This window comes from Carica papaya, chromosome 6 (assembly GCF_054855325.1).
Source record: "Carica papaya isolate Zhongbai chromosome 6, ASM5485532v1, whole genome shotgun sequence".
Lineage (NCBI taxonomy): Eukaryota > Viridiplantae > Streptophyta > Magnoliopsida > Brassicales > Caricaceae > Carica > Carica papaya.
In genome coordinates this window covers 10,003,408-10,122,836 of record NC_142314.1, presented here as the reverse complement: position 1 = coordinate 10,122,836, position 119,429 = coordinate 10,003,408, and the positions used below count along the sequence as shown (strand labels likewise).

The following is a 119,429-nucleotide window of genomic DNA, read 5'->3' as shown; positions in this document are numbered from 1 at the left end:
CGATGTAACTTTTACACCACTGTGACCACCATCCTTTCCTCTACAGGTTGACCAGAGCAAAACACCAAACCGCGACTTGCGCTGGAGAAGCCGCCGCACTTGAGAGCTCCACCGCCGGTAAGTCTCAGTTTTCTAGATTTTTTTTGGGCCCATCGAGGGCCCTAGGGGTGTTTTATCACAGGAACCAATCCAAGTTTGACCGAATTCAGCCAAAAACAGCCATAAACGGCTAACCCGAGGTGAATCGCCGCCGTGTTGGGTGCCGGAATTCTAAAATTGGCCGAATTAGCCCTGGGTCTGATTTGGGGTTTTTGGGGGCATGTGCAGGTACCGTAAGTGTGTTTCAATTTCTGAAAAAAATTCAGGGAATCTAGGGACTGCCTGTAGCGCAGTGAGAAACCGATTTCGGACTCCGAAACAAGTAAGGATCCCTCACCCTATTTCCTATCACAGCATTAAAGCTTAATAAATGATAAAACAGTATTTTATGAATTAATAGATATGTATAGTTAATTAAGATTACTAATAGGGCCCGAACCTGATGTATTTGTCGATCTGTTCATATTTGATGTATTTTACAGTTTTAATGCAGTATAGTATTTGATTATTTATTCTGTGGTTTCGTATGCATGAATCACTGTTTAATCTATTATAGTTTGAATTATTGTGAACCCGATATTGTGTTGCCTTGTTTGATGTGCGTTACTAGTTTACGTATTCATGTTGATTGGGTAATTGAGATTAAGAAAAATAAAAAGGGTATGTGAATTTATAAATAGACAAGTCAATAGCCTCACTAGATATCCTGGGAGATGGTGGACGGACTAGGTCCATAGGGAACCCTACTAAGAACATGGTCTCTCATATCGGATGGGGTATAAAGACTTTAAATGTTTTGGTGCTCATACCGGACGGGGTATGGGGACGGCCCGCTTCACCCTCATACCGGACGGGGTATTGAGGTTTATAGTTTTGGCGCTCATACCGGACGGGGTATTGGGACAGTCCTAGAATTAAGGTGAATGGTTCACGTGTAGCGGTGACCCCTATGGATCCCCATGGATACTAGTAGGCTGATAAAAGAGGAAATTTGTTACCTGATGATTGAAATACAAAAGTATGATATGTGTTATGTTACAAAGTGTGCATGATCTTATGATGTTTATAATGTTATTGTTTTCATAAATTGTTTTCATAAATCTCACCGATGTGAGTGGACAGTAAAGGGTTTTATTATTGATAAATGAACTTGTTATAAATTATGCTCCATTGGTCGTTTTTGTTTTCTACCAACCTTTACTACTGTGATAGTGAGACAGAGTGACATCTTTACTGGGCTAGTGTAGCTCATTCCTTACTTAACCATTTCAGATCAGGAGGACTTGGTTCCCGAGCCCGTTCCGCAGGAAGACGGCGAGTAGAAACCTAAGAATTTATTAGTTTTCCTTATAGTATTCATTCACATAATTCCTTTAGTTAGTTTATTCTTTCATATCTTTAATACGTTTTGATTATTGTATAAGGGATATTAATCATAATATCTTTTATTTCGCTTCCGCACTTAGAATAAATATATACATTTTCTTTTAATTTCTGGGGCCGTTACAGTTGGTATCAGAGCCGCGTTCCTCGGACTCATCCCTTACACAATAATATTTAGAGAAATACTAACCGATTAATCGTTACTCAACCCTTCCTTGCGAAATGCAGGTGCAGAGAGATGAGGAGAAGAAGACCCCTACTAAATTGAGCAGCCCGGGATGATTCATTTTGAAAAGATGTGGACAGAATATTTAAGATGCTAGAAATGATCATTGCTGCCCAGCTAGGCCGAGAGGAGAGAAGGGAGTTACCCGACCCTCCCCCACTACCACAGGTTGAGCCACCGCTACAGCGAGCGGATCCTAAGCCATCCCGGCACGAGCCTGCTCCTCCACAGTACCCCTCGGCACCACCACCGTAGTATAATCTGATGCCCCAGCCACAGTACAATCCAGTACCCCCATTATATTAGTAGGTGCCACCACAGGGCCCCCTAGTCTATCCTCAACCCGACCCAATCCCCCTTCCACGGGACCTAGCTCATTCCCTGATTGACTCGGGCTACGTAGAGAGGTACAGGAGACTGAACCCTTCTACTTTTGCAGGGGAGTCCTCTTTCGAAGATGCCCAGTACTGGTTGGCGGAGACAGAGAATGCCTTCAAGACTTTAGGAGTGGTTCCCGAGCAGAAAGTTACCCTTGCTTCCTACATGCTAGTGGGGGAAACAGGTCATTGGTGGGAGCTCAAGCAGACCACCCTGCCTACACCAGTCACTTGGGAGCAGTTCTTAGCAGCATTTTATGCGGAGTACCTCCCCGAGCACATCCGACATCTAAAGGAGATGGAGTTTGTCTAGCTGGTCCAGGGAAACATGACGGTAATGGAATATGCTCGTAAGTTCCTAGAGCTGGGCCTATACACCCCTAAGACATAGATAGATGAGAGCAGGAAGGCTAGGAGGTTCCAGTGGGGCCTCCGCCCAGAGATCAAGCAGCACTTATTGGTACTAGAGCTCAAGACATATTCAGCCGTTCTAGCAAAGGCGCAGATCGTGGCAAGGAGTTTCAACACCCTTTCTCAGTCAGTAGGGAGTCACAGACCCTCAGCTCCACCCTGCAGACCAGCACCTACTGTGCCTGTCCAACAAAATAAGAGGCCCAGACCGGCGATCCAGGCTCCCCCTCAGGCTCCAGGGGCAGCACGTGGCAAGATCTGTCAGCACTGCGATAGGGATCATGGGGACCGACCATGCTATCGCCTCAACAACACCTGTTGCATATGTGTTAGTGCCCAACATTATGCGAGAGAGTGCCCGAAGAACCAGAACCAAGGAAGACCTCCTTTTCAGGGCAGGGTTTACAACCTCACACAGCAGGATGCCGATGCCGACCCGGACGTGGTACAGGGTATGTACACTATCTGTAACCATATTGCTCATATTTTATTTGACACTGGTGCATCGCATTCATTTGTTTCACATATTTTTGCATCCAAACTTAATGTATCACCTGATAAACTTGATTCAATGTTATTTGTGTCTACTGCTGGGGGTGAAACACTATTAGGAAAAGTTGTCTACAGGGCTTGTGCCGTGGAGATAGCAAATAGAAAACTGAGTGTAAACCTAATAGGGTTAGACACGGGGGATTTTGATGTAATTTTAGGGATGGATTGGCTAGCAGCGTATCACGCCATCATAGATTGCTTTAACAAGAAGGTTGTATTTAATCCTCCTAATGAGGAGCCATTTACAAATTAATAAAATTATTTGGTACTTATTCCTTGATGGTAAGTTTCCTTAATTTTCAAGTACTTTAACCTTGCTATTTTTTCTAACTAGGCAAGCCCAAGAAAGAAATTTGTATCCAAGAGATTTCGGTAGTCCGAGACTTTCCAGATGTGTTTCCGGACAAACTACCTGGACTACCAGTGGATAGGGAAGTTGAGTTCACTATAGACCTACAACCAGGCACCCAGCCCATTTCAGTTGCTCCTTACTGCATGAGCCGCGTTGAGATGGAAGAGCTGAGAAAACTGATTACTGAATTGTAAGACAGTGATTTTATTAGACACAGTGTGTCTCCTTGGGATGTCGGAGTCAATTTTGCCAGAAAGAGAGATGGAACGTTGAGACTGTGTATTGATTACAGGGGATTGAACAAGGTCACAATCAAGAACAAATATCCCCTTCCCATAATTGACGACCTCTTCGATCAGCTGCAGAGTGCGTAGGTCTTTTCCAAAATAGACATGCGATCAAGTTACAATCAGGTGAAAATAAGAATAGAAGACATCCCCAAAATGGTCTTTTGAACTAGGTACAGACACTATGAGTTCCTGGTCATGCCATTTGGGCTAACCAATGCCCTGACCATCTTTATGGATCTGATGAACAGGGTCTTTAGAGAATTCTTGAATCAATTTGTTATTGTGTTCATCGATGACATCTTGGTCTACTCAAAAAGTAGAGAAGAGCATGTTCACCATCTAGCCCAAATTTTGCAGGTCCTCAGAAAAAAGAAGCTATATGCAAAGTTGAGTAAGTGTGGATTCTGGCTTGAGCAGACCGTCTTCCTAGAACACATCATATGGAAGGAAGGAGTATCAGTGAATCCCGAAAAGGTTGAAGCGGTACTTGACTTGGAGAAATTGACATCAGTTAAAGAAATCCGTAGCTTCCTGGGAATGGTAGGTTATTACCGCAGGTTCGTCGACGGATTCTCTAGTCTAGCGGCTCCCCTAACCCGACTCACAAAGAAGAATTCCAAGTTTGAGTGGAATGAGGACTGTGAGAGAAGTTTTTCAGAATTAAAGGAGAGGCTGACCACTGCACCCGTACTGGCTTTACCGAATGGATCGGGGGGATATACAGTTTATAATGACGCCTCATATCTAGGCCTAGGTTGTGTCCTGATGTAGCATGGGAAGGTCATAGCCCATGGGTCTAGACAGTTAAAGAATCATGAGAAGAATTAGCCCACCCATGACTTGGAACTTGCCGCAATCATATACACCTTGAAAACCTGGCGCCATTATTTATACAGAGAGACCTTTCAGATCTATACCGATCATAAGAGTTTGAAACACATATTCACTCAAAAAGATCTCAACATGCATCAGAGAAGGTGGATGGAACTCCTTAAAGACTATGATTGTGATATCTTGTATCATCCGGGTAAGGGTAACGTGGTGGCAGATGCTCTCAGCAGGAAAAGTGTAGGTATCTTAGCTCATTTGATGGTTTCAAAACACAGGCAAATTGGGGCCACACAACAGGTTCGGCTTCAGGACTTGAAGAGAGTCGCATGTTTGGGTCGTCTGACCGTCCAGCTTGAGTTAATACAGAGAATAAGGGAAGCCTAGTCAGTCGACCCTTCCCTAGCAGCCCACAAGAATGATGCAGAACAAGGAGTGAGCTCAGAATTCCGAGTCTCTGCCGATGGGTTACTCCAATTCCAAGATAGGGTGTGTGTCCTAGATGACAGTGAGTTAAGGAGAGACATCATGACAGAGTCCCATAGCTCGAAGTTTTTCATGCATCCGGAAAGCACCAAAATGTATCAAAGTATGCGACCCCGGTTTTGGTGGAATGGGATGAAGAGGGACGTAACTGACTTTGTATCTAAATGCTTGGTATGTCAGCAGGTCAAGGCAGAGCATCAATGCCCAGGCGGGTCACTTCAGCCTTTACCTATCCCGCAGTGGAAGTGGGAACATATCACCATGGACTTCGTAACGGGATTACTCAAGGCACGTTCAGGACATGACACCATCTGGGTAATTGTTGACTAGCTAACCAAGTCTTCCCACTTCCTAGCCATCAAGATGACCGATACCTTAAACAAATTGGCAAGAATGTATATCCGGAAAATAGTCAGATTGCATGGAGTTCCAGTGACAGTGGTATCTGACGGGACCCCAGGTTCACTTCTCGATTTTAGAGTAGCTTTCAGCAGGCCATGGGAATAAAGCTGTTTCTCAGTACTGCCTTCCAGCCTCAGATTGATGGACAATCAGAAAGGACAATCCATACACTTGAGAATATGCTCTGAGCTTGTGTCCTTGACTCTAGGGGCCATTTATCAGGGATTTGCCTATAACAACAGCTACCAAGCGAGCATTGGTATGGCTTCGTATGAGGCGTTATATGGGCGCCCATGCAGATCACCGATTTGTTGGGAAGAAGTGGGCGACAGAAAATTGTTCGGCCCAGAGTTGGTGGAGGAGACCACGTCTAAAATAGTTAAAATTAGAAAGAACATTCAGACGGCTCAGAGCAGGCAGAAGAGTTATGCGGACACCTGGAGGAGAGATTTAGCGTTTGAGAAAGGTGACCGAGTGTTCTTAAGGTCACTCCTTTCAAGGAAATTAGTAGGTTCGACAGGAAGGAAAAACTGAACTCTCAATTTATTGGACCTTTTGAAGTCTTAGACAGGATTGGTACTACCGCCTACAGACTGGCACTGCCTCCAGAGCTCTCCAAGGTCCACAATGTGTTCCATGTATCCATGTTACGCAAGTACAACCCGGACCCCTCTCATGTCTTGCCTCATGGACCACTTCCACTCTAAGAGAACTTGTTCTATGAGGAAGTGCCAGTCGGTATCACAGACCAAAAGAGTAGAATACTCCGCAACTGGAAAATATCATTTGTAAAGGTCGTGTGGCAGAACCACACGCCAAGGGAGGTTACCTGGGAGCTAGAATCAGACTTTAGAGCCAGTATCCCCTATTTGTTCGACCAAGAGTAAGAGGCAAATTTGGGGGACCAAATTTCTTTAAGGGGGGAGAGTTGTAACACCCAAATTTTTATTTTTTATTATTATTAGAATTATTTTGATTTTATTTTATTTTAAAAATTAATTTATTAGATAATAATTATATGGTTTTAATTTAATTAATAATGATAAAAGGGGTAAAATTATTTTTTGGATTTAATTGAAAATGATTTTGAAAAAAAGAGGTGAAAATTTGGATTTTGGGGGTGTTTTTGAAAAGAAAATTGAAAACCGGATGGTCAAAATGCAATTTAAAAAAATTATGTCACGTCAGCAGCCCTGGCCAACCAGGACATGCCGCGTGGCAGGGACGCTGACGTGAGAGGCCACGCAGGACGGAGCCACGTGGGTGATCCGCGTGCACGCTATCGGACGGTCCAGATCCGTTCCCGTGCGCACGGATGGCCCAGATCAAAAACGCGTGCGGACGACCCAGATTTCACGCGTGGGGATGACCCAAATTGAATCACGCACAGACGGCCCAGATCGCATCGCGATGGACGATCCAGATTTATTCCTAATTTAATCGCGATCGGACGGCCCGAATTAAAACGTGATGGACAACTCAGATTAAAAGGGAAAGATTATAAATAACCTCATCCACACCCAACCCAAACTCTAGCCTCCAGAACCCTCACCAGAGAAGACAACTCAGCCACCGGAGGAACCGACCACCGCCACCCGCCGCCGCACCGGAGCACCTTCCGACCGCCAAACGAGGTAAAATTTCTCCCATTGGCTCAGTTTTTGATGTTGAACCCACCTGTGGCCAAATCGGAGCCAAACCACCAGCCAATTGGCTGAAAAATACCGTCGAAGCCCAGCAACACTGCCGCAGGTTTCCTCAATTTTTACCTCCGATGAGACCCTTATCGGTTCCAGTTCGATGTAATTTTTACACCACTGTGACCACTGTCCTTTCCTCTGCAGGTTGACAGGAGCAAAACACCAAACCACGACTCACGCCGAAGGAGCTGTCGCACCCGAGAGCTCCGCTGCCGATAAATCTCAATTTTCTGGATTTTTTTGGCCCATCGAGGGCCCTAGGGGTGTTTTATCACAGGAACCAATGCAAGTTTGGCCGAATTCGATCGAAAACAGCCAGAAACAACTAATCCGAGGTGGATCGCCGCTGTGCTAGAATTCCAAAATTGGCCGAATAGGCCCTGGGTCTGATTTGGGGTTTTTGGGGGCATGTACAGGTACTGGAAGTGTGTTTCAGTTTCTAGGAAAAATTCAGGGAATCTAGGGACTGCCTGTAGGCGCAGTGAGAACCCGATTTCAGACTCTGAAACAAGTAAGGATCCTTCACCCTATTTCCTATCACGGCACTAAAGCTTAATAAATGATAAAATGGTATTTTATGAATTAATAGATATGTATAGTTAATTAAGATTACTAATAGGGCCCGAACCTGATGTATTTGTCGGTCTGTTCCTGTTTGATGTATTTTACAGTCAAAATGCAGTATAGTATTTGATTGTTTATTCTGTGGTTTCGTATACATGAATCACTGTTTAATCTATTATAGTTTAAATTATTGTGAACCCGATGTTGTGTTGCCTTATTTGGTGTGCGTTACTAGTTTACGTATTCATGTTGATTGGGTAATTGAGACTAAGAAAAATAAAGCGGGTATGTAAATTTATAAATGAATAAGTCGACAGCCTCACTAGATATCCTGGGAGATTGTGGACGGACTGGGTCCATAGGGAATCCTACCGGAAACGTGGTCTCTCATATCGAACGAGGTATAGAGACTTTAAATATTTTGGTGCTCATACCGGACAGGGTATGGGGACGGCCCGCTTCACCCTCATACCGGACGAGGTATTGAGGTTTATAGTTTTGACGCTCATACCGGACGGGGTATGGGGATGGTGGAATTAAGGTGAATGGTTCACGTGTAGCGGAGATCCCTATGAATCCCCATGGATACTAGTAGGCTGATAAAAGAGAAAATTTGTTGCCTGATGATTGAAATACAAAAGTATTATATGTATTATATTACAGAGTGTGCATGATCTTATGATGTTTATAATGTTATTATTCTTATAAATTATTTTCATGAATTTCACCGAGGTGAATGGACAGTAAAGGGTTTTATTATTGATAAATGAGTTTGTTATAAATTATGCTCCATTGGTCGTTTTTGTTTTCTACCAACCTTTACTACTGTGAGAGTGAGATATTGTGACATCTTAACTAGGCTAGTGTAGCTCATTCCTTACTTAACCATTTCAGATCAGGAGAACTTCGTTTCCGAGCCCGTTCCGTAGGAAGACGGCAAGTAGAAGCCTAAGAATTTATTAATTTTCCTTATAGTATTCATTCACAGTAATTCCTTTAGTTAGTTTATTCTTTCATATCTTTAATACGTTTTGATTATTGTGTAAGGGATGTTAATCATAATCTATTTTATTTCGCTTCCGTACTTAGAATAAATATATACATTTCCTTTTAATTTCTGGGGCCGTTATATTTTGTCTCTATCTATTGATTAATTTGCGGATTGTCTATTGCATGACTTACTGTTGATCTGTAAATATAAAATGTTGGTATGAAAAGGTTGTATGGACTCGGTATATAGAAAAAACTCTACTGTGGACATTATCTCTGTCGAACGGTGCTAAAAAGTCTCACACCAAAAGGGGTTGGAAGGTATAAATCACCCTCATACCAGACGGGGTATTGAGGCAGTGGTATGTTTGGCATCCATTATCGGTCGAGGTATGGAGAAGGTTAGTTAATTGATAAATTGGGTATTGGGTCCATGCATATGAGGTATCTTTATGGACCTCTAGAGGTATTGGTAAGCGGGTAAAAATGTAAGTTTACAGTTATTGTTCACTTAAATGTGTAATAAAATATTATTCTAATTATTATTTTTGTAGGTCGATTTTGAAAACTCATTAGGGTAAGTATGAAAATAATAGTTTTTATGATTAACAAATTTATTTTAAAATAGAGATAATGACTTCATTCGTTGTTTTACAATTTTTAGCAATATTTGATTTTTCATATCGGTGTTAAGTGTGATACTTTTATTTTATTAGTGTAGTTCATTCCCCTTATTTAATCATTTCAGATCAGGAAGACCAAAACCCAGATCCTGAGCAGCAAGAATGGTGCAAATAAAAGCTATCTCCCGCATCTCATCAGAGTTGCCCAACGGATGTTAATTTTATAGGAATTTTAGTTGTGCTTTTATTTATTTATTTATTCCGTTATTGAAAATTTTTTTTAAAGAGATATTCTTATAATCCTATTAGGCATCCCGAATCATTGTATAAAAAATATAAACCTTAAATCCTTAATTATTTTCGCTTATATTTTTCTTAATTCTACATTTTCATCCCCTCAAGTATTGGACCTTTTACATTATTTTTTTATTTTATTTCAAATATAACGTAAAGTATGTTAATTTTTAATGTATAACTTACTTTTTAATGTCGCATTAAAAATAAGTCATAATATATTTTTCTAAACAATTAAATTAGCAAGAAACAAAACAAATTCCTAATTTACTTTGTATTTAATACAAAACAACAGCAAAAGGAAAATTAACTATATATATTGTGTTATTTTAATAATAAAAAATAAAAAGTATCAGCATGCACTTGAAATCAAAGTTTACTCCCTCTTAAGAAAAGCAGTTTACCTGCACCTGCAGTGAAAATATATATTATAAAATTTATATTTCGATTCTTTACTGTATGTAATCTACCATTTGAATATATATATATATATATATATATATATGTCTTCATTAATTTTTTCTCAAAAATAAAAATAAAAATAAAAAGAAAAGAAAATAGTGGTCGCTCCCGACCCTGAAAAGAATCATGATATCTCATTATAGTCTCCCAACTACTGATCAGATTCGGATCCAACTTGTTTGCCGAATATGTCATCCATGCTGCACCCAAATAGGCTCCTCTTGCAAAAACTTTAGGGGCAGAATATATGCGAGTACTAATCTTATTATATAATAATATTTTTTGGTACAATTATTTTTATGTAATGTATCGACAGTGGCATTTGATCAAGAAAAACAAATTAAAGAAAATATATTTTAAAAAATTGAAGAAACACAAAAGAGAACAAAAAATAATGTGACTTTCGAGGATGGGTACATGTTTGCTATTGAAATATTACAGCCAAAAAAGAAGCAGTGTGCAAGACAATGCCAACCGACTCAATAATTCAAATAGCCAAAAAATAAGATGATATATATTTACCATGGTTAGAATTATGTGTTAAAGTTACAACATCAAATAAATGTTAAAAGTTTATTTCTATCGTTTGATAAAAAAAAAAATTAGTGGTAACATGATTTGATTAATGGATAATTTATTAACAATATTATTTGGTTACCAGAGAAATTAGTTGCTACATACCTTGGTTAGTGGAGAAATTAATGACAACATGACTTGGTTAGTAAATAAATTTAAGGGCTTATAACTTTTGTTTACGTAGTTTATATATCTATATAATGCACTCCATTTGCATCAAATCAATTCATTTCTTCACTTACTTAACAAATACGGAAGATAAACTAAATACTTGCACATTTTTATTATAAAAATACATAAAATAATTCAAAACTACGTAGGTTATGAATCTATAATATCCACTTATCTTAGTTTCTCACCAGTCCTAATCTTAGTTCCTGCAGAGTTTCCGCTTTATTTATGACTTTTTTTATAAAAAAAAAATTGGTAGAGTTTCGGGATGATTTTTTGTCACTTTTTTTTACTCAAAAATATCTAGCACAATACTTAAAACTAATTCTAAAAATTAAAGAAAAATTAAACTTCAAAACTTAAGAAAAAACTTACATTTCTAATAGTTTATAACTTCCTTTTGATCGTGAATTTTTTTCCTCCTCTCTTCCTATTTCTCTGCTCTCACAAATTTACCAGAGTTTCCCCAAGTTTTTTTTATTTAAAACTTCAAAATACTCTAAAAAATTACACACTTCATACTTCATTTTTTTCCTTCACTTCTTTGTTTCTCGCTATTTTTCTTTCATCTAGAATATCTCTTCCTCCCTTCTCTTATCCCCTATTTAGGAGTGGGGAGCCATGAGAGAAAGGTTGCTACCATTTTGTCATAACATTTCACCTAAAAATTGTCACCTTTCATCATGTCACTTTATATAAAAGGTTACCATTTTTCACTTATCGTTTTATTTAAAATGCATTTTTACATGCCAATTCATCTAAAATGTTATCACTTTTCATATATCACTTCATCTAAATGTTGATACTTTCTGTGATGTCATTTATCTAAAAGTTATCACTTTTTATATGTCACTTCATTTAAAAGCTGTCACTTTTTTGTTATGTCATTTTATTTAATAGTTACCACTTTTTATTATACTGTAGCACCCGGAAAGGAGGAAAAAAAAAAAAAAAAAGGGGCCACGTCAGCAGGCCCGGTCAGCAGTCCCGGCCAACCGGGGCCTGCCACGTGGCAAGACCGCGTCACTCCGAAAGGAGCCACGTTGGTGATCCGCGTGGGTGCGATCCGAAAGCCCAGATCAATCGCGCGATCGGACGGCCCAGATTCAATCGCACGGACGACCCAGATTCAATCAAAAATGAACGGCCCAGATTAAAACGAAATGAACGGCTGTGATCAAAAGGCAAGGGGTTATAAATAGAACCCCCACACCAGACCACAAACCCTAGCCGCCCGCCGCTCGCCGGAGAAGACGAACCAGAGGCCGACCGCCGCCACTCGCTGCCGCAGCGGGGAAATTTCCGACCGCCGATCGAGGTAAATTTCATACCCCCGACTCGTTTTTCTCCGCTGATTCCTCCTATGGCCAAATTGAGGCCGAAATCCCGGCCAAACGGCCGGAATACGCGGCCGAAACCCAGCGGCGCCGCCGCGCCCCTCTCGGTTTTTGCCTCCGACGAGGTCCTTCCCGGCCTCCGTTCGATGCAATTTTTATATCACCGTGATCACCATTCTTTTCTCTACAGGTTGACCGAAGCCGAATCACCAAAACACGAACCTCGCCGGAGAGCCGCCGTACCCGAGAGCGCCGCCGCCGGTAAGCTCCGCTTTTCTGTGATTTTTGGCCCCCCGAGGGCCCTAGGGTTGTTTTCTGACAAGGACCAATGCGAGTGTGGCCGAATTCGGCCGAAAACGATCGAAAACAGCCAACCCGAGGCGACTCGCCGCCGCCAGCGGCGGCGCCGTCGCCGGAGCACGGCGGAGCCGCCGTGCCGGAGTTGCGATTTGGTCCGAAAGGGGCCCTGGGCCTAATTTGGATTTTTTTTGGAACACGTGCAGGTACTATTAGTGTGTTTCAGTTCCCCAGGAAAAATTCAGGGAAAATTAGGGACGGCCTGCAGGCGCACTGTGAATCGTATTCGGATCCCGAAAACAAGTAAGGACCCCTCACCCTATTTCCTATCACGGTATTAAAGTTCAAAATGATAAAACGGTATTTCTTGAATTAACGAATGTGTGAAATTGCTTAAGGTGGCTAATGGAGCCCGAGTCTAGTGTGATTGGTGATTTACTGTTATTTAGCCTGTTTACAGCTTTAAATGCAAAATGAGGTTTGATGTGTTCATTTTATAGATTTGTGTGCAAATACTACGTTTTTATTAATCATGGGTTGAATGACTGCAAAACTGATACTGTATGTTGTCTGTTCGGCATGAATTACTGTTTTGCTTGTTTGTATGTGAATTGATGATGCTGACTGAGGAAAAGGAAAATGAAAGATTGTGTAGACTGATAATTGTATTATGAGGGTCAGCCTAACTAGATATCCTGGGAGATGGTGGACGGACCAAATCCGTAGGGAACCCTACCGGGATTGTGGTCTCACATGCCGGACGGGGTATGGAGATCTTATGGTTTTGGCACCCATATCGGACGGGGTATGGGGACGGCCCGTTTCACCCTCATACCGGACGGGGTATTGAGGTTTATGGTTTTGGCGCCCATACCGGACGGGGTATGGGGACGGCCCGTTTCACCCTCATACCGGACGGGGTATTGAGGTTCATGGTTTTGGCGCCCATACCGGACGGGGTATGGGAACGGCCCTGGAAACTGATTATGAATGTTAAAGGTTAACGGGTAGCGGAACCCCTATGGACCCCCACGGATACTAGTAGGCTGGTAAATGAGAAAAAAGATATGTTGTACAATGATTGAATTACAAGAGGCGTGATAAGTGTTATGTTTTACAGCTTATATTATTCCATGATTATGATAATGTTATTATTTTTCTTATATTGTTTTCATAAATTCTACCGAGGTAAGTGGATGGTAAAGGTTTTCATGTTAATAAACGAGTTTATTGTAAATTATGCTCCATTGGTCTTTTTGTGTTTTTCTACCCACCTTTACCTCCGTGACGGTGAGATATCGTGATGTTCTTACTGGGCTAGTGTAGCTCACTCCTTATTTAACCATTTCAGATCAGGAAGACATGGTTCCCGAGCCCGTTCCGCAGGAGGACGACGAAGGGGATGCCTAGAGACTCTGTGGTCATACTCATAGTTTTATTTTCGAGTTTCTCTCTTAGTTAGTTTAATCTTTTATATTTTAAGTACGTTTTTGGTTTTTCGTGTAAGGGATGTTAACTGAAATTTTGATCTCGCTTCCGCATTTGATATATTTAAATACTCATTTCATTTTAATATTTCCGGGGCCGTTACATATACCATTTTATTTAAAAAGTTCCCACCTTTTTTTCATACATCTTCGTGCTTATTCTAGCTCTTCATCCTTATCCATCATTTTTTCGTTTGATTTTAAACTATGTTCTTAACTTTATTATATATTTCTAAAACATATCAAGACTAAATTAAATATATTAAATATAAAAAATTAACTTGAAGATATTTTCAAGCTATCACATCCTCCCCCTAAAAAAAAAAAGAAATTTTGTCCTCCAAATTGGAGTTATCAGTAGTCACAAATAGATGTGGCTATTTGGCCTTCATTTCCTCTTTTGGCTCCCATGTGGCTTCTTTAGTCGAATGATGTTGCCATAATACCTTTACTAAGGGGATTACCTTGGACCGTAATATCATTTTTTTGCGATCCAATCTGCATAAGAAGCTTAATGTATGATAGGTTATCATGAGCTGCAAGGGGTTCATATAAGAGTACATGCGATGGATCTGGGTGATATTTCTTTAACATCGATACATGAAAAATATTGTGTATATAGGTTAATTTAGGTGACAATGCTAAGCGATAGGCAATAGCTCCCACTCTATCCAATATCTCAAAAGGTCCGATAAATCTAGGACTGAGTTTTTCTTTCTTCCCAAATCTCATAACCCCTTTAATTGGTGAGATTTTCATAAATACATGGTCGCCTACTTCGAATTCTAATATCTGCTTCGATTGTTGGTATAACTTTTCTGTCTACTTTAAGCTGATAAAAGATATTTTTTGATTAATTTCACATTCTCTGTAGTTTTTTTCACTAATTCAAGTCTAACCAATTCTCGTTCCCCAACTTTTTCCCAACAAATAGGTGATCTGCAAGGTCTTCTGTATAAAGCCGTATAGGGTGCCATTTGAATATTGAACTGATAGCTATTATTATACGCGAAGTCAATAAGAGGTAAAATGACCGTCCTAATTACCTCGCAACTCAATGACATATGCTCGTAACATATCTTCTAGAGTTTGGATTGTCTGTTCTTATTGACCATCTATTTAAGGATGGAAAGCCATACTAAAGGATAGTTTGGTCCCCATAGTATTCTGTAGATTAGTCTAAAATCTTAAAGTAAAACAGGGATCTCGATCGGAGACGATTGTGACTGAAATTCCATGCAATCTCACAATCACCTTAGTATAGAGCTTGACCAACTTATCTAGTGGGTCATTCACTCTGATTGCCAGAAAATAGTAGACTTCGTTAATCTATCAACGATAACCAAAATAGCATCATGTTAGGATCTTATTTTAGGTAGACCCACCAGGAAATCCATGATAATATGTTCTCATTTTTACTCTGCTACCAGCAAGGGTTGAAGTTGTCCTACTGGTCTCTGATGTTCAGCTTTCATTTGCTGGCAGGTGAGACATTTGAAAGTGAACTCTGCTATATCCTTCTTCATCCCACTCCACCGGTATTTGCTCATCAAGTTTTGATACATCTTAGTATTGTTAGGGTGTATAACAAATATAGAACAGTGCGTTTCTTCTAATATCTTATTTTTTGTACTATTACTATTTAGCACACATACCCTATTTTCAAACCTTAATGTACCATCTTCTGATAGTCTAAATTCTAGTCTAAGTCCCTTACTGACATCTTCTATAATTGATTTCAAGATATGATCAGACTGCTAGGCTTCTTTAATTTTCTACACCAGAATGAGTTGTACTTTTATATTAGCTAGGTATCTTCCTGATCTCTTATATCGAACATTCAAGTTCAATCTATAGAACTCCCCTACGAGTCTCCACTATGAGGCCATCATGTAGGCAAGAGTGCAAGTACTCTTCCAACTAAGTGCATTGCAAACATATTACTTTTTTTTCGGATTATATAGGATTTTGCAATCATAATCCTTAAGTAAATCCATCCATCTCTTTTGGTGCATATTAAGTTTTTTATGCGATAACAAGTACTTCAAACTCTTATGGTCTGTGTGAATCTCGAAACTTTCTCCATATAGATAATGGTGTCAGATCTTTAAGACAAAAACTATAGAGGCTAGTTTTAAGTCTTGGGTAGGATAGTTCTGCTCGTGATTCTTTAATTGTCTAGAACCATAAGTTATCACTTTTTCGTGTTGCATTATCACACATCTCAATCCTTACTTTGAAGTATCACTGTAGATAGAGAATCCACCAATACCATTAGAAATAGTCAATATTGGGGCTATTATCAACCTTTTCTTCAATTCTTGAAAACTTTGTTCACACTTATCATTTCACTCAAACTTTCTATCTTTTCTAATGAGCTGAGTTAGTGAAGTAGCAATCTTTAAAGTTTTTTTAATAAACTTTCTGTATTATCCAGCAAAACTAAAGAAATTTCAGACTTTAGTTACCATTATAGGCCTTTTTAAGTCTATTATTGTTTCTACTTTAACTGGATCTACTGATATTCTATCCTTTGAAACTATAGGTATGAGGAAAACAACCTCCTTTAATTAAAATTTACACTTTTTAAATTTGACATACAACTTTTTTTTCCTAAGTATCCCAATCATTATTGCCACTCTGTATGTTCAGCCTCGCTCTATGAATAAATTAGTATATCATAAATGAAGACGATAATAAATTTATCCAAGAATGGCTAGAAGTCTCTGTTCATCAAATCCATAAATGCTACAGGAGTATTTGTTAAACCAAAAGACATGACTAAGAATTCGTAATGGCCATACTTGGTCTTGAAGTCAGTCTTGGGAACTCTTCTTTCTTAATCTTTAGTTGATGGTATCCAGAACATAGACGAATCTTTGAGAATACTTGGACTCCTTGAAGTTGGTTGAATAAATCATCGATATGAGGTAGTTGATACTTATTCTTTATGATAACTTGGTTTAGTTACCTATAGTCGATATAGAGTCATATAGTATCATCATTCTTCTTCATAAATAGTACTGAAGCTCGTCATGGAGATACACTTAGTCTGATGAAACTTTTATCTAATAATTCCTGTAGTTGTTTCTTGATTTCCTCTAATGTGGCTTTCGCCATTCGATATTGAGCCTTAAGGATAGGGCTCGTACCAGGAATTAATTCAATGAAGAGCTCAATCTCCCAGTCTGCAAGTAGACCTAGAAGATCTTTTGAAAAAATATCAAAAAATTCCTTCACTACTGGTATCTTTTGTAAATTGATTTCTCTACTTTTATTCTCTACTAAGTAAGCCAAATACCCTACACATCCCTTCCCAAGTACTCATTGAGCTTGAATGCAAGATACGAGACATAAATATTAGAGCTCCCTAATTCGTTTGAATTTGAAGGCCTTGTCATTGAAAATATTAAAAGTCACTATCTTTTCATGATAATCTATATTGGTATGGTATGCAGCCAACCAATCCATTCCTAATATGACGTTAAAATAATGCATATCTAAGAGTATAAGATCTATTAGTAACTCTCTGTTGGCAATCTCCATAGTACATGCTTGACATACTATATTAGTGGTCAAGTCCTTAGTAGTTGGGGTAGAGACTACTAATACATAATCTAACGATGACTGTTCAATATTTAGATATTGAGTAAACTCATGTGATGCAAAAGAGTGTATAGATCTCAAGTCTATTAAGACTTTAGCCAAGGTACTAGAGATAGTGAGCATACACATATTGAGATTATTCACTATCTCTCTCTGTAAGGGCATATACTCTTTCTTGAGTTTTTGGCCTAGTATGCTCTTTATTGATATGACACTTTGATATGATGTTAAATACTACCACATCTGAAACATCCATTTGTCAGCTTATAGCATGGCTTGTTACCATGGTTCCTTCTACAATGGAGGCATATCTGTTATGGTCCTTGTGCTGGAACTATGAGACCCGTATTCTGCCTTTTATCAGGTTATTCTGGCTCATAGACCTTCCTCTTATTGTTTAGTATGAATGGTCGAACTTGCTGGATTTGTTGTGGGACTGGGCTTGTAGCCTATTCTGCAATATAGGCTCGTTCTAGTGCTTCTTGGTAGTCATTAATTTTCAGAAGTGAGATTTTATCCCATATCTCCTCATGCAAGCCTCTCTACAACTTCCTGGCTCTTAGGCTTCCATATGCTACTAAGTTCTGCGCGAACCAAGCCTGCTCTATAAACTTTTCTATATATTCTGTCACTCTCATATTCCTTTGCTTTAATTTCAGGAACTCCATTTGCTTATATTCTCGAACAAAGTATGGGGAATACTTCTCATAAAATGCTGCTCTAAATGTTTCCCAAATTATCAGTGTCCTCAAGGATCCATTTTTCAAGCACCACTAGTGCTCTGCAGCTCCCTTGAACATGAATATGGCTAATTGTACCTTTTGCTCTATAGTGGGCTTGAGAACATTGAATATATTCTCCAACCCCATGATTCACTGTTCGGCTAATATCGAATTGGTTGCTCTAACAAATGATGGTGGGTTCATCCTCTTAAATCTTTTAATGAGTTTTTCATTATTTTCCTCAATCAATTCGGTGTTACTAGTACTAGCATTATTACTGTTAGTAGTACTTTTGTTATGGACTACATGTTAACTTACCATTGTAGCCAAGCCTTCGACTATACACATGCATCTATCTAGACTTTGCTTGATCCGGTCTTTCAAAACCCGATGTGTCTGCTCTCTCAGTATCCTTATTATTTCCTACGTTCATAAAATTCAAATTTAGAGGCATTTTCCTATGTTTCACAACTCTATCTAAGTCTCGTGTAACCTTAAGCCTCGTATTCAAGGGATATCCTAAAATCGTGCTCTGATACCATTTGTCACGGACCACATCCTGTCTTATAGGGTAATGACCGGAGCATACTTACTTAGATCACGTAGACTTGAGTTAAGTAAAATAACTTAACTTTATTAATTATAACATTCATAAAAGTGTTACATCCCTTAAATGTAAAACATAAATATATGTACGAAGCTCGAAATTTCTTTACTTACATTACTAAACAAAAGTATGAAATAATAACTTTAATATCAAAGTCTAGCTTAAAAAATTTTCCTACGTATCATCGCTCACTCTATAACGGTTTCTTCAGTATCTGAAAGGTGATAGGATGGGTGAGATAAAATATCTCAATAAGCGATATTATGAAATCATAGCATAACACATGCAATATATTGTTTCTTTATACACAATAAAACATATATCATATAATTTTTTTCAAAATAGATATAAATCAAAAGACGAATGCATAAATCAAAAAACATATTTATATTGTATACTTCATCACTTTTATGGAGGATCAATCAGTTACCATACATTATGTGTAGGCACAAATATTTATCACTTGTTCCCCATACACCCAAATACGGAACGACATACATGAGTACCTTAAAACACTGCTACCCCTCGAATATGGAACGATTAAAGTACGCAGATCAAGCTGTTTCCCTATACTCTCGAGTACAGAACAAGTTATGTATGAGTACACTTATCACTTCGCCAATAGACTTGAACACAGAATAATTATATATGACTAGATTGAAGCCTGACATAATGCAGGTGTTTCGGAATAAATTCTTTCCATAATAAGTGATGCATACATATCAAAATTATATTTCAAAAACACAAAGTGAAATAACACTTATATCGAAGTAAAACTTTAACAAATACTTACTTAGAAAATATAAAAATCAAATTAAATACTTACATATTTTTATACTGAAAATACGTAAAATACTTCAAAACTACATAGGCTGTGAATCCATAATATCCACTTACGTTAGGTTCTTAATAGTCATTGTCTTAATTCTGACAATTACTGTTTTATTTATGACTTTTTTTTCTAAAAATCTAGCAGAGTTTTAAGATAATTTTTGATCACTTTCTTGACTCAAAAATATTCAACACAATACTCAAAAACTAATCCAAAAAATTAAAGAAAAATCGAACTTCAAAACTTAAGAAAAAACTTACTTTTCTAACGGTTTATAACTTCATTTTAATCGTGCACCTTCTACTTATTCTCTTCCTCTTTCTTCGTTCTCACAAATTTAGTTATGTTTCCCCAAGATTTTATCTAAAACCTCAAAATATTCTAAAAAATTACATACTTCATACTCTTTCTTCTTCCTTTACCTCTATACTTCTCACTATTTTTCTCTCATCTGAAATGTCTCCTCCTCCCTTCTTCTATCCCTTATTTATAAGAGTAGGGAGCTACGAGAGAAAGGTTGTCACTATTACATCATATCATATCATCTAAAAATTACTACATTTTATCATGTTACTTTATCTAAAAGGTTACCACTTTTTACATGCTATTTTATTTAAAATATCTTTTCACATGCCACTTTATTTAAAATGTTACCACTTTTCACATGCCACTTCATCTAAAAGTTGTCACTTTCTATGATGTTACTTCATCTAAAAGTTACGACTTTTCATATATCACTTCATCTAAAAGTTGTCACTTTTCGTTATGTCATTTTATCTAATAGTTACCATTTTTCATTATGTCATTTTATGTAAAAGATTCCTACATTTCTCCATACATTTTCATACTTATTCTAGCTCATTCATCTTTATCTATTATTTCTCTGTTTGAGTCTAAATTGTGTCCTTAACCTTATAATATATTTCCAAACGCATATAAATGCTAAATTAAATATATCAAATATAAAAAATTAACTCGGGGATATTTTCAAACAATCACATTATTGTTATGGATCACACCCTGTCTTATAGGGTAACGACTAGAGCATACTTACTTAGATTATATAAACTTGAGTTAAGTAAAATAACTTAACTTTATTAATTATAACCGTCGTAGAAGCGTTATATCACTTAAATATAAAACATAAGTATACGTACGAGATTCTAAATTTTCTTACTTACATTACTAAATAAAAGTATGAAATAATAACCTTAATATCAAAGTCTAGCTTTACAATAATGATATGGAAAAAAAATCTCGAAACCTATATTCTCATAAGCTTTCCTCTTAGTTACCAGGGACAAAGATGATTTTTTATCCCTAAAGAGGGAGATAGGGGGCTGAAGGAGGGTCACATAGAATAGTTAGGGTGCAAGTCTTTTATATGGTTAGGTTCTTCCCACGGAAGAGCTCCGCTGTCACCTAAAAGACTGCAATTAGCCTATCGGATAGAACTCTTTATGAGGATGTGACTACAGTAAAGAATTCATGGATAAAAGATACACATAGGTCGGCTCACCGCTGTTGGTTGTTATGTTATAAATACATATCTGCTGGCGCACCTTTCATTCAATATCTCTTTCCCCGTCTACTCTGTCTGAGATGGATCTTCCCGCTCGCATTAAACCCATGGCGCTTCCCGTTTTTCTTTCTTTCGTTCGTTTTAAAAATGGGGGAAGGATTGATTCAAGGAAGTTGATTGATTAAAGTGAAAAGTGACTATGTATTTTCTTTTCTTATTAAGATAGGGTTAATTAAATAAAGTCATTCGTACCATACTCTTTTAATCAAATACCGCTGGTAGATCTTGGTAAATCAGTATATGTACGAGATTCTAAATTTTCTTACTTACATTACTAAATAAAAGTATGAAACAATAACCTTAATATCAAAGTCTAGCTTTACAAAAAATTTTTCGTATCACCGCCCACTCTGCAGTTGTATCTTCAGTATCTGGAAGGTGAGAGAATAGTGAGATAAAATATTTTAATAAGTGATATTATAAAATCACAGTATGGTACATGTAATATGTAGTTTTTTAATACACAATAAAACATATATAATATAATATTTCTAAAATAGATATAAATCACAAGATGAATGCACAAATCATAAAACGAATTTATGTTGCATACTTCATTACTATTATAGAGGATCAGTCAGTTACCATACATTATGAGTAAACACAGATATTTATCACCGATTCCCCATGTACTCGAATACGGAACGTCATACATGAGTATCTTGAAACACTGTTACTCCCCGAACATGAAATAATTAGGGAACACAAATCAGACTATTTTCCCATACACTTGAACGCGAAAAGGTTATGTATGGGTACACACTTATCACTTTGCCAATATATCTGAACGGTTATGTAGGGCCAGACTGAAGCCTGAAATAATGTAGGTGCTTTCGGAATAACTTCTTTCCATTATGAGTTATGCACATATATCAAAATCATATTTTAAAAACACAAAGTGAAATAACACTTATAATGAAATAAAACTTTAACAAATATTTACTTAACAAATACGAAAGACATATTAAATACTTACATATTTTTATTTTGAAAATAAGTCAAATACTTCAAAACTAAATAGGTTATGAATTCATAATATCTGCTTATTTTAGGTTCTTAACAGTCGCAGTCTTAATTATGTCAGAGTTTCGGCTTTATTTATGACTTTTTTCTCTAAAAATCTAGCCATGTTTTAGGATGATTTTTGGTCACTTTTTTTACTCAAAAATTAATCTCATAATAAAAAAAAAACTGAACTTCAAAACTTAAGAAAAAGCTTGTTTTTTTTAACGTTTTATAACTTCATTTTGATAGTGAACCTTCTTTCTCTTTTCTTCCTCTTTCTCTGCTCTCATAAATTTAGTATAATTTTTCCAATGTTTTTATTTAAAACCTCAAAATATTCTAAAAAATTACACACTTCGTACTTTCTCTTCTTTTTTCACTTCTATGCTTTTTACTATTTTTCTCTCATCCGGATGTCTCTTCCTCTCTTCTCTTATCCCCTATTTATAGGAGTGGGGAGCCATGAGAGAAAGGTTTTCACCATTATATCATACAATTTCATCTAAAAGTTGTCAACTTTTCGTCATGTCACTTAATCTAAAAGGTTATCACTTTTCAAATGCTGATTTATCTCAAAGATCTTTTCATATGTCACTTCATCTAAAATTTTCATATTTTTTCATGTCAGTTTATGTTTATTCTATCTCATTCATCTTTATCTATCATTTTTTCGTTTAACTTTAAACTATGCACTTATTCTTATTATATATTTCCAAACACATATAAAAATTAAATTAAATATATTAAATATAAGAAATTAATTTGAAAATATTTTCAAGCTATCACATCAATTCTTGTTTTGTGATATACATGTTATTGACTCTATTTCTTATTTCTTTTCGAAAATATATATATTTTGTTGTGACTCTTTTACTGAGCATCATTTTGGTTTTTTTTTTTAAGAAAATCAAACATGTTATTTATTTCAAACCTTTACAACGTCAAAAAAAAAATTTAAATCTTTTTTCCGATTGTTTCTCAACATTGTGTCAGTACACTTAATTCTCAATTGAAGGAATTTATTTGGACAATATAGTTTTTAAGAGAGAATTTATGTTTATAATGTAAATTATAATAATATTTTTAGTTTAGTTTATTTTATAGAGATTTATAAATATTATGTTTTATAAATTATCTAACAACGTATAAATTAATACAGTTTTTTTTGTCATAATTCAAAAAATATATATTTAAAAGTAAAAAATAAATTACATTATAATTAAAACAAATTAAATAGGGTAAGTTATACTTTTAATTAAAAAATTGTTGACAACTGAAAAAAAAAAGAGAGTAATAAATCGCGGCCCTTTCTTTACCAAACTACATTATTATAATCTTAACATCGTTTAGGAACTCTAAAAGAACTTTGTTTAGGGAGAAATAGATGGAATTAAATGAAATAACCAAAGAAAAATGTTTTTTATATTCTCTGTAACAGCCCCGGAAATATTAAAAGAAATGAGTATTTAAATATATCGAATGCGGAAGCGAGATCAAAATTTCAGTTAACATCCCTTACACGAAAAACCAAAAACGTACTTAAAATATAAAAGATTAAACTAACTAAGAAAGAAAACTCGAAAATAAACTATGCGTATGACTACAGAGTCTCTAGGCATCCCCTTCGTCGTCCTCCCGCGGAACGGGCTCGGGAACCATGTCTTCCTGATCTGAAATGGTTAGTTAAGGAGTGAGCTACACTAGCCCAATAAGAACATCACGATATCTCACCGTCACGGAGATAAAGGTGGGTAGAAAAACACAAAAAGACCAATGGAGCATAATTTACAACAAACTCGTTTATTAACATGAAAACCTTTACCATCCACTTACCTTGGTGGAATTTATGAAAACAATATGAGAAAAACAATAACATCATCATAATCATTGAATAATCTAAGCTGTAAAACATAACACTTATCACGCCTCTTGTAATTCAATCATTGTACAACATATCTTTTTCTCATTTACCAGCCTACTAGTATCCGTGGGGGTCCATAGGGGTTCCGCTACCCGTTAACCTTTAACATTCATAATCAGTTTCCAGGGCCGTCCCCATACCCCGTCCGGTATGGGCGCCAAAACCATGAACCTCAATACCCCGTCCGGTATGAGGGTGAAACGGGCCGTCCCCATACCCCGTCCGGTATGGGCGCCAAACCATAAACCTCAATATCCCGTCCGGTATGAGGGTGAAACGGGCCGTCCCCATACCCCGTCCGGTATGGGCGCCAAAACCATAAGATCTCCATACCCCGTCCGGCATGTGAGACCACAATCCCGGTAGGGTTCCCTACGGACCCGGTCCGTCCACCATCTCTCAGGATATCTAGTCAGGCTGACCCCCATAATACAATTATCAGTCTACACAATCTTTCATTTTCCTTTTCCTCAATCAGCATCATCAATTCACATTTAAACAAGCAAATCGTAATTCATACCAAACAGACAACATACAGTATCAGTTTTTCAGTCATTCAACCCATAATTAATAAAAACGTAGTACATGCACACAAATTTGTAAAATGAACACATCAAAACTCATTTTGCATTTAAAGCTGTAAACAGGCCAAATAACAGTAAATCATCAATCACACTAGACTCGGGCTCCATTAGCAACCTTAAGCAATTTCACACATGCGTTAATTCAAGAAATACCGTTTTATCATTTTGAACTTTAATACCGTGATAGGAAATAGGGTGAGGGGTCCTTACTTATTTTCGAGATCCGAATACGATTCACAGTGCGCCTGCAGGCCGTCCCTAATTTTCCCTGAATTTTTTTCCCGGGAAACTGAAACACACTAACAGTACCTGCACGTGTTCCAAAAAAATCCAAATTAGGCCCAGGGCCTCTTTCGGCCCAAATCGCAACTTTGGCACGGCAGCTCCGCCGTGCTCCGGCGACGGCGCCGCCGCTGGCGGCGGCGAGTCGCCTCGGGTTGGCTGTTTTCGGCTGAATTCGGCCACGCTCGCATTGGTCCTTGTCAGAAAACAACCCTAGGGCCCTCGGGGGGCCAAAAAATCACGGAAAAACGGAGCTTACCGGCGGCGGCGCTCTCGGGTGCAGCGGCTCTCCGGCGAGGTTCGTGTTTTGGTGATTCGGCTCCGGTCAACCTGTAGAGAAAAGAATGGTGATCACGGTGATATAAAAATTGCATCGAACGGAGGCCGGGAAGGGCCTCGTCGGAGGCAAAAACCGAGAGGGGCGCGGCGGCGCCGCTGGGTTTCGGCCGCGTATTCCGGCCGTTTGGCCGGGATTTCGGCCTCAATTTGGCCATAGGAGGAATCAGTGGAGAAAAACGAGTCGGGGGTATGAAATTTACCTCGATCGGCGGTCGGAAATTTCCCCGGTGCGGCGGCGAGTGGCGGCGGGTGGCGGCGGTCGACCTCTGGTTTGTCTTCTCCGGCGAGCGGCTGGCGGCTAGGGTTTTTGGTCTGGTGTGGAGGTTCTATTTATAACCCCTTGCCTTTTGATCACAGCCGTTCATTTCGTTTTAATCTGGGCCGTTCGTTTTTGATTGAATCTGGGCCGTCCGTGCGTTTGAATCTGGGCCGTCCGATCGCGTGATTGATCTGGGCCGTCGGATCGCACCCACGCGGATCGCCAACGTGGCTCCTTTCGGAGTGACGCGATCTTGCCACGTGGCAGGCCCTGGTTGGCCGGGACTGCTGACCGGGCCTGCTGACGTGGCACCTTTTTTTTTTTTTTTTTTTTTTTTTCTCCTCCTCCTTTCCGGGTGCTACAACTCTCCCCCGCATAAAGAAATTTGGTCCCCAAATTTGCCTCATTACTCTTGATCAAACAGATGAGGATATTGGGCCCTAAATTCTGATTCCAGCTCCCAAGTCACCTCCCTAGGCGTGTGATTCTGCCACAAGACTTTTACAAATGATATTTCCCGGTTACGGAGTATTCTGCTTTCTCGGTCCGTGATACTGACCGGTACTTCTTCATAAGACAAGTCCTCTCGGAGTGAAAGCGGTTCATGAGCCACGACATGAGAAGGGTCCGGATTGTACTTGCGCAGCATAGATACATGAAACACATTGTGAACCCGGGAGAGCTCAGGGGGCAGTGCAAGTCTGTAGGCAGTGGTACCAATCTTGTCTAAGATTTCAAAGGGTCCAATGTATCTGGGGTTTAATTTTCCCCTTCTGCCGAACCTACTGATTCCCTTGAAGGGGGTGACTTTAAGAAACACACGGTCACCTTTCTCAAAGGCCAGGTCTCTCCTCCGGGTATCAGCATAGCTCTTTTGCCTACTCTGAGCTGTCTGGATGTTCTTCTTGATCTTAACTATCTTGGACGTGGTTTCTTCCACTAAATCCGGGCCAAACAATCTTCTATCGCCCACTTCCTCCCAACAAATCGGTGACCTGCACGGACGCCCGTATAGCACCTCGTATGGGGCCATGCCGATGCTTGCTTGGTAACTGTTGTTGTAGGCAAACTCTATCAGGGGTAGATGGTCGTCCCAATGGCCTCCGGAGTCAAGGACACAAGCTCGGAGCATATCCTCCAGCGTACGGATTGTCCTCTCTGATTGTCCATCAGTTTGGGGGTGGAAGGCAGTACTGAGGGACAGCTTTGTTCCCATAGCTTGCTGGAAACTATTCCAAAACCGAGAAGTGAATCTGGGATCCCTGTCGGATACCACTGTTACTGGGACCCCATGCAGTCTGACTATTTCCCAGACATACATTCTTGCCAACTTGTCCAACGAATCAGTCATTCTGATGGCCAGGAAGTGGGAAGACTTAGTGAGTCGGTCAACAATTACCCATATGGCATCGTGTCCCGATCGTGCCTTGGGTAGTCCCGATACGAAGTCCATGGTGATGTGTTCCCACTTCCATTCTGGAATCGGTAAAGGCTGAAGCAACCCCCCTGGGCGTTGATGTTCTGCTTTGACCTGCTGACATACCAAGCACTTAGATACGAAGTCGGCTATATCTCTCTTCATCCCATTCCACCAGAATCGGGGTCGCATAGTTTGGTACATTTTTGTACTTCCTGGATGCATGGCGAACCTTGAACTATGGGACTCTGTCATAATGTCTCTTTTTAATTCATTGTCGTCTGGGACACACATTCTGTCCTTGAAACGAATCAATCCGTCGGCAGAGATCTGAAATTCTGAGTTCACTCCCTGTTCTGCATCCTTCTTGCGGTTTACTAGGGCGGGGTCGATTGACTGGGCTTCCTTTATTCTTTGGATTAACTCGGGTTGGACTGCTAGGTGGCTCAAACATGTGGCCCTCTTCAGATCTTGCAGTCGAACCTGCTGCGTAGCCCCAATGGACCTGCATTCCGAAACCATCAGATGGGCTAGGGTGCCTGCACTCTTCCTACTGAGGGCATCGGCTACTACGTTGCCCTTACCTAGATGGTATAGGATGTCACAATCATAGTCCTTGAGGAGTTCCATCCACCTTCTCTGACGCATGTTGAGATCCTTCTGAGTGAAGATGTGCTTCAAACTCTTATGATCGGTGTAGATCTGAAAGGTCTCTCCATACAAATAATGGCGCCAGATTTTCAAGGCGTGTATGATTGCGGCAAGCTCCAAGTCATGGGTAGGATAGTTCTTCTCATGATTCTTTAGCTGTCTAGACCCATATGCTATAACCTTTCCATGCTGCATCAGGACACAACCCAGGCCCAGATAGGAGGCATCACTATAAACTGTATACCCTCCTGATCCACTCGGTAGAGCCAGCACGGGTGCAGTAGTCAGTCGCTTCTTCAATTCTGAAAAACTCCTTTCGCAGTTCTCATTCCAATCAAACTTTGCATTCTTCTTTGTGAGTCGGGTTAGAGGGGCCGCTAGACTGGAGAACCCTTCGACAAACCGGCGGTAATAACCCGCCATCCCTAGGAAACTGCGAATTTCCTTAACTGTTGTCAGCCTTTTCCAACCAAGTACCGCTTCAACCTTTTCGGGGTTCACCGACACCCCTTCCTTCGATATAAAATGTCCTAGGAAGGCGGTTTGCTCGAGCCAAAATCCACACTTGCTCAACTTTGCATACAACTTCTTTTCCCTGAGTACCTGGAGGACTTGGGCAAGATGATGAGCATGTTCTTCTCTACTTTTTGAGTAGACTAAAATATCATCGATGAACACGATGACAAATTTATCCAAGAACTCTCTGAAGATTCTGTTCATTAGATCCATAAAGATGGCCGGGGCGTTGGTTAGCCCAAACGGCATAACCAGGAACTCATAGTGTCCGTACCTGGTTCGGAAAGCCGTCTTGGGGATGTCTTCTGCTCTCACTTTTACCTGATGGTAACCTGATCGTAGATCTATTTTAGAAAAGACCTGTGCACCCTGCAACTGATCGAAAAGGTCATCAATCCGGGGGAGAGGGTACTTGTTTTTAATTGTTACCTTGTTTATCCTTCTATAATCAATACACAGTCTCAACGTTCCATCTCCTTTCTTTGCAAAAGTAACCCCGGCACCCCATGGGGAAATGCTGTGTCTAATGAAGCCATTGTTTTGTAGCTCAGTGATTTGTTTCCTTAGCTCTTCCATCTCGATGCGGCTCATTCGGTAAGGAGCTACCGAGATGGGTTGGGTTCCTGGCTGTAAGTCTATGGTGAACTCGACCTCTCTGTCCCCTGGTAGACCGGGCAGTTCATTCGGAAATACGTCTGGAAAGTCTCGGACTACTGGAATCTCTTGGATACAAACTTCCTTCTTGGGTTTACCATGTACCACGTCCGGGTCTGCATCGGCATCCTTCTGGGTAAGGTTGTAAACTCTGCCCTGGATTGGAGGCCTCCCTTGATTCTGGTTCCTAGGGCACTCCCTCGCATAGTGCTGGGTACTGCCGCATATGCGACAGGTGTTGTTGAGGCGGTAGCAGGGGTCGGTCCCCATGATCCCTGCCGCAGTACTGGCAGATCTTCCCACGAGCTACCCCCATAGCCTGAGGAGGGCCCTGAACGACAGGCCTGGGTCTCTTACTGGGTTGGACAGGCATGGTAGGCGCTGGCCTGCGGAACGGGGCTGAAGGTCGGGAACTTCCCGTTAGCTGAGGGCGGGTGTCGAAGCTCCTTTCTATGATCTGCGCCTTTGCCAGGACTGCCGAATATGTCTCGAGCTCCATCACCAACAAGTGTTGTCTGATCGCCGGGCGGAGACCCCACTGGAATTTCCTGGCCTTTCGGCCCTCATCCAACAATGTCTCCGGGGCATGTCGGCCCAGCTCCAGGAACTTGCGGGCATACTCCGACACTGTCATATTACCCTGGACCAACTGAGCAAATTCCATTTCCTTTAAATGTTGGATGTGTTTAGGGAGATACTCCGCATGGAAAGCCGCTAGGAACTGCTCCCAAGTAACTGGTACAGGCAGGGTAGCCCGCTTGAGCTCCCACCAGCGTACTGCTTCCCCTACCAGCATGTAGGAGGCAATGGCAGCCCTCTACTCAGGAATTACTCCCAAGGTCTCGAAGGCTCTCTCAGTCTCCGCCAGCCAGTATTGGGCCTCTTCGAAAGAGGATCCCCCTGAAAAAGTAGAAGGGTTCAGTCTCCTGTACCTCTCTATGAAGCCGGGGTCGATCAAGGAGGGAGCGGGGTCCCGAGGTAGAGGGACTGGGGCCGGCTGAGGGTGAACTGGGGGACCCTGTGGTGGCGCCTGCTGATGGGGTGGGGGCACTGGAATGTGCTGTGGCGGTACCTGTTGGTACTGTGGCTGTGGTACCGGGTCGTACCGCGGCTGTGGTGTCGGGTGGTACTGTGGAGGAACAGGCTCATGCCGGGGTGGCTCGGGATCAGCCTGCTGTAGCGGGGGCTCAACCTGCGCTAGCGGAGGAGGTCCGGGTAACTCCCTTCTCTCCTCTTGCCTTTGCTGGGCAGCTACGAGAGCCTCCACCATCTCAAATAGTCTGTCTAAATCCTCCACCATCTCATATTGTTTTCATAAATTCCACCAAGGTAAGTGGATGGTAAAGGTTTTCATGTTAATAAACGAGTTTGTTGTAAATTATGCTCCATTGGTCTTTTTGTGTTTTTCTACCCACCTTTATCTCCGTGACGGTGAGATATCGTGATGTTCTTACTGGGCTAGTGTAGCTCACTCCTTAACTAACCATTTCAGATCAGGAAGACATGGTTCCCGAGCCCGTTCCGCGGGAGGACGACGAAGGGGATGCCTAGAGACTCTGTAGTCATACGCATAGTTTATTTTCGAGTTTTCTTTCTTAGTTAGTTTAATCTTTTATATTTTAAGTACGTTTTTGGTTTTTCGTGTAAGGGATGTTAACTGAAATTTTGATCTCGCTTCCGCATTCGATATATTTAAATACTCATTTCTTTTAATATTTCCGGGGCCGTTACACGAGAACTGGTACGCGAGAGGAGAGAGAGAAGAAGAAAGGGAAAAAAATTCAGGGAAAATTAGGGACGGCCTGCAGGCGCACTGTGAATCGTATTCGGATCTCGAAAACAAGTAAGGACCCCTCACCCTATTTCCTATCACGGTATTAAAGTTCAAAATGATAAAACGGTATTTCTTGAATTAACGCATGTGTGAAATTGCTTAAGGTTGCTAATGGAGCCCGAGTCTAGTGTGATTGATGATTTACTGTTATTTGGCCTGTTTACAGCTTTAAATGCAAAATGAGTTTTGATGTGTTCATTTTACAGATTTGTGTGCATGTACTACGTTTTTATTAATTATGGGTTGAATGACTGAAAAACTGATACTGTATGTTGTCTGTTTGGTATGAATTACGATTTGCTTGTTTAAATGTGAATTGATGATGCTGATTGAGGAAAAGGAAAATGAAAGATTGTGTAGACTGATAATTGTATTATGGGGGTCAGCCTGACTAGATATCCTGGGAGATGGTGGACGGACCGGGTCCGTAGGGAACCCTACCGGGATTGTGGTCTCACATGCCGGACGGGGTATGGAGATCTTATGGTTTTGGCGCCCATACCGGACGGGGTATGGGGACGGCCCGTTTCACCCTCATACCGGACGGGGTATTGAGGTTTATGGTTTGGCGCCCATACCGGACGGGGTATGGGGACGGCCCGTTTCACCCTCATACCGGACGGGGTATTGAGGTTCATGGTTTTGGCGCCCATACCGGACGGGGTATGGGGACGGCCCTGGAAACTGATTATGAATGTTAAAGGTTAACGGGTAGCGGAACCCCTATGGACCCCCACGGATACTAGTAGGCTGGTAAATGAGAAAAAGATATGTTGTACAATGATTGAATTACAAGAGGCGTGATAAGTGTTATGTTTTACAGCTTAGATTATTCAATGATTATGATGATGTTATTGTTTTTCTCATATTGTTTTCATAAATTCCACCAAGGTAAGTGGATGGTAAAGGTTTTCATGTTAATAAACGAGTTTGTTGTAAATTATGCTCCATTGGTCTTTTTGTGTTTTTCTACCCACCTTTATCTCCGTGACGGTGAGATATCGTGATGTTCTTACTGGGCTAGTGTAGCTCACTCCTTAACTAACCATTTCAGATCAGGAAGACATGGTTCCCGAGCCCGTTCCGCGGGAGGACGACGAAGGGGATGCCTAGAGACTCTGTAGTCATACGCATAGTTTATTTTCGAGTTTTCTTTCTTAGTTAGTTTAATCTTTTATATTTTAAGTACGTTTTTGGTTTTTCGTGTAAGGGATGTTAACTGAAATTTTGATCTCGCTTCCGCATTCGATATATTTAAATACTCATTTCTTTTAATATTTCCGGGGCTGTTACATTCTCTCTTTTTTTTGCTAAGTATATTTTCTGTACTGTCTATATATGTGTAGTTTAGCACATTATCTGTATTTATTATATAAAAAAATTTAAAATTTACTATTATTTTAAATAATTAATTAAACCTATTATTCAAATATTTTAAATTTAAATTTATAAATAATCTAAGATTAAACAACTAATGATCAATAGTGTGAAGAACTTAAACTAATTTAGCGTAGATCAAATTATCACGTTGAGTTAACTAATTTTTTTTTTTTAATAAATATTTTATATTTGTATTTAAACTGGACATGCCTTGAAATTTACGAGTGGTTTTGTTTTTTATATTAGTATTAAATAATTTTAATTATACAATTAAATTTTGTAATTACTACAGTTATACCTACAAGTGTGACAATGAGTAGATTGGTTGGTTAGCATCAATTTTTTTTATGTTTGTACTTTAAATTGGATATGCCCATAACAATTGAGACCAACCGACCAATCAACTACTTTTGACACTTATAGGTATGATTAGAGTAACTAGAGAAATTAATTATATGATTAATTAATAATTATTTAATACTAATAATAAACAAAAATACTCCCAGTAAATTGCTTTGATGAATTTGGGGCCACTTGGAAGGGGGTTAGGTATTTTTACTATTGCCAGGACGCTAATAGTTAAAGACCCGTGAGCTGGTGACCCCGTGAGTTCTTCTTTCATTGACTTTTGTCTCCTTCTCTCTGGCGTCTTTAACTTAACCTCCCTCTAAACCCTTTTTAGCTTCACATGCACATTTACGCCCACAACCAGACAAATCAACTCCTACCCTTTTTAAAATCTCTTTAGATTCTTTTGCCCCTCGCATCTTACACAAAATCCTCCCTTCCCCCATACTTTCATTTAATTTTTTTTTTCCTTAATGATTTTTTAATTTATAAAAAAACATGTATTAATTAAATTCATTTTTTTGATAAGGAATTAAATACAGAAATAATGAATTTAAAACACTTAAATTATTGATTTATAATTTTTAATTAATGTCAAAAGAACATTTTAGAGGTACCAAAATTGACACAAATTTTTTTTCTAAATTATTAATACATTATGGGAAAAAAAAAAAAAAAAAAAAAAAGTATTGGACGGAAACATGTTTGGTGAGTGTTTCACTTGGAGGACAACGAGTACATGGATGACATTAATAAGACATTCAAGTACTCGAAAAACAAAAAGATATAAATAAATTTATTAAAGTTATTTTATTTTTATTTCTAGAACCAATATTTAGTGAGTAAAAATTATCATTTAAATAAAAATTATATTTTCTCAAAAATTTTAATTTTCAATATAAATAATTCTAATAATTTATATATATGTAAATTGTTCTTTTGAATTGAACTGATAAGGGACATAATTTTTAATTTTTTTTAATCAAGTTCCAAAGGTTTTATTAAAGAAATTAATATATAGTTTTTATTTACTGAAATATAACTTTAAACATATTTATTTCTATGTTTGAGCTAATTTTGTTAAAGACGGTGAATGTACTAAATAGATTTAAATGAAAAAAGAAAAAAAAAAAGAACAATAAAGAGAGACAATAGAAGGGTGTTTTCGGGATAACAAAGGCGAAGATTTGTCGTTATCGTTAAATGTCGTAGTCAGGAGCTTTTCTGGCAAATCGCGCCAGACTGAAACCCTCTTCTCCGATGTACTAACGTTCACTTTCCTAGCCCTCTCCCTCTCTTACTCTTGCGCTATATACATTTGTTTAACTATAGATGTGCATGAGCAATTTCTACTTCATCTCTCTGCAACAACTACAATGGCTGCTAATTCTTGCGAAGAGGTGAGATTCTCTCTCTTCTCCCTCTCTCCCTCTCCTAATTTTTGCCTTGGTTTTTACTTAAAATCTCTAAGTCCTTTTTCTTATGCGAAATGGGGCTACGTCCGCAATGGAGGTCTTATTTTAGCGTGATGTGAAGTTCAGCTCTCTGATTATGCTATTTTCTTGGAGTTCTTCAATAGAATTGGTTTGCCTAGTAGCTCTGTTGACCTCATTGGCTACAATTTGAAATTCTACTTTGTTTTTCCTCTTTTCCCCTTCTACACGGGTCTTCTAAGATTTAATGACTCTGGATTTAGAATTTTGCTAATGTCTGTGGCTTTCTCTTGGCTGACGAGAAAATGCGGGAGTAGGGAGTAGGGAGGAGCTTGGGCTTGAAAAACTTCAGAACTTCCTTTGTCTCTCGCCGAGACAAACTGGAATCTCTGTTCATTTGAGTTTTCGGTACTCGCTTCAATTTCCTTTTTCCTTTCCGAACTAAAATAAAAATTACATTCAGATTCTTGATTTGGAAGCATCGTGAGCGGCTAGTGAGATATTCTTTCTGCAAAAACTGAAGAGATGTGCTTTATATTTTATCCGTCCAAGATTTTAATTCGTCATTGAAGTATAACTGCAGATGGACAGAAAAATATTTGCGAAATTAATAAAGAGTTGATCGACCTAAAATTAGTTTTTGGTCAGGTTAGCTTTAGGAAGATCAGCATCCGTACTTGCTTTTGCATCTTCTTTATAAGGAACTTCTTATGTTTCCTCTTTTAGCTCTTAAAAGTTTGAAAAACAGCTTTGAAAGAAATTAAGCCATTACGGATGCCATTAATTTTTTATTCAAGCACTCTAGAAAAAACGTCCATTACACGTATGTACTGGTAAGTTAGTGATATCCATCGTAGGTTGCTCACCCTTATCATAGCTTATCATGTTAGCATTTACCGCAGAGTCAATAGACAATTACTAGATGTTTTTGTGGAATATTTTTTATGATACTATTTACAATTTATAATGGAATAAACCAGTGCTAAGTACAGATATTCATATATCACTAATGATACTTACGGTTCTGTTACTTTAGGTCACCATTTATTTTGGATGTCTGAATTCTATATTCCAAAGGTAGTTTACCAAGGGGCTTTGGCATCATTTACAATTCATAATGGAAACAAACAAGGGTTAGCTTAGCTGCACATATGCATATATCATTAATGAAGCTTCTAGTTCTGTTACTTTTAGATTACAATTTTTTCGTGTGTGTGAATTCTATGTTCCGAGGATATTTATCAAGGGGTTTTGGCATCATTAAATCATAACATAAAATCTTATATTCAGGCAAGACCACGTTTCACTGGTATTGTGGATGGAAATGGCAATATGCCTCTTAACTGTTCATGCTTTCAGTTAATGGAGACGAGTTATGATCAAGGAGATCAGCATTGCTCTCTAGGTATGAAATATACTTTATGTAATGCCAGTTACATGATTCAATGTTCTTACTTCTGTAAGGGTTTTCAATTAATTGTCTTCATGTTCAATTTTAGATGTTTTCCCCATTCTAATTGAGGAGGCTTCATTTCCAGCGAGAGAGAAATGCCCGCTAAATAGCTCAAATGTAATTTCATCTATTTATTTTTTAATGCTTTGATCTATTGCTTTCCTTGATATGAAAATTATTGAATGGTTCTTGGTCTGGATGCAAGATACTTTTATTTGTATTCCATCTAGATTTAACTTCATTTTTACGTTTGGCTGCTATGGTGTAATGACAGCATTCTCATGCCCTTTAAGCAAGTTCATATTTGTTTTTTGCAAGCTACTTTTTAAATCACATTGAAATTGCCAAAAAAAATGCTTAAAGAAAAGTTTTGTGCATTGATCTGTTACTTGCTCAACAACTTGTCATTTTCTTCGGATGACATTAGCTGTTGCTGCTTGGCCAAGGATTGTCTTGGAAATCTTTCCTTTTTTATTTCCCTTAAAAAAGTTTTTCATATACTCGTATCAGGCAAACTACCCCAAAAAGTTGCTGGTTCAAGTTGGTTTAACTGTTTTTTTCTCTTTCTTCCAAACAACTATAAGATAAGCTACTCTATTGCCGGTAGAACTACTCTTCTCTTACTTCTTTTTCTTTGTGCAGAGTCAAGATGTGTATAGCATTTCTGTGTTGCCTGACGAAGACAATACCAGTCAGCAGTGTGCATCACAGCTAGCTTTTTTAAGCCTCTTAGAAGTTCCCTTTCCATCTAAGTCTAATATATGCCTGGATGCCCAATTGAATTGCCATAACTGCTTTGATTTGCAAATGGAAGGAGCAGATGCTTTTCCACCATGCATTGTGAATATAAACATGGAGAAGGAAAATTCAGAAGCAATTAAGTCCACTGATGAAGCTGTTGGAAGTATAAAAACCGAGGGTGTAGTAACTGTGAGTTCAATTTTTCATAGTCATTACATGACATTCTTTTCTCTAGTCTCATACATTTCTTATCACATGCATAATATCTTACTCAAGTTACTGCTGATATGCTTAAACTGTTGGTTATCTTTGTTCTATAATGCATGTGGATTTATCTGTCCTAAATATAGGTAAATAGGGGTTGCTTACTCCATTATGTGAAAGGGCCCGAGTTTTTGGTGGAATTGGGGGTGTGGGGGATAAAAAGCCTTGCAGTATAGTTAATTTTTGTAGGCTTTTTACCTTGTAGCCTCTCTCTCTCTCTCTATATATATATATATATCTGTATATATATATTTTTTATGATTTTCTCAGGATTAGATATTGCTATGATCTGGCTCTATCAAAGTTAAGATTTGAGCGTGAGAAAATCATGTAGTCTGTAAATTTTTTTATATGAATCCAGATCCATCCCCCCCAATAGAGTAGGTCATGCTGACAGAAGTGCAAATTTCTTGTGTCACTTTATTTTCCGCATTGTTTGCTCGTTACTGTTTCTGTTAATTATAGGTCTTTGATGTTTGGGTACAATTACAATTTGATTCATTATTTTTCAAAAGTATGATATGGTCATTTCATAAATTAAAATACCTTTTTAATTACTTATTGTCAATAATATGTTTGTAATCTTATTTCCAAAAAAAAAAAAAATTGTAATCCAATTTCTCTTTATTGTTCTATAAGCTGAAATCACTGTCTTTTTATGCGTTTTCTCATGCAGAATCACTTGTTATGTTCTTTTTATTTTTTCACAGTTTCGTGATTGACGAGTAAAGACGTATTTAACTATCATTTAATATCTATTGAGAAATTGTACTAAAACAGATATATTTGTTGCAGGGCTTAGGTTGTTAGTTTCTGAAATTAATGGATCCAGTTGTAATTGTACCCAAACCTTGATGAAATATGTTATTTTATCCTTAAAAGAAGATATTGCATAACCTGCTTCTAATCTCATTATTCTGTGGCTTCAGCATATGCAAAAGGTGTTGCAGAGACAAGCAAGCTTGAATGTAGGTAAGGCATGTAAATTTTGGTTAAACATTTCCTAGTGTTAATAAAAGTCTGTTCTCGAGCTCTGTTAGCATATTTTACTATGTGTATTGCTGTTGCTTCTTGGTGAACTTCATAATCACTGTCTCATGATCTCTGGACTTATCTCGTATAAATGAGCAGGATAGTAACTGCATCATCCTTTGGATGTATATTATATGTGCCTTTTACTTTTTTCCTCATCCTTCTAAGAAACAACAATAACATGTTCTGCTTGCAAGGAGGCCATTCAGAGTAATTAGATTGCAATATATTTTCACAATGGGATGTCTCCTTGACTCATGATCCAAGCATGCTCGTTCAAGAAATTGAAAGAAAAATATTGGGCCCATGTGTATGTGTGTGCTAAGCCATCTGAACTTTTTTCTCCAATGGTACTGATATGAGCCCTTAATCTAGAATACCAATCCTTTGGAATCACATGCAAAATCCCTGGTAAACCGCAAATTCCCATAGATTCTACTACATTCCGAAATTGCATGTACAAATGGGCATATAGGTACACAAAATTGCTAAGCTCATAATCTATCTTATGTTGAACCTTGAATGATCCAAAGACAGCAACCCATGTTTGATCCTAGCATGAGAGACTTTTCTAAGATAGGTTGTTATAAAGAATTAGAGGGTAAATTTTGAAGAATAATTGGGCTCCAAGAAATAATGAGGAAGATTTTCAGCTTTAAGAAGTGTAACCAAAGATATGACTTTAGACCATGTGAATTAGTAGAAAAATTTTATGATGCTACAGCTACTGTTTAAGTCAAGTTTAACTTCCATGCTATATGTTATATCTCATCCCAACTTCTCTTTATATGTTTAAGAAAATGCAAAATGCTGAAAGCATATTTTTGCTTTTCCTCCTGCAAGTTCTTGCACTTGAAGCATAAGAAAATTTCCCTTTGTTATAAAGATATACATTTGGCATTCTTCGTGTTTGTCTCACTATCTATCATGCACTTATCCTATTTCTAATAAACCAGGCATGTACTTGAACTTTGGGTTCTTTCTAACAGATAAATCATTCACTGAGCGGGTTCATGATGCACCAACCAACAGATGGCGAAGATACAAGCGTGCTGCCTCATTTGATTCAAGGAAAATAGTCCTTCTATTCTCCATCTTGTAAGCTCTCAGTTTAGAAGCAAATTGAACAAAGACATGATTTCATTCATATGGTCCTGCATTTAGCTTTGAAACCCGGATATTATTCTCAGTACCTATTAATGTCTTATAACCATTCTGAAATCTAAATAGTAGTCTCAAATCAAAAGTCAGGAATCAGGATTGTGCTTCCTATCTCCTTAGCTTTGATTGCAAGTATTTGACCATGCATATTCCTGAAAAAAAAAACTGTCTTCACGTAAGGTATATTTTTCACTGAATGTATATAGTGAGTACTCCAAGGATAGAACCTTTGCCTTAACATTAAGTCTGTGATGTGGATATACCACATATCATCCAGCTAAACCTGATATAGGATCATACTAAAATCTATAGATGTGGATCTTCACTTAACTAGTAGACTAGTTCTGACGGATAGAATTACAACACAATTTTCATGTTTCAGTTATTTTTGCACACCTTGAATTCTTAAGGGGGGATAGATCCATTATGATCCTGATTCCTCAAATAGGATCTTCTCATGGGTTGCTGTCTAGAAAAATCCAGTAAACTTTTCATTTTTTGAACAGTTATCAGAGTTTTTCCAGTGATCAGTTGTTAGAGTTTTATCAAACCCAAAATAAATTATTGCTTTGTTGGAGTATTTTCTGTAGAAGGCTACTCAATGTAGAGGGAGGGTACCATCTCTATATAGGGAAGAAGATTCTTTTAATTCTAAACAATATAGATTAGTATGGCAATAATAAGTTTAGCATGAAACTCATAATTTCTTTATCGGACAAATCTTTTTACCTCTATTCAGAATCTCTAGTTATCCCTGAACTTATATAGGTAAAAGTACAACTAATCATGGGGAATAGGTTACTCCCTTTGAATATAGAATGAAACTCATAATTTCTTTTTTAGGTAAAGGATTGTCCCAACCCCACGACTATAAGAAAAACAAAACTGAAAGATAACTGACAAAAACTAAAATGAAGATAGGAAATTATTCTGCAGTTTTCGTCCCTGAACCAAATTAGTTTTCTCCCTTTCCAAATCGGCTATTTTTTTCCACTAGTACATTAAATCAGTAAAATTGCCTATAACATCACTCTTTCCCCTAAAATCGTGATTGTCCTTGAGCATAAAGAAGGGCATTCAATGGTCGACTGAGGTAAATGTTCTCACGAAGCAAACTCAAACGAAGTAACTGTCACCCATAACTTCAGTAATTGCAAGAATGACGCAGATTATTGTTTGAAAAGGACTCAAGTCACCTATAAATTTAGGCTTTGGTAAAAATATTTTATGGTTCTTAGACTAGGATCTGGTTTTGGCTTTATTAACTGGAAAATTTTAGTGAGCTTTCAGAGTGTTGTTTGGAATTTTTTTAATTCTTCCTTTATTATCTATTGACATTAATAAAAAGACAAGGACTCATTAAGAAAGAACCTTTCGGTCTCCAAGAAGGCTCATTAAGAGAGAATCTTCCATCCTTGAGTTTGTTAGGAATTCTTACTTTTTTTTTGAACTACTTTGCTGTTTCATTCTCTTAATGTAATTGAATCATGTATCCCTTCGTGAACTCATCATATGTCTTTCTCTGGTATACTACACCAGTAAAATCACAGAATATTTCTAATTCTCGTCTGAGTAGAAACTGAAAGCCTACCCTGAGTTATCCAAGGAAAAATATAAGTGGTTCAAACATGAAAATCATTAAGCAATTCTTTGTAGAAATATTTGTCTAATAATAATTAAGCGAAGAAAGAGGTAGGAATTGAATGCAAAGTGAATCAAACAAAAGGTAGAAAAGTATTTTCTTTCTGTAGCATGACATCTGCATATTTAGTAAAAATCTCTGGGAATTTTAGAGGGCTGCTGTGTTCAAATTTTGCATATTCTTTGTGATTCTCTTATTCCTTGATGGGTGCATACTACATGGTAGATGGCAAAAATGCCATTAGCTGGATAAAGATAATCCTAGAATTTATTGAGGAAGAACAAATGTTGTTGCCAAGTGGAAATTAGCCGAAATTTTTCACTTTTATGAAATTTATTGTTTGAGGTCTATTACAGTTTCAATCCCTTGGATTGACATTATTGCAATTCGAATATTCTTTTTTCTTGTGACAGTCTACTGCTTGTGTTTTGGTTTTGTCACCCTAAAGAAATAAAATTATTAGTTTTTTTTAAAGACATAATCTTATTACTTGTTAGTTTTTGCTTCTTAAATCTTTATTTGTTTAATCTTAAACATCCATGTATTTGTGTTTTGAAGTTCAAATTGATGCCTGATATTATTTAAAAATTATAAACTTATGTGAAAAGATAACAATAAATCAAATAGTAAGCTAGTGAACCGTATATATATATAGAGAGAGAGAATTTGATTAGTATTAAGATCAAATCAGAAATGAAGTTGTAATTTATTCCTTTTCCTACAGTGAGTTAACTCAGCAACGTATCATAACTATTGTGAAATTTCTATCTGTTGCAAAACACAGATTGATTTTTTGCCTTATTTTTTGGTTACAGATCGAGTTTGGGGACATTGATATTGATTTATCTGACGCTGAGAGTGAGACAAAATGGCGATGGTTTCAATCACGTCTGATGGATTTAGCTTTTATCCTTACAGCCTCTTTTGATTCCTGCTTGGATTTTGATTGTTGTTGAAGTTTGGTCCCTGGAACTGTTGTTATTGGAGTTCCCTTTCTCCTAGTTTTCAATTTTTTTAGTGTTAATAGTTCGCCTATCTCTGTGCATAACCAATGCTTTCATTCAAGTCATGTACTCACTTTCTCCCTTTCTCTCTACTTAATTTTAGGTGTGAATGGGTTAATTTTCCTTTATTGATTTTTATCCTCCTCTTTTCAGAAATTCATAGAAGTTGAGGAAAATAAATCCAGTACAAAAAGCTATTTTATTTTAAATGTTTAAAATATAATAGTTAAATGAAGAATACAAGATAAAATTTAAATAGAAACTGTATCAAGGACCAAACGTCTTTTCTTACATTTTTCTACTTATACAACATTGATGCACTAAATCATTTCATGATGAAAAACAAGGTGAGTTATTGTGTAACAGATACACTTTTGTATAATGTTGTATTTCTATTTCTATCAACAATTTGATATGGTTTTAAGTTTATTAATGAAATTCAGAGAAGGAAGCTTTTCTGAAGTAACTAGTAAAAATTCACATATGGTATTTGTATTTGTACGCATAATATATATAATTATTTTTTAAATATTTATATTGAGCTATGCAAACTTATTATTCTATTGCAGTTCATTGTCCTAACTTGTAAGGTAAATGCAGTATTAATAGGAAAAGATAACTCTCAACCTTAAGAAATAAAAATGTTAAATCGAATTTTTAACTCAGTTATGATTATCTCAACTATGAGAACATAACAAGTATAGATTCTTTTACTCAAAAACATAATAGATTTGTTAAAATTTAATTCAACTTACTCGCTAAAATTCTACCAACATATTAAACACTTGATTATGCTAAATCAAACATTACTATCGTCAGCTTATAATACTGACAAACCAATAAACTCTATATTCTCAATAAAACTGAAATTTGTATACTTTAAATAAAATACAAAAATTTTAACTAATAAACTATTATATTGTTAATTCCTACTTCTCAACTTATCAAAATCGTTTAATAAATAGCACATCTCATTTTTTTAGAAGAATTATGTAAAGGTGCTTCTTGGCAGGCAACACAACATCCTCTAACTTTCTAATGTTTTCGATAACGTAGTTATAGAACTAAAAAATCTTGTATTCTATCAACTTTATAGCACGTATAAATTAGTTTTCCCTATTAAAATAAGTGTCTTAAAGTCAGCGTGTTTACTAGAAGCGGAGATGGGGGGAGGAGACCAATTGGCAAAACCCGTTTCCCAGACAGAATAATGGATGGTGGTCCTTGAAGAAATATCCTAATATGTATCAGAAAAAGAAACAAGTATAAGAATCACTAATACTGTAATACATAAGTTAACAGAATACCAAAAGGTCTATATTTTAGTATCTTGGAGAAGATGGGCCACTTACTGCTCCCCTAAAATATTCAAAAACTGGATGGCATACTGAACAAATAGCATTTTTATCTGCCAACAATTTCTTGCTACGAGAAGTAACTTTTTCTTTTCCTTGCAATCATATGATTGAACGTATCAATTACCTGCCCCATTGTGTAGTCCAGAGTATTTGATTCTTATCTACCCTGTTGGTTAAGTACATTTTGTTAACATGCACAACCCCCTCCTTGTTGCTCTGACTGGGATGAATTGACAGTTGGCTTCAGGTTGACATCGACCATGTCTTCCTGTTTTGTTGAGGAAAGTGTCTCCATGCCCGGCAAGGCAGCAGCGATCTTACGGAATAAAGGCTGCAATTTGACATAAAAATATGAGTCAGAATGTGTTACAAAGAAGAATTTCATCTGGATGTGCAAACACTATGAGCTCATTCTACCCAGAAAAAGAACAAAGGAAAAACTAACATTATGTTCATTGCGGTTTGGCCTTTTATCATAATCAAAACCTTGTGATTTTTTTTTGTTTGTGACAATTCAGCTCATATGGTTCGGTTTTGTTATTTTCCATAAAAATTTAGTTTTTTAAGCTCTCATCTTAGATATTTCTACTTTTTGCTCCCTAATTTAATCTCTTTAGCTTTCAACCACCATTTTATTAGTCTAAAAATATGCATATGTTCCTTTAGAAATTAAGAATTTTATGTGAAGTTATAAAAATTAAACCACATTCACTGAATTGTCATAGAAAAATACAAGGTTTAGATTATAAGGCATAAAGCAGTTCTCTGCCCAAAAAATAAGTTGTTTAATATAGCTTGATTATTTACCTTGATGTTGAATCCTGCTTTCGCACTGGTCTCTATAAACATTACTCCAAACTCACGGGCCTTGTTATCTCCTTCCTCTATCGATACTTGCCTATTTAATTACCAAACCAACATAATCAAACATCAATGCTAGTGAATTTCAACTAAATAAAAAGGTAATAAATTAGTATAATTTTCCACTCCTACCCAATGCTTCTTTGAAAAATACAGGACAAAAACATCCAACTAATCAAGCAGTTTTTGTTTCATGCCATATATAAATTTTTTCACTTCACACCACCCAAACCAAGAAAATTAGAAACTATATGGATGAAATTGTTCCTCTCAGTAGAGCACTTTGTAGTCTAAATAGAAACCTAAAAGAAGCTCAGGTCAAATGAAATAACATGAATATCAATTCAAAAGTATTATCGATTAGTTTATATCTTACCTTTTATCAACAAGATCAGTTTTGTTGCCAACAAGAACAATAATGACATCACTGCCTCTTTCTGTCCGTACCTCCTCAATCCACTTGGAAGTATTCAAAAATGATTGCCTATCTGCAATTGCGGCAATTAGATGACATTGCTTACAAGTATATGAATTCACATTGTTGTTGTTGGACTAGTCAAGTACACAACCTATTAACGTACATAAAAAAAACACATGCATGAACATCTGTTTTTGCTTTTTACATTTTTTGGGCAAACATGTGTTTTTGTATCTGCTACAATTTTTAACCAATCTTACACCATTGCAATTTAGCCAAATATTCCTTTTTGTCATTCTGGTGATTATTGATTACTTGATTCAAATTCAGAAAGAATGACCATTTCATAGAAGAAGTGACATATAATCTGGAAGAAAGGCTGACAAATACTCACTAGCAACGTCATAAACAATTACTGCAACAGAAGAATCCCTGATGTAGCTTGGAATAAGACTTCTAAATCTCTCTTGCCCAGCAGTATCCCTGGGAAGTCACAAAAGGAAAGAAGGTAGACATAATGAAAACCAAGATAATTTGATAGAGCAATAAGCATGTATTCTAATACTAAACTAACAGACATCTCTTCATCAGAAACTACATAAGCACTGAACTCTCTAACCGGCATAATAGTAGCAATATGGATAGTTCTAAATAGCAAAGTTTTATAATTTGAAATTTTGGATTAAAATTTTATGTGAGTAGTTAAGAATCTACTCTCTAAAAACAAAATTAAAAAGTCCACCACTATGTAAGTTACATGTAAACATGCACAACCTTGCAACAAACTCAAATTTAGCTCACAAGCCATAGGCATAAGGTTGTCACCAACCTTCTAACAACCAGTATAGACTTTTCAATATCGTCAAATCATTCCCTCTTCATTGTCTTTAACTATCATAAACAGCACTATCTCATGCATACAAATTTAATGAATAGCAAAACAACAACAATATGCTCCCTGTTTCTGCTTTACCACTGAAGTTTGGGAAAAAGAAAAGGGATACATTTAGTTATATATGAAAAACACACTTTCAACCAATGGCCTACAATATGCTCATTATATCAAACATTAAAACAGAAAATCCTCAAGGAAAAAGCTTCATAGCACAAGAGAGAAAAACAAAGAACTGGAAGACCATATATCTTACCAAAGCTGCAAACGAACTGTCCGATCCTCAAGATACATAGTTTTTGACAAAAAATCGATTCCAATTGTAGCCTGCAATTTTTAGTACCAAAATTAATAAGAAAAATTGTATGTAATATGCTTAAAAGTATAGAACGAATCAAGTACGCTAAATCAACTCTTGTGCAAAAGAAATTAATAGACCATGGCAAAGTGACTGGTAGAAAGTAATTGATGCAGTTACTTCAAATCATGCAAACTGAATAAATAAAAATCTTAAAACTCATCGAAAGGTGACACATACTCCTCTCTACTTTCCAGATTTCAGGTACAACGAAATCACCTCCTGAACTTTCTCCTAATTGTAATATTGGGCTAGTAAAATGGGTCTAAAGTAATTCGAATACGCAAGGGACAGCTAAGCCAGAAATTGACCAGGCAAAAGAAATCTGTAGCTTCTTGCTTTAGGCTTCCTATTATCAACCTCATATTCACGTCCCTCCATTCTGGTTACTAGAAATGAGGTTCGGTAGAATCTCAATTCGATTAACAAAATCAATTGGAAGTACAACCAAATATCAAGATCCACGACAGAGATCAACCATAATTTACGATTACACGCCATCACATTCTATCATGCAGAGAATTATTTCAGCTACCGAAATTCCTCAATTATTCAAGCTAATAAATCGCGTTCAACCTCCTAATTAAAACATCAAAAGGATCAGAGATCAACGAACGCTACAAGGCCATGAAATCTAAAAACCAAGAAGTCAACAATCTCACAAAATGATGTTAAAATCAAATAAAAATGAATTAGAGCAAACAAATAGATAGAGATATAAAGAAGTTCAAAAGAATTTTGACCTGGTAAGTCGTGTCGAATTTGTCGTACATGAAGCGAGTGATGATACTGGTTTTGCCAACGGACTGATCACCCAAGAAGACGAGCTTGTATTTGGCCAAAGGAGAGACAGTCGCCATTTTGAAGATTTTTGCGTCAAATCAGAGATGAGAAAGGTTCAGATCTGAATCTAAATGGGATTGTATATCTGTTCTCTTTCCAAAAGAAATGTTAAAGAGAGAGAGAGAGAGAGAGAGAGAGAGAGAGAGAGAGAGAGAGGGGGGGGGGGAAGCAAAACGAAGGGAAGGTTTGAGTTAAAACGCGTATATATGGGAAGGAGGAGAAACCGCCAACCACGACGATGGACGGCCTAGTCAAAATCCTTGAACCTGTCCATTTTACCCCATTTGCCCCTATGTTCAATTCAAATGACTTTCATATCCTCTTCTTTTCAAATGACGTCGTGGCCAATCAAAATTCGTGTTTTCTATTTAATAAGATATTAAATATAGCGGGTAAATTATGGGAAAAAATTTTGCTTCTTTGTTTTCCGGAATATCCACACCAACAAAGATATTGTCTTTTTCCATTTTTAAAATATATTGCGTGGCTTAGTTTCTCATAATGAATTTTTTGAAAAAAAAAATGTTTCAAATAATATATATGTTAAAAAATTTTCATATACTCATAACTGTTAGAGACTCTGATATCACTTGTTAAGATTTTTCTTGATAAATAAAACTTAAATTTTTATTAACTTCACTTTTTTAAAATTAATAATTTAAAGTGTTTTTAAATAAATTTACATTAAATTTAAATTTTTTAAAAATAACATATCACTATTTAAAAGATAAATATAAATTAAATTTAATAAATGATGAATTTCTACTATTAACATAATTTAAAAAAAAAAAACTATGAAAGGCGTCTTCATTGCCAAGTTGTTAAAGAAGTCTTCATCAATATAAAAAAAAAAATCATAATACAAAATATACAAGAAAAATAATCATGATAAAAAAGATTGTTGGCATAAAAGTAAATTATAAAATTTTTATTGTAAAAAATTTGGGCATATACAAAAAAAAAAATTACATGTTGAAAAATGAACAAACAAATATTGTTGAAGAAGAAGAAGAAACTATTCTTTAAATTTTGGAGAGAAATACTCTAAAAAGTTTTGATGAAAAGTACATCAAATAATTAAAAATTGACGAGAAGTATATCAAATAATTGAATATTGATGAGAAGTGAATCAATAATCACGAGTTATTGAGAAATGCATAAACAATTGAAGAAAAATACTTGAAAATATGAAGATCAAATAAGAAATATTGGAGAGAAGTACTCCAATAAAATAAATTTGGTAATTGTAATTTCTATATTAAGGGAAAATGTTGAAAATAAATGTAAAAATTATAAATTATTTTATTTATTAGTTTAAATTCAAATAGAATTTATTTTTAATTAGATTCAAAACATATTTATTTTTTAAAAATTATGTTATTAGTGGGAGTTTATGTAACACCCAAAATATATTTTTTTATATTATATTATTTTTATTTTTATTTATTTTTCTTTTTTTGTATTAGAATTTTTTAGATTTTAATTTAATTTAATTTAATTTAATTTAATTTAATGAACATAAAAATAATAATAATGATAAAATTAGGTAAAAATATTATTTAGATTTAATTAAAATTGATTTTGGAAAAAAGAGGTAAAAATTTGGATTCTAAGGGTGTTTTTAAAAAGAAAATCGGAAACCGGGGGTAAAAACGCAATTTAAAAAAGTTGTGCCATGTCAGCAGCCCCAGCCAACCAGGACACGCCGCGTGGTAAGGAAACGCTGACACGAGACGGGCCATGTAGGCGATCCACGTGCGCGCGATCAGATGGCCCAGATCCGTTCCCACGCACATGGATGGCTTAGATCAAACGTGCGCACGGACGACCCAGATTCACGCGTATGGACGGCCCAGATCGCATCGCGATGGACGGCCCAGATTTAATCCTAATTAAATCGCGATCGGACGGTCCAAATTTAATCTTAATGGATGGTTGAGATTAAAAGGCAAAAGGTATAAATAACCCCACCCACACCTGACCACAAAACCCTAGCCGCCAGTGCCTCGTTGGAGAAGAAGAACCAGACGCCGGAGGAGTCGGCCGCCGCCACCCGCCGCTGCACCGGAGAAGTTTCCGATCGTCAATCGAGGTAAATTTTTCTTTCCTATCTCGTTTTTCGATGTTGAATCCGCCTATGGCCAAACCGAAGCCAAACCACTGGCCAAACGACCGAAAAATCCCACTAAAGTCCGACAACATCGTTGGGACTCCCCTCTGTTTTTGCCTCTGATAAGGTCCTTCTTGGCCTCCGTTCGATGCAAATTTTATACCACTGTGATCATCGTTCTTTTCTCTACAGGTTGATCGGAGCCAAACATTAAAACGCGGCTCACGCCGGAGGAGCCGCCGCACCCGAGAGCACCGCAGCCGGTAAGTCTCGATTTTTCGTAATTTTTTGGCCCACCGAGGGCCCTAGGGTTGTTTTATCGCAGGGACTGATGTAAGTTTGGCCGAATTCAGCCGAAAATGGCCAACCCAAGGCAGATCGCCGTCGCTGGAGCACGGCAGAGTCGCAGGCGGCGGCGCCCTCGCTGGAGCACAGCGTAGCCGCCGTGTCGGAATTTCGATATTGGCCGAAATGGGCCCTAGGTCTGATTTGGAATTTTTTGGGACACATGCAGGTACCAGTAGTGCGTTTCAATTTTCTAGAAAAAATTAAGGGAAATTAGGGACAGCCCGTAGGCGCACTGTAGAGTCGATTTCAGACCTCGAAACAAGTAAGGACCCCTCACCCTATTTCCTATCACGGTATTAAAGCTTAATAAATAATTAAACGGTATTTTGAGACTTTATAGATGTATAATTGATTGAGGTTACCAATGGAGCCCGAGTCTGATACAGTGTTGGTCTGTTGTTGTTTGATCTAATTTTTAGTATTAAATGCAGTATGATGTTTGATGTAATTATGTTATGGTCTCGTATGCATGAATCATGGTTTCTTTTATTATGGTTTGTATTATGGTGAACCTGATACTGTGTTATCTTGTTTGGTGTCAATTACTGGTTTACATGTTGTGTATGATTGAATGATTGATATTAAGAAAAAAGGCAAAAAGGTTATGTGAATTGATAAGTGAAAAATATGGACAGCCTGACTAGATATCCTGGGAGATGGTGGACGGACCGGGTCTGTAGGAAACCCTACCGGGAACGTGGTCTCTCATACCGGACGGGGTACGGAGACCTTATGTGTTTTGCCGCTCATATCGGAATGGGTATGGGGACGGCCCATTTCACCCTCATACCGGACGGGGTATGGAGGTTTATGGTTTTGGCGCCCATACCGGACAGAGTATGAAGACGGCCCTGGAATCAGTTTATTAATGTTAATGGTTCATGGGTAGCAGGGACCCCCTATGGATCCCCATGGATACTAGTAGACTGGTAAAAGAGGAAAATATGTTGTTTAATGATTGAAATGCAAAGGCGTGGTAAGTGTTATGTTATAAAGTCTATATGATTTCATGATGATGATAATGTTATTGCTTTTATATGTTGTTTTCATGGATCTCACCGAGGTAAGTGAACAGTAAAGGTTTTTATGTTAATAAATGAGTTTGTTATAAATTATGCTCCATTGGTCATTTTTGTTTTCTACCCACCTTTACTTCCGTGGCGGTGAGATAGTGTGATGTCTTTACTGGGCTGGTGTAGCTCATTTCTTATTTAACCATTTCAGATCAGGAAGACGTTGTTCCAGAGCCCATTCCACAGGAAGAAGGCGAAGGGGACGCCTAAAGACTTCATAGTTATATTTATAATTCTTATTTCGAGTATCTCTTTTAGTTAGTTTGTTCCTTCATATTTTGAGTACGTTTTGGTTATTATGTAAGGGATGTTAATCAAAATTTTTATTATGCTTCCGCATTTGAGATTTTTAATACATACATTTCATTTAAATTCTTGGGAATGTTACAGTTTATCGTTTAAGATATTTCATTTATATTTCTCTTACATAATGATAGATTATTTTTTAAAAATTTAAATTTGATATAAGTTTATTTAAAGATATTTTAAGTTGTTAAGTTTTGAAGAAGCGAAGTCAATGAAAATTTAAATTTTATTTACTAAAAAAAATTACAACAAGTGGTGTCAGAACCTTTATTACTTATGAGTATGTGAAAAAATAATATAGAGAGAAGAAGAAAAAAAATGAGGAAAAGAAGAAAAAAAAACCATTAAGGGAGAAGAAGCGAAGTCAATGGAAGTTTAGATTTTCTTCCCTGAGAAGAATACCAACAATATATATATACATATATGATGTATCAGCAAATACACCAAGTTAGTCTAACTAGCATTCCTATATAATCGACAGTTAACAAATTTTAAATTTTTAGCTTATGTCTGGTCAAGTTTTTGGGATTTTTTAGTATAATAAAAAATTTTATTTAGTGATGTATTTTTTAATTTCTTTACAATTTTAATTAAAAAAATTGATTGTTTTTGAAAAATAATCTTCTTGTTTTGTTAGTAAGTTTTAATTACTTACTATGTATATGATAATCTTTCAAAAAAAAAAAAGGAATATACAGTATATATTTCAAATTATCAAAAGTATAAATATTATATTAATTGTATTTTTATATATTTGTTGCCAAATAAAATAATGATTATTTTTTAGGGAGTGTATCTATAAATAGCAACACACTTGTTGCATTTGTATCAAATTAGTTATATTAATATAAAATGCCAAATCATTTATTCGGTCAATAAATTATATTAAAATTAAAAATATTTTTAAAAATTATTATAAAAATAAAAACACAACATTGCCTAATAAAAAATGTAACGAGAAAAAAAGTATTATAAACAGAGAAAATGATAATTATTTACTTAATATTATTAGATATTTTGAACAATAAATCAAAATCATGTATTTTTGTGTATGCTTGGGTGTGTGTGTAACGACCCCGGAAATTTAAAATGGAATTTATATTAAAAATATCAAATGCGGAAGCGAAGTCAAAAATTCGATTAACATCCCTTACACCAAAACCAAAAATGTGCTCACAAAATATAAAAAATCAAACTACCTAAAGGAGAAACTTGAAAGTAAAAACTACGAATATGACTGTGGAGTCTTTAGGTGTCCCCTTCGTCGTCCTCCTGCGGAACCGGCTCGGGAACAATGTCTTCCTGATCTGAAATGATTAAATAAGGAATGAGCTACACTATCCCAGTAAAGACATCACGATATCTCACCGTCATAGAGGTAAAGGTGGGTAGAAAACACAAAAAGACCAATGGAGCATAATTTACAACAAAACCTTTTATCAATAATAAAACCTTTACCATTCACTTACCTCGGTGAAATTCATAAGTCAATATACGAAAACAATAACATCATCATCATCATGAAATCATATATAAACTGTATAACGTAATACTTATCAAACCTTTTGTAATTCAATCGTTACACAATATATTTTCCTCATTTACCAGCCCACTAGTATCCATGGGGATCCATAGGGGTCCCGCTACCCGTTAACCCTTAACACTTGAAATCATATTCCAGGGCCGTCCCCATACCCCGTCCGGTATGGGCGCCAAAACTATAAACCTCATTACCCCGTCCGGTATGAGGGTGAAACGGGCCGTCCCCATACCCCGTCCGGTATGAGCGCCAAAACACATAAGATCTCCATACCCCGTCCGGTATGGGAGACCACAATCCCGGTAGGGTTCCCTACGGACCCGGTCCGTCCACCATCTCCCAGGATATCTAGTCAGGCTGACCACATTATACAATTACCTATTTACATAATCTTTCATTCTCTTTTTCCCTCAGTCAGCATTATCGATACACATACAAACAAGCAAAACGATAATTTATGCCAAACAGACAACATACAGTATTAATATCCCAGTCATTCAATTCATAATCAATAAAACAGTAAAATATGCACACGAAACTATAAAATGAAAACATCAAATCTCATACTGCATTTAAAACTGTAAACAGACCAAATAACAGTTAACCGACAAACACACTAGACTCGGGCTCCATTAGCGACCTTAAGCAATTTCACACATTCGTTGATTCATGAAATACCGTTTTATCATTTATTGAACTTTAAGACCGTGATAGGAAATAAGGTGAGGGGTCCTTACACGTTTCGGGGTCCGAACACGGCTTCACAGTGCGCCTACAGGCTGTCCCTAATTTTTCCTGAATTTTTTCCGGAGAACTGAAACGCACTACTGGTACCTGCACGTGTTCCAAAAAATCCCAAATTAGGCCCAGGGCCCCTTTCGGCCAATATCGCATTTCCGGCACGGCGGCTCCGCCGTGCTCCGGCAACGGCACCGCCGCTTGCTGCGGCGGTTCGCCTCGGGTTGGCAGTTTTCGGCCGTTTCCGGCCGAATTCGGCCACACTCGCATTGGTTCCTATGATAAAACAACCCTACAGCCCTCAGGGGGCCGAAAATTTACGGAAAACCGAAGCTTACCGGCGGCGGTGCTCTCGGGTGCGGCGGCTCTCCGGTGAAGTTCATGTTTTGGTGATTCGGCTCTAACCAACTTGTAGAGAAAAGAATGGTGATAACGGTGATATAAAAATTGCATTAAACGGAGGCCGGGAAGGGCCTCATCGGAGGCAAAAACCGAGGAGGGACACGGCGGCGCTGCTGGCTTTCGGCCGTGTTTTTCGGCCGTTTGGCCGGGATTTTGGCTCCGATTTGGCCACTGGGGAAATCAGCGTGGAAAAACGAGTCGGGGGTATGAAATTTACCTCGATCGGCGGTCGAAAATCTCCCCGGTGCGGCGGCGGGTGGCGGCGGCCGGCTCTGGTTCGTCTTCTCCGGCGAGGGCAGGCGGCTAGGGTTTTGTGGTCTGGTGTGGGGGTTCTATTTATACCCTTTTGCCTTTTGATCTTAGTCGTCCATTTTGATTTAATTTGGGCCGTCCGTGCGCACGATTGATCTGGGCCGTCCGATCGCGCGCACGCAGATCGCCAACGTGGCCCATCTCCGGTCGACGTGGTTTTGCCACGTGGCAGGTCCTGGTTGGCCAGGACTGCTGACGTGGCTGCTGACGTGGCGCACACGTTTTTTTTTTTTTTTTTTCTTCTTCTTCAATTTCCCGGGCGCTACAGTGTGTGTGTGTGTGTGGGAACCGACCTCCAACAAGAAGTCACCGAAGCCAAATTCATAAGCTGGCATTTTAATTAGATTACAGAAATCACATGTGAAGCTACAACAATCAAGGATTAAGAGAGAGAGAGAGAGAGAGAAGGAAAACGACACCGTTTCCATGTTCTTTCTAAACTAAAAGAGAGAAAAATGAAGGAAAACGACACCGTTCCCATGCTTTTTATTTATATTCTTTCTAAGAGACAAAATCAAGATCTTCTCTCACCATAGTTTCTTTTCTTAGTTCATGGAAAACATGCACATGCAAGAAACAACTTGGTGTTCGAGATACCAAGTGGAAAGTTGCACGTTGAGAGTGACATGAAGGTAAATTACGATGTAAAACATTGATGGAGGGGATAACGAAGGTTCACGTACAAGCACATACATACACACATATGTATAAATATATTTCAAGTCTCGTCCTTGATGAAATTCCATGCAAAACGCAGGATATTAGTTAAACATTTTGACTAAGCTAAATTATATTTTGTCATATGAAATTTGTTGTAATATCCAGAAGTCATCAAACAAAATATCTTGCAAACTAAACATAAAATATCAAAGAAAGCGGGCATAACCAACGAATGACAAATAAAACAACAATATTTTTACTCATTTTTTGTAGCAGCCCCGGAAATTTAAAATGGAAATTATATTATAAATATCAAATGCGGAAGCGAAGTCAAAATTTGAATAACATCCCTTACACTACAACCAAAAACGTGCTCACAAAATATAAAAGATTAAACTACCTAAATGAGAAACTTGAAAGTAAAAACTACGAATATGACTAGGGAGTCTTTAGGCGTCCCCTTCGTCGTCCTCCTGCGGAACCGGCTCGGGAACGATGTCCTCTTGATCTGAAATGATTAAATAAGGAATGAGCTACACTAGCCCAGTAAGGACATCACGATGTCTCACCGTCACGGAGGTAAAGGTGGGTAGAAAACACAAAAAGACCAATGGAGCATAATTTACAAAAAACTCATTTATCAGTAATAAAACCTTTACCATTCACTTACCTTGATGGAATTCATAAAACAATATACGAAAACAATAGCATTATCATCATTATGAAATCATGTAAACTATGCAACATAATACTTATCACGTCCTTGCAATTCAATCTTTACACAATCACCTTTCCTCATTCACCAGCCTACTAGTATCCATGGGGATCCATAGGGTCCGCCGTCCCCATACCCCGTCTGGTATGGGCGCCAAAACTATAAACCTCAATACCCCGTCCGGTATGAGGGTGAAACGGGCCGTCCCCATACCCCGTCCGGTATGGGCGCCAAAATTATAAACCTCAATACCCCGTCCGGTATGAGGGTGAAACGGGCCGTCCCCACACCCCGTCCGGTATGGGCGCCAAAACTCATAAGATCTCCATACCCCGTCCGGTATGAGAGACCACAATCTCGGTAGGGTCCCCTACGGACCCGGTCCGTCCACCATCTCCCAGGATATCTAGTCAGGCTGAACACATTATACAATTTCCATTTACATAATCTTTCATTCTCCTTTTCCCTCAGTCAGCATTATCAATCACATACAAACAAGCAAAACGACAATTTATGCTAAACAGGCAACGTACAGCATCAATATCCAGGTCATTTAATCCATAATCAATAAAACAGTAAAATATGCACACGAAACTATAAAATGAAAACATCGAACCTCATGCTGCATTTAAAACTGTAAAACAGGCCAAATAACAGTTAACCGATAAATACACTCATGCTGCATTTAAAACTGTAAAACAGGCCAAATAACAATTAACCGACAAATACACTAGACTTGGGCTCCATTAGCAACCTTAAGCAATTTCACACATTCGTTGATTCATGAAATACCATTTTATCATTTATTGAACTTTAAAACCGTGATAGGAAATAAGGTGAGGGGTCCTTACACGTTTAGGGGTCCGAACACGGCTTCACAGTGCACCTACAGGCTGTCCCTAATTTTTCATGAATTTTTTTTCGGGGAACTGAAACGCACTACTGGTACCTGCACGTGTTCCAAAAAATCCCAAATTAGGCCCAGGGCCCCTTTCGGCCAATATCGCAACTCCGGCACGGCGGCTCCGCCGTGCTCCGGCGGCGGTTTGCCTCAGGTTGGCCGTTTTCGGCCGAATTCGGCCACACTCGCATCGGTCCCTGCGAGAAAACAACCCTAGGGCCCTCGGGGGGCCAAAAATCACAGAAAAAACGGAGCTTATCGGCGGCGGCGCTCTCGGGTGCGGCGGCTCTCCGGCAAGGTTCGTGTTTTGGTGATTCGGCTTCGGTCAACCTGTAGAGAAAAGAATGGTGATCACGGTGATATAAAAATTGCATCAAATGGAGGCCGGGAAGGGCCTCATCGGAGGTAAAAATCGAGAAGGGGCGCGGCGGCGCCGCTAGGCTTCGGCCGTGTATTCCGGCCGTTTGGCCAGAATTTTGGCTCCAATTTGGTCACAGGAGGAATCAGCATGGAAAAATGAGTCGGGAGTATGAAATTTACCTCGATCGGCGGTCAGAAATTTCCCCGGTGCGGCGGCGGGTGGCGGCGGCCGGCTTCTGGTTCGTCTTCTCCGGCGAGCGGCAGGCGGCTAGGGTTTGTGGTCTGGTGTGAGGGTTCTATTTATAACCCTTTGCCTTTTGATCTCAGCCGTCTATTTTGTTTTAATCTGGGCCGTCCGATCGCACGCTTGATCTGGGCCGTCCGATCGCGCCTACGCGGATTGCCAACGTGGCCCGTTCCGGAACGACGTGGTCTTGCCACGTGGCAGGTCCCGGTTGGCCGGGACTGCTGACGTGTCTGCCGACGTGGCTTTTTTTTTTTTCGGCCCATTTCCGGGCGCTACAACTCTCCCCCCCTTAAAGAAATTTGGTCCCCAAATTTGCCTCATTACTCTTGATCAAACAGATGGGTATATTGGGCCCTAAATTCTGATTCCAGTTCCCAGGTGGCCTCCCTGGGCGTGTGGTTCTGCCACACGACTTTTACAAATGATATTTCCCGGTTGCGGAGTATTCTGCTCTCTCGGTCCGTGATACCAACCGGTAGTTCTTCATAAGACAAGTCCTCTCGGAGTGGAAGCGGTTCATGAGCCAAGACATGAGAAGGGTCCGGATTGCACTTACGTAGCATAGATACGTGAAACACATTATGAACCCGGGAGAGCTCAGGAGGCAGTGCAAGTCTGTAGGCAGTGGTACCAATCTTTTCTAAGATTTCAAAGGGTCCAATATATCTGGGGTTTAATTTTTCCCTCCTACCGAACCTACTAATTCCCTTGAAGGGGGTGACTTTAAGAAACACCCGGTCGCTTTTCTCAAAGGCCAGGTCTCTCCTCCGGGTATCAGCATAACTCTTCTGCCTATTCTGAGATGTCTGGATGTTCTTCTTGATCTTAACTATCTTGGACGTGGTTTCTTCTACCAAATCTGGGCCAAACAATCTTCTATCGCCCACTTCTTCCCAACAGATCGGTGACCTGCACGGACGCCCGTATAGCGCCTCGTATGGGGCCATGCCGATGCTTGCTTGGTAACTGTTGTTGTAAGAAAACTCTATCAGGGGTAGGTGGTCGTCCCAATGGCCCCCGGAGTCAAGGGCACAAGCTCGGAGCATATCCTCCAGTGTACGAATTGTCCTCTCTGATTGTCCATCGGTTTGGGGGTGGAAAGCAGTACTAAGAGACAGTTTTGTTCCCATAGCTTGCTGGAAACTATTCCAAAACTGAGAAGTGAATCTGGGATCCCTGTCGGATACCACTGTTACCGGAACTCCATGCAGTCTGACTACCTCTCGGATATACATTCTTGCCAACTTGTCCAAAGGATCAGTCATTCTGCTGGCCAGGAAGTGGGAAGACTTAGTGAGTCGGTCAACAATTACCCATATAGCATCATGTCCCGATTGTGCCTTGGGTAGTCCTGATACGAAGTCCATGGTGATATGTTCCCACTTCCACTCTGGAATCGGTAAAGGCTGAAGTAACCCGCCCGGGGGTTGATGTTCTGCTTTGACCTGCTGACATACCAAGCACTTAGATACAAAGTCGGCTATATCTCTCTTCATCCCATTCCACTAGAACCGAGGTCGCATAGTTTGGTACATTTTCGTACTTCCTGGGTGCATGGCGAACCTTGAACTATGGGACTCTGTCATGATGTCTCTTCTTAACTCACTGTCGTCTGGAACACACACTCTGTCCCTGAAACGAATCAATCCGTCGGCAGAGATCTGAAATTCTGAGCTCACTCCCTGTTCTGCATTCTTCTTGCGGGTTATTAGGACGGAGTCGACTGACTGGGCTTCCTTTATTCTTTGGATTAACTCGGGTTAGACTGCTAGGTGGCCCAAACATGTGACTCTCTTCAGGTCTCGCAAGCGTACCTGCTGTGTAGCCCCAATGGACCTACATTCTGAAACCATCAGATGGGCTAGGGTGCCTGCACTTTTCCTGCTGAGGGCATCGGCCACTACGTTGCCCTTACCTGGATGGTATAGGATGTCACAATCATAGTCCTTGAGGAGTTCCATCCACCTTCTCTGACGCATGTTGAGATCCTTCTGAGTGAAGATATGCTTCAAACTTTTATGATCGGTGTAGATCTGAAAGGTCTCTCCATACAAATAATGGCGCCAGGTTTTCAAGGCGTGTATGATTGCGGCAAGCTCCAAGTCATGGGTAGGATAGTTCTTCTCATGATTCTTTAGCTGTCTAGACCCATATGCTATAACCTTTCCATGCTGCATTAGGACACAACCCAGGCCCAGATAGGAGGCATCACTATAAACTGTGTACCCTCCTGATCCACTCGGTAGAGCCAGCACTGGTGCAGTAGTCAGTCGTTTCTTCAACTCTGAAAAACTCCTCTCGCAGTTCTCATTCCATTCAAACCTTGCATTCTTCTTTGTGAGTCAGGTTAGAGGAGCTGCTAGACTAGAGAACCCTTCGACAAACCGGCGGTAATAACCTGCCATCCTTAGGAAACTGCGAATTTCCTTAACTGTTGTCAGCCTTTCCCATCCAAGTACTGCTTCAACCTTTTCGGGGTTCACCGACACCCTTTCCTTCGATATAACATGTCCTAGGAAGGCGGTTTGCTCGAGTCAAAATCCACACTTGCTCAACTTCGCATATAACTTCTTTTCCCTAAGTACCTGTAGGACTTGGGCGAGATGATGAGCATGTTCTTCCCTACTTTTTGAGTAGACTAAGATATCATCGATAAACACGATGACAAATTGGTCCAAGAATTCTCTGAAGATCCTGTTCATTAGATCCATAAAGATGGCCGGGGCGTTGGTTAGCCCAAACGACATAACCAGGAACTCATAGTGTCCGTACCTAGTTCGGAATGCCGTCTTGGGGATGTCTTCTGCTCTCACTTTCACCTTATGGTAACCCGATCGTAGATCTATTTTAGAAAAGACCTGTGCACCCTGCAACTGATCGAAAAGGTCATCAATCCGGGGAAGAGGGTACTTGTTCTTAATTGTTACCTTGTTTATCCTTCTGTAATCAATGCACAGTCTCAACGTTCCATCTCCTTTCTTTGCAAAAGTAACCCCGGGACCCCATGGGGAAACGCTGTGTCTAATGAAGCCACTGTTTTGTAGCTCAGTGATCTGTTTCCTTAATTCTTCCATCTCGATGCGGCTCATTCGGTAAGGAGCTACCGAGATGGGCTGGGTTCCTGGCTGTAAGTCTATGGTGAACTCGACCTCTCTGTCTCCTGGTAGACCGGGCAGTTCATCCAGAAATACGTCTGGAAAGTCTCGGACTACTGAAATCTCTTGGATACGAACTTCTTTCTTGGGCTTTCCTAGTTAGAGGAAATACAAGATTAAGGCACTGGGAATTAAAAAGAAAAGAGTTTGCCATTAGGGGAAATCAGTACCGAATAATTTTATTAACTTGTAAATGGCTCCTCGTTGGGAGGATTAAATACAATCTTTTTGTTAAAGTAGTCTATGGTGGCGTGATACGCCGCTAGCCAATCCATTCCTAGGATTACATCAAAATCTCCTGTGTCTAAACCTATCAGGTCTACCCTCAATTTCCTATCTGTCATCTCCACGGCATATGCCCTGTAGACAACCTCTCCTAGCAATGTCTCCCCCACAGCGGTAGATACAAGCAATAATGAATTAAGTCTATCAGGTGATACACAAATTTTGGAAGCAAGAACATGTGAAATAAAAGAATATGATGCACCAGTATCAAACAAAACATGAGCAATGTGGCCAGAGATAGTATACATACCGTGTACCACGTCCGGGTCTGCATCGGCATCCTTCTGGGTAAGGTTGTAAACTCTGCCCTGGATTGGAGGCCTCCCTTGATTTTGGTTCCTAGGGCACTCCCTCGCATAGTGCTGGGCACTGCCGCATATGCGACAGGTGTTGTTGAGGCGGTAGCAGGGTCGGTCCCCATGATCCCTGCCGCAGTACTGGCAGATCTTCCCACGTGCTGCCCCCGTAGCCTGAGGAGGGGCCTGGACGGCAGGTCTGGGCCTCTTGCTGGGTTGGACAGGCATGGTAGGCGCTGGCCTGCAGAGCGGGGCTGAGGGTCGAGAACTTCCTGCTAGCTGAGGGCGGGTGTCGAAGCTCCTTTCTATGATCTGCACTTTTGCAAGGACTGCCGAATATGTCTCGAGCTCCATCACCAGTAAGTGCTGTCTGATCGCCGGGCGGAGACCCCACTGGAATTTCCTGGCCTTTCGGCCCTCATCCAACAATGTCTCCGGGGCATGTCGGCCCAGCTCCAGGAACTTGCGGGCATACTCCGACACTGTCATATTTCCCTGGACCAATTGAGCAAATTCCATATCCTTTAAATGTTGGATGTGTTTAGGGAGATACTCCGCATGGAAGGCCGCTAGAAACTGCTCCCAAGTAACTGGTACAGGCAGGGTGGCCCGCTTGAGCTCCCACCAGCGTACTGCTTCCCCTACCAGTATGTAGGAGACAATGGCAGCCCTCTGCTCAGGAACTACTCCCAAGGTCTCAAAAGCTCTCTCAGTCTCTGCCAGCCAGTATTGGGCCTCTTCGAAAGAGGATCCCCCTGAAAAAGTAGAAGGGTTCAGTCTCCTGTACCTCTTTATGAAGCCAGGGTCGATCAAGGAGGGAGCGGGGTCCCGAGGTAGAGGAACTGGGGCCGGCTGAAAGTGAACTGGGGGACCCTGTGGTGGCGCCTGCTGATGTGGTGGGGGCACTGGAATGTGCTGGGGCGGCACCTGTTGGTACTGTGGCTGTGGTACCGGATCGTACCGCGGCTGTGGTGCCGGGTGGTACCGTGGGGGAACAGGCTCCTGCCGGGGTGGCTCGGGATCAGCCTGCTGTAGCGAGGGCTCAACCTGCGCTAGTGGAGGAGGTCCGGGTAACTCCCTTCTCTCCTCTTGCCTTCGTTGGGCAGCTACGAGAGCCTCCACCATCTCGAATAGTCTGTCTAAATCCTCCCGAAACGAATTATCTGGGGCCGCTCGGTTTAGTGGGGGCCTTCCTCTCCTCATTCCTGTGTACCTGCATTCACAAGGAATGATTGAGTAACGATATATCGGTGAGTATTTCTCTAAGGCACATTAGTGTAAAGGATGGGTCCGAGGAAATGCGGCTCTGATACCAACTGTAGCAGCCCCAGAAATTTAAAATGAAAATTATATTATAAATATCAAATGCGGAAGCGAAGTCAAAATTTGAATAACATCCCTTACACTACAACCAAAAACGTGCTCACAAAATATAAAAGATTAAACTACCTAAAGGAGAAACTTGAAAGTAAAAACTACGAATATGACTAGGGAGTCTTTAGGCGTCCCCTTCGTTGTCCTCCTGCGGAACCGGCTCGGGAACGATGTCCTCTTGATCTGAAATGATTAAATAAGGAATGAGCTACACTAGCCCAGTAAGGACATCACGATGTCTCACCGTCACGGAGGTAAAGGTGGGTAGAAAACACAAAAAGACCAATGGAGCATAATTTACAAAAAACTCATTTATCAGTAATAAAACCTTTACCATTCACTTACCTTGATAGAATTCATAAAACAATATACGAAAACAATAGCATTATCATCATTATGAAATCATGTAAACTATGCAACATAATACTTATCACGTCCTTGCAATTCAATCTTTACACAATCACCTTTCCTCATTCACCAGCCTACTAGTATCCATGGGGATCTATAGGGTCCGCCGTCCCCATACCCCGTCCGGTATGGGCGCCAAAACTATAAACCTCAATACCTCGTCCAGTATGAGGGTGAAACGGGCCGTCCCCATACCCCATCCGGTATGGGCGCCAAAATTATAAACCTCAATACCCCGTCCGGTATGAGGGTGAAACGGGCCGTCCCCATACCCCGTCTGGTATGGGCGCCAAAACTCATAAGATCTCCATACCCCGTCCGGTATGAGAGACCACAATCCCGATAGGGTCCCCTACGGACCCGGTCCGTCCACCATCTCCCAGGATATCTAGTCAGGCTGAACACATTATACAATTTCCATTTACATAATCTTTCATTCTCCTTTTCCCTCAGTCAACATTATCAATCACATACAAACAAGCAAAACGACAATTTATGCTAAACAGGCAACGTACAGCATCAATATCCAGGTCATTTAATCCATAATCAATAAAACAGTAAAATATGCACACGAAACTATAAAATGAAAACATCGAACCTCATGCTGCATTTAAAACTGTAAAACAGGCCAAATAACAGTTAACCGACAAATACACTCATGCTACATTTAAAACTGTAAAACAGGCCAAATAACAGTTAACTGACAAATACACTAGACTTGGGCTCCATTAGCAACCTTAAGCAATTTCACACATTCGTTGATTCATGAAATACCATTTTATCATTTATTGAACTTTAAAACCGTGATAGGAAATAAGGTGAGGGGTCCTTACACGTTTAGGGGTCCGAACACGGCTTCACAGTGCGCCTACAGGCTGTTCCTAATTTTTCCTGAATTTTTCTCGGGGAACTGAAACGCACTACTGGTACCTGCACGTGTTCCAAAAAAATCCCAAATTAGGCCCAGGGCCCCTTTCGGCCAATATCGCAACTCCGGCACGGCGGCTCCGCCGTGCTCCGGCGACGGTTTGCCTCGGGTTGGCCGTTTTCGGCCGAATTCGGCCACACTCGCATCGGTCCCTGCGAGAAAACAACCCTAGGGCCCTCGGGGGGCCAAAAATCACGGAAAAAATGGAGCTTACCGGCGGCGGTGCTCTCGGGTGCGGCGGCTCTCCGGCAAGGTTCGTGTTTTGGTGATTCGGCTTCGGTCAACCTGTAGAGAAAAGAATGGTGATCACGGTGATATAAAAATTGCATCAAACGGAGGCCGGGAAGGGCTTCATCGGAGGCAAAAATCGAGAAGGGGCGCGGCGGCGCCGCTGGGCTTCGGCCGTGTATTCTGGCCGTTTGGCCGGGATTTTGGCTCCGATTTGGCCACAGGAGGAATCAGCGTGGAAAAACGAGTCGGGAGTATGAAATTTATCTCGATCGGCGGTCGGAAATTTCTCCGGTGCGGCGACGGGTGGCGGCGGCCGGCTTCTGGTTCGTCTTCTCCGGCAAGCGGCAGGCGGCTAGGGTTTGTGGTCTGGTGTGAGGGTTCTATTTATAACCCTTTGCCTTTTGATCTCAGCTGTCCATTTTGTTTTAATCTGGGCCGTCTGTTTTTTATTGAATCTGGACCGTCCGTACATTGCATCTGGGCTGTCCGATCGCACGCTTGATCTGGGCCGTCCGATCGCGTCTACGCGGATCGCCAACGTGGCCCGTTCCGGAACGACGTGGTCTTGCCACGTGGCAGGTCCCGGTTGGCCGGGACTGCTGACGTATCTGCCGACGTGGCTTTTTTTTTTTTTTTTTTGTCGGCCCCTTTCCGGGCGCTACATTTTTAGATATAAATATATCTTTGAATATTAGAAAATCAAAGTTACCAAGTGATAGAAAAAATAATAAAGAGTATAATAGGCTTTAACATAAGTGCATTTTGTTTGATTTTAGAAAGTACAGTAAATTTTATCTCTAAAAAAAATTTAAAAAATATGCACTAAGATTACTGGTATTTTCTCTTTACGCAAGTCTTGATTTGGAGATCCTTACACAAGTTGCTATTTTAATGAATAGTAATCAAAATATGGACATTCCAATTGTGAATTAAAAAATTTGTATAGAAAATTTTAAATTTTCATTTGAGAATCATGAAGTATCAAAATGTAAGATCCAAAATGTTATTCATTAATCAAAACTTGTTTGTATGTCTTAAAAATTCATATTAATTGTAGGTACGTAAAAATATATATATATATATATATTTGTAAAGCAACTGTCTAGATATTATAACTTTAAAAATAAAAAATAAAAATTATCTAAATATTTTCTTACATCTTATCCGAACAAAATTGTACAATTTTGTTCGGTAAATTTTCAAGATTTCTCCATAGCATATTTTTATTCATCTACACAATTTAAAATTTGATTTATTATTAAACAAGACAAAATCATAAAATAAAAATATTTGGCGCAGGGGTTGGTCGCCCTCTAATTTCCAAAACTAACCAACACTTCACAATAAAACACGTGAAACAAAGGAGTAGCCGATCTATTATCCATCTTGTTTTTCTTGTCTTATCTAAGGCTGCGCTTTGCAGGATCCCGGGCATCAATACTAAAATTTTGACACACACACAGGCACAAATTTATGTGCTTGTCGAATTGAAGAGTACTGAACCTTTGAAAGCACTGTAAAATCTCCCCCCCACAAGAAACACAACTGACAGCTTTGCTACTTACATCAAAAACATATATTTTTAAGGCATAATAACACTGTAATTGGGGCCGTGAAAGTATTTTCTAATAAAAAATATAATAAAAACTACAATAATTAAATTAAACTCTATCCCAATAAATTATTACAATTCTAATATCCCAACAAATTATTAAATTCTAAGTACAAAAAAAAAAAAATTGAATTTTTTTAGTTGAGATAGATACAATGAATTAGTATCCGATTTAATTTTTTATTTTATAAAAAAAAAATATGTACGTTAGGTTAGTGTCTTGTGTCATTAGATCCGATGATAATAAAAAGAGACTCGATATATACCCTTCATAAAAAGGAATTTCTCAATCCATGTTCAGCTTCAATCAGAAATCTAACAATTCACATGGGTTTTCCACCTAAGAACTTTAGAATAAAAGATGTGCATAATTCACCAAGGAAAATAAATACATATGAAGGATATGATAAGGACAGTAGACATGAAGCCACACCATCATTTTTGTCCAACCTGTGTAGATTAGTGGTTGAGAAATAGACAAATCATGCCCAACATTCTCCCTTCTCATGTAATAATAACTAACCCCATTTATCCCCGTCAAGTTCTGATGGTTTATCTGCAAACAAAGACAGGAGTAAGCAATACTCTAACCACTAAACAGACTAACCCCATACAAGAACCACATACTAGCTTCTCACATTTATTAAACCATGCCCCACTCTCTTATATCATGTTCTCTAAGCACCGGAGGATCCACACCTGCACTTTTGCAACTAGGAAGATAACATGAAGAATGCTCTTCCTGCAACTGAGCCACGAAGTCCAGGAAGTGATTCTGATAGCAACGATCAAGTTTACGAGCAGAGTATCGTCATTCCAAATAGTTTCCTGGCATTAGCAGATAGCTTCGAGAAGAAAGAACACTCATGGTATGACAATTAGTTATCGTTCAGGCAATTCAGCCTCTCAATCCACCTGGTTAGGAAAAGGCCATGGCGCAACTTGAAAACTTATTTATAAAAAGACAGCTAAAGTACCTAAACTAAGTCTATGTATCCCTGCCAAATGTTTTTGTTTCCTTCTGTTTTTAAGTATTGTCATCTTTGTCATCACCTTTTTTTTTCTTCTATTTCTTTTGTTTTTTCTCCTTCGTTGTCTACTGCAGGTTTGTGACTTCTCAAATCCCAACAGACCTATCAATTCAGATTCAGGACATAACCTTCAACGTCCACAAGGTAACAAACAAACAAGAGAGTATATGGCCTAATATCCAATGCAAAGCAAGAGAGCAATTTAACTTCATAAACACACTTACAGACATGCACTCACACACGCGCACGCGCGCACACACACGCACACTCGCTCTCTCTCTCTCTCACGCACAAACACAAACTAGATTCTCAGGATTTACAGAACATATAAAACTGGAAAACTACTGTTGCTAATTTTTCTGAAATGGACATCTCAAGGTTCTAACAGCTCATAAATTAGAAAAATATCCTTGATAATATTTTCTTCATTATGACGGGAAGAACAGTGTTTATGTAAGAGAAATGCAAGTATTTTCAGTCAAAATATATTGTCATTACCTTAGCTACATCGTCTCTATCTCCTGAACAGTATCCCCTGGTATCTAAATGTGGCTACATCGGCCGATTGGAACATCAGCCTTCCATCTCAAATTTTGGATATGACCTGAAGCTTGAAAATTTCCCAGGTGGACCAGAAACATTTGAGACAATCCTAAAATTCTGTTATGGTCTCCCATTGGACTTGAATCCTAACAATATTGCTCCACTAAGATGTGCATCAGAATATCTAGAAATGACAGAAGAATTTGAAGATGGAAATCTCATTTCAAAGACAGAGTCTTTTCTCACATTTGTAGTGCTTGCTTCGTGGAAAGATACCACCACTGTTCTTAAATCTTGTGAAACTCTATCTCCATGGGCTGAAAACCTCCAAATTGTCAGAAGATGCTGTGACTCGATTGCATGGAAGGCTTTCAAAGAAAACACAGCTGCGGATGCAGCAAATGAGGAAGGCTGGTGGTTTGATGATGTGGCGACCCTTCGGATTGATCACTTTATGAGGATCATAACAGCAACAAGAGCAAAGGGAGCAAAACCAGAGATCATAGGCAAGTGTATCATGCATTATGCAGATAAGTGGTTGCCACTGATGGATGAGCAGTTGGAAGGACTACGGGGATTTGGTTTTGGAAAGAATGAGCTGCAGTTTAGTATCTTGAGAGGAAGAGTAGAAGAAGGCACTATTGGACATAAGGAACAGAGAACAATAATAGAAAACTTAGTAAGCATCCTTCCTCCTCAAGATGGGGCTGTTTCATGTAAGTTCTTGTTAAAGATGTTGAAAACAGCAATGGTGTATTCTGCATCACCAGCTTTGATTTCAGACCTTGAGAAAAGAGTTGGAATGATGTTAGAAAATGCTACTGTGAATGATCTTTTGATTCCTAATTACAAAAACGAAGATCACGGAAGATTGCTTAAGTGAGTAATCTGCACTCTCTCTAGATAATGTAACAATACAAACAGGTGAGTTTAATCAGTTACATTAATTTGAACTGACCTGGATTTTCATTCATAATCCAGTTCCCCTGAAAATTGCACAATGCACAACATAGATGTGGTCCAAAGGATTTTGGAGTATTTCTTGATGCATGAACAACAACAGCAACAGCAACAAAAGACTGGGAAAACTAATGTTAGCAAGCTCTTGGACAATTACTTAGCCGTGATTGCAAGGGACCCAAATCTCTCCATCACTAAGTTTCAAGTTCTAGCTGAAGCATTGCCAGGAAATGCTCGAACATGTGACGATGGTCTCTATAGAGCCATTGATACCTACCTCAAGGTTATCCATTATTCCACTCTATCCACTTCTCATGAAGCATACTAATGCTTTATGATCTTGTAACCTAATACTTTTTCAGACCCATCCTTCACTATCTGACCATGATCGAAGAAAGCTGTGCAAAATAATGAACAGCGAGAAGCTCTCACTTGATGCATGTACACATGCTGCACAGAACGATCGATTGCCTCTCAGAACTGTCATCCAGGTATTTTCTTATCCAAATATTCCTAATAATGTAACATTCCGCAAGAATTATAGAAAATTCAGGGTAACATTAATAAATATACTTTCTAAAGAAAGAGTTATATTCATATAAATGTGAGTTCAAAATAAACCACAAAACCCATAGTTAGATATAAGTGTTTAGAATGCAAGGATAGAAGCATAAAATTCCAAATGTCAAGAGACCCTTGAAGTTCCTATACAAGGACAAAATAAAGATGTATTTTTGTTTGAGACGGTCGGCCAAGTGGTGGGGTGGTGGAAGGGAAGGAAAGAGAGGAATTCATTATATTAAGTTGAACAGAGAGTAGGTATCCAATGAATGGCACATGTATTTGCGTGAATTCCTGTTCTACAAATATTTAGTTACAGAATTTATCCACATTCGCCATCCCAGTATTTTAGGGAACAAACATTTGGATAATGAAGGTCATCCATGGTGGTACCCTTAAAACTAATCAATTAAAAGTGGATCTGAGAGCAGGATTCCCAAACTAAAATGCTCCAGGAATGAGTAACAGAGTTAAGCAAGTGACTACAAAAGCACTTATTAGACATAGGGTCAATATGTTCGGTATCAATAGAATATGCTCATCATATAACACTTTTCACCCAAGGAATAGAGGCTGAGACATGCAGGTGCTTTTCTCGGAGCAAGTGAAAATGAGGATGGCAATGCAAGGCAAGAAGCCAGAAGCACAAGGTAATACTTCGGAGCAGGAGGAAAACCAATCTTCCACAAACATGGAGATCAAGACCCTCAAGGAAGAACTTGAGAATGTAAAAGCAAAGATGGCAGAGCTTCAAAATGACTATTCTGAGCTTCAACAAGAGTATGAAAAGCTCAGCAACAAGCACAAGAATGAATCTGGTTGGAGTTTGGGTTGGAAGAAGATCAAGAAATCTTTCTATATAAAACGAGAAGAAGAAGAAACTGGAGACGAACAGCAAAGAACAAACCACACTACTAGTAGAGTCAGCTTGAGAAGCAGACTATCAATGTCCTAATTATTTTATACATCAAACATCCTTTTACATATGTTTTTAATCCACCCAAGAAGCCTCAAATTTCATCATGCATATGTCAAACCAAACTTTGACTGGTTTTGTAAAGATCAATGGCAAAGTCCACAAACATTAAAGTTCTTTGCCTATATATGTAGAATTACTTAGCTTAGCTTCATCAAGATATACAATAAAGCTTGATGCCCAGCCTATTGTTAAACTATAACAAAAGTTCCAAAGATAAAAGAAGCCTTGTCTAATCAAACGAGTAAATTATATGTTATTCTCTCCCATGGGCGCACAGAACCTTAGCATTCTAACTCCAAAATCCATGCAAGCAGAAATACATGACTAGCAAATCTCATAGAAGGTTTCTAGGGGAAAAAATTCAGGTCTAGAACTTGCATTGTATACCAAGGCATTGGATTAAAAAAAGAATTAATAAAAATAATACAAATATTTGGTCAGTTCTCGTGCATCTCTAACATTCCAGGCTATGAAAATGGGTCATGTCCAGTGCATATAAGCTACCATTTCAAGGGCAATCCTTCATATCCTACTGAAACAGCTCCCATCCACTTATCAGATCATATCAATCACATAAACACCAAATCTTACATCATTAGCCTCTTATTAATCCCATACGAAGTTGGTACAGAATAATAACCCGAAAAGGCACACCAAAAGAAGAAAAAAAAAAGGACGTTTGTCGACAGCCCTACCTTACACTCCTCATGCTGCTCCATGGAAACTTCGCCCCAGATGCCATGGCCTCCTTGTCACCTCTACCACGAAATCTACCTCTCTCATTTCCACTACTCTCTTTGTCCTTCTCATCAAGCCAATGTTTCTTCTTTCCATCCCCTTCCTCCACGAAGCTCGACCCCTTCTCCTTGCTTCGCTTCTCTTCCTCTATAAACCTTATAGGGAACAGATCCTGCGATATCGACAATGGGTTCTTCAGGGTGACGTAGGCTTTCTTGTAGTCCGGTTTTGCAATTAACAGGCCCCCACGCTTCTTCTTCTTCCCTTCCATGTTGAGCGTGCGGACCTTGTCAACCTCGAAACCGTAGAGAGATTCGAGAACGCGCTTGATCTCGATCTTGGAGGCTGACGGAATTGTTTTGAGTGCGATTTCTCTGATGTTGGTGAAAGTGTTGGGCATGAGGAGCTTAATTGGTAGGTTTGCGAAGTGAACGACTCTTCTTCCAAGTCTGCTTCCCATCTCTAGAGCTTTTTGTTCCCTCTGCAATTGCTTGCTTCTGAAGGAGTGAGGAGAGAGTATGGAGGTTTTCGCGAGGGTTTTGCTCCTTTGGCGTCAGTCGCTCTCGCAGGCTCGAGTTTCTCTGTTTTGCGAATTCTGGGGTTTCTGCTTTGGGCCGCTGTTCTATCTAATGAGTTGGTCCAGAATTGTACAGATAACAATAGATATTAATTTTTTTTTTGTAAATATATTAAAATAATATTTAAAATGTAATATTTACTCAATTTTATGATTAAAAAAAATATATAATTTGTAGCTATTCAGTTAGAAAAATTAACCAATAAACTGTAGCTTCTCTTGACAACGAGGTTCATGCACGTGAAAAGTTCGATTTTGGTTCAGAATCAATATTTTGAATAAAATATTTGAAAGATTATTGGGTAAAATGAGATTTGCAATTCGTATATATAATTTTAAAAATTAACTATGTAATATATAAATCATAATTAACTCAAAATATAAATTTATTTTTATTTATAAATTTTAAACAAATAACTAGTATTAAAATTTATTTTTATATTTAAAAATTATGCAATGTATGATTTAAAGCCAATTTAAAACTGTATCTTTAAATTAATTATTGGGTAAAGTGGATAATATTTAAAATTTTATCTTTATATAATATATATTTATAATAATTATTATATATTACCAAAATTAATTTATATTTAAAAATTGTAGAGCATCTGTGTTATAATTAATTAAAAATTAAATTTTGTTTTTATATTTTAAATTTTGAGTAGATAATGTTAGACTTTAATAATTGTAATAATATATATTTATAATTAATGTTGATAATATTATTTTTCTTTTTAGAAAAACGAAAATATTATGTGATGTTCTCTTAAAAAAAAAATCACCATTTGCAGAGTTGGAACATCCCGTACTCACATGCAAGGGAATGGGAATTCAAGCCCTATGTACTCTCTAACTGAGGTTTTAGTCCGCTTGTTCTTAAGAATTCACTAATTAAGCAAAATTAAATTACAACTCATATTACCACAATATATTATACATATATACCATTATATATATAACTAGACTGTGTTTTATGATTAGAAATATAGGATGTAATAAAGAGCTATAGTTTTAATCACATTTATTGTACTATTTTATTTTCTTCAACTTATTCCATGTACTCTTAAATCCTTATACTTGTAAAAATAACTCATATTAGTCTTAATTTGTTATTTTTTGTTATCATTATTAATATATTATTTACGTATTAGTCCTAATTTATTAGTTTTTGTTACCATTATTTATATATTATTTACATATCATTAAATTTGATATGTAATATTATTTAATTAACTATTTTTCATATCCAATGTTAAGTGGTACGGGCAAAATATCTAACAATAATTTTTTTTTAATTTAATAGAAAAATTAAAAATCAAAATTAAAAACCAACTGGGTTATGTTCATATCTTTTTCTCAATTCTTTAAACTCCATTAATGGAAGGCATACATCTAGCAGCTTTCAAACATTATGTTTGATCTTTATGTATCTCAAACTAGATAACATAAAATTTTAACCCCCAATTATAATAATAAGAAATATGATATGATATTTAATAAAAAAAAAATTTAATCAGATAACATCGCTTGTTAAAATATGATAACACGTGATAGATATGCGACAATTATTAATAAATAATAATTAATATAAATAACTTTTAAAAGTACAGAAATAAAAAAATAAAAAAATAAAATTTAACAAAATAAATTAGTACAAGAATTAAAAATATATTTGAACTAAAAGTTATATCTATTAAATTTGCCAACAACATTTTTTTTTTTTTTAAATTTTATATATTGAGCTATAGGCTTGGAATAGAAGTACAACTCTGATGATTTGCTTCACAAAGGAAGACATAGAGGTTTATTAATCACAATCACGCCCTTTATGCACAAAATAAAGTACAGTAGAATTTTATTTCATAATTTCTTCATGTTGTGCTATTTATTTATTTATTTAATAATATATTGTAACCCATCAAGCATTACCACTGTTTTTGCTACAATATGGCCAGCGTCCTGCATCAGTTTATGCCTTCTAAAGAGACCAGATAAAAAAAAAAAAAAAAAATTTCTTTCAACGTTCATACCAATAACCACTGCATAAGGAGCTTTATTCAAAATAAAAAAACATTACACAAAGAGCATGAGACTACATGAAATGCCCTTAGTTTATCCTATTTGTTATTGCCAGAACAAATATCAAATTCGCGTCTCAATGAATGCAAGATGTAATGTGACTTCTAGACAACCTACAATTAGGGGTGAGTACATTTCTAGAATTTCTGGTTACTCTCTTACCCCGACTACATAAAATTTGTGAAACTGGATGAAATGTCTATTAGCTGGGCTATCATAATACCTCCCACCTTAGACTGTCACGTTTTTTAAGATTCCTTTTTCTTAAGTTGATATGGATATTTCTGGTATATTGAAATGCTGCTGATAACAAGCGGAAGAGCAAGGATGCAGTACAATGAAGGCGGTTCCCCTTCAAAAATGAACTGAAATAATGCTGTCACGAGAAGTGCTGAAACAATGACAAACCCCTGCATGCATTTGACCACGCATGTATTATTTTAGAATAATTTAGATATCAAAAGTCAATGGAAAAGAAAAAAAGAACTGATTGACCAACTTCGAAGTTTCCGATTGAAACAGTCTTTAGTTTACCAAACTTGGAAAACTAGTTGTCATGGGTCTTGTTTAATTGAAGAAAACTGTTTTAATTTTTTATTTCTAATTTTATTTTTTTACATAGCAAACTAGTAGTTACTGAAAGTAAAAGAAAGATTTGAAAATGATTATAACACTGTGACTTGAGTTTGCAAAAGAACAAACAAGTTATTTTCAAGCTCATTATAGTTTCATTACTATTTTTTTCAAACTCATGTTATAATTTCACTATTATTTTTCAACAAATATATATATTTATATATAAACATGTATGAAATAGTAAGTGAAAATTCAAAAGATCTATATATTTAGAACAGCTTTCTTCTGACACCCCAACCCGCACCCTGTCTATACATGTGCAATGGATTATGTAGATTTGAGATGTATACAGGAAAATTACTGATAACAAGGTCAATACTCTTACCTTTCTAACACCACCAGCATAGCTTGTAACCAGGCCAACAAGAATTCCACCCAGAGCATTGCTTAAGACTGGAATCTGAAACATAAAAATGAACAAGTTTGTTCAGGTAGACCAACTTGCCTAAAGCTAAAGTCTGTGCGCAGTTGCAGGTGGAAGATGAGCAGCCTCATAGCACAATTTTTAGGCTAAAGCCTAGAATCACCATGCAGATATCAAGAAAAGAATGGTCATATGCGATTAGCTTGGGAACAAACCAGGCATCATCAGGAACACAAGCAGAAAAGAGAATGGGTCCATAACAAGCAAAAACCACTTAACACAAACATACACCTTTCGATATAGATGATTGTGTTGACTTTACACCTAATGGGTAAACCAGACCATAGAGCAGATTTTGCTTCACTTATAAAGACATAGCTTTAGAGCTGATAAAAAAGAGATATAGCATCAGAGGACTGCAAAAAAATAAGAGCCCGTATCTTTTTTAAGTTTTTCAAAACTAGTAGTTGAATGTAGTCTTCCAATTCCAAGATATACACCACCTTCTCAACAACATGCATCAATTAGGATAGGTGAAAATTCAAATATGAAAGAGACGATTACCAGAGTAAGTGGAGTCCAACCATAGAAGAATCCATATCGCCTGATAGCTTCTCCATCTGGAGATTTAAAGGTGCTTGCCAACAAGCACAGGCTTCCAACAATTGACATTTCTACGGTCATCAAGTAAGATGAGTGTTTCTTGACCTGTATAAAAAGGCCTAATAAGAAACAATAATAAACCTGGCAGTATTACAAAATGTTATTCGATACAAAGAAGACAGGCAAGTTAACTAACCTGAGAAGCCCACTGACAGAGTGATGAAGCCAGGCCTGAAAGCACAGAGGCAATCAAGACTGGAACAATTCCATAAAATAAAATTTGATCAGGGTTGCTACTAGTAGAACCCTTATTAGATCCTTCACCAATGCTTAAAAGAATTGCTGCCATGATTAATAAGATTAAGGCCCCTATTTGTTGAACTGATTGCCTCTGCCTACATAATGATATTGGAAATTAGGCTCAATAGAGGCTGCAGAATAAGTTGGTGATATCAGAAATTGTTCTCAAGTGATTAGTATGTCTGAAAATTTAAGAAAATTAAGTTTCCTCCTAATTAAATCTGCAAATCATTCAAATGTGCAGAATCCATCAGAAGATGGATATATAGAATATAATAATTCCTTTTAAAAGTGCAGGTTTTACAAAAATTAATATGGAAAGCTAAATAAGAAAAAAGCAGAGAGAATCTGGCTTCAAACCTCAGGAGTGTACCTGCCTTCACTTCAAAAAAAAAAAAAAAGCAGACAAATTATTGTTTTCGGAAGTTTTTTGAGAAAGAATTCATAGTATGATGTCAGTTTTCCATGGAAAAGGCTTGTTTCAAGTTATATAAACGATAATCATATTTTGCCAAACCTTCTCAAAATAAGCACACACACACACACACACGCATATGTTACATGACTTGTACATAAATAGTTTTCAAACTGTAAGATCACCTCATACATGGTATGACAGAGAATTAACAGCTAAAATATGATTACAAAATCACAAGATGAGTCAACAAGTAAGTTGAGAATGAAATATAAGAACTATTGATATAATTTCCAGCTTCCTTTAAATTGCTTTCCATCAAATATGAAGCTCAAAGTTCCATATAACAGTTGATGCAATTAAGATATAGAAAGATACCTCAATATTATATATGTAAACAAAGCAGTGAAAAATATTTTTGTCTGGTTCAACATTGAAAATGTAAGTGAATCAAGATTCCGATAAGATATCTGCAGCAAACTGTTTTGCAAAGCGTAAATTGCTGCAGGAAGGCCAGAAGCAGTCAATGAACCCACCAAAGTCCATTCACGAAAGTACCGCTTCAAACTACCTCCTTTTGCCATGAGAACTATAGCACATATCACCTAATGAGCACATGAAAAATACACACGTTTAAAGCAGAGAGTTAAACTATATGAATTCGATTTCATACCGAACGAAATACATCCAAGAATTACCTTTGCCAACTCACATATCAAGACTGACGAAGTGACAATAACTTCTCGCCTGTAGAAAAAGTCATATTAAACAATTCTACTTCAGATAATGATGTAACATAAAAACATTTTTTGCCAATTTAAGGATGGAACCATTTCACATAATGCAAGAAAGTAAATTATCCTATACAATGTGCCCAGATGCTAATGTCCATTAGTAGCATTAAGGATGCAGAGCTATTAGGTATCTGTTGATGCCATAAAGATATACTTCAATTAGACTTTTATTTATCGATTGATCGATTTATTTAATCTTGGTTCTTTACAACCAAAGCACCTATGGTATGAGCTAGAATAAGACAGGTGCAGACCAGTTAAACACAATCCATTTAACATTGTGAACCTCAAATAAAATTAAAAAGAAAAAGTGCAGCCAAAAAAATTAAAAAGAAAAGGCAACACCCAACATTAAGCTTGGATTCTCATCATATCTAAAGAAGCAACAAGTGCAGAGTAATCTTCTACTAAAAAATAAAGCAGCAACTGACAATATAAAAGTTTTAAATCTTAAACTGAGATACTAATAAATCCCCTTACGAAAGCACTAGAGCACCTCCTGGTTAGATGATATATAAAAATACCTACTAATTTAGTATTTACTTTGCGTTTTGTTAAAAAATTTCAATTTTAGTAAATACTTCCAGGAAATAAAATAATTAAAGTTTAGTTAATAGTAATTGGAATAATACAAATAGAGAAAAAGAAATGAATGAAATTAGCCCTCAAATTCAAGTAAATTTTAGTGAAAGTTAATAGGAATAACACAAAACAAATACATTTGCTTAATGAAATTCGCTATCAAACTCGACTAAGTTCCATGTTAAATTTAAGTCAGTTCTTTTGGTGTAGTGTAAATACAAATTTATTATAGTGAAAGTGAAGCTGTGATTAAATTTTCTATATCAAATAATTACCATGTAGAAATAGAATGAGACCAATGGATTCTTACTTCTTATATAACACTTTAACGTTATTTAGAGATGTACATGATACTGTCTAATCAAATTAGGTCTCATCGCGGTAAGTTCCGTTGACAGGAATCTATTATCTGAGAAATAAGCCAAAACATGTGTTCCAAATTGCAAGTTAAGAGAATAAAGATAAAATGTTGCTTCACGCTGCGAAAAACATTGATGCCCATTACGCAGATTATCGCTCAATTCAAACAGGCTCGAAAGGCTAATCGAATTTGCAAGATCATTTAATTGAGTAGATATTCAAACATGTCAAATCATAAGCTAAAAATTCTAGCTAAATTAATAAATTGTTGCAAAACAGAGAAGAAATCAGCTTCAGTCATGCTCTAATCAATTGAATAATCAATAAGTACCTTGTGAAACGCTTGGAGATCAAAGGCTGAGCACCATATTGAAGAGTGAGCAAGATGGAGTAAAACCAGACACGTTGATTCATTTTCTCCGCGCTAGGGCTCGAGCCTTTCGACCCTTTGGTCGTCGCCATTGTTGGCAAGTGGCGACCCCCACAGAGCACGTCTATTTGCTATTCTTTTTCTTCCACTTTCTTCTTTTCCTTTTCTGCGATGTTTTTGGTAAATAAACACTGCGGTTCAGAAATGATTCCTCTCTTGGCCGGAGAGAAAAGTCATGTCCCTTTCAAACGTCGTCGTTTTGTTCAGGAGCGCCGAAATGGCAAGCGGAGAATGTGAAAGTTAGTCTCACGCGCGAAGGACGGGGTAACGAACTACGCTCCAAAGACAACGTCTCATAAGTGACGCGACCTTCAATGTCATAATTGAACTTTTTGTTAATAAAATAATAATTATCAACATTTTAAATTTATTTAAAATTACTTTTGAATATAATGTTAGTCTAAGTTATTATACAATTTACAATTGTTTCAGGCGCAAAATTTTCAAAATTCTGTAGAAATAAATTAACTATCAACGCTCATTTAATTTATAAATAAATTAAATAAAAATATTATTTATAAATTATCTTTTACGCTCTTAGAATTTATTTTAGTCAAAAGTATGATAGGGGAAAAAAACAAACTAGCCTGCCAACAATTTGAGCTTTTCCCCCTCCAAATTCTTAATTTATATTCTATTTTTTTAAAAAATTTAATAGAATCTAAAATGCGCATATTTAATTTTATATAAAATTGAGATAAATTTATAAATAAATTTTATATGTTTTGTGATTCATTTGATAAGTATGTAAAGATAAATACATTGGAAGCCAACTTTGTTTTTTGCGAAATAAAAAGTGGAAACAAACTCTTGATAATAACAAATATTTTCTAAAAATACATTAAAAATCTCTTGGACAAACTACCAGACTTAACCTTTATATAGAAAATAAATTAAATACTAAAATAACAATATAATAATTAATTAGATTGAATGTTGTTTTTTTTTTTTAAAGATGATCATATCATAAAACCATTAAGATACCATTAGATTCATATCCAGAGGAAAGCCCTCCTACACATGAAAGCACTCATGGGAATGGGTCGACTTTGCAATAATATGCACAAGTACATTGGCTTTCTTGTCAACCCAACATAAAGAAACATTAGGTCTACGAGATAGAAACAACTTACAATCATCAATGATAAAATTAAAGGTTGAACAATATACTTCTTTCGAATTCAACGTACAACAAACATTATGTTAAGTTTGTAGTAAGGTTTTGTGAAGAAGAGTTGAGTTTTCTATTAAACATAATTGCCTAATATATAGGCGAGTAAGTTTATATGGAAAGATCAGAATTTTCTTTACTTAAGTCTCCGGAAATCAAGGCTAAGATATATACAATATATATGCAGGATATATTATACATGAGATATGAGGAGATCGCCTGAGAGAAAAGATCGCGTTCGAGACACGTCATTATTCCCATTCAAGTTGGTGCATGAAGGTTGTGCATGCCTAACTTACGAGACATGTATTAGAACTAAGATCGTCTGAAGGCTTTTGTGAATATATCAGCAACCTGATCGGAGGAATGTACATGTTTTGTAGTGAGACGACTAACCAAGAGTTGTTCTCGAACAAAGTAGCAGTCGATTTCAATATGTTTTGTGCGTTCATGGAAGACCACATTGGAAGGTATGTGTAATGCAGCTTGGTTATCACAGAACAGACGCATAGGTTGACTCATAAAAACTCCCAACGAAGTAAAAAAGGATTTTAACCAAGATAATTCACATGCAGCTACGGCCATAACATGGTATTCATCCTCGGCGGAGGAACGAGCAACGGTAGGTTGTTTCTTGGCATTCCAAGAGATCAGAGAATTTCCTAACTTGATGAAGTAGCCTGTAGTCGATTGACGAGTGAGTGGACAAACGACCCAATCAAAGTCACAGAAGGCGGATAGCTGAAGGGAGCTATCTAAAGACAAGAAGATGTCATTACCAGGACTGCCTTTGATATAGTACATGACGAGAAGGACAACATCCAAATGCTTTTGATGGGGTTCATGAAGAAATTGAAATAAAATGTGAACGCTATAATAGATGTCGGACTGAATGATAGTGAGATAAACAAGACGACTAACTAAATGGCGGAACCAAAAAGGATCAACTAAAGGAGGACTGTCGGGGGGTTGCTAAAGTGTGATTTTACTCGATGCGAAAATCTGCTGGTTTGGAAGCTAGTAAACTAACTTCAAGCAAGATGTCAATAGCATATTTACGTTGTGACAGAAATAGACCAAAGAGTCCACGTGCAACTTTGATGTCGAGAAAATATTTTAACTTGCCAAGATCCTTAATGTGGAAACACCCATTTAGGTTGCGTTTGAAAGAGGCACAAGCTTCGGGATTGTTCCCGGTGATGATTAAATCATCAACATAAACAAGGACAGAGAGAAAGATACCCTGACGATGATAAGTGAACAAGGTATGATCAACATGTGACTAGAAAACGTTGTAGGTGCGTAAGGCGGACGCTAAATTTGCAAACCAATTTCTGGGAGACTGTAGGAGGCTATATAATGATTTTCGCAAGCGACAGACCTTATTTAGACAAAAAACGAGGTAACTTAAGGGCAGACGCATGTATATTTCTTCCTGAAGATCACCATGTAAAAATGCATTGTGTACGTTGAACTAGTGTAACTCCCATCCTTTGACCACATCAACAGCAAGTAGGGTGCGGACATTGACCAGCTTGGCGCTTGGGGCAAAGTCTTAGTGTAATCGAGGCCCTCTACTTGAGTGTCACTGCAAACCACGACACGGGCCTTGTATCTTTCGATGGAGCCGTCCGAGTGGTACTTAATCCGAAAGACCCATTTGGAGCTAACATGTTTCTTTCCAGGAGGAAGATCTAAGATGGTCTAGGTGCCGGTTTGTTCCAAAGCAGTAATTTCTTCTTGCATGGCAGCGCACCACTTAGGGTCGCGAGTAGCCTCCGAATAGTGTCGAGGCTCAACACCAGTGGTAACAACAGCTAAAAAATGAGTGTGTGTAGTAGAGAACCGATCACAGGAGACATAGTTGGCTAGTGGGTACCGATTGTCTATTGAATGGCTTCCACTGGATGCCAAAAGATGATCTAAGTGATAGACAAAATCTTGAAGTGCAATTGGGGGGCATTTGGTTCTCTTACCACGACTCAAATCTATTATGGAAACATCGACTGCAAGTGGGTCAGGGGAATATGACTTAGACAAAGATGGAGGGGGGCAATGTTGACAGGAGCTCCCTCTGTCGAGGAAACTAAACTCGAATAATGTCAATCCCATTGAACAACATAAAGCAAAGGAGAGTGAGACAAGGACCACAACCCCAACTCTTTATCGGGGAGAGTATGAGCAAAAGGGAAGACAGTTTCTTCAAAGAGGACATTGCGAGATATAAAAACTATAAAGTTTTCTAGGTCTAGTACCTTCCAACCCTTCTTAACGTATGGATATTTGAAGAAGACACAACGACAGCTGTAAGGAGCAAACTTATTAGTTTTCCGAGGATGTGCAACAGCATAACAAAGACATCCAAAAACCCGAAGATGGTTATATGCAGGGGAGGCAGAAAACAGAATTCATGTGGAGTTTTGCTGTTGAGAATAGAGCTAGGAGTGTGATTAATAAGATGAGTGGCTGTGAGAACACATTCTTCCCATAGCTCGAGTGGAAGATTGGCTTGAAAGTGTAGAGCCCGTGCGACTTCAAAGATGTGTCGATGTTTTCGTTCTACTCGACCATTCTGTTGGGGAGTGTCTACCAGCGATGTTTGAAGATGGAGAATACCAGCTGAAGCATAAAATGACTGCATCGCCCAAGACTCAAATTCGATCTCATTATCACTTCGGATGATCTTAATAAATTTTTCGAACTATCGTTGGGTCATTGAGCAGAAATTGTGAAGTAAACTACTGGCCTAGCTTTTATTAGTTAGCAAGTAAACCCATACTGCTCGACTATAATCATCAACAATGGTAAAAAAATAATGATCTTCGAAAAGTGTACAAACACGATACGGTCCCCAAATGTCATAATGAATTAATCTAAAGTATTCTTTTGTATGAGTACAACTAATCAGAAATTAAAAGTGTGTTTGTTTGGCACGACAACATACATCACATAAATTATTATCTTTTGAAAAATTAACATTAATACTAGGAAGATAAAGTAGCTTTCAGCGAGAGGGATGACCCAGCCGTTGATGCCTAAGAGAATAAGACTCCAGAGTAGTCATAGTAGAAGCGGTAACCACTGGTAGAGGACAGAACAAGAAAACACCCTTGTGTGGTTTACCTAGACCAATCAGGTTCTTCGTAGAACGGTCTTGTATAACACACATATGAGGAGCAAAATTTATAATACAATTTGAATAATTTATTAGTTGCCCAACAGAGAATAAATTGACCGAGATGTGTGGAACAAATAAAACATTGCAAAGGAGGAAACCCAAGTGAAGCAACACCATTCCCTCTTTTATCGTTGATGTCTGCATGCCACAGGAAGTCCTACTAGAGTTGGAGCTATGTAATGAATGGCAGAAAATAAAGCTATATTACCGGTCATATGATGAGAGGCTCCACTGTCAATGAGCTAAGATACAATGGAAAGATCAGCCTTAGCAACTAGTGACTCAGAGGTAGATGGTGGCAGTTCAAGGAGTGCAAGTAGGCGCTGCATTTGTTCAGGTGTCAAGCCAGTCATGTTAGGCAGAGACGGTGTGGCGGGGACAATAGCCTGGGATGCAGTTGCTAAAGTAGGTCGAGACTGTATCTGCTGCTGTTGACCATAGGTTGGTTGATTAAGATTTGGGTGGTGAGGTTTGCCTTGGTTGTGTCCGCATCCCTGTAGGGAAACACCGAGTCAGGTGAAACAGCAATCGAATGTGTGGCCTAGCCAGTGACAATAGGTGTAGAAGGGACGACCATTTGGAGTGCGGTATGCAGAGTCAAACACGGGTGTTAGATGGTAAAGCCTAGTGCAGGGATGTCATTACGGGCACTAGTAACTCACTGATGAGATTCTTTCCGTGAAATCATAGCATACACTCAATCCAAGGATGGAAGATGATCCATGTTGATGATCTATATCTTGAGAGTGGCATAGGCACCGTTCAATCCCATTAGGAATTGGTAAATTTTTAGATTTTCAAACCAAAAAATGATATTTGTTCCTTGCGTGCATGAACACAAAGCTATGGGGGAAAGACTGGATAATTCATTACATTTACCTAGCGTGATTGTGTAGTAAGTCATAACAGAGCAGCCAAATTGTTTACTCATTGATATATTAGACCAAAGTTGATAAATACGGGGTCCATTTTCAATGGAATATCGAGCTTTCAGCAAATCTCACATCAATTTTTCATCTGTGATGCGATAAACCGTTGCAAGGACAGGGGCATTAAGAGAGTTCGACATCCATGAACAGAGCATTGAGTTGATGACTTCCCAGGCTTTATAGTCCAGAGATGAAAAATCCAACTTTGTGATTGATTCATCAATAAAGCCGAGTTTATTTTGTGATTTTAATGCCATAAGTGTTGTCTGTTTCCAAGTGGCATAATTGTTTCCTTTTAATTTTATTGACGTGAGAGAGATACCTAGAAGAGCCGAAGGTGGTAAGTAATATGGTGAAGTTGGATCAGTAACAACATACCTTTTGCTGGAAGTTTCGCTGCCAGATGACATGGGAATTGATGCTGTTTGCTTGGAAGTTTATGCAAAAAAAAAACAGAGGACACGATTTTGAGAACAGAGAGAGTTGTTGACGGAAAAGGTATTTACAAACACTCTGATACCATGTAAAGTTTGCAGTAAGGTTTTATGAAGAAGAGTTGAGTTTTCTATTAAACATGATTGCCTAATATATAGGCGAGTAAGTTTACATGGAAAAATCATAATTTTCCTTACTTAGTGTTCGGAAATTAAGGCTAAGATAGATACAATATATATGCAGGATATATACATGAGATATGAGGAGATCGCCCAAGAGAGAAGATCGCGTTTGAGACACGTCATTACATTATGTACATTTATTTCGACAATGCCAGGATCAGTGAAATGAACGCATATGAATTATAAAGATGACTAGCATCCACGCAGCTTTGTCAAGTATGCCAATTTATAGTTAGGTATCCGCTCGGAGAAGATATACATAACAACACTTCTTGAGTCCCTAATAATGGCGCCAAAACCAGCCTCAATTTTTTCATGAGAAATAGTCTCATCCACAGTACATTTTCATAGCCTGGTTGGAGGTGGTAGCCAGTTTGGGGCATTAATAACTGTCTGTTGTGGTGTCTCCTACCCCCTTCTCCGGGCTTCTTGAGTTAGTTTCCACTCCTGCAGGTACTTACCAGAGACGAACACAGAGATATGATCGACATAGGTTTTGTTATCCATATGACCTCATTATGTTCCTACCAAAGCCACCACAACAAACATAGACACTCCTCAACTGATTTCGGCAGTTGGACCATAAAATATTGCTTAATCCATTCTTTAAATTACTCGTGATCGACGCTAATATTTGGCATCCCAGGATTTGCCAACAACCCCAAGCTTTATCGCACTCCCAGAACACGTGAGCAACCGATTCCTCTTTGTCACATCTAATACACTCAGACCCTATGTCCACTCCCTTCTCCTGGAGCCTCACTTTAATTGTCAGCAGATTGTTCATGAGTGTTCATCCAAAGTTTTTCACTTTTGGTGGTACCTACGCTTTCTATACAAATTTTCAGACTGAATAGGGGTCCTGTGAATGTTCTCTACCGTTACCTACTAGATGCTGGTAGACATACTTAACTATGTATTGTTCGTTATCTGAGAAACTCTATATATATATTTTTGTCTTTTCTGTTGTTGAGGCTCAATGGAATGCTCAAAATAAGATCAACTTCTTCATCCATAAATAAACCACGCATTCAAGAAAAAGAGTGGAAACTACTTTTTTCCCATTATCAAATTTTGATAACTTGACTCCATATTCCATAGGCATGTTCACAGGATTGTAATTAAGCATTTTGAATTTCTCTAAGACTTTTCTTGCATAGCCTTCTTGAGAAATAAAAATACTATCTTCCATTTGCTTCATCTCAATGCCCAAATAATAAGATATGAGCCCAATATCTGTCATTTCAAATTCAAGTAACATGTTTTTCTTGAATTCTTCAAACAAACTTGGATTTTTGCTCGTGAATGAGATCATCCACATATAAACATACAAATAGAATATCACCATTAAGATGATACTTCACATACAGGTCATATTCGTGAAGGCAACAAACAAATCTATTATCTTCAAAATACTTGTTTATATGACTATTCCATGCTCTTAGCATTTGCTTTAGCCCATACAAAGCTTTCCTCAATTTCAACACTTTATCTTCATGCCCTTCAACAACGAACCCCAATGGTTGTTCTACATAAACCTCTTCATTAAGATAACCACTGAGAAATGCCGATTTTACATTAAGTTGAAAAATTTTCCATTTCATTTGAGTTGAAATAGTTAAGAGCAAGCGAATAGTCTCCATGCGAGCAACTGGTGCAAAAACCTCATCATAATCAATCCCATGTTTTTACTTGTATCATTTAGCCACAAGTCTTACTTTGTACCTTTTTACATTCCTTGAGAATTTTTTTTAGCTTTATAGACCCATTTGACGCTAATAGCTTTATGTCCCTTAGGAAGAGTGGATAGCTCCCATATGTTATTATTTTGTATGGATTTGATCTCTTCTTCCATGGCTTGTTTCCATCTTGCATCTTTGACGGCTTCATCAAATTCATTAGTTCACTATCAAAAAAAAGACAAAACAAATCATTATTATCAAAATTAGTGACTCCTCATTTTCATCACAAAGATCTCGAATGTTCTTCAACTTTCGTGACCTTTCACTTGAACTTTCTTGAGAAATGGGTGATGCAACATGAGTTGGAGAATGAGGTGGAGTTGTCTCTTGCAAAGGTACCATGGTCTCTTGGTTTTTCTCTTCAAAGTATGGAAAGAAATCATAAGCATTTTCTTCTTTCTTATCCAAATTCCAAATTGTTTTTTCATTAAATTCAACATATCTATTTACCATAATCTTGCCATTGATTGGATTATAGAATTTATAGCATTTGAGTTTGCATTATACCCAATAAAAATATGTTTGACACTTCGATCATCGAGCTTAGATCTCTCTTGTTGTGGAACATGAGCATATCCAATACTTTCAAAAACTCACAAATGGTTGACATTAGGTTTCATTATACTTCATGCTTCTTAGGGAGTCATGTCTTTCAAACTTGATGTTGGAGATCTATTAGATAAATACACTGCACAAGAAATTACTTTGGCCCAAAATTCTTTGGGTATGTTTTTTGCTTTCAACATGCTTCTAGCTTTATTAAGAATAGTTCTGTTCTTTCTTTCTACAACTCCATTTTATTGTGGTGATCTTGGAACTGTTAAAGGGCGACAAATTCTATTATATTCACAGAAATCATAGAATTCTTTGGAAGTAAATTCAACTCCTCTATCTGTTCTCAAAGACTTTATTTCACAACTACAATATTTTTCTATAAAAATTTTAAAAGCAACAAAAGTATTTGATTTTTGCTTTAAAAAATATACCCAAGTCTTCCTACTAAAGTCATCAATAAATAGTAGAAATTATTTATTTTTACCAAATGAAAGTGGATTGATTGGCCCACATACATCGGCATGCATAAGTTGAAGTAGCTTGGTTGCTCTTGTAGTAGCTTCTTTTGAGAAACTCCTTCTTGAATGCTTTTCAATTAGACATGCTTTATATAATTGATTAGGATGGTTGATTAATGGCATCCCTTTTACCATTTTTTCTTCTCCTATCGCCTTAAGTGCGCTAAAGTTCAAATGGTCAAATCTCATATGTCAACCTTTATCTTCCATATTAGCCTTCAAACATCTTGCTTCAATAGTTTTGAGGTTCAAGATAAACATTTTATTCTTTGACATGTGCACCTTAGAAATCAAATTAGCACTTTGATATCTAAGTCAAAGACTAATCTTTCATGCATATCCATTTTAAAGAAGTTGGCCCAAACTCAAAATATTACTTGTTAACTTTGGCACATAGTAAACATTAATAATAAGTACATGCTTACCATTTTTTGAAGAGATTAGAATTGTACTTTTCCCTTGAATTTGAACTTTTAAAGAGTCCAAAAGAAACATTACTATTCATCTTCTCATCAAGCTCCACAAATTTTTCTTTATTGCAGCACATGTGATTACTTGCTCCATTATCCAAGTACCATGAATTATGTGTATCACTATCTCCCTCTTTACATGCAAGCAACAAAGTTATTTCTTTCTCATCTTGTTTATCATTGACAAAGTTGGCTTGTTCCTCATTCTTGTTTAAAGTGTTATGACATTCTCAAGCATAATGTCCATATTTATGACAATTGTAATATTCAATATTTGATTTATTATAATTTATATAGTTACATCTTCCTCTTCCACGACCTCTATTTGATGGTTGACTTTTGTCTTCATTATCGACATAATCTTGAGTTTCATTTCTTTTAAATGCTTGACCACGACCATGACCACGACCTCTACCTGTTCCTCATCCTCTTTACTTTCCACCATCATTTAAAGATGCCTTTGATTTGAGAACTTGTTCTAAAGGCTCTTCTTGTCTTCTCTTTACTTTTTCTTCATGAGCTTGTAGAGATTCCTCTAATTGTTCAAATATCAAAATGTCTAGATCTTTTGATTCTTCAATGACATAAACCATATAGTTGAATTTTGATGGCAAAGATCAAAGAATTTTCTGCACCACAGGAACATTTTCCATCATTTCACCATATCTCCTCATTTGGCTTACTATAGACTTTACCTTTGAGCAAAAATATGAAATGGATTCAACATCCTTCATTTGCAAAGCTTCAAACTAGCCTCGTAAAGTTTGGAGTCGTACATTCTTCACCTTATCAACTCCTTGGAGGGAATTCTTCAAAATCTCTCAAGTTTGCTTTGCGTTGGTAGTATCGACCACTTTTAGAAATATAGATTCGTCCAAACCTTGATAGATGAGTTGTAACGGCCCCAGAAATATTAAAAAGAAATGAGTATTTAAATATATCAAATGCGGAAGCGAGATCAAAATTTCAGTTAACATCCCTTACACGAAAGACCAGAAACGTACTTAAAATATAAAAGGTTAAACTAACTAAGAAAGAAAACTCGAAAATAAACTATGCGTATGACTACAGAGTCTCTAGGCATCTCCTTCGTCGTCCTCCTGCGGAGCGGGCTCGGGAACCATGTCTTCCTGATCTGAAATGGTTAATTAAGGAGTGAGCTACACTAGCCCAGTAAGAACATCACGATATCTCATCGTCACGGAGATAAAGGTGGGTAGAAAAACACAAAAAGACCAATGGAGCATAATTTACAACAAACTCGTTTATTAATATGAAAACCTTTACCATCCACTTACCTTGGTGGAATTTATGAAAACAATATGGGAAAAAACAATAACATTATCATAATCATTGAATAATCTAAGCTGTAAAACATAACACTTATCACGCCTCTTGTAATTCAATCATTGTACAACATATCTTTTTCTCATTTACCAGCCTACTAGTATCCGTGGGGGTCCATAGGGGTTCCGCTACCCGTTAACCTTTAACATTCATAATCAGTTTCCAGGGCCGTCCCCATACCCCGTCCGGTATGGGCGCCAAAACCATAAACCTCAATACCCCGTCCGGTATGAGGGTGAAACGGGCCGTCCCCATACCCCGTCCGGTATGGGCGCCAAAACCATAAACCTCAATACCCCGTCCGGTATGAGGGTGAAACGGGCCGTCCCCATACCCCGTCCGGTATGGGCGCCAAAACCATAAGATCTCCATACCCCGTCCGGCATAAGAGACCACAATCCCGGTAGGGTTCCCTACGGACCCGGTCCGTCCACCATCTCCCAGGATATCTAGTCAGGCTGACCCCCATAATACAATTATCAGTCTACACAATCTTTCATTTTCCTTTTCCTCAATCAGCATCATCAATTAACATACAAACAAGCAAACAGTAATTCATGCCAAACAGACAACATACAGTATCAGTTTTTCAGTCATTCAACCCATGATTAATAAAAACGTAGTATATGCACACAAATCTGTAAAATGAACACATCAAACCTCATTTTGCATTTAAAGCTGTAAACAGGCCAAATAACAGTAAATCACCAATCACACTAGACTCGGGCTCCATTAGCAACCTTAAGCAATTTCACACATGCGTTAATTCAAGAAATACCGTTTTATCATTTTGAACTTTAATACCGTGATAGGAAATAGGGTGAGGGGTCCTTACTTGTTTTCGAGATCCGAATACGATTCACAGTGCGCCTGCAGGCCGTCCCTAATTTTCCCTGAATTTTTCCCGGGGAACTGAAACACACTAACAGTACCTGCACGTGTTCCAAAAAAATCCAAATTAGGCCCAGGGCCCCTTTCGGACCAAATCGCAACTCCGGCACGGCGGCTCCGCCGTGCTCCGGCGACGGCGCCGCCGCTGGCGGCGGCGAGTCGCCTCGGGTTGACTGTTTTCGGCCGTTTTCGGCCGAATTCGGCCACACTCGCATTGGTCCTTGTCAGAAAACAACCCTAGGGCCCTCGGGGGGCCAAAAAATCACGGAAAAACGGAGCTTACCGGCGGCGGCGCTCTCGGGTGCAGCGGCTCTCCGGCGAGGTTCGTGTTTTGGTGATTCGGCTCCGGTCAACCTGTAGAGAAAAGAATGGTGATCACGGTGATATAAAAATTGCATCGAACGGAGGCCGGGAAGGGCCTCGTCGGAGGCAAAAACCGAGAGGGGGCGCGGCGGCGCCGCTGGGCTTCGGCCGCGTATTCCGGCCGTTTGGCCGGGATTTCGGCCTCGATTTGGCCATAGGAGGAATCAGCGGGGAAAAACGAGTCGGGGGTATGAAATTTACCTCAATCGGCGGTCGGAAATTTCCCCGGTGCGGCGGCGAGTGGCGGCGGGTGGCGGCGGTCGGCCTCTGGTTCGTCTTCTCCGGCGAGCGGCTGGCGGCTAGGGTTTTTGGTCTGGTGTGGAGGTTCTATTTATAACCCCTTGCCTTTTGATCACAGCCGTTCATTTCGTTTTAATCTGGGCCGTTCGTTTTTGATTGAATCTGGGCCGTCCGTGCGTTTGAATCTGGGCCGTCCGATCGCGTGATTGATCTGGGCCGTCGGATCGCACCCACGCGGATCGCCAACGTGGCTCCTTTCGGAGTGACGCGATCTTGCCACGTGGCAGGCCCTGGTTGGCGGGGACTGCTGACGTGGCTGCTGACGCGGCTGCTGACGTGGCTGCTGACGTGGCCCCCCCCCCCTTTTTTTTTTTTTTTTTTTTCCCCAAGACGGCATTCCGAACCAGGTACGGACACTATGAGTTCCTGGTTATGCCGTTTGGGCTAACCAACGCCCCGGCCATCTTTATGGATCTAATGAACAGAATCTTCAGAGAGTTTCTGGATAAATTTGTCATCGTGTTCATCGATGATATCTTAGTCTACTCAAAAAGTAGAGAAGAACATGCTCATCATCTTACCCAAGTCCTCCAGGTACTCAGGGAAAAGAAGTTGTATGCAAAGTTGAGCAAGTGTGGATTTTGGCTCGAGCAAACCGCCTTCCTAGGACATGTTATATCGAAGGAAGGGGTGTCGGTGAACCCCGAAAAGGTTGAAGCGGTACTTGGTTGGAAAAGGCTGACAACAGTTAAGGAAATTCGCAGTTTCCTAGGGATGGCGGGTTATTACCGCCAGTTTGTCGAAGGGTTCTCCAGTCTAGCGGCCCCTCTAACCCGACTTACAAAGAAGAATGCAAAGTTTGATTGGAATGAGAACTGCGAAAGGAGTTTTTCAGAATTGAAGAAGCGACTGACTACTGCACCCGTGCTGGCTCTACCGAGCGGATCAGGAGGGTATACAGTTTATAGTGATGCCTCCTATCTGGGCCTGGGTTGTGTCCTGATGCAGCATGGAAAGGTTATAGCATATGGGTCTAGACAGCTAAAGAATCATGAGAAGAACTATCCTACCCATGACTTGGAGCTTGCCGCAATCATACACGCCTTGAAAATCTGGCGCCATTATTTGTATGGAGAGACCTTTCAGATCTACACCGATCATAAGAGTTTGAAGCACATCTTCACTCAGAAGGATCTCAACATGCGTCAGAGAAGGTGGATGGAACTCCTCAAGGACTATGATTGTGACATCCTATACCATCCAGGTAAGGGCAACGTAGTAGCCGATGCCCTCAGTAGGAAGAGTGCAGGCACCCTAGCCCATCTGATGGTTTCGGAATGCAGGTCCATTGGGGCTACGCAGCAGGTTCGACTGCAAGATCTGAAGAGGGCCACATGTTTGAGCCACCTAGCAGTCCAACCCGAGTTAATCCAAAGAATAAAGGAAGCTCAGTCAGTCGACCCCGCCCTAGTAAACCGCAAGAAGGATGCAGAACAAGGAGTGAACTCAGAATTTCAGATCTCTGCCGACGGATTGATTCGTTTCAAGGACAGAATGTGTGTCCCAGACGACAATGAATTAAAAAGAGACATCATGACAGAGTCCCATAGTTCAAGGTTCGCCATGCATCCAGGAAGTACAAAAATGTACCAAACTATGCGACCCCGATTCTGGTGGAATGGGATGAAGAGAGATATAGCCGACTTTGTATCTAAGTGCTTGGTATGTCAGCAGGTCAAGGCAGAACATCAACGCCCAGGGGGGTTGCTTCAGCCTTTACCGATTCCAGAATGGAAGTGGGAACACATCACCATGGACTTCGTATCGGGACTACCCAAGGCACGATCGGGACACGATGCCATATGGGTAATTGTTGATCGACTCACTAAGTCTTCCCACTTCCTGGCCATCAGAATGACTGATTCGTTGGACAAGTTGGCAAGAATGTATGTCCGGGAAATAGTCAGACTGCATGGGGTCCCAGTAACAGTGGTGTCCGACAGGGATCCCAGATTCACTTCTCGATTCTGGAATAGTTTCCAGCAAGCTATGGGAACAAAGTTGTCCCTTAGTACTGCCTTCCACCCCCAAACCGATGGACAATCAGAGAGGACAATCCGTACGCTGGAGGATATGCTCCGAGCTTGTGTCCTTGACTCCGGAGGCCATTGGGACGACCATCTACCCCTGATAGAGTTTGCCTACAACAACAGTTACCAAGCAAGCATCGGCATGGCCCCATACGAGGCGCTATACGGTCGTCCGTGCAGGTCACCGATTTGTTGGGAGGAAGTGGGCGATAGAAGATTGTTTGGCCCGGATTTGGTGGAAGAAACCACGTCCAAGATAGTTAAGATCAAGAAGAACATCCAGACGGCTCAGAGTAGGCAAAAGAGCTATGCTGATACCCGGATGAGAGACCTGGCCTTTGAGAAAGGTGACCGGGTGTTTCTTAAAGTCACCCCCTTCAAGGGAATTAGTAGGTTCGGCAGAAGGGGAAAATTAAACCCCAGATACATTGGACCCTTTGAAATCTTAGACAAGATTGGTACCACTGCCTACAGACTTGCACTGCCCCCTGAGCTCTCCCGGGTTCACAATGTGTTTCATGTATCTATGCTGCGCAAGTACAATCCGGACCCTTCTCATGTCGTGGCTCATGAACCGCTTTCACTCCGAGAGGACTTGTCTTATGAAGAAGTACCGGTCAGTATCACGGACCGAGAAAGCAGAATACTCCGTAACCGGGAAATATCATTTGTAAAAGTCTTGTGGCAGAACCACACGCCTAGGGAGGCGACTTGGGAGCTGGAATCAGAATTTAGGGCCCAATATCCTCATCTGTTTGATCAAGAGTAATGAGGCAAATTTGGGGACCAAATTTCTTTATGGGGGGGAGAGTTGTAGCACCCGGAAAGGAGGAGGAAAAAAAAAAAAAAAAAAAAAAAAAAAGGGGGGGGGGGCCACGTCAGCAGCCACGTCAGCAGCCGCGTCAGCAGCCACGTCAGCAGTCCCGGCCAACCAGGGCCTGCCACGTGGCAAGATCGCGTCACTCCGAAAGGAGCCACGTTGGCGATCCGCGTGGGTGCGATCCGACGGCCCAGATCAATCACGCGATCGGACGGCCCAGATTCAAACGCACGGACGGCCCAGATTCAATCAAAAACGAATAGCCCAGATTAAAACGAAATGAACGGCTGTGATCAAAAGGCAAGGGGTTATAAATAGAACCTCCACACCAGACCAAAAACCCTAGCCGCCAGCCGCTCGCCGGAGAAGACGAACCAGAGGCCGACCGCCGCCACTCGCCGCCGCACCGGGGAAATTTCCGACCGCCGATTGAGGTAAATTTCATACCCCCGACTCGTTTTTCCCCGCTGATTCCTCCTATGGCCAAATCGAGGCCGAAATCCTGGCCAAACGGCCGGAATACGCGGCCGAAGCCCAGCGGCGCCGCCACGCCCCCTCTCGGTTTTTGCCTCCGATGAGGCCCTTCCCGGCCTCCGTTCGATGCAATTTTTATATCACCGTGATCACCATTCTTTTCTCTACAGGTTGACCGGAGCCGAATCACCAAAACACGAACCTCGCCGGAGAGCCGTGCACCCGAGAGCGCCGCCGCCGGTAAGCTCCGTTTTTCCGTGATTTTTTGGCCCCCCGAGGGCCCTAGGGTTGTTTTCTGACAAGGACCAATGCGAGTGTGGCCGAATTCGGCCGAAAACAGTCAACCCGAGGCGACTCGCCGCCGCCAGCGGCGGCGCTGTCGCCGGAGCACGGCGGAGCCGCCGTGCCGGAGTTGCGATTTGGTCCGAAAGGGGCCCTGGGCCTAATTTGGATTTTTTTTGGAACACGTGCAGGTACTGTTAGTGTGTTTCAGTTCCCCGGGAAAAATTCAGGGAAAATTAGGGACGGCCTGCAGGCGCACTGTGAATCGTATTCGGATCTCGAAAACAAGTAAGGACCCCTCACCCTATTTCCTATCACGGTATTAAAGTTCAAAATGATAAAACGGTATTTCTTGAATTAACGCATGCGTGAAATTGCTTAAGGTTGCTAATGGAGCCCGAGTCTAGTGTGATTGATGATTTACTGTTATTTGGCCTGTTTTACAGCTTTAAATGCATTATGGGGTTTGATGTGTTCATTTTACAGATTTGTGTGCATATACTACGTTTTTATTAATCATGGGTTGAATGACTGAAAAACTGATACTGTATGTTGTCTGTTTGGCATGAATTACGATTTGCTTGTTTAAATGTGAATTGATGATGCTTATTGAGGAAAAAGGGAAATGAAACATTGTATAGACTGATAATTGTATGATGGGGTCAGCCTGACTAGATATCCTGGGAGATGGTGGACGGACCGGGTCCGTAGGGAACCCTACCGGGATTGTGGTCTCACATGCCGGACGGGGTATGGAGATCTTATGGTTTTGGCGCCCATACCGGACGGGGTATGGGGACGGCCCGTTTCACCCTCATACCGGACGGGGTATTGAGGTTTATGGTTTTGGCGCCCATACCGGACGGGGTATGGGGACGGTCCTGGAAACTGATTATGAATGTTAAAGGTTAACGGGTAGCGGAACCCCTATGGACCCCCACGGATACTAGTAGGCTGGTAAATGAGAAAAAGATATGTTGTACAATGATTGAATTACAAGAGGCGTGATAAGTGTTATGTTTTACAGCTTAGATTATTCAATGATTATGATAATGTTATTGTTTTTCCCATATTGTTTTCATAAATTCTACCAAGGTAAGTGGATGGTAAAAGTTTTATTATTGATAAAAGGTTTTGTTGTAAATTATGCTCCATTGGTCTTTTTGTGTTTTTCTACCCACCTTTATCTCCGTGACGGTGAGATACCGTGATGTTCTTACTGGGCTAGTGTAGCTCACTCCTTAATTAACCATTTCAGATCAGGAAGACATGGTTCCCGAGCCCGTTCCGCAGGAGGACGACGAAGGAGATGCCTAGAGACTCTGTAGTCATACGCATAGTTTATTTTCGAGTTTTCTTTCTTAGTTAGTTTAACCTTTTATATTTTAAGTACGTTTCTGGTCTTTCGTGTAAGGGATGTTAACTGAAATTTTGATCTCGCTTCCGCATTTGATATATTTAAATACTCATTTCTTTTTAATATTTCCGGGGCTGTTACAGTTGGTATCAGAGCCAGGTTTCCTCGGACCCATCCCTTACACTATAGTCTTTTAAAAAAAAAATACTCACCGATGGGTCGTTACTCAACCATTCCTTGTAAATGCAGGTACACAGAAATGAGGAGAGGAAGGCCCCCACTAAACCGAGCGGCCCAAGATAATTCACTTCGGGAGGATTTGGACAGATTATATGAGATGGTGGAAGCTCTCGTAGCTGCCCAGCGAAGGCAAGAGGAGAGAAGGGAGTTACCCGGACCTCCTCCGCTAGCGCAGGTTGAGCCCCCGTTACATGAGTGCAAGAGCTTGTTGATCTTTCTTCTTTGTTCTTGCAAAAGCATCATTCTCATTTTGAGTTAAGGATCCTTCATCTTCGGGTGGAGTAAAGCTTCTTTCTACAATATCCCACACATCTTATGAGCCAAGTATGACTTTCATACAAAAACACAAACTCTCATAGTTTTCTTTTGTAGGACGAGAAAATTAGAAAAAAAATAGATTATTGCTAACCATCTCTAGAATTTTAACAAGAAACCTAACTTTGATATCACTTTGTTGGAGATAGGAGAAAGAGCTTAGAGAGACTAATGAGAAGACTCAAGATTTTCTATTATGGTTCTTACAAAAAGCTTCAAGTACATACCTATTTATAGATACTATTAAAACTACTAGAATTAATTATAACTACCAACAAACACAATAAATCTAATTTATGACCTACAATTACTACCAAACTAAATGATATATAAAAATTCTAATTTATAAAGTTCAACTACTAACAAACTAATTAATTATATTCTAATTTATAAATTAATTTTTGACATTCTTTGCAGCACCAAGAGGTGGTTGTTAAACATCCAAGGCCCGCCATTGATGACTCTTTTGATGTCCACTTCATGAAAAAAATAAAATAGACAACGCCCTAATCCCTAATCTTGTATACTTACTTCGCCGAGCGGTCTTCATACGTCCACAAGGGTGTTTTTCATCGGGTCAAACTTAACAATCGCTTCCGTCAGGTAGCATCCAACCAATCATAACTCGTAATCATCTTGTGGAGTGCCTCTGATACTGCTAATATCCCAGCCCCTGTCCTCTGCCTCCATAATAGAAAGAAAAGTGCAAACCCCTCCACGGTATCCAGCAGACTTGTTACTCAATGACAGGGTGCGGGCTCCAACCACTAGAAGAGGAGCAAAAGAGAAAAAAAAAAGAATGAAGAAAAGAGAACATGAACATGAACATGAACGTGCCAATCGGCAGATGACGGAGAGAAAACGTGTCAAGCTGCAAATTTTCACTTGTTTTTGGGACAATGACAACTTGAAATTTTTTTACTAATTAAATTGTATGGTGTTAGGTTGTAATACATTTATTCTTTCCCTAATTTGAACTTCCATAGTTGTTGGAGAAAACAAGTCATAATCTTTTTCAAACATAAAAATATTTAAACTCATTTTTGTTTAATTTTTTCAATCTTTAAATTCAAATCTCTTTACTTATTTCTTTATCCATAAAAAGTGTGTAAAAATTGTGTACTTTTTAAATAATTAAAATGATAAAAATAAATTTTTATAAAATAATAAAAATAATATTTTGAAAACTATTTTAGTTTTGTTGTTATTTTTACTATTTTTTATTGTTGGATAATTTGTACAAATTTTAAGTTAGAAACATACAAAATAAAAACTGTAAAATATTTTTATATATCAAACAAGTTTCAATTTGTTTTTTATTTAGTGATTAGGACGATCTTAACAATCAAGTACATTTTGAGAAGTAGAAAACTAATGGTGGTGTGGCCATCAATCAACCACCGTTAAATCTGTTTGGAATGCATTTATAAATTTGGTATATTTTGTTTACAAACTTATATCAAATTACGTGTTGAATAAATTTAAAAATATTGAAAAATTTGTTTGCAAATTTAAGGTTGATATAATTAAATGATAATCCAAATTGTTTTAGATGAGAAGAAATTTGAGTTTATAACAAATTGAATATGCATATCAAATTTGATAAAATTTATAACAAATTGCAGTCAATTTCACATTTAATTTCTATAAATCCACTTTTTATTATTTTAGAAGAGATTTTTTTACCTTATTTTAATTTATTTATCAAAGAAATGAATGATATAAAATATCATATAGCATTAACATATCTTTAATTATAAGTCCTTAAAGCTTCTCTTCTCGTTATATCTTTCTTATCACTGATAGAATTGTTTGGTTAAGCAATCGTGCGCACAGGTAGTAAACATTGTTATTTTAGAAAAAAAAAATTGAAGAAATTAAAATTCTGAAAATATTTAAAAGGTCTTAAAATACTAAGGTCAATTCCCTCTCTGTCAAGGACACTTTGTGTTGTATTTGAATTATGAATAGTTAATGTGAGTTTATTTTATTTGGATCATTTCTAACTAAAAAAAAATAGTATGGTTGGTTGAGTCATATTTAGCTGTATATTATTATTTTTTTTTTATTTTTTAATTTTTTCAAGCCATCAATTCGATAATTTTTAATGCTTGAATATTTTTCTTTCCGTTTTACCCTTATAATTATTTATTAATTTCTATTTTGCCTATAAACCCAAATTTTGTTTTTCTTCTATCCAGACCTGCTTATTCTTTCTTCATCGCAGCTTGCTTCTCCTCTTCTTATCTGCTTCTACTTCTTTCGCTTTGATATTATGCTTCTGCTTGTTGCGAGAGTCTTCACCGATATTAACTTGCTTCACCAAACACAACATCAATAAAGGTATGTACTGATTTTTGTGGTGGGTAATGATTTTCTTTGATTTTTTCATCTGCTTCTGTTTATAATCTGTAAAATTCAAAAGTTTCTGCTATTGTTCCTCTCTAATAGATGAAATTTTGTTTTTTTTTCTACTATTGTTCGTCTATATGCTGCTTTGACTTTATTTTTTTTTAAAAAAAATGTAAAGATCCATTTTCACATATTATTAGATTGAATATGTGAAATTCAAGACTTTCTGCTATTGTTTCTCTCTAATAGATAGAATATGTTGTTTTTTTCTGCTATTGTTCCTCTCATATGCTGCTTTAGCTTTGTTTTTTTTTTTTTTTTTTTTGTGTTTGGACTTTTTTTTCACAGATCATAGTTTTATAATCTGTGAAATTCAAAAGTCTTTGCTATTGTTCCTCTCTAATTGATGAAATTCGTTGTTTTTCTTTCTCCTGCTATTGTTCCTCTCAAATGCTGTTTTAACTTTGTTTTTTTTTTTTTATGTGTTTGGACTTTTATTAAAAATGTAGAGATCCATTTTATAATTTAGTCGGTCTCTTTTCAAAAGCAAACAACAAAAAGAGTAGTCAGCCCTATTTTCTTCTCTCTGGCATCAAGTAACTTCCATTTGACTTCTAAAAAGAAAAAAAAAAATCGTAATCTTTTTTTAGTGAAGATATTTCATTCCTCTTATCAATTTGAAGCATAACATCAATTGCAACAGGAAGTGAAAATGGATTTCGCTTTCTTTGGCTGCATATTTCTTTGATATAGCTGCAGAAGTTTCTGCTCATTAGTTCCATATAAGGGAGAACGATACCATTTGAGTGAATACTCAAGGAATCCACCTTGCAATGTTTCGTGAACTATTTAATCTTCGTTGTACTTCTTTACATAATGCGATTGAATGTGCTTTTGAAGTTTTTAAGAGACAGTTTTTAATTATTTCAAGCTCTACTGAACTTCATTATCGTCTCAAGACTCTTAATCACATTATATTTGCTTGTTGCATTTTGCACAACTACTTACGGGGAGAGGATCCAAATGATGAACTTCTTGTAGAGATTGATAAAGAACTTCAGCACGTTTATCATGATGAACCAAATCAATATAACATTAGGGATAGTATTAAGAAAACAAGAAGGGGGGAAACTATTAGAGATCATATAGCAGCTGATAAGTGGGCTGCTTAAAATGCTTGATTACATTTTGAACTAATTGTGTTGTTTATGACATTTATATGGTTTATGACTTGTGAGATATTTTAAAGTTTTAATTGAACAATATAATTTGGACTTTGTATGGTATATGATTATATCTGTTGGTTATATTTGTTTGTGTTGAATGGTATAGGACTATATAATTATATGATTATATATGTTGGTGTTGTATGATATGTGATTATATATGTTAATGTTTTACTGTGTGTTTTAGAAAATGGCAAGGAGAAACAGATCTGCAGATGGAGGGAGCAACTCTGTCCATTGGATATTTTTTATGGATGATGTGTTAGTATATGCCTTTTATGATCAACATGTGTTGGACCGTAGATCTAGTGGGACATTCATCACACAAGCTATTGATTACATTGTGATAAACTGACGAATGCATATGTAACGACCTTTTAAATTAAAAAAATATATATATATAATAATCTGAGTGCAGAAGCGAAATAAAAGATTAAGGTTAACATTCCTTACACAATAACTTAAAAGTACTAAACAACATTAGGGAATAAGTTCTCTGAAAGAAATACGAGAAATGAGAAAAATTAAGGAAACTATAAAACATCTAGCATTTACTCGTAGTCTTCTTGTAGATCGGGTTCGGGAACCAGGTATTCTTGATATGAAATTGTTAAATAAGGAATGAGCTACATTAACCTAGTAAGGACATCACAGTATATCACCGTCACGGAAGTAAAGGTTGGTAGAAAATCAAAACAACCAATGGAGCAGTAGATTTAAATAAATTCGTTTATCATAAATAAAAATATTTATAGTTCACTTACCATAAAACAGATCATAATTTCATACAATATCAGTAATATAAAACATATCATAACTCCGTATTCATTAACAATAACTGATTATCACCGTTTCTCGTTTTCACCAGCCTACTAGTATTTATGGGGATCCATAGGGGTGTCCCCGCTACACGTGAACCATTCCCCTTAACAATCTTAATTACAGGGTTGTCCCCATACCCCGTCCGGTATGAGTGTCAAGACATTAAATCTCAATATTTCGTCCGGTATGAGGGTGAAGCGGGCTGTCCTCATACCCCGTCCGACATAAGCACTAAATGATCAAGTCTCTATATCCCGTCTGACATGAGCACTAAATGACCAAGTCTCCATTCTCCGTCCAGTATGAGACAATGTTCACGGTAGGGTTCCCTATGAACCTAGTCCGTCTACCATCTCCCAAGATATCTAGTGAGGCTGTCACCTTATTCATTTATCATATCACATCTCATTCCTGTTTGTCCTTAGTCTCTGTCACCAAATCAAACAGAAATACATAAACAAGTAAACATGTATCCGACAATGCAATCATATCTTAAATCCCAAAATCAAACAGTGGTCAAGTAAAGCAATAATACATGCATTTAAAACATATAATATATAAACCAGATACCATCATGCTTTTAGACTATAAAATAAATCAAACAAGAATCGACAGAGAATAATGTCCGGTTCGAGCTCCATTAGCAATCCGTAATTAATTATGCATATCTATTTAATTTGTGCAAAATACAGTATTATCATTTATCCAAACTTTAATTCCATGATAGAAAATAGGGTGAGGGGTCCTTATTTGATTTGACGTCAAAAAGCTAAATGGTCACTACGCCTATGGGCGGTCCCTAGGTTCCATGAATTTTTCTTCGGGAACTGAAACACACTTACGGTATCTACAAATGTCCCAAATAACCCAAAATCAGTCCTAGGGCCTACTCGGCCAATTTCGAAAATTCGGCACGGCGGCTCCTCCGTGCTCTGGCGACAGTGTCGCCGCCCGCAACAGCGATCTGCCTCGGGTTAGCTGTTTTCGGCCGAATTCAGCCAAACTTGCATCGGTTCCTATGAGAAAACACACTTAGGGCCCTCGGTGGGCCAAAAAAATGTAGAAAATCGAAACTCACCGGCAGTGGGGCTCTCTGGTGCGGTGGCTCCTCCAGCTCACATTGCAGTTGGGTGTTTTGCTCCGGTCAACCTGTAGATTAGGAAACGGTAATCACAACGGTGGAAAAATAACATCGAACGGAAATCGGGAAGGGCCTCATCGGATGCTAAAACCGAAACACCCCGCGGCGACGCCGCTGAGCTTCGGCTGCGTTTTCCGGCCAATTAGCAGGATCTTTCAATCTGATTTGGCCATGGGTGGGTTTGAAATCAAATTCTCAGCAAATGGTAGAATTTTTACCTCATTTGGCGGTCAAAAATTGCTCTAGTGCGACGGCGGTCGGGTCCCTGGCGGCTGGGCTGTCTTCTTCGGCGAGGGGCTCTAGCGGCTAGGGTTAGGGTTTGGGTGCAGATGAGGTTATTTATACCTATTCGCTTTTGATTTAGGCCGTACATTACTTTTAATCTGGACCGTCCGATCGCGATTAAATAGAGAGTGAATCTGGACCGTTCATCGCGATTCAATCTGCACCGTCCGTGCACGATTCAATCTTAACCGTCCGTGCACGATGCAATCTGGGCCGTCCGTGTGCGTTTTTGATGTAGGTTGTCCGTGCGCGCGGGAACATATCTCAGCCGTTCGATCGCGCGCACGCGGATCGCCCACGTGGCTCCCCCCGCGTGGCCTCCCGCGTCAGCGTTTCTGCCACCTGGCGCGTCCTGATTTGTCGGGGCTGCTGACCGGGCAGCTGACGTGGCGTAACTTTTCTAAATTGCGTTTTGACTCCCATTTTCTGATTTTTCTTTCAAAAATACTCCCAAAATCTAAATTTTCACTCATTTTCTCCAAAATTATTTTCAATTAACTCCTCAATTATTTTTTCACCCTTTTTATTATTATTATTACTATTATTTTTATTTAATCAAATTAAATTAAATTGAATTAAATTCAATTCAATTAACACATATTTATATTTATATAGAAAAAATAAAAATAAAATAAAATAAAAATAATAAAAAATAATTGGGTGTTACAACATATCCAAACATGGCCATTGATAAAGAGCGGATTCACAACCGCATCAAAAATTTGAAAAGATAATTCGCCAAATGGTATAACATCTTCAAACATGGATTCAGTGGTTTTACCTAGAATCTGGAAACTGAAAGATTTGAAGCGGAAGAGGATGTGTGACAACAACTAATAGTGGTAAATCATCTAGTTTATCACATGTTTGCATTATTTTATACAGTTTGAATGTTAACATATTATTTCATCATAGACTCAACTCGAAATAGTTGAACTGAAGAACAAACGTGTGTAGAATTACAACAGAATATTGGAAATGTTTAGAAGGGACAAAACCAATAACTAGTTATGAGTCAACATTTTCCACTTAAGGACAAAGAAAAATGAGTGGCAATGAACACATAATGAGCATTGAGGAGGTTGACCATCAACTTACCCAAAATTTAGGTGGCAATTTCAATTTTGAGAGCATGGATCCGGTGAATGATGCTCCAACACCTGAACTCCTACTTTGCCACCCCAACAAGAATCACAATCTTTCTACAGAAAAAAAAAAATCAAAACGTTTGCCTACTATCCCAAATGAAGATTATCTGGCTCAACAAGTTTGACTGGTTGCAAAAGCAATTAAAAAAATTGTAACAAACGCACAAGTTCGTATTTTAGGAAACCAGCCGTATGAAGAGATTGCTCATTTTGGTCTTGATCCACATGTAGAAACAAAAGCTTATATGCTTCATATGAGGGATCCAACCATGACTGCTGCTTTTATAGAATGCTTTCTTGAACAGTGTAGTTTGTTGTTAAGTAGGTTATTTCAATCATCTAATAATAATTTATATTAAATATTATTTTTGAATATTAAAATTTATTGATTTATAATCTTTAATTTTTTAATTTCTTTTCATTTTTAGATAATTGAAAACAGGAGATGCTATTGTTGAAGTACAAGATTTTAGTATGAACTTAAGAAATTTAGAAAAAATGTGTTGGATGCTTAATATGTAATTAAGAAAGTGGATGTTTAATATGAAATTATGTTATTATTTTTTATTGTTTAATTTATATTTAATTTGTAATTTGAGTGATTTAACATGTATTATATTTTTAAAATTTTAATATTTATGCGATTATGTATTTTCTTTTATAAAAAGAGTAATTGCATACGTATTAATAAGAGGATGATTGAAATAAGTAAGTTGATTAAATTTATGTTATTTAATTATTTAAAAATTAATAAAATTAAAAATTATTCACAATAAAATTTATTTATTTATTTTATTTATGTCATAAAAATAATAATAATAAGTATTATATAATAAATAATTTATTAGATTTTTTTAATTTATAATAGTAAATAAAAAAATTTAATTTTAAATTTATTTTATATTAAGTATAAAAAATTTAAAATTTTAATTTTTATAATAAATTTATTTTTTAAGATTTTATAAAAAAATTTATAAAAAATTATACTTTAAATATTTTTATAAATTAAATAATTTAATTAAAAATTAAATAAACTTTTTTTTCTTTTATTTTTTTATTTAATATTATATGTACAAATTAAAAATTTAACTAATACCATCTTATCAATCTAAATAAAATAATTATAGGTAAATATTAATATATAATTTTTTTAAATATAATATAACTTTATAATTAATATACTGTGTAATTACCATATTTTACCGTATAATTACCCACCAAAAACATCATCTAAACACAGCATTGGTTTCGTAGACAGTTTTGAACCATGAAAGGAAGGCTGAAATCACTTGGCGAGCAAGGCAGCTATATCTTTAACCAAAATACGAGAATTACTCAGTTGGGGAAATTGGGTCAGATCGATGAAGCTGTCAAAGTTTTCTCACAAATGACCCAGAAAAACACTGTTACATACAATTCCATGATTTCTGTTTATGCTAAATATGGTAAACTGAACAGTGCACGGACTCTGTTTGACAAAATGCCTTATAGAAACTTGGTGTCATGGAACTCAATGATTGCTGGGTATTTGCACAATGAAAAGCTGGAGGAAGCCTGCGAATTGTTTGATAAAATGCCTAACCGAGACTCTTTTTCACTGACATTGATGATCACTGGCTATGCCCGAAATGGGGAGCTTGAGAAGGCGAGAATGCTATTTGATTTGCTTCCAGATAAGCGAGACAGGGCTTGTTGGAATGCGATGATTGTGGGTTATGCAAAGAATGGAAGGCTTGATGATGCAAGGAGCTTGTTTGATGAAATGCCCGTTAAGGATATAGTTTCGTGGAACTACATGCTTTCTGGGTATACACAGAATGGAGCAATGCGTCTGGGTATGGAGTTTTTCGAGGGAATGACAGAACGTAACGTAGTTTCTTGGAATCTGATGGTTGATGGACTTTTAGCGGTGGGTGATCTGAATTTTGCGTGGGAGTACTTCAGGAAGATTCCGAATCCGAATGTTGTTTCTTGGGTTACAATGTTGTCTGGCTTTGCTCGACTTGGAAAAGTTGTGGAGGCCAGGAGGGTGTTTGATCAGATGCCGAGTAGAAATGTGGTATCTTGGAATGCAATGATTGCGGCTTACATCCAGAATAGCCAAATGGAGGAGGCGTTTAAGCTGTTTGTGGAAATGCCAGATAGGGATTCTGTTTCATGGAGTTCAATGATTAGTGGGTATGTTCGTGTTAATGAGTTTGATGAAGCAAGGAAACTGCTTAATCAAATGCCTTACAAGAGTGTTATTGCCCAGACAGCAATTATCTCTGGCTATGCTCAAAATGGAAGAATGGATGAAGCTAGACAAATTTTCAATCAAGTTGACACACCTGACGTGGTCTGCTGGAATACCATGATTGCAGGCTATGCTCAGTGTGGGAAAATGGATGAAGCCAACTGTCTTTTTGAACAAATGGTCAATAAGGACATGGTTACTTGGAACACCATGATAGCTGGTTTTGCTCAAATTGGAGAAATCAATAGAGCACTTGAGATTTTTGGGAAGATGAAGGTGCGAAATACTGTGTCATGGAATTCGTTGATTAACGGGTTTCTGCAAAATGGTTTCTATTTGGAAGCACTGAAAAGTTTCGTATTAATGCGGCAAGAAGGGATGAAACTTGATGAGTCAACTTTTGTATGCATTTTGAGTGCCTGTGCCAATTTGTCAGCTCTTCAAGTTGGGAAACAAGGTCACCAACTAGTAGTGAGGAGTGGGTATGGAAATAATTTGTTTGTTGGAAATGCTTTGATCACCATGTACGCAAAATGTGGAAGGGTTGCAGACTCTCAGCTTATATTCAATAGTATCAAACAAGTTGATGTCATTTCGTGGAATTCTTTGATTTCTGGGTATGCCATAAATGGCTGTGGGGAAGAGGCATTAAAACTCTTTGAACAGATGACAAAAGAAGGGGTGGTTCCTGATGAGGTCAGCTTTCTTGGAGTTTTATCAGCTTGTAGCCATGTTGGCCTGGTTGATCAAGGATTAAAATTGTTTAAACAGATGAATAAGTTGTATGCTTTGGAACCTCTGGCTGAACATTATGCTTGTGTGGTTGATATGCTAGCTCGTGCCGGTTTGTTAAGTGAAGCCTTTGAAATGGCGAAAGAAATGAAGATCAAAGGAAATGCTGGAATATGGGGAGCATTGCTCAGAGCTTCTCGAATATACCAGAATCTACAGCTTGGAAGGTTTTCTGCTGAAAAGCTTCTAGAATTTGAACCTCACAAAACTTCAAATTATGTGCTCTTGTCAAGTATGCATGCTGAAGCAGGCAAATGGGAACAGGTAGAGAAAATGAGGATATCAATGGAAGAAAGTGGAGGAACAAAGCAACCTGGATGCAGCTGGATTGAACTTAAAAATCAAGTACATGCTTTTCTCTGTAGTGAACCTTCACAACTGGGAACTCAGAATGTTTATAGTGTGGTAAGAAATTTAACTTCACAAATCCGTACTGCTGATGACATTAATAACACACAAACTTTACTTGATGATTTATGAGCAGCAATTTGACGTTGTACTGGGAATAATAGGTAATCGCTTTCTTAGTTGTGGATATGTTATTAGCATGTTGTATATCAGGAAGGATCCAGTTGTTCTGAACACGATCCTGCAATTGTAAATTAAAAAGAGGGAGTTATACACATTCATGTCACCTTCTTCCAGTATTTTGTCTTCCATAACCTTTTTAAGGCCTCTTGTATAGAATTACAAACAAGCAGACTTCAAAATTGTACTTACAATACATTTTGTAATCGCAGAAGCTGTAACACCCAATATTTCATTATTTTTATTTTTATTAATTATTATTATTTTTTTATAAATATAATTATTATTTATATGATTTTAATTTAATTTATTTAATTTTAATTTGATTTAATGAAAATAATAATAATAATAAAAAAAAAGGTAAAAAAAATTGGTTAAGAATTTAATTGAAAATAATTTTAGGAAAAAGAGGTAAAAATTTAGATTTTATGAGTATTTTTGAAAGAAAAATCGGAAATCAGAGTCAAAACGCAATTTATAAAAGTTACGTACGTCAGCTGTCCGGTCAGCAGCCCCGACCAACCAGGACGTGTCAGGTGGCGAGGCGCTGACGCAGGAGACCACGTGGGGGGAGCCACGTGGGCGATCCGTGTGCGCGCGATTGAATGGCTGATATCTATTCCCGCGCGCATGGATGACTCAGATCAAAAACGCGCACGGACGGCTCAGATTGCATCGCGCACGGACGGTCCAGATTAAATCACGCACGGACGGCCCAGATTGAATTGCGATGAACGGTCCAGATTCACTCCCTATTTAATTGCGATCGGACGGTCCAGATTAAAAGCGATGGACGACCCAGATCAAAAGTAGATGGGTATAAATAATCTCATCCGCACCCAAACTCTAACTCTAAATGCCAGAGTCCCTCGCCGGAGAAGACAGTCGAGCCGCCGGGGAGCCGACCACTGCCACCGGCCACCGTACCGGAGCAATTTTCGACCACCAAACGAGGTAAAAATTTCTTCTCTTGCAGGAAATTCAATTTTAAACCCACCCATGGTCAAATCGGAGTGAAAGAACCGGCTGGTTGGCCAGCTTCGGCGGCGTCGCAGGGTGTTTTGGAAAACGCCTCCGATGAGGCCCTTCCCGACTCCCGTTCGATGTGATTTTTTCACCGTTGTGACCTCCGTTTCTTTCTCTACAGGTTGACCGAAGTAAAACACCCAACTGCAATGTGAGTTGGAGGAGCTGCCGCACCTGAAAGCTCCACCGCAGGTGAGTTTCGATTTTCTGCGTTTTTTCGGTCCACCGAGGGCCCTAAGTGTGTTTTCTCGCAGGAACCGGTGCAAGTTCGGCTGAATTCGGCCGAAAATGACCAACTCGAGGTGGATCGCCTCCGTGAGCGGCGCCACGACCGTCGGAGCACGGCGGAGCCGCCGTGCTGGAATTCCGAAATTTGGTCGAGTAGGCCCTGGGTCTGATTTTTGGGTTTATTTGGGGCACTTGTAGGTACCGTAAGCACGTTTCAGTTCCCGAAGAAAAATTCAGGAAACCTAGGGACCGCCCATAAGCGCAATAACCATCTAGTTTTCGGTGTCGAATCAAGTAAGGACCTCTCACCCTATTTCCTATCATAAATGTGAAGTTTGATTAAATAATAATATGATCTTTTGTACAAATTAGATAAATATGCATAATTAATTACGGATTGTTAATGGAGCCTGAAATCGGACATTGTTCTTTGTTGATTCCTGTTAAATTATCTTACAGTTTAAAGACATGATGGTATTTGGTTTTAGAGTTTTAAATTCATGTATTACTGTATTACTTGACCACTGTGTGATTTTGGAATTTAAGATATGATTGTATTACCGGGTGCATGTTTATTTTTTATGTGATTGTATTTAATTTGGTAACGGAGATTAAGAATAAATAGGAAAGGGATATGATCTAATAAACAGATAAGGCGACAGCCTCACTAGACATCCTGGAAGATGGTGGACGGACCGGGTTCATAGGGAACCCTACCGTGAACGTTGTCTCATACCAGACGGGGTATGGAGACTTGGTCATTTGGCGTTCATACCGGACGAGGTATGGGGACGGTCCGCTTCACCCTCATACCGGGCGGGGTATTGAGGTTTAATGTCTTGGTGCTCATATCGAACGGGGTATAGGGACGGCCCTGGAATTAAGATTGTTAAGGAAAATGGTTCACTGTAGCGGAGATACTCCTATGGATTCCCATGGATACTAGTAAGCTGGTGACACGAGAAACGGTGATGATTAATTATTGTTAATAAATACAAATTTATGATATGTTTTGTGTTATTGATTTTGCATGAAATTGTGATTTGTATGATATTATTGCTTTTATAAATTGTTTCCATAAATTCTCAAATGGTAAGAAATGGGTAAATAGTTTTATTTTAAATAAATATATTGGTTTAAATCTACTGCTCCATTGGTTGTTTTGATTTTCTACCAACTTTTGCTTCTATGACGGTGATATAGTGTGATGTCCTTACTGGGTTAATGTAGCTCACCCCTTATTTAACCATTTCAGATCAGGAGGACCCGGTTCCCGAGCCCGATCCACAAGAAGGCTACGGGTAGATGCTAGATACTTTATAGTTTATTTTTCTTTTTTTTTTTCATTTTTCGTATTTTTTTCAGAGAATTTGTTTTGTGATGTTTGTTAATACTTTTGAGTTACCGTATAAGAGATGTTAACCTTAACCTTTATTTCACTTCTGCACTCAAATTATTATATGCATTTTCTTTTTAAATTTTCGGGGTCGTTACAGTTGGTATCAAAGCCGCGTTTTTCAGACTTGTCCCTTACACAATAATACTTAGAGAAACACTAAACAATGAATTATCACTTAACCCTTCCTTGTGAAATGCAGATACAGAGAGATGAGAAGAGGAAGACCCCCACTAAACCGAGCAGCCCGGGAGGGTTCGCTCAGGAAAAACGTAGACAGTATATTTGAGATGTTAGAAAGACTCATTGCAACCCAACATGACCGAGAGGAGAGGAGGGAGCTACCTGACTCTCCCCCGCTACCACAGGTTGAGCCACCACTGCAGCAAGAGGATCCTAAGCCACCCCGGTACAACCCTACTCCTACACAGTACCATTGCCATAGTATAATCCGGTGCCCCTGCTGTATCAACAAGTACCACCACAGGGACCCCCAGTCTACCATCAGTATGGCCCAGTCCCTTTTTCACGGGACTCAGTTCCTCTTACGATTGACCCGGGCTACATAGAGAAGTACAAGAGACTAAACCCATCCACTTTTGCAGGGAGATCCTCTTTTGAAGATGCTGAGTACTGGTTGGCAGAGACAGAGAAGGCCTTTAAGACTTTAGGGGTGACTTCTGAGCAGAAGGTCACCCTTGCTACCTACATGCTAGTGGGAGAAGTAGACTGCTGGTGAGAACTCAAGCAGACCACCCTGCCCGTTCCAGTTACTTGGAAACAGTTCCTAGCAGCCTTTCATGCAGAGTACCTCCTAGAGTATCTCCGACATCTGAAGGAGATGGACTTCGTCCACTTAGTCCAGGGGAACATAACTGTGTCAGAATATACTCGTAAGTTCCTGAAGTTGGGCCGATACTCCCCTGAGACGCTGTTGGATGAGGGCAGGAATGATAGGAGATTTCAGTGGGGCCTCCGCCTAAAGATCAGACAGTATTTGTTCGTGCTGGAGCTCAAGACCTATTCGGCCGTTCTGGCCAAGGTACAACTAGTGGAGAGGAGCTTCCACACCCTCCCTCACGCAGTAGGGAACCTCAGACCCTCAGCTCCACCCCGCAGACCAGTACCTACTGTATCTGTTCAACAGAACAAGAGACCCAGGTCGGTGATCCAAGCTCCCCCTCAGGCTCCAGTGGTAGAACGTGGTAAGATCTATTAACATTGCGGTAGGGATCACGGGGACCGACTCTGCTACCGCCTCAACAACACTTGTTGCATATGTGGTAGTGCCCAACATTATGCGAGAGAGTGCCCAAGGAACCCGAATCAGGGCAGACCTCCTATTCAAGGCAGAGCTTACAATCTCACCCAGCAGGATACTGAAGCCGACCCAAACGTGGTACAGGGTATGTATACTATCTGTAACCATCTTGCTCATGTTTTGATTGACACTAGTGCATCGCATTCATTTGTTTCACCTGTTTTTGCATTAAAATTTAATATATTACCTGATAAACTTGATTCAACATTATTTGTGTTTACTGCTGGGAGTGTAGCACTATTGGGAGAAGTTGTCTACGAGGCTTGTGCCGTAGAGATAGCAAATAAAAAATCGAGTGTAGACCTAATAGAATTAGATACAGGAGATTTTGATGTAATTTTAGGGATGAATTGGCTAGCGGCGTATCACGTCACCGTAAATTGTTTTAGCAAGAAGATTGTATTTAATCTTCTTAATGAGGAGCCATTTATAAATTAATAAAATCATTTAGTACTTATTCCTTGATGGCAAGTTTTCTTATTCGTTGAGTACCTTAACCTTGCTGTTTTCTCTAACTAGGCAAACCCAAGAAAGAGAATTGTATTCAAGAGATTCTGGTAGTTCGAGACCTTCTAGATGTGTTTCGAGATGAACTACCCGGACTGCCAGTGGACAGGGAAGTCGAGTTCACTATATATCTACAGCCAGACACCCAGCTTATTTTGATTGCTCCTTACTGCATGAGCCGCGTTGAGATGGAGGAGTTGAGAAAACAGATCACTGAATTGCAAGACAGTGGTTTTATCAAGTGTGTCCCTTTGGGGTGCCGGAGTCACTTTTTCCAGAAAGGGAGATGGAACGTTGAGAGTATGTATTGATTACAGAGGATTGAACATGGTCACAATCAATAATAAGTATCCCCTTCTCAGGATTGATGGCCTTTTCGATCAGTTGCAGGGTGCATAGGTCTTCTCCAAAATAGACCTGCGATCAGGTTATCATCAGGTGAAAATAAGGACAGAAGACATCCCCAAGACGGCTTTTCGAACTAGGTACGGACACTATGAGTTTCTGGTCATGCCATTTGGGCTAATCAACGCCCCAGCCATCTTCATGGATCTGATGAACAGGGTCTTCAGACAATTCTTAGATCAATTTGTTATCATGTTCATCGATGATATCCTGTTCTATTAAAAAAGCAGAGATGAATATGCTCACCATCTAGCTCAGGTTTTGCAGGTTCTCAAAAGAAAGAAGCTATATGCAAAGTTGAGTAAGTGTAGATTTTGGCTTGAGCAGACCACCTTCTTGTGACACATCATTTCAAAGGATGGAGTATCAATGAATCTTGAAAATGTTGAAGCGGTGCTCGGTTGAGAGAAATTGAAATCAGTTAAAGAAATATGTTACTTTATGGGAATGGCGGGCTATTACCGGAGGTTTGTTGAAGGATTTTCTAGTCTAGCTGCTCCCCTAACCCGACTCACCAAGAAGAATGCCAAGTTTGCGTGGAATGAGGACTGTGAAAGAAGTTTTTCAGAACTAAAGAAGCGGAGCCGACTACTGCACCTATGCTGGCTTTACTGAGTGGATCGGGGGGATATACAGTTTACAGTGACGCCTCCTATCTAGGCCTGAGTTGTGTTCTAATGCAGCATGAGAAGGTCATAGCTATGGGTCCAGACAGTTAAAGAGTCATGAGAAAAATTATCCCACCCATGACTTAGAGCTTGCCGCAATCATACACGCCTTGAAGACTTGACGTCATTATTTATATAGAGAGACCTTTCAAATCTATACCAATCACAAGAGTTTGAAACACATATTCACTCAAAAGAATCTCAACATGCGTCAGAGAAGGTGGATAGAACTTTTTAAGAACTATGATTGTGATATCTTGTACCATCCGGATAAGGGTAACGTGGTATCCGATGCACTCAGTAAAAAAAGTGCAGGTATTTTAGCCCATTTGATGGTTTCAGAATACAGGCAAATTAGCACCACACAATAGGTTCGACTTTAGGACTTGAGGAGAGTCACATGTTTGGGTCATCTGACCGTCCAGCCTGAGTTAATCCAGAAAATAAGGAAAACTCAGTCAGCTGATCCTGCCTTAGTAGCCCTCAAGAACGATACAGAACAGGGAGTTAGCTCAGAATTCTGAGTCTCCGCTGATAAGTTACTCCGATTCTAGGACAGGGTGTGTGTTCCAGGTAACAGTGAGTTAAAGAGAGACATCATGACAGAGGCCCATAGCTCAAAGTTTGTTATGCATCCCGAAAGCACTAAAATGTACCAAAGCATGCGACTCCGGTTTTGGTGGAATGGGATGAAAAGAGACATAGCTGACTTTGTGTCTAAATGCTTGGTACGTCAGCAGGTCAAGACAGAGCATCAGCGCACAGGTGGGTTACTTCAGCCATTACCAATCCCGGAGTGGAAGTGAGAACATATCACCATGGACTTCGTGACAGGGTTACCTAAGGCACGTTCAGGACATGATGCCATCTGGGTAATTGTTGACTGGCTTACCAAGTCTTCCCACTTCTTGGCCATCAGGATGGCCGATCCCTTGAACAAATTAGCAAGAATGTATATAAAGGAAATAGTCAGATTGCATGGAGTCCCGATCACAGTGGTGTCCGACAGCGACCCCAGGTTCACTTCTCAGTTTTGGAGTACCTTTCAGCAAGTCATGAGAACAAAGCTATCCCTCAGTACTGCCTTCCACCATCAGATTGATGGACAATTAGAAAGGACAATCCATACACTTGATGATATATTCCGAGCTTGTGTCCTTAACTTCGAGGGCCATTGAGACGATCATCTACCCCTGATAGAGTTCGCCTACAACAACAGCTACCAAGCGAGTATTGACATGGCTTCGTATGAGGTATTATATGGGTGCCCATGCAAATCGCCGATTTATTGGGAAGAAGTGGACGATAGAAAATTGTTCGCCCCGGAACTGGTAGAGGAGACTACATCTAAAATAGTTAAATTATGTAACTGTTGATTAATATTTTTTTTCAAAATTATTTAATTTTATATTATCTAAATTGATTCATTAAAGACTATCTTTAGTTATATTTTATCTATTTTTTACTCCAAATTGTACAAAGATAATTAAAATTTTGATAAGGTCCTTTGTAAATTTAATCTACGTAATAATCATATTATTAATTTTTATAATATAAAAGTTATACGGTGATAATTTTTTTAAAATTATTTATTTTAATAGATAACTTAACTAAATAATAATTAAAAATTAAAAGTATAATTATAGTATTAAAAATAAAATACTAAATTTGACAGCTGAAGCCTGTAAAAAAAAATGTACTTCAATTATCTTTACTCTTTGTAAATAAAATATTTAATACTGTGTCCATGACGTCTTTACGGAGCCATAGGTTACGATGTGGGTCAGAGACGGCGGATCCAGATCAGACCCACTTTAACTGTTCCCTCGAGCGAGAATCTTTCACGCACGAGTCTTAAGTAACGACAGAAACCCTAACAATTCTAGGACCAAAAATAGCAACTAAATTCATTAAATATTTTATTTTATGTTAATAAAAAAAATCAAAAGAGGTGAATCTTTTAAAACTGAGTGATTAAAGATCAACGGCAGTGATTAAAGATCCCCTACAAATCCATCATATTCAGCTGCCAATTGCCAGCCTCCATCCTCAAAAATTAAAAGTATAATTATAGTATTAAAAATAAAATACTAAATTTGACAGCTGAAGCCTGTAAAAAAAAATGTACTTCAATTATCTTTACTCTTTGTAAATAAAATATTTAATACTGTGTCCATGACGTCTTTACGGAGCCATAGGTTACAATGTGGGTCAGAGACGGCGGATCCAGATCAGGCCCACTTTAACTGTTCCCTCGAGCGAGAATCTTTCACGCACGAGTCTTAAGTAACAACAGAAACCCTAACAATTCCAGGACCAAAAATAGCAACTAAATTCATTAAATATTTTATTTTATGTTAATAAAAAAAATCAAAAGAGGTGAATCTTTTAAAACTGAGTGATTAAAGATCAACGGCAGTGATTAAAGATCCCCTACAAATCCATCATATTCAGCTGCCAATTGCCAGCCTCCATCCTCAAAAAGTATCTCACGCTTCCTTCTCATTTTCCTCTCTAAGAGACAGGAACTTAGAGAGACGAGTCGCCATGTGTGGGATTCTTGCAGTCCTTGGTTGCATTGACACCTCTCAAGCAAAACGCTCCCGTATCATCGAGCTGTCTCGACGGTGAAAACTGAGTGCTTAATTAGGGGATCTTTGTTGATGATATGAATTGTTACATAGAAGAGTTATTTCTCACGTTCTGCCATTTTTATTTTATTTTCCTCGAAAAAAATTTGTTTGGCGTTATTTTCATGAATATAACGTTATCGAGGAGGAGAAGATGTCGTAGTCTGTTTAGTTTGCTTCTTACGTAATTGAATTTTCTTTGTTTATTTCAATTACATGTTTCATCTTCCATTCTGTTAATCAGCAAATGTGGATAAATACTGGATTTAGAAAAAAGAAAAAAATTGGAAGTATCGACGGAATCCTTCATTCTTTTTCTACGTGTATACAAATCTCTGGGCTTCTGAAATCATTTGCGTAGAAAATATGGATTAAAGCTATTAATTCGGGATAATTGAGTAGTTCAGAAGAAAATGGGGATTAAAGCTAGTAATTCTGGATAATTGACAGTAGTTCAGAATTCTGTTTGTAAGTGACGAAACTAGTCGTTTAGTTTATGTTATTTTCGTGTCTCAGTTACCTGGAAAAAATTAATAGGAAATAAACTCATATATTGAGACTTTTGAAGTTTTATTAATATAGTTTGTTCTTTTGAAGATTTAAACAGAGTATTTTCAGTTAATTACTGAGAAAGAAACGTTAGAGACGCCTAATGCATTGATTTGGGTTTGTAGATTGCGCCACAGGGGTCCTGATTGGAGTGGTTTGCATTGTCATGAGGATTGCTACCTTGCTCACCAACGTCTGGCTATAGTAGATCCGACTTCAGGGGATCAGCCACTCTACAATGAAGATAAAACAATAATCGTCACGGTAATTTTGTTAGTACCTCATAGATGGTTTGAGAACATATGTTTCAATAAGCTTTTATTTCATCTGCCAGTCTCAGAAAATGAGTTATATGCATATTCATGTTTGTCTTATAGACACAATTATTCTCTATTTTCTTGTACAACACGTGCTTGCATACGTGTCTGGAAGAAATTGCTTCCTTGAGTTCTTTTTGATGAGTTTGTGGAAGTATTTTGAGAATTATTTAGCATTTTCTTTTTGACTTGCAACAAGTTGATTCGTGATGATGCATTTCTTAAGCTTTGCTGTTCTTTTTTCGCCAATTTGATGTCTATTCCACTGAGTATTGCTAGACTTGGGGAAAGAAGGTTTAGATGAGTACTTGTTCAATCGCAGCATTATTATCTAACCTTTTGTAATGCATCAATTGATGAAACTCCGTTTTCAGGTTAACGGGGAGATATATAACCATAAGCAGTTGAGAGAAAAGTTGAAGTCCCATCAGTTCCGAACTGGAAGCGACTGTGAAGTGATTGCTCATCTCGTAAGTGCATGAGTTTGCAAAGTTGCTTCATTTTCTGTTAGCACCGCGGACAGTGGATGTAGTTAACTAAAAATTCCTGTCTTACCTTGTTTTTGTTATCTTAGCTACCGTTTCTGCTAGGTAAAGCTTAAAGAACTTGATAATTTTCTGAAATTGTATTTTGGCCCTACAGTATTGAACCCTATTATTTTGTCCACCTCATTTTCTCTTTAATTAAATTTTGTTGCTTACCATTGGCAGTATGAAGAATATGGAGAAGAGTTTGTTGACATGTTGGATGGCATGTTTTCATTTGTCCTTCTTGATACTCGTGACAAAAGCTTTATTGCAGCCAGGGATGCTATTGGTATCACCCCACTTTATCTAGGCTGGGGTCTTGATGGTACGCATCTTTTTGTTAGTTTTTGTGTTTTAATGTTGCTGTGCTAATTTTCTCGGAAGTTGCTTATTCTAAGAATTCTTTTTTCGTTTCTTCTTGAATGATAGCTAATAGCTATTGCATAAAGTTGCATTGATTCAACTTTAAAATGCATGGATTTATGTGAATTCCATGTCATATATGAACCTGGACATGATGGAGCCTGGCTGCATATAGGAGATCTGCTACTCTTATGTCGTTCATAGGAAAGAATTTTACGTCTTTCCTAATAGATATTCACTTATCTGGTCATCTAGTTGGTACTGGGACTAGGACAAAACTGTTTTGTTATTGCTTATTTCCATACTTTTTGAGCTCCTAATGCAACAATATTTATTGACACCCCAAGTCCCCTCCCCCCCTCTTGGCATGCGTGCAACCCTCTTTTTCTTTTCCTTTTTTTTTTTCTTTAAGGAATTAGTTAAATGGAGTTTGGGGTGGTGGAGGAACTGTAAGTAAAGATTTTTTAATTAGTAATGCTAGTATATGATTTCAAAAGTAGTTTCAGCTGAGCAGTGACTAGTCCTTGGCCATGGATGGGACAATCTTAAATCACAGGGGAGAAATTTGTGCTTTATGATAGACCTAAATATACAATTTAGAATTTTTTATTTTCTTATTTTGTCTGTAGAAATCTGAATTTCCAACTATTTTGATGTTTGCCAAATAATTAACTTTTTCTTTGGCGGTGCATAAAGTATGCTTCTTTGCATTTGTAGTTTATTGTTGTATGCTGTGGGAAATGCATATATCCTGATTAATCAATGTTAATTATTTTGCAGGGTCGGTTTGGTTTGCTTCTGAAATGAAAGCTTTGAGTGATGATTGTGAGCGATTCATGTCCTTCCTCCCAGGGCACATATATTCAAGCAAACAAGGTTCGTTTATGTTAAGTTGCACGATACTGAACCACTTTAACTTGAAGGATTATTTTGGGCCGCATTTCTTGCTTTGAGTCCAGGAATTTGTCCACAACTAGGAAACTATTATGGTAATTAGTTTTGCAATCACATGAAAATCAGTTTATAATCAATTCTGGAAGGGAAAACTTCTTTTCTCCTTTGACCCTCTTGCTGCTTAGGGGAGAAAAAATTAACAGACTGAATGATTTGCCTTTCTTAAGTCGCCAAGATGTGGTTGCCAAAATCATACCATACTTAATCTTTTCTAGCATTTAGAGTTGTTTGAAAAATTATGTTTCTAATATTTTGGTTTCTCCTTCGCTTTTTTCTTTAAATAAACTTTAAGGACATCGTCTTTATTTGTTATGATGTTGCATGTAATGCCCTTAATAATTTTTATCTCATACAGGAGATCTCAGAAGATGGTATAACCCACCATGGTACTCGGAGCGGATACCTTCTGCTCCATATGATCCCAAACTTCTAAGGGAGGCCTTTGAGAAGGTATGTTCTAAACTTATAATTTCTTTTTTCTTTTCTGTTTTTGTTTTATTCGATCTACAGTCATCTCTCTCTTTCCCCCTGACATGCAATTACTTGCTTTTGTCGCTTAAAATTACTTTGTACCTTTTCTACTATCTTCTTGTTGATCTTTTTTCTGTACTGCAGGCTGTGTTGAAGAGACTAATGACAGATGTTCCATTTGGTGTACTTTTGTCTGGAGGACTGGACTCTTCACTTGTTGCTGCTGTAGCATCACGCCATATGACTCAATCAGAAACTGCTCGCCAGTGGGGTTCACAATTGCACACATTTTGTATTGGTCTGAAGGTTGTTCTAGTTACTTTCATTTGGATAGCTATCTTTTTCTCTATAGAAGATTTTATAACTCTAATACGAACTTCTGAAAATAAACTTAAAAGATATTCTCCATCTCATGTGCCTTTGTAGTATTAAATTTATGTATTGAGATAAATTTCCAGGATTGGAACCTACAGATATGTTTTTCTACTCTTTAGATAGAGCTGTTAAGACATTGGATCTTGGGAAACAGCAGAATCGAATCCACATGTTTTTAAATTTTTGTGCTTCAGGGTTCCCCAGATCTAAAAGCTGCCAGAGAGGTAGCAGATCATATTGGGACTCGTCACCATGAGTTTCACTTCACTGTCCAGGTAATTTTTGTCCTTCCAATGGTGAGACAAGTAAAAAATTATTGTATGAATTATTTCACTAATTTGCTTTCAGTTCCTGGCTCACAGGAAGGCATAGATGCTCTGGAGGAAGTCATTTACCATATTGAAACATATGATGTAACCAGCATTAGAGCCAGCACTCCTATGTTTCTTATGTCTCGGAAAATCAAATCTTTAGGAGTAAAAATGGTTCTTTCAGGAGAAGGTTCTGATGAAATTTTTGGAGGTTATTTGTATTTCCACAAGGCACCTAACAAAAAGGAGCTTCATGAAGAAACATGTCGAAAGGTAATCTCTGTGGTCAGACTTTCCCCTTCTCTCTCCTCCTCCCCCAATTTCACATTTTTCTTCTTTTCTGTTGGAGTCTATAGGAACTCCTTGTGGTCATAAGAAAACTTGGGAATGATTCTGTTCTATTATTTATAGCTTTCCTTTGTGGTTTATTGGTTCTTACGGCCTCTTTAATAACTCGACAGATAAAGGCTCTTCACCTTTATGATTGCCTAAGGGCTAACAAGGCAACTTCAGCATGGGGTGTTGAGGCTCGTGTTCCCTTTTTGGATAAAGAATTTATCAATCTAGCAATGAGCATTGATCCAGAGTGGAAAATGGTATGAAATTTCAAGCTTGGTTTCCGTAATATTCTGTGTACTTTGGGGTTTGCATCTGGTGCATGATATGGAGGACTTTCTAGTTATTGCTGCAAAGTAGTTTGTTAATGGATGTGTTCATAAGTTGTCACCTAGAATTAGAAAATCTGTATTCTACATTCTGTATTTTGTAGCACAAGCTGGAGAAGTGTGTGATAGATTTCGTTGATGTTTCTCAGGTGAGGCCTGATCTTGGAAGAATTGAGAAGTGGGTATTACGCAATGCATTTGATGATGATGAAAAGCCGTATCTGCCTAAGGTCATTAAGTTTCTGCTTTCTTTCATTCTACAATCATGCTGTCAAATTTACTGTTCTTTTGTGTTTGTGCTTACTTCCTCCATTCCTAGCTAGTATTCCTATGGCCATATGCTTGCATTCTTCAATAACTGAATCTTTCCTGCATTTTGCTCTTCTTGTTCTGGTGGATTCAGCATATCTTATACAGGCAGAAAGAACAATTTAGTGATGGAGTTGGATACAGTTGGATTGATGGTTTGAGGGATCACGCAAACAAACAAGTAAGACATGCTTTCGATTTGTGTTAATGATTATCCAATTCCAATATTTCCATTGATCTTTCCTTTTAACTGCAAATTGAGAAGTTATATTTTTCATTGCTGACCAGGTTACGGATACAATGCTGATGAATGCAAGCTGCATTTACCCTGAAAATACTCCTACCACAAAAGAGGGATACTATTATAGAGCTATTTTCGAAAAGTTTTTCCCTAAGGTGTAGTATTATTCTTTATCTTTCTTCTAACTCTCATCTTTTGTTAGTTGGCATACAAGAAATAATTGAAACATTGAACCTCTTAATTAGGGGATTTTTTTGGCTCTTACTTGTAACCTAGTGGGGCCCCAAGATTTTCTGGATTATCACCTGATCTTGTCATTCTGGATATTGTTTTGTTTATTTTTTTTTTTCCTGAAAATGTCTTTTTAAAAAGTGTGTTGATTCATTTTAATTTCCTAGCAGAGTGCTGCAAGGTTAACAGTTCCAGGAGGTCCAAGTGTAGCGTGCAGTACTGCAAAAGCAGTGGAGTGGGATGCGGCTTGGTCAAAAAATCTTGACCCATCTGGCCGTGCTGCTCTTGGCATTCATGCAGCTTCTTATGAGGAATCAACAGATGTTAAGACTGCCAATCTTGTGGATGGTCCTTCTAAGAAACTACAAAGTCTTGCCGTTAAGACTGCCACTGTTGTCTGAGAACTTCAAGAGTCTGGTGGCTTTTTCCTTGCAGTTAAGGTACTAGATTATGGTCCGCTCAGAATATATATAAATAAGAATAGTTAGAATATAGTAGTATTTTAATATCAATTTCAATTCATTTTTTGTAGATTTCTGATTCTTAACTAAGTAGGAGCAAAAAAAATCTATCTCCAAGGAATTGAAGGTAGGAAGGTAGGAGCAAAATGAGTTTGGACATGAGAATTATTATCTACTTCTACAGATTGGAGAGTGTTAGAAGATTAAAAAAAAAAAAAAGAAAGATTTGGAATTAGATGAAATTGATTCCGGTCAACGTTGAGGGAATTATTGACTGATATATAACTTTAATGAGTACTAGAATATCTCCTTATTTGAAGAACCAGTTTTTTCAGGTTGTATTATAGTTTGGCTGTGCAATTAAGTCTATGTTTCGAACTAATAAATTTTTTGTGTGAAATTTATTCAAAAATTTTAATTTATTTTAACTATAGAAAGATGCAATTTCAATAACATTTTAAGCAATTTCAAATTGAATTAAGACAACACGTTTTAAATTCTACAAAATTGGAATGTTGTGTTATCTAAATCTTAAATCGCGTAGAGTGCTAAATTTTATCATTTTGTAAGGAAATTGCATCTTTCATGGTAGAAGTTCATTTTCTTCAATATAGCCGAAAGAAATGTGTCTTCAAATGAAATTAATTTGTCCTTTAATTCTTTTTTCTATTTTTATTGCAGATGCGGAACGAAAAGGGTATAGTAATTGCGAGTGTCGGTGGATTCCGCGAGGGTTTTTTTTTTTTTTTTTTTTTTTTTTTTTTTTTTTCTCACGGTGGTAATATTTTATTAGTTAAGCTTATGTAGGGTATTAAATATTTTATATGGTGAGAATTTTTATTTACGGAATATCTCCTTGCATGTTGAATGACTATGAGGCTGTTGGCGAAACAAAAAGTCTAATTTTATTTTTTGAAGTTAATGTATTTTACTTTTGAAACATAAAAGCTATATGAATTTTTTTTTTTTAATAAAAAAAAGAAGTTTAAAAATTTTAAATGTTTTAGTTATTGAAAATTATCTTTATTTCAATTTGATTTTGTTCTATTCACACCTTTATATTTTTGTTTGAGCTTGATTTTATTCTACATCACTTTTTATATCTTTTCATGAATAAAAGTTGAAAATGTTTTGAACAGTCTTTATTTCGTTTCCATTTCTTTTTCATTTGTGCATTATATCTATTTCCATAAGAGAGCTATACATCCAATGTTTGTGTGCAACTCGGTATAAAAAAACATAGAACGAACGAATCCAACGTGCTCGCAAATCCCTATAGAATAAGCCATTTGATATTAAAATATATTATTATCATAAATGAGTTTTAACATAATGTTTATATATTTTTAACAAATTATTTAATTAATTTAATTAACTTGTTAAAGTTACTTCAGAACAGATTATTTTGAATTTGCAATATCAAACATATGCAAGTCGTGCCGTTAATCAATTCATCTTCATAATTTTATCATATTTAGAGCAGACA

The 119,429-nt window shown here is 38.2% G+C and overlaps 7 protein-coding genes and 1 long non-coding RNA gene across 22 annotated transcripts; 5 read left to right on the top strand and 3 right to left on the bottom strand.

Moving 5' to 3' along the window:
- Positions 1-33,664: 33,664 nt before the first annotated feature.
- On the top strand, positions 33,665-41,304 carry LOC110826435 (adenine deaminase). Of its 3 annotated transcripts, none has more exons than XM_022057076.2 (7): positions 33,665-33,846; positions 35,170-35,284; positions 35,379-35,449; positions 35,975-36,262; positions 37,267-37,309; positions 38,359-38,467; positions 40,988-41,304. In XM_022057076.2, exons 1-7 carry the CDS (start codon positions 33,823-33,825, stop codon positions 41,064-41,066), a joined length of 729 nt encoding a protein of 242 aa, XP_021912768.2. In that variant the 5' UTR covers positions 33,665-33,822; the 3' UTR covers positions 41,067-41,304. The 3 variants fall into 3 exon arrangements, with proteins under 3 accessions (XP_021912768.2, XP_021912770.2, XP_021912769.2); XM_022057078.2 differs by having other exon boundaries at positions 33,687-33,846; positions 37,267-37,305; positions 40,988-41,186; XM_022057077.2 differs by lacking the exon at positions 33,665-33,846 and adding an exon at positions 34,148-34,287.
- A 1,096-nt stretch (positions 41,305-42,400) lies between these two features.
- On the bottom strand, positions 42,401-46,062 carry LOC110826438 (ras-related protein RABH1e). The gene is made up of 6 exons (XM_022057080.2): positions 45,807-46,062; positions 44,962-45,032; positions 44,208-44,296; positions 43,772-43,883; positions 43,342-43,432; positions 42,401-42,865 (listed from the first exon to the last, which is right to left on the bottom strand). The coding sequence occupies exons 1-6, from the start codon at positions 45,921-45,923 to the stop codon at positions 42,722-42,724; spliced, it is 624 nt and encodes a 207-aa protein (XP_021912772.1). The 5' UTR covers positions 45,924-46,062; the 3' UTR covers positions 42,401-42,721.
- An 18,086-nt stretch (positions 46,063-64,148) lies between these two features.
- On the bottom strand, positions 64,149-69,352 carry LOC110814660 (Ribosomal protein L23/L15e family protein). 5 transcript variants are annotated; one of them, XR_015821581.1, is made up of 5 exons: positions 68,677-69,351; positions 66,440-66,891; positions 65,437-66,265; positions 64,546-64,822; positions 64,149-64,463 (listed from the first exon to the last, which is right to left on the bottom strand). XR_015821581.1 is itself a non-coding variant. In XM_088222697.1 (2 exons), the coding sequence occupies exons 1-2, from the start codon at positions 69,177-69,179 to the stop codon at positions 64,460-64,462; spliced, it is 507 nt and encodes a 168-aa protein (XP_088078823.1). In that variant the 5' UTR covers positions 69,180-69,351; the 3' UTR covers positions 64,149-64,459. The 5 variants fall into 5 exon arrangements, 1 of the variants encoding a protein (XP_088078823.1); XR_015821578.1 differs by lacking the exons at positions 65,437-66,265; positions 66,440-66,891 and having other exon boundaries at positions 68,677-69,352; XR_015821579.1 differs by lacking the exons at positions 65,437-66,265; positions 66,440-66,891 and having other exon boundaries at positions 64,546-64,735.
- On the top strand, positions 64,634-68,161 carry DOT3 (Phototropic-responsive NPH3 family protein). 4 transcript variants are annotated; one of them, XM_088222693.1, is made up of 6 exons: positions 64,634-64,776; positions 65,013-65,082; positions 65,468-66,360; positions 66,463-66,724; positions 66,804-66,932; positions 67,589-68,161. In XM_088222693.1, exons 1-6 carry the CDS (start codon positions 64,634-64,636, stop codon positions 67,955-67,957), a joined length of 1,866 nt encoding a protein of 621 aa, XP_088078819.1. In that variant the 3' UTR covers positions 67,958-68,161. The 4 variants fall into 4 exon arrangements, with proteins under 4 accessions (XP_088078819.1, XP_088078822.1, XP_088078821.1 ...); XM_088222696.1 differs by having other exon boundaries at positions 67,573-67,796; XM_088222695.1 differs by having other exon boundaries at positions 64,638-64,776; positions 65,565-66,360.
- Positions 69,353-71,106: 1,754 nt separating the features above from the next.
- On the bottom strand, positions 71,107-76,018 carry LOC110814650 (Nucleotide-sugar transporter family protein). Of its 2 annotated transcripts, none has more exons than XM_088223295.1 (7): positions 75,761-76,018; positions 74,392-74,440; positions 74,072-74,298; positions 73,175-73,373; positions 72,940-73,083; positions 72,337-72,411; positions 71,107-71,274 (listed from the first exon to the last, which is right to left on the bottom strand). In XM_088223295.1, exons 1-7 carry the CDS (start codon positions 75,889-75,891, stop codon positions 71,266-71,268), a joined length of 834 nt encoding a protein of 277 aa, XP_088079421.1. In that variant the 5' UTR covers positions 75,892-76,018; the 3' UTR covers positions 71,107-71,265. The 2 variants fall into 2 exon arrangements, with proteins under 2 accessions (XP_088079421.1, XP_088079420.1); XM_088223294.1 differs by lacking the exon at positions 71,107-71,274 and adding an exon at positions 71,324-71,785.
- Positions 76,019-95,556: 19,538 nt separating this feature from the next.
- LOC110825020 (uncharacterized) lies at positions 95,557-97,443 on the top strand. Its single transcript, XR_002541696.2, has 2 exons — positions 95,557-95,801; positions 97,224-97,443. It is a non-coding gene; the product is annotated as an uncharacterized LOC110825020 (long non-coding RNA).
- Positions 97,444-101,642: 4,199 nt separating this feature from the next.
- Positions 101,643-104,226, top strand: LOC110811139 (uncharacterized). The gene has a single exon (XM_022037542.2). The coding sequence runs from the start codon at positions 101,700-101,702 to the stop codon at positions 103,938-103,940; it is 2,241 nt and encodes a 746-aa protein (XP_021893234.2). The 5' UTR covers positions 101,643-101,699; the 3' UTR covers positions 103,941-104,226.
- A 7,753-nt stretch (positions 104,227-111,979) lies between these two features.
- Positions 111,980-118,860, top strand: LOC110807457 (asparagine synthetase [glutamine-hydrolyzing] 2). 5 transcript variants are annotated; one of them, XR_015821485.1, is made up of 16 exons: positions 111,980-112,166; positions 112,844-112,982; positions 113,410-113,505; positions 113,746-113,887; positions 114,706-114,801; positions 115,235-115,329; positions 115,495-115,656; positions 115,920-116,000; positions 116,088-116,309; positions 116,498-116,632; positions 116,851-116,931; positions 117,105-117,191; positions 117,299-117,406; positions 117,653-117,922; positions 118,015-118,070; positions 118,625-118,860. XR_015821485.1 is itself a non-coding variant. In XM_088222580.1 (15 exons), exons 1-14 carry the CDS (start codon positions 112,087-112,089, stop codon positions 117,881-117,883), a joined length of 1,755 nt encoding a protein of 584 aa, XP_088078706.1. In that variant the 5' UTR covers positions 111,980-112,086; the 3' UTR covers positions 117,884-117,922; positions 118,015-118,638. The 5 variants fall into 5 exon arrangements, 3 of the variants coding, with proteins under 3 accessions (XP_088078706.1, XP_088078708.1, XP_088078707.1); XR_015821484.1 differs by having other exon boundaries at positions 118,015-118,078; XM_088222580.1 differs by having other exon boundaries at positions 118,015-118,638.
- The last annotated feature ends 569 nt before the right edge of the window (positions 118,861-119,429 follow it).

Excerpts from the sequence above, each read along its gene's own strand:
- LOC110826435 (XM_022057076.2), top strand. The coding sequence starts at position 33,823 with ATGGCTGCTAATTCTTGCGAAGAG. Across the intron at positions 36,263-37,266 it reads AAACCGAGGGTGTAGTAACT|CATATGCAAAAGGTGTTGCA; the intron begins GTGAGTTCAATT and ends CTGTGGCTTCAG. Across the intron at positions 37,310-38,358 it reads ACAAGCAAGCTTGAATGTAG|ATAAATCATTCACTGAGCGG; the intron begins GTAAGGCATGTA and ends TCTTTCTAACAG.
- LOC110826438 (XM_022057080.2), bottom strand. The coding sequence starts at position 45,923 with ATGGCGACTGTCTCTCCTTTGGCCAAATACAAGCTCGTCTTCTTGGGT. Across the intron at positions 45,033-45,806 it reads AATTCGACACGACTTACCAG|GCTACAATTGGAATCGATTT; the intron begins GTCAAAATTCTT and ends TAAAAATTGCAG. Across the intron at positions 43,433-43,771 it reads ACTGATCTTGTTGATAAAAG|GCAAGTATCGATAGAGGAAG; the intron begins GTAAGATATAAA and ends GTAATTAAATAG.
- DOT3 (XM_088222693.1), top strand. The coding sequence starts at position 64,634 with ATGAAGAATGCTCTTCCTGCAACTGAGCCACGAAGTCCAGGAAGTGAT. Across the intron at positions 64,777-65,012 it reads GAGAAGAAAGAACACTCATG|GTTTGTGACTTCTCAAATCC; the intron begins GTATGACAATTA and ends TGTCTACTGCAG. Across the intron at positions 66,725-66,803 it reads CCATTGATACCTACCTCAAG|ACCCATCCTTCACTATCTGA; the intron begins GTTATCCATTAT and ends ATACTTTTTCAG.
- LOC110814660 (XM_088222697.1), bottom strand. The coding sequence starts at position 69,179 with ATGGGAAGCAGACTTGGAAGAAGAGTCGTTCACTTCGCAAACCTACCA.
- LOC110814650 (XM_088223294.1), bottom strand. The coding sequence starts at position 75,891 with ATGGCGACGACCAAAGGGTCGAAAGGCTCGAGCCCTAGCGCGGAGAAA. Across the intron at positions 73,084-73,174 it reads TCTGTCAGTGGGCTTCTCAG|GTCAAGAAACACTCATCTTA; the intron begins GTTAGTTAACTT and ends CTTTTTATACAG. Across the intron at positions 71,786-72,336 it reads ATGCTGGTGGTGTTAGAAAG|GGGTTTGTCATTGTTTCAGC; the intron begins GTAAGAGTATTG and ends AAATGCATGCAG.
- LOC110811139 (XM_022037542.2), top strand. The coding sequence starts at position 101,700 with ATGAAAGGAAGGCTGAAATCACTTGGCGAGCAAGGCAGCTATATCTTT.
- LOC110807457 (XM_088222582.1), top strand. The coding sequence starts at position 112,087 with ATGTGTGGGATTCTTGCAGTCCTTGGTTGCATTGACACCTCTCAAGCA. Across the intron at positions 117,192-117,298 it reads GGGATCACGCAAACAAACAA|GTTACGGATACAATGCTGAT; the intron begins GTAAGACATGCT and ends ATTGCTGACCAG. Across the intron at positions 117,407-117,652 it reads TCGAAAAGTTTTTCCCTAAG|AGTGCTGCAAGGTTAACAGT; the intron begins GTGTAGTATTAT and ends ATTTCCTAGCAG.